Below are 129155 nucleotides of genomic sequence, written 5' to 3'. Positions count from 1 at the left end.
AATGGTTTTAGCACAATTTTTTTTTTATTTGGACAAAAAAGGAAAGTAGTTAATTTTATAGGGATGAAAAACATATTCAACTCTACTCTTAAATCCAATGTTTACAGCATAATATAGATTCATCAACAAAAAAAAAATAATATAGATTAATTGAAAAATAAACATTCATAAGTACACTATAAAAAACGAATAAACACAATGTAACCAACAAATAGTTAATAATTGGTTTAATTGCATGTTTGATCCCTTATGTTTATTTTAGTTTTTAAGTTGGTCTCTTATGTTTTAAAAGTTTCAATTTGGTCCCTTACGTTTTAAAAGTTTCAAGTTGGTCCAAAACGTTACTCACGTTGAGATAAGTTAGTCCATTCCGCGACATGATATTGAGTTTAAAAAAACAAAAAATATTAAAAAAATGTTTTAAAATTGATTTTCTATATAAGTTAAGTTCCATCAGCGCTATTGTCAACCTGAATCTTTAAATGTTAAGTGATGGAAGGGACTAACTTACTCCAAAGTGAGACCAACCTGAAACTTTTAAAACGTAAGAGACCAAATAGAAACTTTTAAAACATAAGGGACCAACATGAAAACTAAGATAAACATAAGGGATCAAACATGCAATTAAGCCTTAATAATTAATGTATAACTAAGTAGAAAAATAAATTAATAGTAGAAGTTTGCACAACTATTATTTAGTTCAAGGGAAATGCTAACCAATGCCCTCGGGGCACTGGTTAAGAATATGAAAAAGTAAATTATATAGCAGTTAATGCATTGAAATTGTGTATTTAATTGATAATAATGTCAAAAGCAGCATCCTTTTGTGGTAATAATTCCCTTTTATGATAAGCTTAACCGCTGCACCCAGGGCACTGGTTAGCAGGACCCTTAGTTAAATTACATGGTGGTCATCCAAATAGTTGACACTACCAGGATAATATTAAAGTTTACAGTAATATGTTTTCATTCACCTTGATATAGTGGTGGACAGTTTTCTTCAAAAAAAAAGAAAAAAAAAAGATAGAGGTGGACCGTCACCACTCATTCTTATTGGTGAAAACTATAATTGCAATGGTAGTCTGATGTTAGGTTCTGATTATGCACCAACAATTGAGTTTAAGAGTCAAATGAACATTTTAAATACAATATTTCTTTATACAGTGCGAATGTTGACGGTCAAGATCTTAATGTGTCTGCCTCTTCAAAAAAAAAAGATCTTAATGTGTCTTTGGTTGAGAGCTTAAAAAATACATTGATGAGCATAATGTACTCGCAAAAATGATTTTCTATGTTATAGATCACGGAACAAGAAGACCCGACCAATTTGTATTTTAGATTATTATCAATCTTTCAAAGGGTGCTAGAATGCATAATTTACTTATGTTATGTGTAATGATGTTGCAAACTAATAATCAACGATGGTAATGCAGTTGAAAAAGGTCGAGACATTAATATTGAAAGTGTGTGTGTAGAGTTCAAACAAATATATGAGACATATATTTTATTTGTGCCACTTCAATATCCATTGTTGTTTCCTTTATGGTTAAGATGAATATTATGTAGATATAAAAATTAGATTGGAGGACCACAAGAATGTTGAACATAAAGGAAAAGGGTTTCAATGAGGGGGTTTATTTCGTATTGGATTGAAGAGAGACATGTTGAGTATGGTAACATCACATTCAACCAAGAGCAACCACATAAATGAGGATAACACTAGACATGACAACAAAACTCATACTCGCGGTTACCCGTCCAAATCAACCCCGATTTGACGAGTTTTCCCCTTTTTGACTGGGTTTGGCTATGAGTTTGTGTTTTTCCCAACTTCAAAACATGGGTATAACATAGATATAGGTACTCACCCGGAACCCATACCCAAACCCATCCCATTGTAGAAAATTACTTTATCATCCATTGATATTTGACATTTTATAAAATTTGCAATTGATATTTAAAGAAGCAACCAACTAATTCACTAAATGAAATGTTAAAATAAGCATATTATTGGATAATGCATTACAACATTTTCCTCGAGGTTAAAAAAACTTATTTTTTATTGAAAAATAATAATTGATTATGGGGACAGAGATGAGGAGGGGATACCAAACCCGTTGGGGACGGGGATGTGATTCAATTCCTCATCCCTATTGGGTATGGGTAAGGTAATGAGTAAGTATATGAGAGCCAGGGATAGGGATGGGGAAGGTAAAACCCGTCCCCACCCCGCCCCAATGCCAAGCCTAGATAACTCTATATCTTCACCCAAAGGCTTAAGACATTAAGTATATGAGCCACCTCACTTATATGTTTCTCAACATTTACTCTTGCATTTAATGTCGAATTTTAACTCACACTGGACACATTAACATATATACATTAAGTATGAGACTCTTTGTGTCAATGGTCCACCGCCAAGAACCACTTCTGCTCCCCTCAAATGTTGAACCGAGATATGATACCACTTTAAGTCCTTCTTAGGTAGTCAACATTAATGTGAATCGATACATTGCAAAAAGAGCAACCACATGTGAGAATGATACCGCGTCTTCTTTCAAAATATTTAGGCTTAATTATATGCGTTCATTTACTTATTTGTTGTACAACCTCTGCTCATTTATCCAATGTTGAACTTTAACTAACAATTGATACATCACAATATTCTCTCCCCCAAGTATGTGAAATTTTAGCCCGTGCTTGGCACGGGTGTCCATACTAGTATAGAAACATTCGTATAAGGGAAAATGCTTTGTTATTGCCATAGTATTAATTACAAATAGTGCTCTCAATCTCATTGCCTGAGATAATTTTCATTTTACATGGCATTAAAGCTTTGCTTTACTTTGCACCCCCACTAAATCTAAAAAAATCATCATTATGTTCTGTTTTGAGAAAAGAAAATCAAGAATGTAAGAAGAGATTAAAAGCCCGTTTGTGGATTGGGAGAAATGTGACTGACAGAAGGCTCTATATGTGTAGAGGTAGATTTAATCGGTTAGTCATTAGACATGATTTATGACGAGTCTGTTTGGTAAGACATACTTTTGAGCTTATAGCTTATATCTTATGTCATATAAAATCCATGATCGCATATACGTAGTTAGAGAGGCAAACTGTAGAATTACCAAAATTAGTCAAAGGAGGCTTGAGATGAAACATGTTTGACAACCATCAAACAATGAACCAAAAAACAAAGCTGATAGATCAAATGGAACATACGTGACACAGAGGATTGAGTCATTGCCCACGATGATCCAAGAAGAATTTGGTAAGTTTGATAACTTGGCTAGAGGGTCGTTGCTTTTATATATCTAACATCTAAATTTTTCATTCATCTTATAGTTTAGTGATTACACATAGTTGTATAAAATTCATATATTTGTATAAAATTACACATTCATTTTGTATATAAGTTATAAGAGACCAGTAGACATAACATTGGACAAGCAATATGCTACAAATAACATGGAGTTTGTTGCCACTCAGTATTTCAAATTTCAAATTAAGAACAAATACAACTTAGTAATTTTTTGTTGTTGCTATTTTTGGGATCAAAATGAGTCAAAGTTTTGAAAACGAAAACTTGTTTTGCCTTCAATATTTTTCACTACACATATCATGGCACTGAAGGCTTCGCTTCATAAGAAAGAAGGCTAAGTTTCGTGCTCTATTTGTGGATTGAGATTTGAGACAGAAGGCTCTTTGTGGTATTTTATTTTTAAAGCCCACATCGACAAGTCCACAAGTAAAGGTAAGCTTATTGATGTTATAAAATCAAAATACTATTTCATATGCAACACATGGACGTGTCATGATAGAAGTCATGCGTCTTTGCCCATTTTTATCACTTCCGCTGTTTTTATGTTGTAAAGGCAAACACTTATAACTAGGGGTAAGTGTTTTTATGTTGTAAAGGCAACACTTATAACTAGGAAGTGGGGAAAATGGAAGAGACACACAACTTCTGATCAATGATCTCTCTAATATCAGTTCAACTTTTTTTTTTTATAATTAAATTATTTAAATTTCTCAATTATCCATTTCTCATGGTCAAACTAAATATGCCTTTATCTTAGATCATGAAATTAGGTAATCATAACCATATTTTTATTTGTTGATTTTGTTTGGACGATATGATGATTAAGGGTGTATAATGGATGGGTTAGACCTTGATTAGAGTTTGGATCCAAACAATATTAAAACTTAGATCGGGCTAATTATTTAGATTTGAACCTTATGCTAAACTCAATTGAACTCAATGTGATATGAGTTCCATAAGGAAAAGGACAATACAAGGACAAATGCTAATTATTTAGATTCAATCACTACGCCAAACTCAATTGAACCCAATGTGATGAGTTTAATAAGGGCGAGACAATACAAGGACAAATGCTGATTATTTCAATTCAATATATCCCTACGCTAAACTCAATTGAACCCAATGCGATATGAGCTCGATAAGAACGGGACAATACAAGGATAAATCATATTAGTCTCAAGACAAGTCACCCTAAATAAAGGTTACTATAATCATATTCATCGATACAAGGGTACGTATGAGACCCTTGGGGATGACCAATTGGTTAGAGAGACAACATATAATATGCAATATGCAGAGGGAGCACTCACACCTATTCATTGTCTAACCTTCTTTCATATTTAAGAAGTTGAAAATCACCAAATAGAATTTTATTGTGTAATCTTCTTTCCTTTCAACTGAAAATTGTGTAGCCTTCTTCTTTTATATTCTATTATCTTTCCTCATTAAGTGAAAATTTCTAACTTGGGACAATTTTATACGTCTACACCTACTCACTACTTTGTTAATCTTTCAAAACTTTGCTCATCTTGCTTCCACCGTTTGGATGCGTGTACATAACAGATTCAGATACAAAAGAACTTAATTTAGACCCACAAAAGTTAAAGAAACTGTATGAATCAAGCTCCAAAAATATCTCTTTCAGTCACCTTCTAATTTTCACCTGAAATTACCCATAAAGTTTTAATGATATTATCTATATCTATATAATAACACAATTATATCATAATCTAATATTTACACTTCTCTCTTTCTTGGGTCTGTTTGGTAACACCCAAAATAGAGCTTATAGCTTATAGCGGATAGTTTATAAGCTCATATGATAAAAAAAGATCTGTTTGGTAACACTTTTTTACAACGAGCTTATAGCTTATTTCAGGAGCTTATAAGCTATTTTTCAGAAGCTACTTCAAGTAGCGTTTGAGCTTATAGCTTATAGCGTCTCACTTTTAATTCCAGTTTTACCCTTATTATTTTAATTAAAATCCACTTTTACCCTTAATAATAATAATATTACTTATATAATCTTTATACTAACAATTTAGAGTTCTTAGAAATAGCCTATTTCAAAATTCTCTCCTCTAAAGATGTCCACCTCAACAAAATCCTACTTGGCATTAGTTCCAAAAATTTCTCCTTATTTTTAATACAAGCTTAATAATTATAATTATTATTAAAAACCGTTTTTATTTAACATTAAATTGTACATAAAATACATAGTTGGTTACAAACAAATAATTATTAATATAATTATTGTTTCGATTAAAATTTATATGTTACAATAAAAAATTAGTACGTTACAATCAAATAATTTTTTTTTTGGTACAACAATCAAATAAGTATTAATATAATTATTGTTTCGATTAAAATTTATATGTTACATTAAAAAATTGGTACGTTACAATCAAATAATTATTAATATAATTACTGTTTCGATTAAAATTTATATGTTACATTAAAAATTTGTACGTTACAATCAAATAATTATTAATATAATTAATATTCGATTAACATTTATACAGTACATTAAAAATTTGGTAGGTTACAAAATTATAATAAATAACTTGACTAAATTATATTTTGAATTTTGGTCCGTTACACTATTACAGTAACCTACTAATTAAAAATTTAATTGTAGTAATTAGTTTTTAAGGTTATATAATTAATTTTTATTCTTTACAAAATTATATTACTTAATATTAATAAGATATTATTAAATTTCAAATGTTATGAAGTTAATTTTTTGTAGGTTACACGAAATATAATCTAATCGTTTAATGCACATTTTATAATATTAAAGACGTTGGTAATTTTAATTTTAAAACGGTCAAATTAATAGTTAATAGATATTAACCGTTAAGGTACTATTATTCTATATAAATAGTAGTGATTTTGGGTACGAGTACACAAGAATCACAAAATATAGTTCTTCTTTTTATGTTCTCTAATTCTCTGATATCTATATTCTAAGTTATTTCTGTAATTTTTTCTATTGCAAAGAAAAATGTCTATGAAACACGACTTCATCTCTGATGTTTTGCCAAGAAAACAATCGTGGACATTGGTTGTGAGGGTTGTTCGTGCTTGGTTTGTTCAAGACTACAAAAATAAAAAACTATCATTTCCCATGGAGTTGGTTCTAATGGATCGAAAGATACTTTTTTCATATCGTTTTTGTTTTTTTTTTTTTTTTTTTTGTTTAAAGTTAGTGTTTTAATCTTTGTTATCTAGGGTGATCAAATTGGTACGTCTATAAGAAGAACATTGATCTACAAGTTCAAGGAGCATCTCCAAGAGGGAATGATGTTCACGATTTCCTTATTTGATGTTTCTTGCAACAGTGGTTCGTATCGACCATCACGCAGCGAATACAGATTGAATTTCACAATCAACACAAAAGTCAAACTATCTAAAATTGTTTTGGTCCCAACAAATGTGTATTCGTTTACACCTGCACCTGATATTTTCAATGAATCTTACGATAACAACTACTTGGTTGGTAAGTGACAATAATATTTAATATATTTAATATATTATATACTGATGTAATTGGTGACTTGACTAAGATGATTTTTGTTTGTACGAAGACTCCAAATCAATTATCTTAAAAACACTTTGAGCACAAGATGTGCCTAAAAAAGGAAAATACAAAGTTTAAGATGCAAAGATACAAAAGAACCAAATCATGAGGTAGAATAACCAAGACAAGTATAAGCATTATTCCACCAACAATTCAACTCAAAGTACGAACCTGGTTTCTTAGCATTATGTCTTTCCAAATAATCTAAACACGAGTCAACCAAATCAACTAAAAACTGAAACGAACTTTTTTTTTTTTTTGAACAACTGAGAACCACCGAAATGAAGAGTACACGAGAATTAATGGGAAAAACACAATAATTATCCAACCACTTTAGAATATTATGTAATATGCTACCAAAGAATTCACACTCAAAAGGTCTTTTAATATATTACACAAAGAGCCACTCTACAACCACATATCATGGCAAAATATTGCATTTTCTCTATCTCTCGAGTATCATCAAGTTGTCATCAAACCAATTTCTAATCCCCGTCTCCACACCTATTTTAACACCATAGAAATATTTTCACCACACATACACCTAACTGTGCCCTCTGGTCACATGAACTCCCTCCAACCTTTTCTAAGAAGTTAAAACTTTAAACTGCAAACTCATTGATCCATGTTAGCCTCCAAAATCATTTACTTAACAAAGATAAGTTAAAATTCTACCCTCTACGAACCCATATGTCATAACTAAATTAACCAAGACACACCTTATTCCAGTTAACCCAATGGACCCTCCTAGCTTCCTCACTCCCTACCCAATAAAAATAATAAGGATTCAATAAAAGAAATTATACTTATGTGACTCATGAAAAATAAAAGAAATTAAACCAATTCTGGTGGTTATTGAAAGAGAATATAAAAGATACATTACAAGAACTAAGATGAATGTCATTGAATTGAATTCGAATGGGTGAACTTTATTTGTATTTTTTTATTTATTTATAATATACAATACTTTCTGATATTTAATTATTTGTCAATAATTTTGAAGAGATATCGGTTAAAATGTACTCTTTTTCTATCTTCCAGTGAAACAAAAAGGGGACTCTAAAAATTTAGTTGGCAAAAGTTAAGTTGTTACAAGGTAAGTATTTATAACTATCAATTTGATCGTTTAATATCATTGAAAAGTATGTATCTATTCATTTACTTGAATCATTTTATTTGTTTCTTCAATGATTGAAAAACAAACGTTACAAAATTCTTTTCAATCAACTAAGATCAAATTCAACAGTTATTCTATGGAGACCAAAAGTGCTAAAGAAAATATATGCTTATTTTGTTGGAGGGGAATTTTTTTTTCACAATCCTTTTAGTAAATACATTTTCTAATAAATGGTAATATTTCTGACCTTTTCTTTTTACCTTTACTTTTAATTACAACTTTGTGAGTGAAAATACAAATTCTCCTGCAGACTATCTATTTTAGTTGCCTCATTTATCCCACATTAGTATACTAAAAGAATTTTTGAACCTTACGTCTAGGATCACCATTAAGGAGTTGAAGAACTGACATGTTTTGATTAGGAACATAGATCTAATTGAGGGGGTTGACATAGATCTCCTCCATTTTTCTTCCGCACGTTTGGTGGAGGTTTTAGTTTGTGGATTTTGTGGTTTTTTTATTCTCATGAAACAAGTTCCAAAAGATAGCACTTTTCAGAAATTTATATTTTCTTTATCAAATCAAGAAAACTAATTGCATATAAGTTTTTCCGTACCAACGAAGTCCTTTAAGTTATTTTACCGTAAAAATTTTGGGGATTTCAGATCTTAAAAATGCAAGTTATTCGGGACATAAAGTTACAATTAAATAACTTAAAAGACCTAAGTGTTACAAACAATACTTAAAGGAATAATGTGTTACAATTAAGTAACTTAAAGGACGTAAGATATATGAAAATAACTTAAAGGAGTAATTTAGCCTTTTTTTATTATAATCGGAGAGAGTATTGTGATCAAGTAAAAAAAAAGTTATAATTTTATTAAGAGTGGTAGACTAAATCAGAGGTAATCATACCTGTTTTAAGCACAATTGTACTTTTACCCACTATTTAATCATTCTCCCAAAAATAGTTAAATCGTTGTAAAATTTAACTTTTTTGTTCTCAACAAATGGTGATTTATCGTTTAAATTTTAAATATGAGCATAAAGTACGACATAATGTCAAAATTTTGGAATGAAATCAAACTAAATAAATAAAATAGTATTTTAAAAACCTATTAATGTGCAAAATTTGTTAAAGAATTTTAAATAAAATGTATCTCGTGCTTGGCACGGGTCGTTACACTAGTTAAAAACAAAATGAGGCTATTATCTTAACGTACAACATCGAGTGGGCACTTCAAATTAATATACTATTTTTTTTATAGCAATTTCTTTTTCTAAAAAAAAAATGTTATTGTTGTATATATATACAACTTGTCCCTTCAATATATATGCATCTTTGTTTTTTTCCTTTAGCACTTTTAATTTTTTTTTTAATCTTATGGGTATATTATTTTGTATTTACATTTAAAATATAATTTTACACTTTAATTTTTTTATATAGTATAAAAACCGAAATGATAAATAATTCAAAATAAAAGTTTTGCAAAAAAAAGAAACTAATTTAATAATATATAAATACTTATATTACCAATTTTTTTTTAAAAACAAGAATTTTTCAAATATCTGAAATACTATTTGTTAATATAGATTTTATTACGAATCAGGAATGTCCTTTTATGTCATTTTATATTTATCAGCTAGTTGAACCGCTAATTTCACCAAACACTTTAATTAGCTTATCAGCTATAAGTCATCATCTATCAGCTATCCGCTATAAGCTATCAGTCATCAGCTATCAGCTAGCTTATAAGCTATTCGCTGTTTTTACCAAAGAGAGCCTTTCTCTTTTCCACCACATCATCTTTTATTGCTTCTCACATGTTTTGAAAATAGATAATATGATGTTTTTTTCTTTTATTTTTTTTGGCTTAATAGCAGTTTTGGCCCCTTATGTTTCAAGAAGTTGTGATTTTGGCCCCTAACGAAATAAAATACAAAATCGTCCCCTATGTATTGTCCCTTTTGCAGTTTTGGCCCCACAGATCAATTTTGACCAAGTCAAAGCTGACATGGACGCCACGTGTGTAATTTTTTTATTTTTTTTATTTTTTTAATTAAAATGATGTCACATAAATACAACTTAGATGGTAAAAGATTGTAAAAATATTTGATATAACTAGACTTTGGACTCGCGATATAGCACGGGTCTATTATAGATGATTATCAATAGTATTTTTTCACATATCAACCTAATATAATGAAGCATTAATTTGGTGGCCTTAGTGTTTAGGTAGAAGACTAAACATTTCATTAAAAAACTAATGTTCTAACCGAACCTTCAATACAACCAGGTTTGAATAAAACTCTTGATATGGAATAAGTCCATACATACCAAGCACTCAAAATTAATGGCCATCTCTAAATATAAACACGTTTTTAATAAAGTCAAGAATAACTTAATATGGACAATTAGGTAGTGGCAGATCCTTTAAAAAAAAACAATGTTTTTCTGCAAATCATACATGGCAATCTTACACACAGTGGCAGACAAGCACAACAAAGAAAATCTCCAAAACTCATTTCAAATATGAGACCTACACACATGAATTCGAGTGTTCAGTGACGAAGGTTTCATCCATATGCTTCTAGAAAAACGACAATCCCTGACACAGGGCAGGAAGGTTTCATCATCTTCTCCGCAGCGAGCGCTGGTGGGAGAGGGAGCTATGTTTCTGTGGTGAAGCAGGGAAAGAGTTGGTACAGCATTTTGACAGGCGAGCCAGATGAGAAACTTATACTTTTCCGGAACCTTCAATCTCCAAATCCAAGACCAAGAGGGATGAGGAATGGGATCAGCTGCCGGGTCTCTGAGGGTGAGAAGCCATTTGAAGCCGCTTTTTGTAGAATATGTGCCATTTTTGTTTTGAGACCAAATTAAAGCATCCTCAATGTTGTCATTAAACTGGATATGAATGTTGTTGATGTGATTCTCGACAGCTGATGGGAGATTAGTGTAGAGAACCTGAGTGCGGTCACCAGAAGCGGAAAGAACATCTTTAACAGATAAGTGAAGGTCATGGATATCAATAACAGGAGCATAGTTACCAATAGGGCCGAGAGAGTTCCAATTGTTGAACCAAAAGGAAGAGGAACCCGAACCAATACCCCAAGAGTACCCTTCCTTGAGAATATTTTTAGCACGGATAATTGAATTTCTAACATTTTCTTCTGCTATTTGCATTCAACAACGAAATTCCGAACATTTTAATATATCAATTGAAGGGACAATAGAATTTTACCTAAATAATGTGAATTAAAAGATGTTTTTGTCAAAAATTGTTGATGGACAAAGGGGAAAAGCTGATGGAAAACCATGCTGCGCACATCACATATAGAATCAAATGGAACATATGTGACACAGGTGGGGTACCTTGATTGAGTCATTGGCCAAGTTGATCCAAGAAAAATTTGGCTGGCTTGACATCTTGGTTAGACAGTCGTTGCTTTTATATATCTAACATCTAAAATTTTCAATCATTTATCTTATTTTTTAGTGATTATAATCATCATCATCATTATTATCATGAAAATTCATATATTTCTATAACCTTAATTCATATGGTATATAACTAAGAGATCAGTAGGCATAAGATTGAGAGACATGTCTTAATTAAATGTGAATCGTGCAACTTGCACATGGCATTGATCAAAGGCTTTGCGCCGTCAGAAAGCAGACTGTAGAATAGAACAACCATCAAACAATGAACCAAAAAACTAAGTGCAAAAAATCGTATAAAAATGTTCCAACAATAGCAAGAGAGACGCAGTGGCAAACAAGCACAACAAAGAAAATCTCTAAAACTCACTTCAAATATGAGTCAGGTGAAAACTAACTGCGATAAAAATCGATGGTCTGAGGGTGATGTGTGAACCTTATGCCTCGATAAATATTTGCAACATAGTGAATTAGAAGAAGACATTGTTGATGGACAAAGGAGATAAGCTGATAGAAAACGATGACTTAATGCAGAACACACCACACAGTGGCGGAGCCAGACAAAAAAGTTTGGGGTGGCGGACATCCCGCCATCAAAATAAACCAAAATATATAAATCATATTGCATACAATACATTTAAGTCGTAATAAACCAAAAACCGATCGTTCAACATTTAAACTACATAATATATAAACTAACATACCTATATATGCACTTTACGCTTTCCGAGTGAAATTAACTAAAGAAATTAACAAAATATTATCACAGGTTCTACTTTCACAGTATCCTAACACATCTAATTACATCAAATATTATGTAAATTATGCAAAGAAAAAAAGTACTACAGTTTCATTGTTCTATTGTCACAGGTTCATTATAAAAAATTATGTAAAATATTATCACAGGTTCTCCTGTCACAGTAGCCTAACAAATTGAAACAATAAAATAGTCTTCAGTTGTTAACAGATTTAGATGAGAAAACAATGTAGTACTGTTATCACTTATCAGTAAATTACATATTGTAGCAACTGCTTTTACAATGTAGTACTGTTATCACTTTGCAACGCTGGATATTACAAGTTTATGGCATCAATTTGATAGAAAAGAATGAGTAATTTTAATAACCCTTAAAACAACACAATCCCACTGCAAATAACCCTAAAAACAACAGATGGAAGGAAAACTCATGGCAATCAACTAAAAAACATATGTAATCATCAAATCAGAATCAGAATTGAAGACAATTACATTCAATTTCACATTAACTTACTTACAAGTTAAAACAATTAGGGTTTGTTGTGGAGAGAGATGTCTCTAAACTGAAGAATCGAAATAGAAGATGGAGGAGTATGCAGCGGTGATGGATGGAGAAGGAGGAGAGTGGTCGCGGCTCACCAGCGGTGGTGTGGTGGTGGATGTAATGTTCGGTCGCTTGCTTTGGTTGGGAGAAGAATAGAGATCGCGTTCTCAGATGAAAGAGAAAGGGAAAGAAGAAATGAAACTGAATAGGAATTCTGCAAATTAATGAAGGGTATTATTGTAATTTCCTACATATAAATTTTTTTATTTTTTTTTTAAGATGGGGTGGCGGTGGCTCCCCCTTGCCAGTTGCCACCCCCCAGTTCCGCCACTGACACCACATATAGATCAAATGGAACATATGTTACTTACAGAGGTGGGATACCTTGATTGGACGAGCAATATGTAATTCCCATGCTCTATTTGTGGTATTTTATTTGTAGAGCCCACATCGACTAGTCCAAAGTAAAGGTAAGCTTATTGATGTTATAAAATGAAAAGACTACTCCCTCCGTCCCGGAATAACTGACCCATTTTCTAAAAAAAAGTGTCCCAAAATAACTGACCCATTTCAATTTTCAATACAACTTTCATCATTCCCAATACAATATAACACTAAATAATACTACTTTTATCATTCCCAATACAATATATTCCACTTTCCCCTTTATTTATACATTTTTCTTAATCTGTGTGAAATGAGCCAAGGGGTCAAATAAATTGGGACGGAGGGAGTATTTCGTATGCAATGCATGGAGCTATATCATGATCCAAGTTATGCCATCTCTATCTCCAACTTCAGATCGAGCAACACTCGATGGGAAGTGGGAAATATTGAAGAAATTTTGATCAATGATATCTCTAATATCAGTTGAATTTTTTTTAATTATTAAATTTTTTTAAATTTACCATTGATTTCTCATTGTCAAACAAAATATGTCTTAAAATATGTTTGTCCTTGTGAGCTTAGCTCAGTTGGTATGGACAATGCATAAAATATGCAAGGTCTGGGGTTCGAACCTCGGCCACCATATCTGGGGTTCGAACCTCGGCCACCATAAAAAAAAAAATATGTCTTTTTCTTTTTTGTTTCAAACAATATATGATTTATAAGGGGCACTGGTTAAGGAATTATAAAAGGAAATATTTCCTTGAAAATTGTGTATTTTATGTTTTAAAAGTTAAAAAATTGCTCTTTTCAATGCAAATTATATCTTTTATTTCTACTTTTAGCTTTTTTGCCTCGGGGACATCGGTTAACACCCAATTTATAATTGATCATGAAATTAGGTAATCATAATCATTTTTTTATTAGGTAATCATAACCATATTTTTTTTTATTTTGTCTAGACGATATGATTAGGGGTGAACAATGGACATGTTAGACCTTGATTAGATAAACGTAGGGGCGAACAATGTCCTTCTCTGCCACCGTCTCATCGCTAACCACTCCTGCAATCGTCCTCACCATCATCGCAGTCGAATTCATGCCTCTGGCGACCCCTACTTTTCCCTCACACGGCCGGAATCTGTTCGGATCATTACTGTCCTCACAAACATCGAACCATCACGGTGAAAACAGATCTGTTCAAAACTATGACGAGAACTGAGCCCAGATCCGTCCTCGCCGTCACAGATCCAATCATAGATCATAACTCAAACGATTACTGGACTGAAAGAAGAAAAGATGGCAGCGGTGACGACGGCGGTGATCAGTGAGTGAAGTTACGGCGGTGGCGGCGAGAAGTGGCGTTGAACATAGTGATGGATGGCTGGGAGAGATGGTCTTGAAGGAGAGAGAAGGAAAAGAAATTAAAAAAAAAAAAACAAAAAATGTAGTATAATGCTACAGTGATATATGTTGTCTGCATTGTGTTTGGTTTTTTGTGTTCACTTATCATTTCTGATTCAACATATTCCTACATTACACTCAATTGAACCCAATGTGATATGAGCTCAATAACAATAGAACAATACAAGGATAAACCAGATTAGTCTCAAGACAAGTCACCCTAAATAAATGTTACTATAATCATATTCATGTTCCTCCATTTCACCTTATCTAAAATAAAAAGTTACCAGTGAAATTCAAAATAAAAATACAGAGGAATCATTCACACCTGCTTATGCAAGGCCGATCCACAAATCAACCAATTCGGGAGGTCGATTGTCCCCCCTACGACACCTCCACCAAGAACTATCCATCACACCTAATTATTATCTAGCCTTTCCTATTTAAGAAATTGAATATCATAACAAATGGAGTTTTATTGTGTAGCCTTCTTTTATTTTTTGTTATCTTTCCTCATTAATCTTTCAAAGCTTTGCTCATCTTGAATGGAAGCTATCCACAACTTCAATCTCTAAATTGCTTCAACCTTTTGTATACAGATTCAGATACAAAATAACTTAATTTAGACCCACAGAAGTTAAGGAATATGTTTGAATAATGCTCCAAAAATAACTCTTTCAGTCACCTAATTTTCACATGAAATTACCCATAAAGTTTTAATGTCATAACAAATCTAACATAGTAAGTTCAAATAACGGAATTCCAATGCATATTTAATTTGATTTGTGGGTCTGAATAGAAGCTGGATTCTCCGTTTGCTCTGAATATGATTAGTGTGTACATTTCAAGATCATATGTTTTGTTTTGCTTGTTCTTCGATTTTGATAAGCTTTTGAGGCTGGGTATTTCATTGGTGGCATGAACTACAAACAAGATGTTGCTAGTATATAAGTAGGATTGGTTGTACCGGGAAGATCTAATTTATTTGTTGGTAATCAATAGAATTATGAATTCTTGAATGTTCATTAAACTTTAAAAAAAAGATGGAGACGAAGTGTTTTTTTTATTAGTAAAGTGTGAGTAATGACCATTTTACAACCGATAAAACTTGAACTCGCATCTTGAGGTTACAAGTTTTTACCATTGAGCTAGCACCTTAAATCCTATCATTAAACTTTTGTGCTTGAGTATTTTCAATTGTGACATGTCCAAAATCAAGTGCTAACTTGTATTATCTCATATATTTCGTCACACATTTTCTTCTACTAATACATTCAACAACCTAGAAACACCCAAGATAATGAACTGATCATAAAACATTAAAACTGTCAACAAAAAAAAATTATTACAAAGCAATGAATAAATCACTCAGTTCAGTTCTGCTCAGCTGCTTCCCGGGGCCGAAACGTCACGGTAACTCTTCAACCCCGCCACAGTAAACGGAACATCATAAACCTTCTTCATATCAGGATAAAACATTCCAAAATTCCTCTCCGAAGTAGGTCCCACTTTCCCATTTTCATTAAAAAGCGCAAATAAATAAACGGTCAGATTCGCATTCGGTCTTAAAGGGGTCCCACCGTTATTCAGAATCTTCTTAACAAGATTACCGTTATACGCAGCAGCGTTCTGTGGGGACGCACCCACCTCATTACTATCACCTTTCGAAGGCCAACCCGTTTCACTCACAACCACTCTAACGTCGTTGTATTGAAGCTTGTTAAGCGCTGCAAAAACAGCGTCGATTTGTGCGTCGAAGATGTTGTAATATTTTAACCCGTTACCCGGATCCACATTACCCGGGTTTTCACGAAACAAAGCGTAGTTTAAAGAAATAACGTCAGCGTTTGACTCGTAGGCGAAAAATGGGTAAACGTTGACCATCAAATACGACGACGTTTCACGGAGGAAGTTTAGCATTGGTTTAATTACGGGTTCTATGAGATCGGGTTTGAATGACCCGGTTGAAGACGGATAAGAGGATCCGAGAGCAGATAAAGCGATTGGTGAAGAGATTTTGATGGAATTGTGGAGGTTGAATTTGATTAAAGCTTTGTGAATGTTTTTCATGGCGGGGATGAGGTATTTGGTGGTGTTGTGTGTGTCCACGAAGACTTCATTACCGACGGCGATGGCTTCTATTTGGGTTTTGGGGTGGTAAACGACGACGTTTTTTTGGAGCCATGTGAGGGCGTAGGAAAGTTTTTTGGCTGTATAGAAGAGTTGTTCGTTTGGGAGGTTTACGGTTACTTTGATTCCGGATCCGGATAAGGATTTTAGAACGGCCGGGTCGGTGTCGTAGAGTTTGACCCGGTCGATTCCTTGTGATTTTAGAAGCTTAACTACTTTGAATGCTGAGGGTAGGTTGTTTGCTATGCGACCATAGTTCACTCCAATGGAATTACCATCTGTAACAACAATTAATAAAGAAATGAAAACAATATTAGCATTATACATGCATGAAAACAAGTAACAATAATCTATCTATCATATAAACATAATAATTAAATGTAATCACATACAGTGTATGTACACGTGTGTATGTGAAAGTGACTTATCGGTGTTAAGACACCTACACACACATGTTTATATTAAACACGCATTCAATCAGAAATGTTAGTAGATGCAATAATGTAAACAAAAAAGATGGTGAAGAAGTGGAATGGAAGCAATACCTGCAAGTAGTGGAAGTGAGAGGTATGAGGAAATGAGGATGGAAAGAATGAGTAGACGATGCATGGTGGGATAGGGAATGAATGTGTTGTTGGATTAGAGAGTGTGGTTGTTCCTTTTTATACATGGAGGTGTTGTGTTGAGAATAGAGAAAGAAAGGAGAAAAACATGGAAAATCAAATAGATTTGGTGGATTGGTCCCACTGAGTTATGATGACACGTTGGCCAAGGAAACAAGACCGTTTATGTTTGTACTGATTGCCGGTTAAGAGATCTGAGGAAATATACTCTATGCTTCAAGTTCAGTGTGGGTCTTGTCTCTTTCTCTTGGATTTACTCCACGTGTTCTGTTTATATGACAAAGCAGATGTGTTGATAGTTGATGAATTGGATCTGATTTATTGGTGCTTACCGTTTGTTTGTTTTACTCTTCAAAACTACTTTTTCTATATAATTCGAACGTTGGATTGTTTTGTTAAAGTTTAAGCTCACAAATTATAGTTATTGCTGGAAATATTTATGAAATTATTTTTCAACCGACACGACACTTACGAGTTTGTGATATTTAATCACAAGATTAGTTCAATTCAATAGTGAATATATTTGGAGTTTTTTTCTTTCTTTTTGAGGGGTGATAATAATTTGGAGTTATTTTCTTTTCTTTTGAAGGGTGAAATATTTGGACTTAGACATCATAATTCATAAGGATTTTATGTAGTGTTTAGAACAAATGTCCTAATTATTATTAAAAGTAGTGCTAGCAACACTCTCTCCAACATTCACTTTTTTATTGACTTAAATCATAGAGATCTCATACTTTAAAAATGGGTTTCACTCAAAGTGATGGATCATACATTAATTTCATCCAATAAAAAAATAAGAGTTGAGTTGAAAAAAGTATTGAAAAAAAGAATGTTCCTCTTACAATTTTATTTTAGTGCTAGTGCAGTTGATCATTTTATGGAGTAGAAACAATTGTAAGCGTCAAATGATCATTTTATAATTTTTATTTTACTTGTTTTGAAAATAAAGTGGTCCCGTCTTAGATAGACTCACACAGTATTGAATTTATTCAGATCCAACAATTAGAGTTTAAAGAATTAATCTACTCAAAGTTTAGAACTAGAATATGAATCGATAAAACTTGTATCAATCTCTTGTTGCTTACTCCCTACATAAAACAGGTCCACGATGCTGTACTTAGAAGTGTTTGCGTATCAACATTAATCAACTTTTACTATTCTTTTTTAACGAGCATATGGTTGTAAATTTATACAAAATCGATGCACCTTAACATCAATCAATTTGAATTTGAATATATATATTGATGCACCTTAACATCAATCAATTTGAATTTGAATATATACATTTAAGGAATTACTTACTTTGACAAAATTTACAAGTTTCCTGTACATAAACGTACATATATACATGTGAAAACTTCGACTATGCAAACTTTTAGAAAATCGTGAGAATAGATGAAACTAGGGAGGCAAGTATAAGCAAAATTTGTTGCAAAGAAAGAGAATCTTTCAAACACTTTGCATGAAATCATATCGAGATTGCTGAAGCAGCAACTGAACATCCTGATGCCCAAACTCCGTGTTTCTGTGGTGTTGGTTGATGTAGGGATTATCAAACTAGTATTGCAATAGCGAGAGCAGTCTCTTGATCGATAAAACTAAACTTTCTTCTTTTCTTCAGCCTGGAAATTGAAGACAATATAAGTGACCTTGAAGATATTAACTTTAATTAATGCTTTCAATGCCATATTTGCACAATAGAAGCAGTTAAAAAATGTGCATTGCAAATGTCCAAAGCAACATGTTAGCAATGCTGTAACTTTATTAGAAGCAACTACATATTCCAGAAGCGATTTTGTTTTGTTTTATGCATATTAAACAATTCCATTTTAAGATCAGTTAAGAGATTTTTGCTCCAGCTATCAATATTTTCCTCAAAACTATATATGATGTCAACATGGATCAGGGATTCCAAAAAACGGAAGATTATTATACAAGAATTAGAATAAGATTTTCCACAACAAACAACATTCTTATCAATTTAACAGTTCTCACCAGATCCACTGTCAAATAAGATTTTCTTTTGTCTCTCAAATCTGCTTGCTGTGATCTTTGGCACTGAAGATATAATCTTTGAATAAACTCCTGTAGATGATTATAGATGCTGCATATGAACATGCCAAATTAAAGTTAGCGACAAATATTTATTCCGATTTTCACAAATGGAAAATAATTGTAAATTAACTATCAGGCTATCGTTGTGTTATTCTTTTTACCAATTCCTAATTTGTTTATCGAATAGAGCCATCCTATTTACAATCTTGTTAAATCCTTTGAAAGTCCAAAGCCCCACTTCTACCATCAACTTCTGTGAGCCGCACAAGGCACTTTCTATTGGCAAAGAATCAATCCCTTGACTATTCTAAAAATGTATAATCATAAATATATTGCCATAATACATTGTCAGCACAATGGTAAAGCCATCATAATACTATTTTAAATTTAGAAATTTTGGTACCTGCGTGCCATATAGATTTGGATTTTTCAGTTCTCACTTAGATAAACCTCAAACCCCGTTTTAACAAATCCCCTACACATCTTAAAGCAATAACCAAATTCCCTGCATCTAAAAGCAATGACCGGCTTCACTTTGAATACTAATTTCCCTATCCTACCAAGAATGACAAGGCTTTCCTTGAAATTCAATTAAAGAAGTACATGTCACTCTAATATCAAATATCTCATGTCAATGCTTTACTCTTAAATATAATTGATTATGATAAAAATTAGCAGTGCAATTGCTCAATGAGTTTCTTAATAACACGGTCTTCTAAACTATAATAGAAAAATGGGTTAATGGGTCTTTACCCCCCTGTAATATAGGTCATTTCCGGTTTCCCCCCCTGTAAATTTTTTTTTTTTTGATTCACCCCTTTGTAAAATATTATTTTTTTGATTTACCCCCCTAATAGGCCAAACAAAAACCAATTATTTTTTTTTTTCAAGAAATTTTCGTTTTTGTTTGGCCTATTAGGGGGGTAAATCAAAACAAAAATTTTTTACAAGGGGGTAAATCAAAAAAAAAAAAAAAATACAGGGTGTAAAACTGGAAATGACCTATATTACAGGGGGGTAAAGACCTATTAACCCTAGAAAAATTCAATCATCAATTAACCAACGTGACATGATACATTCTCTTTCAGTGTAGGAATAGAATAAAAATATACCTTAGACGATGCCTGTTGCAGGCTGTGAAAAAGGCAACAAGCCCATATACTATGCTTTTGAGAGCTTTGAAAATCTGTAAAATAAAGTATAAAAAATCTACCAATCAGGATAATTGTATTTGATGAAACCACCTAAATCCAAAAAAGCATTGATATGACATCTTACAACCTGTGAAAAAAGATCATTCCAAAGAGAGCGCCACATGGAAACTTCGTAACTGGCACTGCTGATTGTTGCTTCAGAAGATGAAGCCAACTGGATTATGCTACCAAGAAATTGCCATGTTTCTCCAAGTATATTACAAACGCGTGTGCATATTATAGCCAGAAAACTGAATATCGCCATGACTAGACGAACCGGAGCATATAGAAATTCCCATAGTATCCAAAATAGAGGATATAAGACACATGTAGCTGCAGTACAAAGAAGATAAGAACATGCAGGTAATTAGTATATCTTTTATATCAGAGAAAATTATTTATGTTGGCAAAAGCAAGGATAAATTTAAAACGTAACAGACAGCACAAGAAGTCCAAAAAACATGATGACCTACCAATCCTCCAAACAAAGGTGAGGATAAACCACAGTGGCAAAAATAGTAGCTCCACCACATCTCCCACTAGAGTGCAAGAAGTTTCAATCCCAAACCAAATGACAGAAAAGATGCTTTCTAGTAGATCAAACAAAATATTTAAGCCTGGGAGAAGAAATCCAAAAATCTCCACCAATGACTCTATAAGAGGTTGAATAAGAACTGAAAAAAAGGATCGTGTGGTATGTGTAACGGCAAGAAACCACCTAATAGCCTTCTGGAAGTTATGTAGAAACAACATTGTCCCTAAGTATTTGACCCTTGAAACCATTTCCCAAGTTTCAATCCAATCAAAAAGTGGCCCACATATACGAGATGCAGTTGCCTTGAGAACTGGAACATTTTTGTATAAATCGTAGAATCCAATAAGGACAGTGACAAATGACATTAAAACATATAACAGTCTTGCAAGTGGGCACATCCAAGGACGATACACATTGCATAACACTGGATATGACTGGAGGAAGATCACCCAAGATGGAAGACCAGCCTCTAACAAAGTAAGCAATCGCAGATCAGATACAATGACATCCCTGAATTTGAATGGGAGGTCGGGATCATTAAACCTAAACAACAGTAGAGCATCACTATACTGAGTGGTTTCAACCTTATCATCAGAAGAAGCAGAGCTAGACCTCTGAGAACAATTCAACGAGTTATCAATTTCAGCTGCTGAATAGCTATCAATATCAACTTCGGCACAAAAGGAATCCATTAATTTTCTTCTCTTATTAGGTCCAGAAGGAGGAGGTGTGTGCAGCATGTCAGCTGTCTCTTCGGCGTCATCAGAATATGCTCCAGTGGCGGTACCCAAACAATCTTCAAAAGTTACGGTACCGTTGCAGATGTTATCGTCGTCATCATCATGGGATACATTCTCGGAGAAAATTTCACTGGCATCATAAAATATTTCCCCTGTCAAAATTGCACATAAAAAGATATGTTAATTGAAAGCCAGTCTTAGTTCAGAACTAAAGAATCAATGCAGCCTCTAGTTTCCATCATGTAAGATACCATAAACTCTGCTGAAAGCTAAGTTTGGAAAGAGGATAAAATAGTAAACCAATAAAAGTCTGACTGTTCAACCCCACCCTTACCCCAATTGGAGAGGGATTAAGTGGGGATGAGATGCCTCCAGTCCCTTTAGGTTCTACTCTATGTAACACACAAAAATATGGCAATGTCTCTCCCTATGCAGGGGCCTTATCCGCCCCAAATTTTAACTAATTAAACCACATATAGCAATTTTATATGAGATGTGTTTGCTTATTGAGGTAGATGAGATGTGTCTGCACATTGAGGTAGATGCCCGTGTATTTCTGCTTTCACAGGAAACATGAAAGCTACAGACAACTAGATGCTTCTTCCCAAGGCTATCCTAAATTCAGATGTAATATGTACATTCACATGAAAGCAATTATGAGAATCCTTGTTACCTGAGGCAGGATCCAGGTGCTTTTTCAAAAGTAGCTGTTCGGAAAGTGTTCCTGAGAACCATGAAGACATAAAGCTTGCAGCTTGAGCGATATTATCAAATTCCCATCTTTTCATTTGTTTAACTTCTATAGCCAGTGATGTATCAGTCTGAAAAATAAATGAAATAAATCAATACATAATAGTACAGATAGTAAACTGAAAAAAACAGCACTCTTGTCAAAGAGATTGCAGTACCTGGAGCTCATTAAAGTAGCTAATACCACGAACATCGGTCCATTCGACTTCAAATACAATAAATCCATACAGAGTTCTATGTAGTTCACTACTGAATTGCAAAGAGTTCCTTATGTTTTTTACTGGCAGTAACATTCTCTTTCTTGGGGACTTTACTGCTTCAATCAATGAGAACCATCTCAAAAACTTCTTTGGTTTACTTGTGCTTGGTTGAGAAGAAACCTCCTTTTCTTCTTTCCTTTCTCTTCGGTTTTTGCTATACGCAAAAGGAGATAACCTCGACTGCACATAAACAAAAAACGATATAACTTCTATTCTAGGACAAACCTAAATGAAAATTACTTCTCAAATGATTTTGGTGTGTTTAGCAACCTTGGTAACCATCAATTGCCAAATGTGCGCTCCCCGTGAACCAAGGTCTCTCACCCATGGTCTGTTGTCAACAAAAATATACATCTTTTTACTATCATTTGCGAGGAAAATACTAAGATCTGCAAAATAAGATTGCAAATCTCTGCAAAAAAAATCCAAAAACATGAATTGGATCAGTATCAGAAATACAGAAACACAGTAGATAACCACGAAAGAAACGTAAACGTTTTTGGTTACAATCAAAGAAAATTTTCTTGAAATCATGTGTTAAATCGTTAAATCACTATAACTGAAATCAATAACATTATACCAGCTGCATTCTGATATGTTACAGGTAAACAAAATTGACTAGCAAGATGACATTCTTAAAACAGAAAACTGTATAAACCATAATCCACAAACTTAAAACTAATAATCAAAATAACAAAAATGTGCACAACACAGAACCAAAACCCATCTAAATTTCACATCTCAAAGTTTACTTTATTTGGTGTTAACCCTCCGGTTCCCGCGGGAACGGTCCTATTGTTTCACTCAGAAATCAAACTGAGGATCTCCCATGATAATGATTACATCTCAAAGTTTTTCTTTTTTGAAATAAATAATTAAAAAAAATGCATGATCATCCAATAAAATTCAACCCTATAATGTTATAACCAAAAAACAGATAAGCAAACAAATTGTTAAATTCAATCAAAGTCAAAGTCAAATTGAATCCACCTTCAATTTCACAACAGCATTTCATCAAACAAACATTGTAAAAATGATGAAAGAAAAACATTAACATACCGAATTTGCAAGCTTGTAAGAGGAAAAATGCAGCGTTCATTGTGACATTTCCCCATCTAGAGAACCAACAACAACCTCAAAACCTTTCTTAGTATCAACAAAACCTGTTTCAAATTCCTCAAAAAAATTAATAAACAAAATAGAGAATCACTCGATGCAACAATGCATTGATTCATTCAAGGAATTCTCACAAAGGAAGACCTGAGAAATTGAAATTCCATGAGAGTGAGAAGAGGATGATGAAACAATAACAATAACCACCACCGATTAACTTCTTCATAACAGGTAATAATAGCAGAAGCAGAAGAATTAAGAATGCATAAATGCGTTTCAGAGATAGGTTTCAACGTGTGTCACCGAATTTTTGTTGGCGATTGTGCCAATTTTTTCAATTTCAATTCCGTTTCAGAGAGAGAAAGTGGTTGAACTCAATTTTTTTTCTAATTATTTCCCTTTTCTTGTTTTTTTTCGATTTTTGGTATTTGTAACCGTATGTTGTGAAAAACCTTAAAAATAGAAACAGAACCAAGAATAATGTGGCGGTGGAGTCAAGGGTAAAATGGTAATAATATGTCGCAATTGAACAATTAAAAAATTAAAATAAAAAAAAAGTACTAAAACCCCAAAAGGAAAGGAAAGTACCTACTACAAAACTGAAATTGGGGGAAGCGAAGCATTGAAGGCGTGTTTGTGATTAATTAATTAAAGCTGATTATGAAGGGGCACGCGTATTATTACAATGTGGGTCCCACCGGAATTCTTTGATGTTATTTGTGCTAGTAATTTTCTTAGGGGAATATGCTCCTGGTATTTATTTCTTGAGATATTAATATTGATATTCCTCCGGTCCTTAATATAAGAAGAAAAACCAAAAAACATCAAAACCAATGTCAACATTAATTGTTGTAACTTTTTAAACATTTTTACAAATATACCCTTATAGAATATTGTGAAACATTAAATACATCAACTAATATTAAAAAAACAAACATTAAATGAGGGGTAAAAAAAGTCTTTTAAGCAATAACTATCCTTAAAAGTTGTGACATTTGCTTATAACTAAGACCAAAACTTTTTTTGAAAATTTTCTTATATTAAGGACCGGAGGGAGTATTATTTAATAAATATTAATTATTATTTCTAATTGTTAGTATTTGTTTTATGTCAGTAAATAAACTCAAATAAGTAAAAAAGAATTTAGGTAAAGTCAAAATAAGAATTGTTATATATAGAATTCAATTATTAACAGGAGAATATTTAGATTTTTTTACAAGAGAATATTCTTTTATTACAGGGAAGAGATTATTGAACATCATTGTTTTTAAAAAATATATAATAAATGTCTTAGTTGTTGATTTGGGTGAATTGAATTCAATTAATTTAAGCATGATATATAGATATTAAATTAAATATACTATTATGAGTTTATTTAGGTTGATCTAATGGTGTTTGTGTTGATGTCATGCTTCTCTTAAAGTCTCAATTTGATTATCTGAATTGGCTTCTTAAAAAATATTTTATTATTATGAATTGTCAGAATTTTTTTTTGAACAAGTCAAAATGGAATATAATATTAAACCATGAGTGAATTCCCCCGCACAAGACGTGCTGAGAGAGACTCACTCAGAAATGTACAAAGTCACAGTTTATGCCACACTGAGAGGCACCTGAAGAGAAAGCGAATAATAAACATGGAAACATCCATTCAAATAAGCGGGTGCCGCCACCTGTCGTGATAATAGTAACTAAAAGATGGCTGATTAGATTTCAACCACATAAAAGAATTCAACTTCACTTTGTCAAAAAGGTTACACGGATTAGACCCTATATTTTTTAAGATACGGTTGTTATGTTCTTTCCATATAACCCGCACATAAGCTAGCCAAGTAACCCTGAAGAAGGGATGAGTACACCGAGGCATACCCGCCATGCGAAAAAACTGATCGGATGAATTGTCAGAATTATCGCAATAATTATATAAGAATAATTTGTTTCCCTTCTAAAAAAATAGTTTTCCTATGAAAAAAAATACTATTGGGTTTGAATAGAAAGAATATAGTATTTCAAATCAGTCTTTAGTAAACGAATTAATTCAAGATTCATTAACTAACTAACTAAGCTTGTGCAAAAAAAGATTCATTAACTAATAATATTTAAATCATAATTATTTCAACAGTAATTTAATATGTTTCCGAATTACTATAAATTAATGTGTTAACTAAAAATGGCAAATAGATTACGTAAAATTTTAATTTGAATAAAATTGTATCATGTATTCTATAAAATAAAATAGATAATAAGGAATTGAATAATAGTTAAAAAAATAGTTGAATAATAATAATTTCTTTTTTTTGACAAAGAATAATAATAATTTCTAATGACCTTTTATTGACAGAAATGATATAATAAGCCTTTTTTAGTAGATTTTTTCTGAAAAGGTTAATTGAAGGATCGTAGTACTCCATATCTTATACCATAGGGGATAATAATTGAGACATACGAGTACGTGTTTCTAACGTGGGCAAACGCATCTTGAGCAACGAAAACAGAAAACATATCATTACACGGGTTATCCTCATTACACTGAAAGTTCATTTGGAATCAACTGGCAAGTGGCTTCATCAATCATAGGACAAATAATAAAAAAAGAATGGGAGAAAAGTGAAAGAGAACAAAACCCATACATGATCCATGTTGTTGGAGAATCTTTAGATTATTAGTTTATCTCTTGATTTTTGTAGGTTTATTAAAATAAACCGTTCAATATAATTAAGATAAAATAATTTAATCTATAAATTAGTAATTTTGTACCATTTTTTTAAAAGAATTTTGTACCAATTTCAATCTTCATTAAACAGGGACGAAATTTATACACATCAAATATTGCAAAGTGAACCCATCAAAAAAGATATTGCAAAATGAGAAAAGGTGTATTCAAACTTTTACTCACGTATCAAATTTTGTTGTGATTTTTTATCGAAAATTGTTGTTGACACATATGATAGGGCTGAAAAACACATGTAAAAGACGAAAATGCCCCTGCGGCAGTTAACTACTGAAGTAAGGAGCCGACTGCAGTTAACTACCGAAGTTTCCTTCGGCAATTAAGTGCCGAGGAGCTCAAAACTGCCAATTTTTTCCCTTGAGCTGGCGTATATATTTGTTCTATTTTCAAGCAGCAACACAACTGGCAAGAATTGTGCTTTAATTCCTAGCTACACGTTTAGATTTTAGAGGCTTTGACTGGAATGAGGATGAAACTTGTTGGCATTGATTTTATCATTAAGGGTTATAATATTTATACACATTTTATTGCAAAAGCAATTTTATATTATTTTCTCCTATATTTTGATTTTGGTGCTGTGGCATGAAATATTGTACTACTTGAAAATAGAACAAATATATACGCTAGCTCAACAAGTAGGGAAAAAAATTGGCAGTTTTGAGCTCCTCGGCACTTAAGTGCCGAGGTTTTTTTTTTTTTTCTTCCTTTTTCCGTCGGCAGTTAACTGCCGAAGGAACTTAAGTAGTTAACTGCAGCCGGTTCCTTACTTCGGTAGTTCACTGCCGTAGGGGCATTTTCGTCTTTTACATGTGTTTTTCAGCCCTATTATATGTGTCAACAATAATTTTCTTTTTTATCATCTAAGTTGTATGCAAGGATAAACAGTAGTATTAAAATAGTAGGGTTAATAGTGTTTTTCACCCCTGTAATATATGTCATTTTCGGTTTTCGCCCTCGTAAAATTTTTGGTTTGATTTGCACCCTCGTAAAAAAAAAAAAAAATCCGGAAAACACCCTTTTTAGGTCATTCAAAAACCCAAAATTCTTGAAAAAAAGTTTTTTGAATGACCTAAAAAGGGTGTTTTCCGGAAGAAAAAAAAAATTACGAGGGTGCAAATCAAACCAAAAATTTTATAGGGGCGAAAACCGGAAATGACATATATTACAGGGATGAAAAACACTATTAACCCTAAAATAGTAATAATAGGACTACTTTCTTTTTTTTGTTAGGTAATTATTAGGCGGGTGTCTTTTTTGTATTTAAGCACTTTGTAGACTTTTTACATATGGTAGGCCGTTTAGTTATGACACAAACTCAAGCTTGATTTTTATTGTGATCCTTATGAAGATGAACTTAGTTTATGATTCAGTGATCCTTATGAAGATGATCTTAGTTTATGATCCAAGATGCATGCAACCAACCAATATATTCTTATCAGATGTTGGTTTACTTGAAAATTTAGAAAAGATTTTTGTGACATTAATCACCCTCTGGTATATTTTTAGCCAAATTTACTCTCTTTAATTCCACCAAGAAAGTTTTTGGCGGTCCACCTATTATTGATGCTCCTTGGTTTGTTTCTTGGCACCACCTCCATATAATGTGATTAAAGTTAATGGCAGTTTGATTGATAACCCGTGTGGAAGATCATGCATTGGGGGTCTTATCAGAAATTTAGTTGGTGAATGGATCACTCGTTTTGTATAAAGTTGTGGTCATACAACTATTATTAACGATGAGTTTCGTGCAATTTAGTAAGGATTGCAACTTACTTGAAATCATGGATTTAGAGACATCATTTGTTGTTGTCATATTACTCTTAATTTCTCACTTTATCAAAAATTGACTTTGGAAGTGTCAAATCCTTCTAGTATACTTGCCTATCTTGTATCTGTGACTGTATAGGATAGGAAGTAACATTTGTTATAGTTATTTTGTTCTATTTATTTAATATATAATTTAGTATAAATCAAATATCATTTGACTATCTCCCAAAATAAAAATATCATTCGACTATGAAATATTATGTCATACTATACTTTCAATCATGCTCAACTTTTGAATTGGCCGTTATGTAATTTCATACTTGATATTTGCTTATATTCTGAAAAAGAAAATACCATACATTAAATTAACATTATTCTGAAAAAGAAAATATCATACATTAAATTAAAATTATTTGTATAAAGTATCAAAATATTGAAATTTTAGAAAAATGTGTAGACTCAATTTACTTGAGAAAACTTTAATATGATGAGCCGTGCATCACAAGAAAGCAGAACTCTGTCTCTCGTGGCTTCAAGTTTATCTGTGTTCATCTTATTACTGTCATGGTTCCAAATAAATTGACTATATTCAAATGTTAACACAGAAGTCATTACTTAGTAGTAAGTAGGAATTGTATTTGCTTCAGTTACCACTTAGAAGAAATTTACCAAACGCATAAACCAGCACAAGAATAGAGTAGGGAAAATTTTTATTTTATTAAAATCTACAAAGCATGGTTCCAAATGCTTTTACAATCCTCTGTTGGACCAAGATTTATATGGTCCACAAAAAAAAAATTGGGTGATGTTACAGGAAGAATAGCACTTGTTAGTCATGTATTCTGGAATTTGCAGATCCAAAAGAAAATCTATTCTACTCTCTTCACTTTCTCTAGATCATCATGTAGGTGGGAAGAACCTGTTTAGATTGAATGGCAAAGTGTAAAATTCTTCATTTCTGTTATCACCTCTAAATGTTCTAAACTTTACCCACCACGGCATTCCTCGATCTTTCTTTGACTTTTCAACCTCAAGAGTGTTGTCGAGGATCACTGCTACGATCAATCCTACTGTTGCTGGTGATGAGAATATGGTGTTTAAAAATGCATTGAACTGCAAAGATGGAAAAAATTAGCATCAGGAGCATTAATGCTTTCATGACGAATCAACTTATGTCATGAATAATGATTCTTGAAATAAAAGAAAATAATATCACGTATTATTGGACAGTTGTAGGGAAAACACACCCATCCGGCGTTGGTGTGAACAGGGCCATGATGTGAACTAGTCCAGAATTCATTGAAAAATTGGGGAACAGATATTCCAAGGAACAGTGTGAGCCCAGTGATGATAAGATTTCTCATAGAGTTCATGTTTGTAAACTGAAGAAATGATAATCCAACTGCACCTGGTAAACAAGGAAACATAGTGTTGTAAATGTTGTGTATTTCAAAGTTTTGAATATTGTGTTCCATATATTAAAGTGAGAACTATGGAAAGATATTTGTGCACATGCGGTGGATAAATCCTTAAAATTGTTGTAAAATATTGCTAAACAACTCATCCAAATCACAAATTTATGTGAGGTAAACATCAATAAATGATATTTTCTAATCAAAAAAATAAACTGTACTCCTTCATATCATTTGAATATGGTTTCATTTCTGCAATAAACGATGATTGTTTAGCCTCGCTTGTTGATGAACTCTTTCATGGCTATAATGCCACAGTTCTTGATATGGTTAACCGTATCTAGGAAAACATAAACTATAGTTACCAATTATATTAGAGAGGGAAGTAGTCAAGGAATTATACTGAAGATCATCAAAACCATTTTCGAAATATGAAAGACTCTGCGCAGTTTTTGAGCATATATTGAGGATTATCTCACTTGAAGAAAGATCTTTGATTTGGATGAGTTGCTTAGGAATAATTTACAACAATCAGTGCATAGTGGAACAAGAACAATGTACGGCAATGTTCACTCAAGACTACGAACACATACCAACAAGGCCAAATAGAACACAATACAAAGCAGCAAATATCGGGAAGGGTATAGATGCAAATACAGCTCCAAACTTTCCTGCAGATAACAGAAGAAAAATAAATAAAAAAACCTCAAATAAGTGAATCTGTCTTCTTTTTCTCTCATTACTAATATCCACCATATTGATCAGGATTGTTGCTTTTGGTGTAGGAAGATCATGTTCGAAGTATCAGTACAAACCTAAAGTAGCAAAGAATATCATAAAACCGGCAGAAATCTGAACAACTCTGCGGCTTCCAACTCGAGTCAGACCAAGGAGTCCCACATTTTCCCTGGAATATTAACCAACCACAGTGGTCAAGCTATCATAGAAAGACAAATGAATCTAGCATAGACCAAGCAACTTGTAATCACACATCAATCAAGAGTGACTTACACAGAAACGGTAGAACCCGTCCCCGTTCCATAAAGACCATCAAGCAAGATACCAATCCCCTATGAAAAATTAATAAGATAACTATCATTAGTATTAGGAAAAAGTAAAGCAGGAGTCCTTTGACTAAATTTAAACCTCCATGCAGGTCATTTCTCTTTTTTTTTCCTGTCAAACAAGTGCTTCTAATACGAATTTTAATAGCACTTTAAGCCACAAGACTGATACCTTAACACTGTCTAAATTAATGATTGCGCATAGCAAACAATTTTCCTGTTAGTAATTGAATAGTTTGCTAACAACCAAGTGATTTACCTGCCAACCAATGCCACGACTCAACACATAAGCAGGAGGTGGAGTGGCAATAGCCAACCGAGATGCTGCCTTATATGCACCAGTTGACTGCAAACATGGTACATGGTCAAGTGCAGAAAGAAAATTCCTTATAGTAGAGACAAGAGACGTTCTTATAACATAGATACCTCCACCATTGAGACAAGAACTGCAGACATCATGGCAAAAGAATGACCAACAGAAAAAGTGGGTGGACCCCATTGTAGAGGGTATGGGAACATGAACCTATAAGCATCAAAAGAAACCTGAGAAATAACAGTGACTATTAAACAAATCAGAAGAAACGAAATCGTTATTTTGAGGTACCACGGGGCAGTAGATATTAGATTGGCTCGGTCTGTACGACAATTATGCTGCGTTTGAGAAGGTCTGTGTCGGTAAGCTCCACTAGCAGTCAAGATGACAGAATATATCCAAATAATTGTAACACAAATCAAAACCGGGAAACGTTCAAAGATAGGTATGTCTCTAAATGGTCTCACATGCCTTAGATACTGCAATTTACACCAAATTGGTTTGTCTTAATAACATTAATATTAATTTGATAAACATCCCTAGAGCTGATTACATTAAGTCACTTACTAGCGACAATCCAATGACCAACAACAGCATCGGTATTCCAATTTCTACACAGTTCCCTAACTGAAATGAAAAACAATATGAAAAATGCATAAACCAACTGTGATGTGGAAATATCATTTACTAGATGGTTATAGATAAAATAGAGATTTGAGCCACACCTACCGTGGGAAATCCTCGTTGGATTAATCCTAATCCAACCAATCCAACTACAGGTGCCATGCCAAGAGGACTGAAAAATCTGCAGAGATTATTATGTAAATGCTTGAATATCATTTTTAATATTTTCAATTTACAAACATGTTAGATACAGATAGAAATAGAATACCTCGAAAAAAGTCCCCAGACTTGGCTGTAACCGAGCACTATCTGAATACTTGAGGCTACAATTAAAGCTCCTTGTATAGCTCGCATTGTATGTATGAATCTCTGCAAACCAATCACATGGCAACATCTCTTTCAATACCCTACCAAATAAAAAACTTAATAAGTTTATTTCTAAGGAAACTCATTACCATATGTGAAAATCCCTGAACTATTTTGACATTAAAACAAGTTTCAAGATTTGGGACTTGCAAAGAGTCATTTTGCATAAAACCATTGGATTCTACTCTTTTAAATTCATCTACCATATTATAAATTTATAATATGGATCTAAAGTTGGTAAATGATAGCTCGTGATTAGTACACAGTTTATCGATAATAGGCCTTTCTTCAACTAAAATCCTTCTATTTCCCATTCAGAATTATTATTGATGTTTGTCCATAATATTTAATCATGGTTTCTATTCTATCATATTTTACAATGGTGGTTGCCCTAAAAATGCCAAAACAAATAAATCACACATCCAGAATTTGAATAACCAATGTTTAAATTTAATATTCTCCTAAATGCACAACAACGATGAGAATGAAGCAGGAAACTTACTTCGTGAGGATCATTAATTCGTTGCAATGAGGAGTCATTAATAATATAAGCAACTGGAATCACATATGCAAATGAACCTCCAACTACTGCAGGCAGTCTTGTTCCGAAAAGTGCTTGGAGAAGTGTGTTAATGCCAGCTACAAAAAGAAGGGTTTGTATTACCCTTGCCTTGTCACCCTGATTGAACAAGAAATCAAACAACTAACAATTAAAATCATCGCTAAAGGACTGTTAAAAGCAACAAGTGCGCATATAATATTTACATATCATGCTGATAAAGGTTGGCAAAAAATTAAACATATATTAAGGAAGCTGAAATTCAAACTTACAGGATTTCCTCCCATAGCTGGAACGAGAAATGAAGGTATCATCACACTTGTGCCAAGCATCAAAATGTAATTTTGAAATGCTAATAGGATAGTTTCAGCTGCAAGACAAGGTAACCACAGTGAAGTGAGGAAATGATAGATAATGTAAAGAAAAAATATGGATATGGTTATACAAGAATCTACACTTGCACACTGTCTGAATTCCAAATGTTCTATATTTCATTCTTTAAACATAAATTGTACACTTGTTCAATGTTGAAGCAGTTGCACCGTAAAATTTTCGCAATATCAAGAAAATAATACATGAAAGGGAATCTCCCAAAGTCATAACCTACGAAGTACTGATACAGGCATGGACATCACATCGGCACTGACATGTAGACACCGAGAATGATTTAAGAAAATAGAAGCAATTGAACATAACTACTATGTGTCGGTGTTTGACACCGACACACGTCGCGCACCAAACACGACTTCAATTTGAAGTGTCAGTGCTACACAGGTCATAACTTTCACAATATATATCATCGAAATCATGCAAAAGATTAGCCAGACAATTGGAACATCTCAATTCCCCACATTATAAAGGAAGAAAATGTTTACAAATCAAAGGCTTAATTTACAAAAAACAATTATATTTGTAATTTGTATACTAGAGAAGCCAAAAAATGTGAAGGTGCCTAGAATTTAGTGTAACAACCGTTAGAAACAAGGGTAGGACATGTAACATGGACCCAGATTCTCTTATTATAGTGAAAATAAAAGAGAGCAGAGAAGAGGGTCCTCTCCTCAGAGAGAAAGACACAAATTCTATTGTATAAAACTGTTACTGTTGGACCCCAACATTATTAAATGGTGGGTCATGTCACCATAACAATTGTACCTTTACTTAATTTCTTGTACTGTAAATAAATAATTAAGTAAAAAGACGTTACTGCCTATGGAGCATTTAATAAAAATCTTCAAACATCATAGTGACTGTGTATGTGTACCCTTCAGTTCCTACTAGTTTCTCCTAGTTCCAACAATTATCTTCAGTTTCACTACTTTCGTTTCTTATGCATAAAAAACCCTCACAACACACTGAGTTACTGTAACATTTAAGACTACCAACTAAACAAGTTCATTTGAAAGACATTCATTGCTAGAGGATTCAATAACCCCAGAAAAATAGTAAAATATTAACATTATATATATTTTTTTAAATAGCAAAATTTATATTAACATTATATATTAATGAATGTGTTTAATTACGATAAATAAAGGGTGAATTATAAATTAGCTAGTAATTTTTTTTTTTTTGTTGAGAAAATCATGCTTATATCATTTTTAACTTCAATACATGCTTAAGTAAATTATAAATTAGCTAGTAAAGATAATGAAGCTAGCTAAAAATGTGACTACATTCCATAACGCATGAGCTACTGGTAATTGTTTTTGAGTTGCCACATAATAAATTAGAAAATGTGCTACATGACATGTTAAAAACTTAAAATGGTAAAAACCATATAAAGACAAATAGAAATGATAATGAAAGAAAGACAAATCTATTAAAAAAAACATAATGTGATGATGGTACTATGTGTAGATTTTATTTGCAAATAAAAAAATTAAGAAGAAAAATTCAAAGACCAAAGTTTTCCTTTTAAAAAAACATGTTTTTTTTTATTTAAAAAACATGTTATATTTTTAATTTAATTTTAAAAAATCTAACGGAAGATTTGAGAGACCCACATTATCTCAACAATATATGCTAAAAATTAGAACTTTCAGTCTCCATTTTCGGAACCAAAGTAACAAACTAGTTTCACTCTTAAGCAAAACTTCAGGAGCTAACAAGTACAACTCAAATAGAAGAAAACAAAATACTAACAAAAAAAAATAAAGCAAAAAAAACAGTGTCATTTTGTTCAACCCATTTGAATGTAATGGTAAAATGAAAAGTGACAAAACATGTACATAGTACTTCAAAACTAGAAAACAAACCCTTTAATCTTTTTTAAGAGATAAAGACAGAACAAGATATAAATGAACATAAGAAGAAAATGAAAGTAGCTTTGAAAGTAGAGAAAGACTTAATAGTCCTTTATGCATGTGTATGGATATTATGAAAAGATGAAAACATAGAAACAAAGATGAGAGAGAGTACCCCATGGTGGATTAGAGTCTATGCAGTATTCAAGGTCTTGAAGTTGTTCCATAGGTGGATGAGTAATGTCTGCCATTGTTGTTGATAAAGCAGCTTCTAGTTGTTCTGACAAAGTGCTTAGTAAAGAAGAAGAAGAAAGAAGAAAGAAGGAGGAAACAGAAGAAGAAGAAGAAGAAGAATTCAGAACAAAGTAAAGTGATGCAGATATATATAAAGGGAACAATTAAAGCATGGAAAAAATAAATAAAGGTGTAACGCTCTCTTCTTATTCTTTCTTCTATAAGCTTTGTTTTAATTTATACTAATTTAGTACGTATTATTATTATTATTATTATTATTTTCAGTACTTTGTGACACTGTTGATTTACTGGATTACCCTTTCAACTATAGCATGCGGGGGCCTCAAAGTACTCAAGTGGGGTCATTGGATAATATTAAATGATTTGTTTGGTTTGCAGTAAATTTAACAAATTGCAAAAGCTAAACTTTGTACTATCTTTATCTTTAATAAATCAAACAAAGGTTTTGTCTAATGTTCTTGTTCTTTACCGGTCATAAGATCAATCGAAGTGGACACTTGGCCGAACTTACACCGTCTTAAGGTTTCGCGTCAGAAGGAGCACGTCAGCTCACATGCACCGCGCCACGTATAAGTGTGCCCCCACTCGAGGACCACCCTACACGTGTCCTCCTTCGTCCCTAATCACACGCCGCATAACTCGAATACGGTTATGACCAACGCGCGCCTATATAAGGGTGAACTTGCTTCACCCTCAAAGATACATTCTCACTTTCCACAACACTTCTTACATTTCATTATTAACTTGAGCGTCATAGTGCTACCGTGCCTGCAAACACCTTTCGTTCCACCGCAACGAATCATCGCTGCCGTGCCGGAAGCCGTTATCGTCGCACCAGAGCATTCTCTACCACCGTTGCCACTCAACCGTTCTCATCAGACAGATTAGTTCTCAAGTTAGGCAGTCTTGCATCATGCACACGTGTCTTTTTCACCATTCAATCAATAAGATACATTCTATCTCATTCAATTCAATAATGTAATTTATTGATTTAATTGTAGAAATCAGGTATTTATGCACGATGAATGACATATCTCACTTGTGCAACAACAAAATCACAATGTATATGTGATTTACTTTAACTCAATGTGATACAAACATGCATTAAATGTGCAAGTTATTGTTGGGAAACACACAGATAACACTAAATTGAATCATTTCATTCTGTTTTTTTTTCTTCCATCTCCCAACTCTCCATCTCTCTCTTGATTATATTTTTATTTTTATTTTAATTAAGAGAGATCAAGAGTTCAGAAGGAAAAAATGAGAAAAAAGAGAATGGGATTATCCATATCCTAAAAACACATTACGGAAAGTTATGTTATGTACAGTAGAAACGCTTTAAATTAATACTCGGTAAATTAATAAACTCTCTAAAATAATAAATCTGTCCGGTCCCGACTTGGGCCAATGTAAAAAATTGAAAAACTCGATAAAATAATAAGATAATAATTTTTCGGGAGATCCCTTTATAATTTTCGGTCCCAAGAAAATCATAAATTAATAATTCATAGAAACTGAAAAAAAAAATATATTACACTCTATTGAAATATGATTCAATAGTTGTCTATTTTCCTTTAAGTTCAAAAGTCATTATTGATTTCCAATGCATATGAACACAGTAGTTACTAATTTACGTTGAGTCACAAGGTTCGCTGCAACGTAATTCTAAAAGGCATAGACTAATTTGCCTTTTTGTTTGGTATGTACAGTATAATTACTTAAAAACTCTTTAAATTAATAATTATTAATTTATCGATAAATTAACAATTATTAATTTATCGATAAATTAATAACTCTCTAAATTAATAAATTTCTCCGGTCCTGACATTATTAATTTATAGAGTTTTAACTGTATGTTTTTTTTTTACGGTAGTTATGTTATGTATGTTGGTGTTATTGTTGGGGATCAATTAAATAATTGTTTAATGTATATAGGAATTTGACAATCAGTTATACAAAAGAGTAATGATATTTTGACATTCATTTAATGACAACTTTGTTGACAACCTTGATTTTCTCACTTCTTATTGGTCAAAAACAATGGAGAGAGAAAAAGGAAGAGAGAGGATAACAACATCATATGAGTATGAGAGAGAAAGTTGTCCAAAAGTTGTCAAAAAGTGGTTGTCAAAATATCATTTCTCTATACAAAAATATACTTTATACTAACTTTAATATAATTGTATTATGTACTGAATGTGAAAGTTATTGTTGGAGAATACTGAATACAAATACAGGAGGGGTTATGTTCTGCATGTTGGTGTTTGATGTATTTTTTTGTTTGAGAATACATGAGGGGTTATGTTGTACATAATGGATATGGATATTTGAACAACTATTTGATACAACTTTTGTGACAACTTCTTTTTTCTCTCTTTTCATTGGTTAAAAACAATGGAGAGAAAAAAAAGAAGAGAGAGAATAAGAGTATAATGTGAGTATGAGAGAGAAAGTTGTCACAAAATTGTCATAAAGTGGTTGTACAAATATCATTTCTCTTTTTGTTTTTTGTTTTTTATGTACTATGTTGGTGTCATTGCTGTTGCCACCGAAATGAGATAATTGTTTTATTTTGTTAAGTAGCCTAACATTTGTCAAGTAGTCTAACAAACTAAAAATTCACCTTTTTAAGGTAAATAAGTGTGGTGTTTAAGGTTCGAACGTTAACATCTGTATGTATTACGCACTGCACTCATCAACTATGCTAAGTTTATAGAGACGATATTATGATTATTTTAATTTAGTCAAATGTTTTATTTTTGTCTGGAAATTTAGTCTAATGTTGAGTGAGGAGTGTTTTTAAATATTTATTGCTACTATTATACTAAGACAAATAGTATTATATAATTTTTTTAAGTATTAAATATTATAGTTTGAGTAATTTTTTAGGTATTTTAGTTTCAGATAAAGTATTTATAAAAAAAATATAATTATGTCGTTATCATTTTACAAAATGTATATATTTAATTACTTACATTTCGATTGAACTCAAAATTACTAGAGCAATTTTCTCCTAAAAACTGAAGGGTTAACATTGTATATATTTGTGTGTATGTTTAATTAATAATTTTAATACTTTTCTCAACAAACAAAAAAATTAATACTTATTTTAATATTTATTTTTTGTCCGTTAACAAAACTTACTTTATTTTGTGAAACAAAATTTTCAAATTCATTTTAGTTCTAGAAAAAAATTGTGAAACTCTTTTAATCCTTAAGAAAAATAAAAAATAAATTTTAGTCTATGAAAAAAAATAGGACAGCTTAGATTTCTTGAAAAATAAAATAAAATTGGTTTTTGTTTGGCCTATTAGGGGGTAAATAAAAAAAATTATTTTACAGGGGGAAAACCAGAAATAACCTATATTACAAGGGGTAAAGACCTATTAACCCTTAAAAATAGACATTTTTGTTGCTACAATAAAAGATCATAAATAATTACTTCTTCAATAATCATTTATTTTGCTATTTGTCCTTTTAACATTCAATGACAATAGTTATTAAATTCTCCCTCCAACCTTATTCATAAGCATAACTATCCAATTACTCACATTAAAAAGTGTTTTTTTAAGTGGTCAAGTGGGTTAGAAATTCATTATTTTAAGGTAAATAAATTAAAAATTCAAAGTTCAAACTCTAATATCTGCATAATGCAACATTTATGTCAACTGAGTTATGCTCGCAAAGATTTGTCATAGTAATTAACAAGCTAATATTTCCAAACAACAGTAATCATATTAAATTGGGAAAATTGCAAAAACCTCCCCTGAGGTTTGTTAAAATTTCAGTTACACCCCTTCTATTTTTTAATCAGACATAAACCTCCCTTACTTAATTTTCAATGTGATAAGTACCTCCCTTATAAGTTAACACTGTTAACCTCCGTTACATTTCAATTGTGGCTTCCTCCATTTCTGCAATTATTCTTTATATTTCTTCCATTCAAAGTTCCCTTCCATTTCCTATTTATTTCTCCTTTGTTTTCTTCAGTATTTCAAATTAATAAATGGCACTGTTCAATTGGAAATCGGTATTTTTTTGTACAGATGCGGTGATGCATTTTAATCCAAGTTTCTGTCATGACAGAAGCACACAATATAATGAAAATTAAATCCCTCAAACTATATTAATGCATATTCTAATATGATGGTTCTCATTCTAATCCTTTCCAGTTTGATGGTTTAGTTCTTAAATTACCGTCAAGTTACAAAAACTAAGATAACTTGTTATCAAATTGACCGATGAGATTGAGTTGAAAGGTTTCATTTGTGCCATTAATTTTAGAGGCAAAATAGTTCAAAGAGTTGAAATGAAAATAATAGAACCTTTTTCAAAGAATTTATGAGAAAAGAATGCAAAAAGATAGGCCTCAGTTACAAGAACTTGAGCACTAAAGTGTACAACCGTGTTTTTATGAAGGAAAAGTGTATAATTGTGTTCTTTTCATTAACAGTGTTAACTTGAGGGGAGATATGTGTTTTTTAAAACTAGAGGGGGTGTTTTTGTTGTTTAGTGAAACCTCGAGGGAGCTCAATGTAATTTTCCCTATTAAATTTGCATCGGAACTCTGCACTCTCATACTGGTAAATGGGAGAATTAGCAAGGGGTGTTTTTAGAATATATCATGACATTAAATAAAGTTGAATTTGATGACTGTTGTTTGTATTTTTGCTTACAAATAAGGTCGAAGGAAATAGGTGTTATCAACGTTAGATTTAGTTTAGTCAATCAAAAGGAGTTAGATTTAGACAAAATAGTGCATCAAGGTTTAAATACATTTAAGATTCGAGCCTCAAATAAGATTTACCTTCAATGAAGTGAAGGAAACCTATGAGAAATCAAAACAAGCACTTGAAAATTCTAAAAATTATTCATAACATATCTAAAAATGGTACCAAAGTGTAGCAAACACCAAATGCATGTATCATAGCTTATAATTACAATGATATATATAGACACCAACACACTAGAGGTTTGAATCTTTAAGAAAAAAATAGATTCATTATTGAAGAAATAATATATTTAGAGACTTTTTTTAACAAACAGTTGAAGTTATTAAACTAATGGTATTTTATGATCTTATCAATGATATGTAGTCAAAATAAATTGTTTGGAACACAAATCGTGAACTTATATATATTCTTTAGAAGAAATAGAACTACAAGTTAGTATATTTAGAGGGAATAAAACCACATTTAACTTATTTTATATAAAAGTAAATAAATACTGTAACATATTAACATCTTTTATGTAAGCAATTGATTCTTTTATCGAAGATAATCATATTTGAAACATATCAGACACTAAATATGTACATTTCTTTTAATCATGGTTTGAATATTGGTCTGTTACGTTGTGAGAGTCTAATTATTTTGCTAAGTTCAACTTGTTGAAGGATTTAACTTATTTTATATAAAAGTAAATAAATACGGTAACATATTAACATCTTTTATGTAAGCAATTGATTCTTTTATCGAAGATAATCATATTTGAAACATATCGGACACTAAATATGTACATTTCTTTTAACCATGGTTTGAATATTGATCTGTTACGTTGTGAGAGTCTAATTATTTTGCTAAGTTCAACTTGTTGAAGGGAATATAGTTTTCTAAGAGTTAAATGTATTTTTGTCAATGTCTATTGATCCTTGAAAAAAATACTGCACAAAACAAATGATATTGTTGGGATAAAACCACATTTAACTTATTTTATATAAAAAGTAAATAAATAATATATTAACATCTTTTTTATAAGCGATTCAAAAAAAAAAACATCTTTTATATAAGCAATTGATTCTTTTATCAAAGATAATCATATTTAAAATATGTCAGACACTAAACATATATATTCCTTTTAATTATGGTTTGAATATTGATCTGTTACGTTGTGAGAGTTTAATCATTTTGCTAAGTTGAACTTAATGAAGGGAATAGAGTTTTCTAAAGAGTTAAATGTATTTTTGTCAATCTCTATTGATCCCTTGAAAAAAATACTGAACAAAACAAATGATGTTGTTGGGATACATCAAAATTCACCCAAATAACAAATGACAAAATATATTCAATCTCGAAATTTGATGTCATAAAATTTAAAAGAGAAAAATATTACAAGAACACATCGAATTCCTTCAAATGATATAGGGTAAAAGTTTTTGTATTTAACTTTTTTTTAACTAAACCTTGAAAAAGACGTAGCAGTTGTTCCCATTGACTGAAGTTTGAATTACGTGTAGGTAGATTGGTCATAAGGATGTTAATGACATTAAATGGATTTGCAGGATGTCGAATTACCACATTGAATGAACAAAACTTTTTTAGGATGGCTCTTTCCTTTCAGTTTCTTTATGAGATGGTTCCTTGTTACTTTTTTGTTCGTGTGAGGGAAAGAATATGTTCTGAACAAAGTGGGAAACTGTTGACAAGTGGGGTTGGACACTTTTTTCCACTTTGCTGGTTGAGGGTAAATTTGGTAGTGGAAATACTCAGACAAGAGACACAGGTCAAATGATACGAGAGTCAGATTGCACAAGTATTTTGAGACTTGGTAATAATTTGATGTTTGAATTCTTGAATCACAAAAAATCTTATACTAGTACATACATAGTATACTAGTATTCCCACTATCTCAAAATAAGTGATTTAATTGATTGATTTTATACTAATGCATAGTTTTAAAATTTTATATTATTTATTAGTATAAATTATTAAAATTTTTGATATTTTAAAAATATTTATCGAGATAAATTTAATTTATTATCGGTTGTAACTTATCTTTATACAATTTAATTAAGGGAAATGTTAAAGAATGTCGTTGAGAAAACTTATATAAAAATATTGTACTGAAAAGTGATATATGGAAATATTATATTGTCTTGTAAAAAACAAAAAGAAATATTATATTGAAAAGTGGTGAAAAATGATATATTCAACCTTCAACATCATTAACCCGATGCAGTTAAAGCTCACGCATATGCAGAGTCCGGGAAGGGGTCTCACCATTTGGTGTATTGTACGCAACCTTACCCTGTATTTACACAAGAGTCTGTTTCCAGGACTTGAACCTGTGACCTTTTAGACACATGACAACAACTTTATCAGTTGCGCCAAGGTTACCCCTCATAAAATCAGTTTATTATGTTAATTTTTTTAAATATCCACATATATTTACACAGTGCTTCCTCCATTGTTGACGTTGTCCCTTTATTTTTTTTAACAACATTCATCCGCGTTATAATATAAGTCACTTTAAAAAATAATATTTTTGCTTTATTATATATGTCACTTTACGATACAAATGCATCATTAATATTTTTCTTTTCTATCAAACCCTTTAGTTGTATTTATTACTATTTCATCTTCCCTAAACAAAGAATACCTAAATGAAGTAATATATTGTGACCGTGATCAAGAAGTTCGTTTCTTTGTATTGAGTGTGATCAAGAAGTTTGTTTCTTTGTATTGAGTTGTGAGATTGGCTCGCCAAAGACTTTGCATCTTGTGGAGCTCTACTTGTCTTTGCTTGCAGACACCGTGGAGTCCTTACTCTCGGACCTCAACACGTAAATTATTTTACATCTTGTTAAAGAAAAAGGTTATTTTACATGAAATTATATTAATATTCAAATAAAAATTCAAGAGTATTAGGATAACACACGAAAAATGGAGTTTTACATGAAAGTTGATCTCTACACAATCAAAAGAGATGATCTGAGTAGGTTATAGGGTGTTGCTACATGGTTGTCGGTTGTTCTTCATCAATGTGGGATGGTGTATTTACAAAGATACTTCAATGTTCAAGTTAGTGATAACTCGATATGTTTTGAGGTTTATCTCAGAATGAGAAAGTGTACTTGATTTTGAAGTTGTTCTATGTATTTATTTTCAGTCGACCATATGAGTGTGAGTGTTTTGACAGTTGCACCGTTATGACGCAAATGTCGGATGACTACTTGATTAGTTGTAGGGCTTACATTGGCTATGAGCGCCTTATTTGATGTTTCGTAGCTCTTCGACAATATAAGTGATTTGTAGATGCATTTGGGTGCTTTATTGTACCTTAGCTTTAGGAGTGGACTTTAAGTCTTAGGATTGTACTTTGGTCCAGTTCGGAACAAAAAACATATTCATATCTCTATGAAAATATATTATAATTTTAATTACACTAAGGGTCATGCTAACCAGTGCCACAAGTACAATGGTTAACATGTTCCTTATACTAATCCAATTGGTCCATATGTATAAAAAAACAATTCATTTTTAGGTTCATTGTATTACTGATGTCTCTAGTCTATAATATAGATTAAAACCATTGATCATCATCTCATGGCTTGCAACCATTTATTCTGAATGTGGAAGCCTAAGTGATGATTAAAAAGGAGACTATTGTTATACGTGTATATTTCTTGGCATGAATTCATCTTCATGTTGAAATTTGAATTTTGATCCTTGACGACTCTTATATGTTAATGATGTTTTAAATGATTTTACTTTAACTAGTGTACTTAAATTCCCCGATAACCTTTAAACAATGCAAAGTAGGATTGTTAATCAGTTGGATTATCCATATATGTTCTTGTTGCAAATTGAATATTCAAAGCAACGACAGAACTAACATTCACAGAGCAAGATTAATGTTAACACACTGACAGATATAACCGTGGCTAGCAGTACAAACAAGGGAACAACAATTTGCATAAGCTAATACATAAGTTCATATGTCAACTTCAAAATAATTAAAGATCCAAGTCATAAATCACAATGACAAAAACTGTGGTTGGCTGTAAAAACTACAAAGCTCATGTTTTCAACCCCTCAAACAAAATCAAGATGAAAAAAATGAACATTACAATTTCATACTTTCTAAGCTTTGATCATTATAACCTAGTACACATCATCCCATTATTAATCAACCCCTAGATCAATGCCACTTAGTTAATACCCATCCTCTGATAACAAATTGTCCCATCCATCAACCCCAAGATCAATGCCATTTAGTTGATCCTCATCCCCTCATAATAAATTCCCTTCCTCTTCCTCTTCCTCTTCTTCCTCTTCCTCTTCCTCTTCATCTATATCTGCAGATCTTTAATTAAAATAAAATATCATTAGACTTGGTAAAAGATAATTCATTAGACTAGAAGTGAACCAACAAAAAACAAAACATAAAAATAAAAACCTGAAAGGAAAAATGAATGCGCAGTGATAATGGTTAAAAGTGCAGCCTTATCCATCAGTGAACAAAGAAAGAAATTAGACTCAACCATGAACCAAAGCCAATAACACAGGCTTTACCAGATTCATGTAATTAAAAGTAGATTCTATTGCAATATCATTATCATCAGGAATACAAATAAAATAATCCTGCGCTGCCTCTCTGAAGGCTTAGAAAAGAACTATGAGTTCCCTCTCTTTAGAGGCATTCCTTGAGTTTAGAAGCGGAACCAAGAGAAGATTGTCTGAACGCTGTACCTTCTAATAAATCTTAGTTTAAGGACGTCACGCTTTTTCACGTTCAAAATTAGCAGGGATGTGCTTGAATTGGGGTAAATAAAATTAGACCAAGTAGAATAACCAATTGGCACAAGTCTATAGCTTAAGGAAAAGAGAAAGTTGAGCTCTAAACATTACTTAATTTATATGGTTTTTCTTGCTCCAATCTATCTGTGGATCTGTAGTTGCAATAAATTTGTACAAGTCTCCCATTTGCTCAGTAATCCCTTTCCATATCCCACTGTGCACTTGTTTTACCAAGGATTTTTTCTTACCAAAACAATGTTAATTTCGTTTGTGCTTAACTTTTTCTGTAATATCCAAGATGGAACAAATCCTCTTTGGTGAGAAGCATCTTCTGAGATATTATTAATATAAAATAAAATCAAAACAAACTCATTCAATTTATAACATGACAAGATTTTAAAACAACAGACATGAATTGACATAGATTCAAACAATTGCAAATGTTAGAAGAGAACTTACTTCCAACGAGTCGAAACCAAGCTTTCAACATAATCAAAGGCAGAGGACCAGCATATTTCGTTGGAAATTCTAGTTTTCTCTACTCTCTTATCTCTCTGATTATATATAATTACTCCTTCTTCTTCATGATTTGTCAATATCAACGTATCTCCGTTCTTAGAAAGGTACAAAGGCAACAATGGAATATTACATTCCATGTATCCAAGTAAATCCAAGTTGTCATTGATTGGAAGGTTATGCATTTGAAGATTAATGTATTCAATTCTAAATAACCGAGTCCAAGACTCTTGAGATCCAAACTCCTTCATCTGCCATATCACAAATTCAGTTCTCTTGAAATCGTGTGAAAAGCAAAGGCAGTCCATCAGAACCCGAAGAGATGGCTCAATGCATGGCACCTCATTAAAACCTGCAGGAAGCAAAAACTGCCTGTATGTCTCCGTCGAAAGATCAAGCGAAACAATCACCAATTGCTCAACAAGAGGAATATAAGCTTTACTTGTTTCTCCACAATCAATTGATACGAAGTCACCACAAAGAGCCAACCAGTTAATAGTTCCACTCAAATGCACACCATCATTCCATATAAGAGGAACCAAAGGGAAACTTTGAATATATCTCCAACAATTATCACCAAAACTAAAAACTTCCACCTTGCTTCTCCATAAACCTTCGTTCTCTATTTCTCTCTCTTCATTTCCTCCTGTATGAAGCGCCACTACCTTGTAAGTCCCAGTTAAACGATCACAGCCAAAACTGAACTTGAAAGGGCCCAATAAAGGATTAGAATCGACAAAAAACCCTAAATTTTCAGATATTGTCTTCGTTGCAGGGTTCCAAAAACAGAACTAGTAATCATTTTGTAGGCTGCAAGTAGTACTGAAAAGCAAACAGAGTAGTCCGTTGCAGGAACCAACAACCTGGCAATTTCCCCAGGTCAGACTATGGCAAGTGTCACCGGCAACAGTGATTGACAGATTCTCAAGTAAACGACTCACGGGTAAGGATACAACATTACTTATAGGGTATTTCTCAAACGGCGTGAGTATGAAGTGAGGGTTTTGTGAAGATTTTTTAAGGTGCATTTTGATAAAAGTTGGATCTGAGATGAGAGTGTTCCATGACTTGCTCACACACTTGAATCGCACAATGGTTTTCACGCTAAGTAACGATAGGATTTCGGCGATGAGTTCGCGAGGAATGGACACCGGCAGCAATGACACGTTCGACTGACTCCGTTTCTTAATCGGAGGGATATCCATTGGGGCAGTGATGTTGAAATGGAAAACCTGAAACCCTAACAACAAGAGAGAATCTAAAATGAGTGCAAAGTTGATGCTTATGAAAATAAATTTATGGTATCAGGTTGAAGAACTGTGGAATAAACCTTTAGCATGAATCAGGGCATCGAAATTGAAGAAAAAAAATAAAGTAATTGAAACAAAACAGTTGCTAGCATAATATAAATAATAATGAAAGTAAAGACCCTAAACTAATACAAACAGTTCAATAGTAGAGAACATAAATCATGGAATCAAAAATTAAAATAGAAATGTAATTGAAAACAAAATTAGTTGTTAACATAGCATAAATAAAGTGCAGGTTAACAATTTGCGTTACCAATTAGTACAATTGAAGCTCAATCATAATAGAAACCTAAAAGAACAAACTCATAATAGAAAATAAGATAAAGAGAGACCAACTCTCAAATTCTTGTATTTCTGTCAAATGAAAAGCAAGATGCGCAAAGAGTTTTGTATTATACCTATCACTCTCCCTAATAGAGGTGTCAATAGAGCCCCAAATTTCAAAGCCCACTTAAAAAAGCCCCCACCAAGCCCACTAAATTAAAGCCCCCTAATTGAAAAGAATTATTTGGGGCCAAGCCCACTATAAAATCTATTTATTTGTGGGCCTAATAAAGCCCCATATTATAATTTTTTTCTTAACAGTTTATTTATGCAAAATAGCTTATTCGAAATAGTTTATTTGTGCAAAACAACTTATTAGAATGACTTTTTAAAAACCGCTTATTCAAAACAACTTATTTATGCAAAACAGCTTATTCGAAACAACTTATTTATACAACTTATTTGTGCAAAACAACTTATTTATACAAAACAGCTTATTCCGATTTCATTTTAAAAAACAACTTATTCAAAACAGCTTATTTATGCAAAACAGCTTATTCGAAACAACTTTATACAAAACAGCTTATTTGTGCAAAACAACTTATTTATACAAAACAGCTTATTCTGATTTCATTTTAAAAAACAACTTATTCAAAACAACATATTTATGCAAAACAACTATTCAAAACAGCTTATTTATGCAAAACAGCTTATTCGAAACAACTTATTTATACAAAATAGCTTATTTGTGCAAAACAGCTTATTCAAAACAACTTATTTATACAAAACAACTTATTTGTGCAAAACAGCTTATTCAAAACAGCTTATTTATACAAAACAGCTTATTTGTGCAAAACAGCTTATTTATGCAAAACAACATATTTATGCAAAACAACTTATTCAAAACAGCTTATTTATGCAAAACAGCTTATTCGAAACAACTTGTTTATACAAAACAGCTTATTTGTGCAAAACAGCTTATTCGAAACAACTTATTTATACAAAATAGTTTATTACTATTTCATTTTAAAAAACAACTTATTCAAAACAACATATTTATGCAAAACAACTTATTTATGCAAAACAGCTTATTCGAAAAAACTTATTTATACAAAAAAGCTTATTTGTGCAAAACAGCTTATTCAAAACAATTTATTTATACAAAACAGCTTATTTGTGCAAAACAACTTATTCAAAACAGCTTATTTATGCAAAACAACATATTTATGCAAAACAACTTATTCAAATCAGCTTATTTATGCAAAACAGCTTATTCGAAACAACTTATTTATACAAAATAGCTTATTTGTGCAAAACATTTTATTTGAAACAACTTATTTATACAAAATAGCTTATTTGAGCAAAACAGCTTATTCAAAACAACTTATTTATACAAAATAGCTTATTTGAGCAAAACAACTTATTCGAAACAACTTATTTATACAAAACAACTTATTCCGATTTCATTTTAAAAAACAACTTATTCAAAACAACTTATTTATGCAAAACAACATATTTATGCAAAACAACTTATTCAAAACAGCTTATTTGTGCAAAACAACTTATTTATGCAAAACAACATATTTATGCAAAACAACTTATTCAAGAAAGCTTATTCAAAACAACTTATTTATACAAAACAGCTTATTTGTGCAAAACAGTTTATTCAAAACAGCTTATTTATACAAAATAGCTTATTCCGATTTCATTTTAAAAAACAACTTATTCAAAACAATTTATTTATGCAAAACAACTTATTCAAAACAGCTTATTTATGCAAAACAACTTATTCGAAACAACTTATTTATACAAAATAGCTTATTTGTGCAAAACAACTTATTAGGATCACTTTTTTTTAAAACCGCTTATTCGAAACAACTTATCTATGCAAAACAGCTTATTCAAAACAACTTATTTATGCAAAACAACTTATTACGATCTTATTTTAAAAAACAACTTATTCAAAACACCTTATTTTTAAAAAAACAGCTTATTTATGCAATAAGCTGTTTTGCATAAGTTGTTTTTAAAAAGCTGTTATGCACAAATAAGCTATTTTGTATAATTAAGTTGTTTCGAATAAGCTGTTTTGCATAAATAAGCTGTTTTGAATAAGTTATTTTGCATAAATATGTTGTTTTGCATAAATAAGCTGTTTTGAATAAGATGTTTTGCACAAATAAGCTTTTTTTTTATAAATAAGTTGTTTTGAATAATCTGTTTTGTACAAATAAGATATTTTGTATAAATAAGTTGTTTCGAATAAGCTGTTTTGTACAAATAAGCTATTTTGTATAAATAAGTTGTTTCAAATAAGCTGTTTTGCAGAAATAAGTTGTTTTGAATAAGTTGTTTTGCATAAATATGTTGTTTTGCAAAAATAAGTTGTTTTGAATAAGGTGTTTTTTAAAATGAAATCGTAATAAGCTATTTTGTATAAATAAGTTGTTTCGAATAAGCTGTTTTGCACAAATAAGCTATTTTGTATAAATAAGTTGTTTTGAATAAGCTGTTTTGCATAAATAAGCTGATTTGAATAAGTTGTTTTGCATAAAGATGTTGTTTTGCATAAATAAGCTGCTTTGAATAAGCTGTTTTGCACAAATAAACTGTTTTGTATAAATAAGTTGTTTTGAATAAGCTGTTTTGCACAAATAAACTATTTTGTATAAATAAGTTGTTTCGAATAAGTTGTTTTGCATAAATAAGTTGTTTTGAATAAGTTGTTTTGCATAAATATGTTGTTTTGAATAAGTTGTTTTTTAAAATGAAATAGTAATAAGCTATTTTATATAAATAAGTTGTTTCGAATAAGCTGTTTTGCACAAATAAGCTGTTTTGTATAAACAAGTTGTTTCGAATAAGCTGTTTTGCATAAATAAGCTGTTTTGCATAAATATGTTGTTTTGCATAAATAAGCTGTTTTGCACAAATAAGCTGTTTTGTATAAATAAGTTGTTTTTGAATAAGCTGTTTTGCCCAAATAAGCTATTTTGTATAAATAAGTTGTTTCGAATAAGCTGTTTTGCATAAATATGTTGTTTTGCATAAATAAGTTGTTTTTTAAAATGAAATCGTAATAAGCTTTTTTGTATAAATAAGCTGTTTTGAATAAAAAAAAACTTTAAAAATTGTTTTTTTTTTTTAAAAAAAAAACTTTGAAAAAAATGTTTATAGAAATTTTGGGGTTTGGGGGCTTTTGATTTGTGGGCTTGCATGAATGTGGACCTTTTTAATCTTGTGGATTTTTAAGCCCCATTACTATGTGGGCTGGGGCTAAAACTTCAAGGCCCCATGATATTGACACCTCTACTCCCTAACATTCACACTTTTATTGGGTGAAACTCATGTGGATCTCATCACTTTATATGCGATCCATTTCCAAAGTGTAGGACCCACATGAGTTTCATAGAGTGTTATAAAGAGAGTGTCCATAACACTCCTCTTATACCAAGCATAATCTAAATGATTTTGGAATCATTTAGTTACTGCACAACAGATTAAGTTAGTTATTATGTGCTAGAGAAGCCATCTTAAGCTATCTTAGACTACTACTATATTAAATGACTAATGTTTAACCACCATTCTCTCCGCAATATCAAAAATTGCAAAGTTAATGCAATTTAGGGTCTATTTGGTTTGACTTATTTGAACTTATCTGCTTGCATAATCACTTCTGACATTATGAGATAACTTACGAAAACAGCTTATGACATGTTTATAAGATATTTTATGCTTATTTCCATAATCACTTCCAGGATAGCTTATGAAAACAGTTCAATAGTAGAAAGTTGGAAGCACTATGGTATAAACCTTAAGCACTAATAATGACATCAAAATTGAAAATAAATAAACAAAGTAATTGGAAACAAAAATAGTTGTTAAGATAACATAAAAGAATATTGGCGTGAAGATACCTGTAACGTAACTTAGATAAGTATGAAACAGAGTGAAGCTAAGAAACGGGGGTGGTGACGACGGAGGCGTGAACGGTTCAGTGTATATATTTGAATTGGAGATTATCAGGGTTGAAAACTACGAGTGAGTGTAAGAGATAGATAAATAATATAACTTTACATCATTTTAGATAAGGTCAAATGCATCTAAAGTCTTTAAGTTTTTCGTTTTTTCCAAAGTGATCCTTTAAGTTTCAAAAGTCTCAAACAAGTTTTTTTAGTTTTTGAATCGTTTCAAACAAGTCTTATTGTAGATAGCATAGTTGGTAATTGCTTTTAAATGCTAAAAGGACTTGTTTGGGACTTTTGAAACTTAAAGGACCACTTTAGGAAAAACGAAAAACTTAAAGCACCTTTAGATGCATTTGACCTTTAGATAACTTTTAAATGCTTTTTCTCGTTACGGAAGGTGATGTGTGCTATCTAGATGGGGTTTGTTTTTTGTCGAAAAAAAGGCTATGGCAACTTCATTTTGTGAGAGTGATTGCTTCCAACAGTCGAGCTGATTATTGGTGGTTGTGGTCATACATGCACACTTATGTTACTGACATTCTTTATATTAAAGATGCTTTATACGAAAATTGCAACACTACATTAATGCATGTTCTTAGAGAACAAAATACGCGTGCATATTTTATGGCTAAGGAGGGATTACATGCAATGTGCTCTACTCATTGCAATTGTCCATTGTCTGACATGAAATCTCTCATCCTCAGAGATAAACTCAAAACTTATTTTTTTTTGTCTTGTTACTTTGTAACACCATCAAAAAAAAAAAACCACCATACAAATTTATGTTTTAAATAGAAATTGTTTAAAATATCAAAATAACCTTTTATCAACCAAAAATGGTATAAGACAAAAAAATGTTATTTAATACTAGTTTATCATGTTCTATCTTTTATTGTGTTGTTTTGTCTTGTATTGTTGTGTCTAATACTTATTTTATAACCATTCAAACGCACATAACTTTTTCTAGTCTAATCTTTTGGGACAAAAACTAAAGTGAGAAAGAGATAGATAGAGTAAAACATATCAAAAGTATGAGAGATAATTGTCTAGTTTTATAAATATCATTTTTTAATATTCATGTCGAGCTATTTAGATTTGATTAAAATGATATTTTTGTGTGTTAATTCTCTGACTTCTAGGGAAAGGAGGAGATAGTAATCCGAAGTACGAGATCAAGAATTGTTTCAACTATAAATAAAAAATGAAATATTTTAAATCAATTAATCTTTTAATTTAGGATTAACAAAAAATTGATTTACCAATAATGAAAGCCAAAATAACATTTGTGGTACCTTAACTTCATTTAAAATAACAATTTTTCATTTATATTTTTATGGTCATTTTCTCCCTTTTATTCCATTTGCTTAGAAATTTTCAATTTTCAAATCTATAGTTTTATTTCCACGTGACCTCTCAGTCTTCAAATTTATGATATTTCACTTATGTTTGCATATGAATCTTATATTTGAAGCTTGAAACCTTTTTTTAATGGATTGCGTTTACAGGAGCACATATTTGAAATAAAAATTTTGGTATCAAAACCATTTCAGATTGACAAGTACTTTTCCAACCCTATGCGTTTCTCACATGCCCTATTTTTTCCCCCCAATTACCCTATGTTCGGATTATATAATCCGAAATAGATTGTAGGTGTTTTCGGATTGTTTTTTTTGAAGAAGCTAAATTAACCCACTTAAATTGACACTGGAGAGAATCGAAGCTGAGACCTCGAGGAGGAGAATACTCCCACGCCCCAAGCTAATTAATACGACCAGGACAACCCAAGTGGGTTAGGTGTTTTCGGATTGTATAATTCGAAACTATGTATTGCCCAGATTCAGTGTATTATTTTGATGACATAATAAAAATTGACAAAAACATAAAATAAATGTAAATATACAGAAAAATATACATGGGTTAGGTGTTTTCGGATTGTATAATTCGAAACTATGTATTGCCCAGATTCAATGTATTATTTTGATGACATAATAAAAATTGACAAAAACATAAAATAAATGTAAATATACAGAAAAATAAAGAGACAAAGATGATACAAATTCTCATCACACACACACACACGTATATATAGTTTCATAGTACATTTACAACAAAATTGAAACTTGAAGTTTATTACACAAAATTTTCAAACACCTAATGATAATTTGCAGCACAAGAAACACAAAATCTGAAACTAATCTTGCAGCACAAGAAGATGGAGGGGGAAGGTGGTTGAGGTAAGGTTTGCTTCCTCTCTAGGGAAAAAGAGACTCTGATGGTCAACCTTGCACCCAAACAAACAGCCTTTAACCCCTGAGTGATGTTGCAAATTTGCGGAGCGACACCATCACTTTTGATCGTTCTAGTATGAAAGGCCAACGTTGAAAACACATTGTAGAAAGAAAGGAGAATGAGAGAATGTGAGATCATTGAATGAAAAATTGTGAAGGATTGAGGAGTATTTATAGATAAAACTTGTGAAGAATGAGTGCATAAAGTGTAACTATTCATTAATAAGTGTCAAAAAATGCGTTCAACTTATCTGACCAGCCATTAAAACTGGTAAAACCCAAAGATAAACGTGTTCCATGAGTCACTCTTGTTGAGAAAGTAACTGTTCCAAAATATTTCAGATTATATAATCTGAATCGGTTCAATAGTGTGTTAAATTTCGTACTTTGTAGGGTGAGGGAACTTTCGCATTATAAAATCGAAACTTTTAGATACAAGATTTTTTTATGTGGTCCACATTACACCAACATTTGATCAACGACGCACTAGAAATAGGAATATAAATATGTCTTGGCAATATTGACAATAAAAATCCTCTTGGAACACCTTGCCTTTCATCATTATGTTGTAGATAAGCTTACAAAGAGGTTGTTATGAACTTGATCCAGTTGACATGCTGATCGAAATATGTCGGTTGATAGGTCAGCTGAATCAAGTACAAAAGCACCTCTTCAAACACATTCTCAGATATTTCACCACTTCTGTTATTATGTTGTTTTATGTAACGCCCTCTTTGTTATTTAATTATTTTTCTTGAAATAGAGTCGAATTATATGATTTATTTAATTATGTTGGTATTTTATTGGGTGGTTTTATTATTTATTAGACTATAGTTAGTAGAGAATTGTAATTATTAGAATAAGTAGATTTGGGGGTTGAAATAGAAAGGAGAGAGTTATTGGGCCTAATTAGATTTAAGAAGAGAAGTTAGTATTATAAATAGAGGAGATATTAGGTTGAAAGAGGAACAGATGCATATACAAGGATTTGGAGAAAATAAGGTTTAGAGAGAAGAACCAAGAGAGGAGGCTGCCAATCGGTAATTCTAAGGTAAGGGTGAGACTAACATCCAGTATTATTAAGTCTGTAATTCTGATAATTAGATATAACATGTTGTAGGTTGAGTTTGTGAGAATTTGAGAATTAGGGTTTGAAGTCGTTATAGGTTGTTAGTTGAATAGGAGTCTATCAAATTCATGTTCAGTTGGTGTTCAGTTCATAGAATAATCATAGGTAGAGTTTTCTATCAATTTTGGAATTTGGGTTGATGAAAATTGGGATTTAAGAGTGATTCTTAAGTGAAAAACACATTGTTAAACTGATTTTTGAACTGTTGAGAAGCCCAAAATCGGCCACCGAATTGTCAAAATCGGCCACCAATTTATGATCTGAATATTCAGTTTTAGTTCTGCAAAAATCGGCCCCCCGATTTGTCAAAATCGGCCACCGATTTTCTGTCGGGCCAATCTAGAAAACATTCACATTTTTCACCCTTTTCCGTTTTGAATTTGCATTCGGTGTAAACATGAAAGTTTTAGATAATTGTGTTAGCTTTCTAATGGTCTTGGTTTGGCTCAAAAATGATTTTTAGATTTTGAGTTATGATGAAAATACTCCAAGTGGGTCTTAGTAAAACTTTATGAAAATTTGGCATAACTATTTCTAAGTTAAACCAAAACTTATGGATTGTCTCCAAACTTCAAAGCTTGTGTACTTTGAGTTCAATTAAGGTGTTTATGAGTATTTAACCTATGATGTGATGAGTCTAGCTAGTGGTAGGCTGCCTTGAATTGTTGCCTTGCAAACCTTTCGCACGTGTAGTCATGAGACGACCTTGGGGTAGGAATGGTTATTGATGATGTTAGAAGCTGTCCAGAAGACCTGAATTAAGATAATTAATATTAATAGTAATGTGATGTTGTTAAATATGCACCTTAAGTATTACTTATGATGATCATGTTCATGCGATTCATTCTTTAATGATTATATGATGTATAAGAGCTGTTATTTGCTGCATATGTTGCTGTTTTGCTGTTGTTGACCATTAATGTCATAAAGTTGTAAATGTCGGTCTAAGTTGTAAAGTTGTAAGATGTCGTCCAAATTATTGGAGTCATATGAGATGTTCATGATGTTCAAGATGTTTAAGATGTAAGATGTTGAGTCCATGCATACTCATTCAAAGTTGAGGGCTTGATGCCCTGGAGCCTTTTTACGCTCAAATATGTTGGGGGCTTGATGCCATGGAGATTTTGCTCAAATATGTTGGGGGCTTGATGCCCTGGAGCCTTTTTACGCTCAAATATGTTGGGGGCTTGATGCTCTGATTGGTACCACATGCATTTGCATTGTCAAGATGATTTAAGATGTTAAGAGTTGCATAGTCGAGTCAAATTCATCAAGTTGTTAAAGATTAATTTACGAAGTTGAATATGAAGTTGTTTATGATGATGACATGATGTTACATGATTATTATTATGATATGTTGATGATGTTTATGTTGTTAAATGTAATTGATGAATTATATGCTTAATATTGTTGTTTGTGAAATCTCACCCCTTCTGCTTGAAAATGTTGCTCTTCATATGGGTAACTTGCAGGTAACCAAGACTAGTTGCGGTAGTGAGTGGACTCCTCACAAGTGTGTGTCTTAGGTGCTCTGATACGTAACGGGATGGGAATTTTGTTGTTGCTTTCTGTTCCTTACGTATTATTTTAGAAGTTTTCAAGAATTATTGTTGAACTAAGATTTTATGAGATTTTATGTTGAGGCCCTTGTGCCAAAGATTATTTAAGATGTTGAATTATTCCGCTGCGAAGTTTTAAAATAATTACGTTGTTGGATTTTGAAGGATAAATATTTATTTATTCAGTTTATGATTTTAAGAAAAGAATGTGACATTCTGTTATGATTGAGAAACTCTGATTTTTATTATGAAATTTTTATGTTGGGAAAATAGGGTGTTACATTTTATGTCATTGAATTATGTTGTGTACCTTTTTTTCCTATGTCATTCACTATGAAAACCCTCCAAGAATCAAACTTAAACACAGTCTGGGATATTCAGATTACAGGACTTCTCATGTGTAAATAGGGACCGTTTGTTTTATTTTGATTCACATTATCTTAAAATTATTTATATCTTTCCTTTTTATTACTCTCTATAACACAATCCAAAAAGTTCTAGAATGTTTCAGATTATATAATCTGAAACCTCCCAGATTGCATGGATTGTGGCGTTACACCCAAGGTTTGGACGGTTTGTGGTGTGTTTATTGCATTTTTAGTCGGTTTATGCATTGTAAACGTTTCCTTCGACTGTAGTTACAACCTATGATAGATTTATGGTTATGAATATACTTGCTTGCTTCAACATATTCATTCATTTTTCATTTATCATCCTTTCTTACTTTTTCTTTCTCTTTTTTTTAGTTAGGAGTGGTTATGATATCATGGTCACTGCTGACCGCTCATACAATCCAAGAAATTGCTTTGCAGTTTATGCGGGGATTGTACAACGAACAACAAAGACCTTTGATATCAATTACGATACACTTTCTATTTATTTTATTATGTTTTGGAATATACAATCCTTAAAATTACCTAATAATCTATTTCAATTATATAATCCGAACAAATGATATTTTCCAAAAAAATAGGACGCACGGAAATTTGATAGGGTGAGAAAAGTAATAGTTTTTCTGATTTGAATAAGTAATTCGTGTTGGATCCAAACTCGAACGAGTCCGAGTAAAATGCATATTGGATTGGGTGATCGGGTTGAACGGATCACCCTTGAACCGCCAAATGCCCCTTATTAGTAATTTCATAACTTGTTTGGAACCCTAGCCGCCATTTCTCCTTTCACTGTTAACTCTTTTTCTATTGTCAAACACTTTCATCGTCCCCTAGACGCTAACAACGTTTCTCTCTCAAAACGTTTCTACTTTAACGATATGGTTTCTATAAAAGGTTACAACAATACAGGAATCAAATTATCTAATCGTTTCAGTTCCTTGGCCATTTCTTCAATTCCAGCAATGGAAGAGGAAAGTGAGAGCACAAAGGCTAGGTCAAGGTCAAAGAAAAAAAATAGGTTCTTTCTCGTAAAGCGACCAAATTGGCTTGATCTTCCGAGTGATTTGACAGCAAACATCATCAAGAGGCTTGGTATATTACCAATTTTGACGAATGTATCCCTTGTGTGCACTCAGTGGTTGAAGATTTGCATGGATCCTCTCATGTGGCGCACTCTTTATATGCCCAAATACATTGATGCTAATCCTTGGGAAATGGAGAAGATTTGTTGCAGTGCTGTTAAACTAAGTTGCGGTCATCTTGAGAGCATTATTATTGAGGATTATTATGGAACCAGTGATCTCCTCAAATTAATAGCTGATAAGTAATGAGTTTTTTTTTTCCTGCATTTAACCGTATATATCTTATTGTTTTCATGAACATTTTTAATATTTTTTTTTTTCTTAATTCAAATTTTACAGTGGCAGTCACCTACGTTGTATGTGGGTAATGTTTGGCAGCATTACAGATGAAGTATTTAGTGAAGTCGTTAGAAAGCTTCCGCAGTTAGAGAAGGTTTTTGTTCCATCTTCCATTACATCGGCCACTCTTGAAGCCCTTGGTCGATCTTGCCCACTTTTGAAATCGCTTCAATATAATTCATGGTCGCTTGACTCTTGTGTCTCTGATAAAATGGCGTTTGTTATTGCTGAAACAATGCCTGGTCTACGCCATCTTAGTATGAGTGGACACAAGCTCACTGAACTTGGTGTGCTCGCCATTGTTGATAAATGCCCTCTTCTTGAATATCTTGACATTAGCTTTTGTCATTTGAATTTGAATGACGATTTGAAGAAAAGGTGCATTAATCAGATCAAGGATTTGCGACTGCCAGGTTGTTATAAACCACCCAAGAGTAAACTATTTAAATGATCATGCTTCTTTTTGTTGATTCATGCGTGGTTGGCATGCTTTCTTAATAAGTTGGGTTATCTATATTTTTGTTTTGAATGATTTTGATTGTAATTTTTGTTGGACAAGTCTTATCATTTGCTTACTAAAAATTTATATATTCTAGTAGTATTATTTGTGTTGTCTTTGTGCCACAAAATGCAGTAATCACCAGCTTATTGGTTTTTAGCTGATAACGTAGGTCACGCTAGGAAGATGATAGATTTGAAATGAACAAATCCTGTATAACAAATGAATCAAAGTACATTAGCCACACACTCAACACAATGCATCACTCAAATCTCATTTCATATCATATCCTTCTCGAGTCATATGTACGGTACAACATACAGCAATACAGAGTCAACAATAAGTAAAATTGACTGAACACTTTGTAGCACAAAATCATGTACAAGTAAGACAAATTATGTTAATGGTGCATTTGTTATATCTTTTCAAATAAGCTATCTTATAAGTACATTTAATTTTCTTAGATATATGACATATTGACATGGACTGATCCTTAATTGCATTTCTAAAATATATAAAATTGTAATAAAAATTACTTAGACATGCAAGATCTGATATCTTTTACTGATGCATGCCTTGATGTAAAGACCCTAGTAGCTGAAAATCTATAATTTTTGAAATCAGTGTAGGTATCAAAGGTTATTCATAGTATTATGTTCAGAGGTGAACTCACTGATTTAGATTATGCATATTCCTCTCCAAAAAAATTTCCTGTTTGTTTACAACACTTTTCACAAATTTAGGATCTTTTGTACTTAGAGAAAAAAAAAACTATGTGTACAAGAAAACTGGGCTAGTTGTACAAATGACATATAATATTCGTTTTGTGTACATTGTTAAAAAATTTGTTGATTAGTATATAATATATGTCTATAGTATTGTCACATGCCTGCTATATAATATATGTGCTGACATTCCAGTTACTTTGATATAAACACCATATTACAGATAAACTGATTGCAGGAATAAATTCAAAAACAGAAAGAGGGAAAATATTTTTTAGACATACATATTTGCTTTTAGATTGGAAGAATTAAGTATAAGCAATGCCATCTTGATATCCGAAAACACGAGCTCACTATTGTTGGTTTTCTTGCCATTCTTTATAAATCAAATGGTTTACTTATATGCTAATTATGCATGAGTGTTTACTTTTACTAGTGTAGTTAAACCATCCGTGGATATTTTACTAAAACATGAAAGGTTTGCATCCTTTGTTAATTAATAGAGCTAGAATGAGACTTATTAATCTAAAGAAATTTTTGTTGCTTGCAGAAACTGGTGGTTTATATTTGTGCACTCTCTAAGCTTTTAAAACTATGAGTGTATAAGGACGATGTTTTCTTGTTCTTATTTCATCAATGCCCCAAGGAAATCATGAGATTGTTACCTTATACAATTTAGATTAACTGGTTTTAAGGTGAATCAATTTTGAAGAAGCCGGTTTGGATTTGAAACCTAAATTGATTGTCAGTTAAAAAACCAAGGACGATAAACTTGATATAAACAAATTGAATATAACAAATGAATTACAGGTCCTATGCATGTACATGGTACAATATTCAGAGACAACAATTAGTAGGTTCATATTGTGTTGTGTTGTTTAGCCTTGTCCAATGCTTGTTTTTTTAACCATTCAAATACACCTTTAGGACAACTTTTTCTACTCTTATCTTTTGGGACAAAAAGCTATAGAGTGAGAAAGAGATAGATAGAGTAAAATATATTGAGAGTATGAGAAAGACTTGTCTCCGAAGTTATCACAAAATAGTTTTATAAATATCATTTTTTAAATTTTTTGATATTGAGCTATTTAAATTGGATTAAAATGATATTTTTGTGTGTGTTAATCCTCTGACTTCTAGGGGAAGGGGGAGATAATAATCCAAAGTTCAGTCGAAAGATAAATAAAGTTTGATCAAGAATTGTTTCAACTAAAAATCGTTTCAACTAAAAATCGAGAAATGAAATATTTTAAATTGGTTAATGTTTTAATTTAGGATTAACAAAAAATTGATTTACCAATAATGAAAGACAAAATAACATTTGTGGTACCTTAACTTCATTTAAAATAGAGTAAATTACACTCCCTCCCCTCAAAGATGCTTGAATTACACTTCCCTCCCCTCTTATGTTAAAATATACACTCTCCTCCCCTCTTATTCAAAACATATTAGAAATTTTTTCACTCCCCTCCCCTAAGAGAAGCTTGAATTACATTCTACTCCCTCTTATGTTAAAATCTACATTTTACTCCCTCAATATTTTTTTTTATTTCTAATAATCTAGCAAATAAAAATCTAACACACTTTGGAAAGTATTGCGGGTCTATTTTAATATAATTAAAATTTGAATACGTATTTTCGCTATTTTTTATTTACAATTTCATTAACGTGTAGTTTTAAACCCTATAATCAAATATGAAACAACCCAAAATAAAATTAAAATATGTGAAAAATTACTAAAGACAATAAAGAATGATTATTTAAAAGTTAATTTTATACTCTAAATTATAAAATCAATAGCAAAATATTTAAATTTAATTATCATTGACATTTAAATTATAAAGAAATGAATTTATTTTTCTTAAATGGTAGTTCAAAATTAGTATATATCATAAAAATATTTATTTATGTTAAAATGGATTAAAGTGTAGTGTATATTTAATTATTAAGGGAGGAGGTTGTAATTCAAGCATCTTATAAGTGAGGGTAGTATAAATTTTATTTTTCAAGGGAGGTGAGTGTATAATTTAACATAAGAGGGGAGGGGAGTGTAATTCAAGCTTCTCTTAGGGGAGGGGAGTGTAATTTACTCTTTAAAATAACAATTTAGTAATTTATATTTTTTTTACGTCATTTTCGCCCTTTTAATCCATTTGCTTATGAATTTTCAATTTTCAAATCTATAATTTTATATCCACGTGATCTCTCAGTCTTCGAATTTATGATATTTCAGTTATGTTTGCATATGAATCTTATATTTGAAGCTTGAAAAATTCATATACAAATGAACTAAAAGGGCACCAATAACGTGAAAAAATATAAATAATCAAATTGTTACCTTAAACTAAGTTAAGGAACTAAGAATGTAATTTTGCCATAATAAATTGGTACAAGTGGCGAGGGACTTGAACCTCTTAAGCAAGTGGTCAGGGGTTCAATCTCTAGCTTCTACGTATGAAATAACTTTAGTTGAAAAGAGAGAACTCATATATCGTCCCCACAAGTTCGTTGATGGGGACTAATCACCGCTAAACGACAATGAAAACTTCGTACCATACCATGATGATAAAAAATATTGACCATAACTATAAGTCTAATTAAAAATATTTATTAGTATATTTAAACATGTTTATAATATATATATATATATATATATATATATATATATATATATATATAAACATTCATTTTTTATATATTTTTTTGGTTACTCATTATATATATATTCTTCATCTTTTAACAAAATAAGTGATTTTCACATATTTTCAGTTTTCTTTCGTTTATTTTTTTGATTTCATCGTCTAGCACGACTTTGTTTATTTTGATTTCCCTTCTTCGTGCGGAGTGTTTTTGATTTTCTGTCTTAGTGCAGTGTTTATTTGATTCAGATTGAAAGATCAGCTTTGATAAAGTGCAAATTCAATAAATGACTTTTGCGTCGTCAACGTTACATATCCGGAACATGAGTATTTCAGTGGCTTGAATATAGTCATATTTGTAGGCATATGTACTCTGCCGTTTTATGCCATTAACATGAATGTTGAGAGTTTGTTCTCAAGTTCATCCTTTTTGTTTTAGTGACTTTGGATTTGTATTATATCGATATACTCTACAAGTTTGAATAAATGAATATCGTTTTTTTTTTTAAAAAAAATATATCTTAATCTTAACCTTTATCTTATCGTAATCTTAATTCTTATTCTTAATAATATACAAATTTAAAACCACAAATAAGAAAAACGCTTGTGTGTCGAGCTCTAGGACCATTGTTGCCACATCACACAAAAATTGATAATATAGTTTTGCAAAATTCAGCTATTAAGAGTTAACAATTACTTGTAAAAAAAAAAAAAAATTAACAATTATCATCTTTCAAAAGTTAGTATAATCTTATAAGGTCAAATGCATCTAAAGCTCCTTTAAGTTTTTTGTTTTTCCCAAAGTGGCCCTTTAAGTTTCAAAAGTCCCAAACAAGTCCTTTAAGTTTCAAAAGTCCCAAACAAGTCCTTTTCGTTTTTGATTCGTTTCAAACAAGTATCTATGTTTTTGTTTCTGAATGATTTTGATTGTGATTTTTGTTGAAGTCTTATCATTTACTATGATTTTATTTCCAGTATATGTGTGATTTCTCCAAAATAAGTTTGCTTGCTAAAAATTCGAGTAAGAGTTATATATTCTAGCAGTAAAATTAGTGTTCTCATTGTGCCACTAAAATGCAGTAATCACCAGCTTATTGGTTGTTAGCTGATAATTTAGTTCACGCTAGGAAGACCCTTTAATTGTATGGCGAAACCGCCTTTGGATGAAGCTCTCACAGCTTACTGATGTTGATATATAGATTGTGAAAGTTAAGGTTCATGTGATCTGTGGGTTGCACTAAATATTCCCAACCCATGTTGATCCAAACTGTTACCTAGGGAAAGTTAAAATCCCATGACCAACCAGAGCTAGAACAATAAGGACTTATTAATCTTTGTCACATGCAGAACTGGTGGTTTAGATTAAGTTGCTGAAAATTCAGAATTTTTTAAATCAGTATAGGTATCAAAGGAATGTGTGACTATAGTAGATAAGGTTGTAAATAGAGTATGGAGGGGATTGATTTAGATCATGCCTTCAATTCAATAAGTAGGGGTTTTATTTTTGGGAATAGAAAGTTTTTCAGTTATAGATTTTCCTAGGTTTGGACAGGCATATTCCTATCCCAGTTTATTTCCTGTTTGATTACAACACTTTCTGGTTTGTCTAGTAAAATTGATTCCTTTTCAAAACTTTAGGATCTTTTGGACTTATAGAAAAAAAGTATCTGTGGAAGAAAAACATAGCATCTTTATAAATTTGTGAAAACAGTAAGAATGTTTTCTTAAAATCAAACAAGCGATAAATTTATTGCATTTGACTCATATATAGACTGTTATTTGCTTAAATCACCATCAATCATAATTTCTTAAAGTACCAACCATTGATTGAAAAAGAAAGTCAATTATTCCAAGTAATAAATTACCTCAAGGATTTATTAAAGCCGTGAGAAAGCTTCCACAGCTGGAGAAAGTGGACATTTCACATTGCTACCTAACCAATGTCTCTCTTGAAGCCCTTGGTCGATTTTGCCCTCTTTTGAAATCGCTTAAATATAACTCATTCTCGTTCCGAACTTGTTACTCTGAAAAAATGGCGTTTCTTATTGCTGAAACGATGCCTGGTCTACGCCATCTTGATATGAAAGGACACAAGCTCCCTGAACATGGTGTGCTCGCCATTATTGATAAATGCGATCTCTTCTTGAATCTCTTGACATTAGTGATTGTCATTATTTGAATGAAGATTTGGAGAAAAGGTGCATTGATCAAATCAATGATTTGCGAATGAGAGTTCGTGATAACTATAAAGAACACTGTTATTGGGAGATATCTGATAATGATGACGACGAAGATGATGATGATGATGATGATGAGGAGGAGGAGGAGGATTTTCATTATTGATTCTGAACGTGGAAGTCTAAGTGATGGCTATGATGACAAACTAGGCTATTATTATTGTGTCGATTTATTGTCGAGTGTTTATCTTCAAGAAAAAAATTTGGATTAGGATCCTTGTTGGCACTCAGATATTTGTTGATTCATGCGTGTTTGGTATGCTTTGTTAATTCAATTTGAATATCTGTTTTTTTTTTTTTTTTTTACCATGATATTATTTTTGGTATGCGTCTGATTTCTCCAAAATCATAGAGTATTTGCTTGCAAAAAATCTGCTAAGAAATGTATGTTCTGGCAGTAAAATTTGTATTCTCTTTGTGCCACAAAAATGCAGTAATCACCAACTTAATGGTTGTTTGCTGATAAATAAAACAAACAGCCAAGTTTCCGTTATGTGGTGAAGCATTTGATTATGTAGTTCACGTTAGGAAGACCCTCTAATTGTATGGTGACGTTGAATTCTCAGAAGTATTAAATTGTTTTATTCTAGCACAACGTATATACTAGTCCATACTAATATTTGAATACCAACACGACACCGAGACATGTGATTACATTCAATTTTTTTTTTCTTTCTGTAATTACTACTACCAATGTCGTGTCTGTGTCGATGCTTCATAGGTCAGGCAGCATCCCCAAAATGAAGTTCTCACAGCTTACTGATGTTGATATGTAGATTGTGAAAGTTAATGTTCAAGTGTTCTATGGGAGACACTATTCCCAACTCAAGTTGGTCTAAACTGTAACGAAGGTTAAAACTCAGACATGACTCAAAATAGGAAAATTGTTGGCATCAAAATCCCATGATCAATCAGAGCTAGAATAATAAGGACTTATTAATCTGATGCAAATTTTGTCTCAAACAGAACTGGTGGTTTACATGTGCGCTCTCTCAAAACCGATACATCAGTGGTTTGCGGCTAATATAAGTAAACTGTTTTCTTGTTCTTAGTTGATTCTAGGATTAAATTCATTTTTCATTGTTAAAACTATGGGCATATAAGTAAAGTATGGGCACATCTATCATGAGATTGTTGCTTTTTACAATTTAGATTGGTTGGTTTCAATGTGGATCAATTCTGAAAGAGCTAATATCGATCTGATACATAGTGAAATGGTTTTTCAGTTAAAAAGCCAATAAGGACACAAGATTTGATATGAACAGGTTGTGAGGTCCCATTACATGGTAGAACATACAGAGATAACCAAAACCAAAATCCCAACGTGCTGATCGAAAGATAGAGTGACTATTATCAAAGCAAGGCTCCAAAATTGGGTTTGATAAGAACAAACAACTATAACTTGTGTAGCAAGCATTTCTCGGAAGAAAAAGAGCACGGCGAAGAAACTACAAGCAAGACTTGAAAAATACACAGCATTAACAAAATAATCAGTACTTGCAGATTGTAATTGATAATGAATACACATTTTTATAATTATTCAATTATTTATTCTTGTACATAAAATATGAAATTTAGTGTTTGTAATACAAGAATTATGATTATTTAACTTTCAAGAATTTTAAGTTTAGTTGTACCTGTTTCTTGTTTGGGTTGTATATCTTATTCTTATCAAAGCAAGTTTAGGATTCTAGTTCCCTAGTGTATGTTAGCATTGCCTGAACTTCCGGGTCAAAAGTGTTATTACAAAATTTAAAATGCGAAACATCCAAAATAATTTCAAGTAAAAAAGATAATTGTAGATCATATAAAAATTCTAAAATTTAGCTGAACATCCATTGTACTTTATGCAGAACGAAATAGATAGAATAATCTCCCTAAAATGAATCCGAAGTAACTAACTATGTCTTTAAAGAACAATGTATCACTGCAAAATTTAGCTCAAAACTAAATAAATAAGTTGGTTTCAATCAAAATATATTTGGCAAACTAAGCTATTAGGCTCAGAAGGGTTTGAGGGAGGTCTTAAGCTAAATAGTATATGTCCAAATGCAGTAAAACCAATATTGATATACATAAGAGTAACTTCAATGTCAATGGAATTTACAGGGAAGAAATTATCCGACTCCTCTCCTTCCCTTACTAAAAAAATAAAAGATAAAACATCACAGAAAATCATTACATATAACATATAATTCCAACCAGAATTGCTTTCCAACAAAAGTTTTGTTGGAATTGGGAGTTAAAAGACTAAACACAAAGTTCCATGTTGGGTAGAACTAGTGTTGAGTGAGAATTTAAAAAAGTGGAAGTCCTACATTGGATGAATCACACACATTGATAGTGTTTATATAGTAGGGGTGTACCTCTAAGTGCTTTCTTAATCCCTAAGTTCAGCAAAAATATTTTGGAAGGAAATCTGAAATATTTTGGTGCACAATCTCAAATACTTTGGACACAAAAGTTACTGAATTGAAGAATCTTTTGACTCTTCAATATAAGGGTGTTCGTGGTGCGGTTTGGTTTGGTTTTGAAGTTAAGAGTCATCCAAACCGTAAGATAAAAAAGTATGTGGCTTGATTTGGTTTGGGTGACTTTTACAATAAAATCCAAACCAAACCAAATCAAATCAAATAAATGCGGTCTGGGTTGGATCGATTGATGCGGTTTTCTTCGAGACAATATATCCTTTTTGTTTCCACCATTAAAATCAAGTTAAAAAACTAAAATACAATATATTTTCAGCAATGTTTCAAACAATGTTTTAAATTTCATCAAATATTACAATTTTATTTTCATCCAACAATGTTTTCAACAACATATACTAAATTAAAAACATGAATTCCTCTAAAAAATAATAATAATTAAAAACATGAACAAAAAGTAATCCTATTCTGTAAGAAATGCAAAAGACTAAGATTGTATCGATCATTCTCTAAAAGTTCTAGTAGCACATAAATACATTTTTGAAATAAAAAGCAAGGAAGAAACTTAACAAAAAAAAAATGTCATTTTATAAAAGTTTTCATTGAGTTTCTATGAGTATTGGTCTAGGTGACATATGCATAATTAGAGTTTTTCTTATGTTGCGGTTTCATTTTGTTTGCTTTGGTTGGTAAAATAAAAACCGCAAACTAAACCATGCAGTTGAGAAAAAAAAAATGATCTGAATACATCTGAACCAAATGCAATTTTATTTTTTTATTTCGGTTTGGGTTGGTTTGAATGGTGGTTTTTCTATTGAGTTGGTTCGTTTTTGAACAACCATACTTCAATATATATCCATAATTTTTTCAACTTGTTTCCGTATCGTAATATATAGTGGTCGTGCATGATTCAAGCAATAGATTAGAAGTATGACCGCATAAAAAAACTTTGATCACATAGTGGAGTAAAATTAATCTTTGATCAAATACTAATTTTCTAACTCATCCAAGTTCATACTAATGGAATTTTATGACGTTGACATTATCATATCAATAATAACCTCTACTAAATCAAATATCATAACCACGACTTTGGTTATGTAAAACAAATAGTCTGAACTATTCACTTCTCGGAATGACGTTCAATGCGACCTTTCACCATTTTAATCAAGAACCACTCTTTGTTCAATTAAAAATGTTGCTAATCTTCCAAAAATAATCATGAAAATATTTACTCAATTTGCTACTTCACGAGCTTATTCGAGTTGTATAGAAATATATGTAATGTCTCATATTTTACTTTTTATTTTATTTAGATCAAATAAATGTTAGAAATTTCAATTGTGTTTTAAATGTGTAGTTCTTCAGGAAGTCATCCAATTGTCATAAACAATGATTAACAAAAATTCCTTCTTTGAGAAATCTTTCAATGACGCTTTAATATTAAATTTGTAGTTCTTTGAGAACTATATCCCAAATAATCTTGATAAATTAAATTTGTAGTTTTTGAGAACTATATCCCAAATAATCATGATAAAAATAAAAAAAGACTTGCTTCTTTGAGCAACCTTTTATGGATGCTTTGATAAAGATACCTTTTTTTTCATGTTGTGAATATATTATGTAATAATGCTAAATCTGAACTATTCACTTCAGCGTTTCAAAATTCATATAAACTAGACTTTTGACCCGTGCGTCGCGCGGGTTTTCTCGACTATAAATAGAGACCAATAAATAATCTTTAACCCGTAAGATGATTGATATGATAGAAAATATTTTCTTAAAAAAAAGCAAGAGGATAGGAATGAAATTGGTGTGCAATGCATTTTTTTAGATGGAATTTGTTAGGTTAAATAATTGCAAACCTAATAAAGCAAATGAGCGGGAAAAAATTAGGTTAAGTTGCTGCAGACGTAACAAAATTAATAAATAAGGATTAGCAGTGATAAATAATTTTAGCAACTTACATCCTTTATTTATTTATTTAAAAAACAAAAACCGAAGAGTTCATGTTGCTATACTATCTTTCGATCAAGAGAGTAGTTCTCCCATTGTAAACCATGATATAATGAATTGGCGACAACATATGTCCTTTAAAAAATAGATTTCCACCAGGATATGTTCAACACAAGAAAGTAGAGATAAATACAATTTTACAAAAGTATTGACCAATTCAATTAAAGGTTAAAAAGTGAATTATAAATAAAATAATTTATTTTAATTTGTATATGTCACTTCAATTTCCAAAGGGGTAAACATATATGAAAGAAAATCACAAGATTGTATAAATCTTTTCTAGTAAAACATTTGGCTGTTAAGTAATGTTTTCAATTTTGTCAAAAAAAGTAACGGTCACAGTTGATTTGTTACACAAATCTTTTATAATAACTAGCATAAATCTAGTAACATAAATGACAAAATTTGTAAAACAACACGAATTTAGTAACAACCAACTTTATAAAAATAGTGAATTATTTAGTAACAACCAAATATAAAGAATACTTAAAAAAAAAACAAATATAAAGAAGTTGCGCAAATCCTTTCTCATATACTAGCGAAAAGACGTGCATTCATTTTCCGCTCTTTTTATTGCGATAACGTTTGAAAATTATGTATAACAAAAAAATATAATCTATTTTTTTTAATGACACTAACAACAATCTTTATTATAGAAAAAGTTGTCTAAGGGTATAATTGGGATAACAAAAAAGTAAATATAAATATACACATCTAGTTTGTTACACTTTGTAAATCATAAAGGAAAATAGTTTGTTACACTTTTTAATTGAGGGCAATTTAAAAAAAAAAAAAAAGAGTTGAAAGGGGTTGTTTTCTTTATATATAGTATGGATATGAATTATTAGAAGAAAAAAAAACAAGATTGATCTCTAATAAAAACATTAGGTTATGACGTAATGTTTATTTGTGTATATATTTTTTTTTGCAACCGTTAAAGGATTCATTGAATTCATCATTATGAATTAACCGACAATAAAAATTGAGTTTTGAAATTCTTCTGAAATTCTCTATGTAGTCCTTCAGGAATGCATCAATATTGAATTCTTCAAAAATTCGTGGACAATAAAAATTAGTTTAAAAAAGAAAATTAAGGGATAAATACAAATGTGTGACTGGGAGATAAACACAATAGTATCACTTAGGAGACAAGTATAATGGTTTGACTTGGTCTAATAATATGCCCAATAACCCATGAGATAAATAATATTCATAACAAAAAGTTTAGGTTGTTACTAACTTACTATTTGTTTTTAGGGATTGTTTGTTACATATAATTTAAATAGACAAAAATCGTCCCCAACTCCTTTCACTATTCTCTCTTTTTCTATTGTTAACGATTTCGTCCGCAAGTTGGTGGTGTTATATACGTGAGTAAAACAATAATCCTTTTCAAAGTTTATTGATAATTTCACTTTCCATAAAAGGTTATAATAATACGTTCGAAGTCTTTTATTTTTTTTGAAGTAACGTTCAAAGTTTATTGATAATTTCACTTTCCTTAAAGGTTATAATAATACGTGAGTGACAACAATGGAAGAGGAAAGTGACAGAACAACAGGGCCAAATTGGTTTGATCTTCCGAGTGATTTGACAGCAAACATCCTTCAGAGGCTTGGTACGTTTGAAATTCAGAAGAGTGCATGCCGAGTGTGCCCGCAATGGTGGAACGTTTGCAAGGATCCTCTCATGTGGCGAACTATTCATATGCGCTGCACACGTAATTCACCCAATGCTTATCTGAATTTGGCAGAGATTTGTTGCAATGCTATCAAGAGAAGTAGCGGTCATCTCGAAGACATATATATTGAGCGTTTTTGCACCAGTGATCTCCTCAAATTCATAGCCGATAAGTAATTAATACCAAAATCTTAATTTATTCTTGCATTCAACTGTATGTTTTTATGAAGCATATTTTAATAGTTCTTTTTAATTCAAATTTTGCAGTGGCAGTCACCTAAGTTGCATGCGGCTTGTAAATTGTTCGAAGATTAGAGATAAAGGATTTACTGAAGCCGTGAGAAAGCTTCCACAGTTGGAGAAGGTTGACATTTCACATTGCCACCTAACCGATGTTTCTCTTAAAGCCCTAGGTCGATATTGCCCTCTTTTGAAATCCCTTAAATATTGTTCATGGTCGCTTGACTCTTGTGACTCTGATAAACTGGCGTTTGTTATTGCTGAAACGATGCCTGGTTTATGCCATCTTGATATGAAAGGACACGAGCTCACTGAACTTGGTGTGGTCGCCATTATTGATAGCTGCCCTCTTCTTAAATCTCTTGACATTAGCGATTGTCATTATTTGAATGAAGATTTGGAGAAAAGATGCATTGATCAGATCAATGACTTGCAACTGCCAAGTCGTTATATCCATGAAGACAACTATTCTGATGATGATTTTCAATGGTATGACAATGATGATTTGGAGAAAAGATGCATTGATTCTCTATGTGGAAGTCTATGTGATGACAATGATGTAAAACTAGGCTTTTAGTTTAGTGCAGACTTATTGGGGTCTTTGTTGACACTTACATTTTTGTGGATTCATGCTTGGTTTGTATCAATGGTATGCTTTCTTAATCAGTTGGATATTCTATGTTTTTGTAGCTGAATGATTTTGATTGTAATAATTTATCTGAGAAGTCTAATTGTATACTATGATTTTTTTTAATAATATATATTTTTTTTACTGTGATTTTATTTACTATGGTATTTTTTTAACAATATGGTTTTTTACTATGATTTTATTTACTATAGGTTGTTTGAGAAGTCTTATTATTTACTATCTATTTTTTTACAATGATTTTATTTACCATGGTTCATACTTTATACTCAACAAGAACATGTGACTAGGAACATGTTAATTAATTAAGTAAGAGAAATCCTGGAGCACTCTTTAGAGATCTTAATTAGTAGGTTTTTATTAAAATTTGTGAATTTAATTCATTGAAAATTAAAATATTAGACTTTTTAAAAGAATAATTTCTTGATTTGCAATCTGTAATGAGTGTTTTAGAGGTACTTGTTAGCAAGACACATTAATTAAACCAAAAGTTGGTTCACCACATGATAATTTATCTTCCTTCTACTCACATACACAAGAAAAAGTTCTATATCCTAGATGCAAAAACAAAAACGCTTTGCTGGAATTGGACATTGTCATCAATGTTTAAGCACGAAAAAGGAAAAGAAAAAAAAAGGGTTAAAGAAAGCTCACAAGATTTTATTGAAGCTTTACCTTGTTGGCTGTGCTTTGCTTCATCATCTTTGTTACAAGGCTATTACTTGTCTTTCTTCATTGATGCACTTTGAAACTTTGTTTGTATGGTTTAGGTATGGTGAGGACATTAGTATTTGTGATGGGTGTGGTAGGTATTTGTGTATGGAGGAGGGTATGAAAAATGTTTTAGGATATAATTTTGGGTGAGGAAGAATATGTTTGGGTTATTTTTGGTGGTTAGGGATGGATATCGTGTAAAAAAATTGGTTTTGGGAGGGGTTTAGGCCGTAACGGCCATTGCAGGTGGGTCACAATCCCCTCTGGTTTAGAACGTGGAGAAAATTTATCGAAGATTTGTGATGTCTTGGAGCATGACAATCAGAATGGCCCATTACAGTGGACCGTAACGCTCTCTGCATTTTGTGGTGTGTGGGTTGTTTTAGCTTCCTTTTTTCATTTTTTTGTGTGAATTCTATCTTCACATGAACTTCAAAAACTTACAAGAGTTTTATTAGCACGAAAATGTGGATTTCCTCCCAGAGAGTAATTATTTAAGGCATTTAGCTTGACCTTTTGTTCCTTAGTAGATATGAAGGAACATTGTGGACGAAATTTCCCCCTTCGTCAAAATCTTTCTCTTCTTCCCTTTTTTTTTTTTTGATGGGGTTCTCATCCAATGTCTTTTCAACCTTTTTGTGATGTTGTCGAAAGAAGATGCGATCGTCTGGAAGACATTGATATTGAGATTTTGGCAACGATGATCTCCATAAATGCATAGCTAATAAGTAATTAGTACCAAAATCTTTATTCCTGCATTTAAATTTAATTTTTATACTAGATATCTTATCATTTTTAAAAAGCATTTTCTTTTATTAATTTTACAGTGGTCAGCACCTACGTTGCACGCGGCTTGAAACTGCCATGTAACCTAACTGGATTTTTTTCATGAAGGTTTAGGGTTTAGGAACTTTTTTGTGAAGCTGTGAGAAAGCTTCCGCTATTAGAGAAACTTGACATTTCACATAGTAACCTAATTGGTTGCCCTCTAGAAGTCATTGGCTGATTTTGTCCTCTTTTGCAGTCGCTTAAACATGAAAGAGTGGGGTATGAACTTTGTGATTGTTGCGATGATATGGCGTTTGTCATCGCTGAAACGATGCCTGGTCTATGTCATATTGATTTCGATGGACACAGGCTCATTAATGTTGGTTTGCTTACAATTCTTGATAAATGTCGTTTTCTTAAATCTCTTTACGTCCATGAATGTTATTATCTTGATTTGAGTGAAAATTAAAGAAAGGAAAATGTTAACTAGTGCCCCGGGGCACTGATTAAGAAAACCAAATATAGTATAGGTACCTTGAAATTTGTATAGTCAAAGTTTAAAAAGTGTAAATAATGATGTTTTCAATGTAAATATTTCCTTTTTTGCTTCCTTAACTAGTGCCATGGGGGTACTAGTTAACAAGACCCTTAAAGAAAAGGTGCATTGATGAGATAGATGATTTGAAACTTCCAAATCCTATGAACTACGAGGACATGTCTTATGAGGATATTATGTCGACTCAAGAGCCTATGTCGTCTTATCGCCGTTACTAGCTAGTATGATATCTTTTGATGATTGTAATGATAATTATTAATTCTGAATGTTGAAAAACAATGCTTTTATTATAGGACACTTGTTAAGGATTCAAAAAATGAAAACAATTGATAATTTTTATGTAGAAAAAGTTGCTTTTTGAAGTTTCAATGTGTTGAATATACAAATCCGAAGAGTTTCCATTTTAAACTTCTTATCAAGTGTCCTTAGAGCACTTGTTAGCATTTCCCTTTATTATACCGTAGATTTCTTGACATGTATTCATCTTAGTGTTGGAGTTCTTACTTTAGCTAGTGTACTTGGCATGCTTTGTAAATCAATTAGATTAGATTATCTATGTTTTTGTTGCTGAATGATTCAGATTGTGGTTTTTCTTTGAGAAGTTTTAACATTATTTTAAGAATAATGCTAAATCTCGCGAAATTTAAATTCGTGGGAATACATGAAGCGACTATTCAACAGGAAAAAACTATTGTTAACTTTCTCCTCTTCTTTTTTTGGTGATGTCCGAGGTTCGATTTAATCAAAGCTAAAACAATACTCTAAAAAGTAATTTTTTTAAGTGATTTTTTTTATTAAAAACCCTATAACAAACAACCTCTTAGTTTTTTTTGATACAATTATACAAAAGAGATTTTTGGTACAAAATTTTCTCCATCTTTTGATACTTATTTTCTCAACCCACTAAAAAAGTTTTTTTTTTTTTTTTTTTTAAAAAAGCTACTCTTAACAACTTTTCATTTAAAGTTGTTTTTAGATATTTTTGTAGATTATAATTTATTTTCAAAAGTTGTAACAAACGTATAAAATACTCTTTAAAGAGATTTTAAAAAATAAAATAAAATAGTTAAAAAAGTTATAACAAACTTCCTCATCATGCCCGTTTGTTATGAGTTAAAATAAAAGTGATTTTTATATTGAATAATTTACAGATTATTTTCTAGAGATTTTATTAAACTATCAAAATCTATTTTGTGTTGTTTATCGTAGTTAAAAAAATAAGTTTGTTTGGATACAACTATTTTTGTTACAAAAGTACCTAAATCTTTTAACAATTACATTCTCTCTCATCTAAATGCGATTTTTTTTTTGGAATTCTGCTCTTCTCCCAACTCGTCTTGCTCATTCCCAATCAAACTTCCTAAAATGCCCCTGCGTGATTTAACTCACGCTAGTGTTAATTCTGCGTGACTTAACTCACATTGCGTGAGTTAACTCATGCTAGTGTAATCTTTACGTAAGTTAACTCACGCAGGGGCATTATGAGAATTTCAGTTGGGAACGAACATAAACAGTTGGGTGAATAGCAAAATTCTTTTTTTTTTTTGTTACAAAAACACAAAATTTTTAAAAAATGCTTCGGTGTAAAATAATTAGAATGGGCCTTAATTGGATTTTCTCTAGTTATTATTTTCATAATTAGAGAAAGATAATAAATTTCATAACTTGTGGAACCCTGGCCGCTGTGTTCCCCTTTCACTATTCTCTTTTTCTATTGTCAACACTTTTGTCCCTTGCTGCTGGTGTTAGTTTATTGATAATTTCACTTTCCAAACGTTGACTTGCACGATACGGTTTCTATAAAAAGGTTATAACAATACACGAATCAACTTATCAAATCGTTTCAGTTGCTTGGCTTCTTCTTTTATTCCAACAATGGAAGAGGAAAGTGAGAGCACAATAGGGCCAAATTGGCCTGATCTTCCGAGTGATTTGACAGCAAACGTCCTTCAGAGGCTTGGTGCGTTCGAAATTGTGACGAGTGCTTGCCGAGTATGCCCGCAATGGTGGAACATTTGCAAGGATCCTCTCATGTGGCGCAATATTCATATGCCCTACGTCAGTAATTCACCCTATGATTTTGAGGATTTGGTGAAGATTTGTTGCAATGTTATCAAACGGAGTTGCGGTCATCTTGAAAACATTGATATTGAGTATTATTGCACCGATGATACCCTCAAATGCATAGCCGACAAGTAATTAATACCAAAATCTCAATTTGTTCCTGCATTCAACTTTTGATATCTTATTGTTTTCATGAAACGTTTTTTAATAGTTCTTTCTAAATAAAATTTACAGTGGCAGTCACCTACGTTGCATGTGGCTTGTACGTTGTTGGGGGATTACAAATAAAGGATTTAGTGAAGCTGTCAGAAAGCTTCCGCGGTTAGAGGAGGTTAACATTATATTTTGCATTATATCTGAGGTCTCTCTTGAAGCCCTTGGTCGATCTTGCCCTCTTTTGAAATTGCTTAAATATCATGCATGGTACCCCACGCGATCTTGCAACTCAGAGAAAATGGCGCTTGCTATTGCTGAAACGATGCCTGGTCTATGCCATCTTGATATGAAAGGATACAATCTCAGTGAACTTGGTGTGCGTGCCATTATTGATAAATGCCCTCTTCTTGAATCTCTTGACATTAGTGATTGTCATTATTTGAGTGAAGATTTGACAAAAAGGTGCATTGAAAAGATCAAGGATTTGCAACTGTCATATCGTTATAAATATAAACAAATGAGACAACTATTATGATGATCATGCTTCTTTTTGGACGATATGATATCAGATGATGATGCTTTTCATTATTCATTCTCAATGTGGAAGTTCAAGTAATGGCAATGCTGAAGAACTAGATTTATTACTATATAGTGTAGATTTATTGCGGTGTGTCTATCTTGAAGTAAAATTTTGGATTGGGATCCTTGTTGACACTCAGATTTTGGTTGATTCATGCGTAGTTGGCATGCTTTCTTTATCAGTTAGACTATCTATGTTTTTGTTGCTGAATAATTTCCATTGTGATTTTTGTTTGAGAAGTCTTATTATTTACTAAGATTTTATTTCCAGTATATGTGTGATTTCTCCAAAATAAGTTTGCTTGTTAAAAATTGGCTAAGAATTATATATTCTAGAAGTAAAATGTGTATTCTCTTTGTGCCACAAAAATGCAGTAATCACCAACTAATTGGTTGCATCTGGTAAATAAAACAAACAGCCATGTGGTGAAGCACTTGATAATATAGTTCACTCTATGAAGACATTTTAATTGTATGGTGAAACTCTCACAGTTCAAAGTTAAGGTTCAAGTGTTTTGTGGGCGGCACTAAATATTTCCAACCCAAGTGGATTCAAATAGGAAAATAGGAAAATTGTTGGCATCAAAATCCCATGATCAACAAGAGCTAGACTAAATTGGGTCTTCCTCAACATGTCTTGCATTAAGGTCTCTGTCTTAACGGTGAAAGACTTGATGAATTCCAAAATTTATCATTGGTGCACACCTTCACCATTTCACCCAAACGGTGATATAGCCAAGGTGACCAATGTTTTCTTTTTCTATGAACACCGTTGGCTTAAATCTACAGCCTATCATTTAGTCCATGGTAGTACGAAGATTAGGGGTCTTCCAACATCCTTTCGAAGGGATTTTTGTAACACAAATACCTTTGTGTTTCCATTTGGAGGATATTATGGTTTTGGGGGTAACCCTTTCGTTCAAAACTTGTTTCTGGAGTAGGGCTTAACTTCCCTTTATCTATATCATTTCTATCCCTTAATGTAATGTATCAAGCAGTGTAATTTTGTCGAAATATATGAATACATATGTTCTATTTTCCATTTCTTTTTGGTCTATTAAATTTGTTAAAAATATCAAATACTTCATTTTACTATTAAATCAAACAAGGTTTATTCAAACTTCAGCACTAAAACCTTAATAACCCTAAAACTAACAAAGTATTCAGATGTAGAATTTCTATGAAACTCTAGACATCACTATTTCATCGAAAATAAAGGAAAACAACTGAAAGAAACATTGTAATATTCATAATATGCTCCATTACTTTGCTTGATCCACTAAAAATGAAACTACGTTGAAAGATGCGAACTCAAATTGTGTAACGACAACCTTCCTTCCTATTGAATGGCAAATTCAGCGCTCTACACGATATCCAGATTTCAAAAGGATTGTTGAGGAGCTTCTCGTTGTTAAAATTTTGAGAGAGAAGATACTAATGTTATTTTTATGTATAATTTTCAAAAATCTTAATCAACCACGTAATAATAAAAAGATTTTATTCAGTATAAAAGAAAAGGTGTTTGACCTTTCTGAGAGAGAGAAAATGTATTGACTTTGATGACATAGCTTGTTGAAAAAAATACCGCTTTCTAATTAGTTGGGAGCGGTGACAGATTTGAATCCATTCAAAAGTGACGACATGAAAGAAGTTCCCCATATTTTACATTGACGAATAACTTAGAGGGATCAAAAATTAACTAGAGTTGTAGATGATGTCTCACATTTTTGTTTTAATGATGTAGTATTAGCAAATATTTTTATTCTTTTTGTTTGAAAATTCGTCTAGGAAAATGATTTGTGTCCACACATACACTCACTCACTAAAGTCGAGTTGGCTATTGGGTGTATGACCTTTTATATATCATTATTTATCATAATCATTTATAATTGTAATCCTATAACTTCTCCTTAATTTTTTTAATAATAATTCAATAAAACTTATTCATGAATCGCACGAGTAGATGTCTAGTTGTAAATTAAAAAGTAGGGGTGTTTATGGTCCAAGTTGAGTTATTGTTTTGCCAAACTAGTTACCGATCCGATAAAACTTGATTCGTTTGTGTTGGATAAACAACCCTTATTTTTTATGTCAAATTTGAACCGACTTAACCTGATGTTTATCATGTTAGGTTGAATTGAGTCGAAGGTCAGTAAACATAACTTTTTTAAAATAAGAAAAATATCCAATTCTATTTCATGAAAACTCTATCATTTATACTAAATTTTGGTATTTGAAATACTCCATCCGTTCCATAATAATTGAGCCATTTTCAAAAAAATATTGTCTCAAAAAAGTTGACCCATTTCACTTTCCAATACAATATTAATTACTTTTTTCCAATTATAACTCTAATTAATACTACTTTCACCACTCTCAATTCAATATATTCTGTTTTGTATTTATGATAAAAAAAGAATGCACTAATACTTAACAAAGACACTCGAAATCGTTTTTCTCTCTTTTACTTATACACTTTTTCTTAATATGTGTGAAATGAGCAAAAAGCTCAGGTATAATGGGACGGAGGGAGTAATAAAACTTTGACCAACAATGTGTCGGTGCAAATAATAATGAATTTGGGACCCTAAAACATGTGGTTAGGGGTTTGATTCCTAACTCATGCGTATCCAAAAAAAAAATCAATTGGGAGGGGAGAACTCACTTTGTGTACCCTACATGTCCCCCGACGGAGATAGTCATTGCTAAAAGTGGATGTAAACTTTGTACTATGATGGTAACTAAAAAAATATTTTTTTTTTGAAGGATAACTAAAAAAATATTGTTAACACATAATTTACTTGAAACACTTCAAACTAACATATAAAATTACTAAAATATATTATAAAAAAATCAACATCTTTTTTTTTAATTGACTAAGTTTACGGCTTGGCATTATTTGAAATCATAAATTGATTATCCAAACTACTTTGGAATCGAATGTGTTGGTTGAGGTTGGATTTGTAAAGTGCAGATTGAATTGGGTTGGGTGATCCGATGAACGTCCCCTATTAAAATAAATATTTAATAATAATTTGTTTGGAACCCTAGCCGCCGTTTTCTTCTTTAACTATCCTCTCTTTTACTATTGTTAACACTTTCGTCCGCAAGTTGGTGGTGTTACGCGTGACTGCCAACAATCCTTTTCAAAGTTTTTTGATAATTTCACTTTCCAAACGTTTACTTTCACGGTATATATATGGAAATCAAATTATCAAATCGTTTCGGTTGCTTGGCTTCTTCTTCTATTCTAACAATGGAAGAGGAAAGTGAGAGCACAACAGGACCACTAGCAATGGAAAAGGAAATTGAGACCACAACAGGACCAAATTGGCTTGATCTTCCAAGTGATTTGACAGAAAACATTCTTCAGAGGCTTGGTATTGAAATTGTGACGAGTGCATGCCGTGTATGCACTCAGTGGTTGAAGATTTGCAAGGATCCTCTCATGTGGCGCACTATTCGCATGTGCTATGTCCCTGGTTTATCCTACCTACGTTTCAGGCGGATTTTTTACAACTTTGTCAAACGAAGTTGCGGTCATCTTGAAGACAATAATATTGAGTATTATTGCACCGATGATATCCTCAAATGCATAGCTGATAAGTAATTAATACCAAAATCTCAATTTATTCCTGCTTTCAGCTGTAGATATCTTAATGTTTTTATGAAACTTCTTTTAATTAATAGTTCTTTTTAATTCAAATTTTACAGTGGCAGACACTTACGTCGCATGGGGCTTGCACCTGGCATGTCAATTTCAAATGAAGTATTTAGTGAAGCAGTGAGAAAGCTTCCGCGGTTGGAGAAGGTTGTAATTTCACATCACTACCTAACTGATGTAGCTCTTGAAGCCCTTGGTCGATCATGCCCTCTTTTGAAATCGCTTAAATTTGTAAATTCAAGGTTTACATCTTGTGACTCTGATAAAACAGCACTTGTTATTGCTGAAACAATGCCTGGTCTACGCCATCTTGATATGAAAGGACACAAGCTCACTGAACTTGGTGTGCTCGCCATTATTGATAAATGCCCTCTTCTTGAGTCTCTTGACATTCGTGATTGTCATTATTTAAATGAAGGTTTGGAGAAAAGATGCATTGATCAGATCAATGATTTGCACATGCCAGTTCGTTATAACCATGAAGACAACTATTATAATGATCGTGCTTCTTTTTGGGGCAGTATGATATCTGTTCTGATGATGATGATTTTCATTATTGTGTGGAAGTTTAAGTGATAGCGATGATGAAAAACTAGGATATTATTATATAGTGTAGATTTATTGTCGTGTGTTAGTCTACGAGTAAAAATACGTATTTGGGATCCTTGTTGACACTCAGATTTTTGTGGTTGGAATGCTTTCTTAACAGTTGGGTATATCTATGTTTTTGTTGCTGGATGATTTCAAATGTGATTTTTGTTTGAGAAGTCTTATTATTTACAATGATTTTGTTTTGAGTGTATGTGTGATATCTCCATAATCGTATAAGAATGTTTGCTTGCTAAAAAATCCATTCTAGCAGTAAAATTTGTATTTCATGTGTCACAAAAATGCAGTAATCACCAACTTATTGATTGTTCGCTGATAAATAAATAAACGATAATGCTACTTATCACGAAATTTTTTGTGCCGGAAAAATCACAATGTATCGAAATAACAGAGTACCACTGCCTGCTTTCTCTTTAGCCACACATGTATTTCAAATAAACAGAAAATCTGACGGTGGAAAGGCATTCGTGAAACACTCGGGATGATTTCTTCGCTGTAAATAGCAGCGCCCATAAATAAAACTGCCAACTTGGTGAAGCACTTGATAACGTAGTTCACGCTGAAGACCCTTTAATTGTATAGTGAAACTTTCACAACTTACTTAATTGATATGTGTATTGTGAAAGTTGAGGTCCAAATTTTGTAACCTATGGAAAGTTAAAAACTCCGACTTGACTAATAATATGAAAATTGTTGGCATCAAAACCCCATGATCGAGCAAAGCTAGACTAATACGAACTTATTAATCTGAAAACTGATACATTGGTGGGCATTGAAGTTGGTTTACATGTGCACTCTCTCAAAACTGATACATTGGTTGGCATTGAAGTTGAAACTATGGGTGTATAAGTACACTTTTTCTTGTCCTTAGTTCATTCATATGATATTAATAGTAAACAATTTTTTAGATAAATAATTGTCTTTTTTTAAGAATAGATAACAGTCTATTGCACCTTTCCTAAAAAAAAAAAAACAGTCTATTGCACCTCAAAAATAAATTATAACAGTCTATTTTTTTAGTAAGAATATATATTTGATGATACTGGTTAGCCATTACATGGTAAATAATATTCTCTTTCTAAAGAATATAACATAGCAGATTTTGTTTTTGTCATATATTGTTTAAAAAGCCGAGACATCGTTGGTCGGGTGGCTTTTCTTTGGCAAATTTGGGTTGCACGTAATGATGTTATTTGGAATGACGCTCATCATACTTCAACAAGCATCGGAAGGACAACACTAGATACATGGCAGCAATGGCAAGCGGTTCATAAACAAATGCCGCGTTCCATGACCGTAACCATTTTACATCTTTTGCGTGTTGTGTTAGAGACTCATGTGGACAATTTATTCGGGCTCAAACATGCAAATGAGCGATGAATCATAACATAAAAGACTCGAAAACAATCCCATATATATGGAATTGTATTATAAGTTCAGGTTTGACTTCGGTAAACATTACAAAAGTATGTTCCTGCTACAAAAAGATAACAGTCTATTTTTTTTTTATTGGACATTTTAAATCTTTTTTTTGTGGTCAGGGTTTGAACTCCGGATCTTACATATTTTATGCATTGTCCAAACCAATTGAGCTAAGCTCACGAGGACAGACATTTTAAATCTATAACTTAATAATACTTTCCCTTAAAAAAAACTTATTGATAATAGTAATAGTTTTAAAGCGGTTCCGTTAAAGGTGAATATATTTGTCTGGCGTCTCTTTCTGAATAGACTTGCTGCAGACGTAATAGGTTTAATAATACTTTCCGTTAAAGCAAATGAGCGGGAAAAAATTAGGTTAAGTTGCTGCAGACGTAACAAAATTAATAAATAAGAATATGCTTATATTTGTGTCTGTGCAAACGACCTTGTTTAATATGTCTAACCTAACCCGGGCAACGCTGGGTCGCTAACCTAGTTAACCCTTATTTTCGTAACTTTTGTTATTCTTTTGGAACCCTAGCGTAGCCGTTTTCTCCTTCCACTATTCTCTCTATTTCCATAGTTTATTGGAAACTGCACTTCACTTTCCAAACATTTAGTTTTCCCTATAGGTGTCTATAAAAGGTTATAATAATAATAATACAAGAAGCACGTATTATCAAATCGTTTTGTGTTCTATTCTAACAATGGAAGTGGAAAGGGAAAGCACAAGAGGGCCGAATTGGCTTGATCTTCCTATAGATTTGACAGCAAACATCCTTCATAGGCTTGGTACGTTTGAAATTGTGACGAGTGCATGCCGAGTGTGTCCGCAATGGTGGAACATTTGCAAGGATCCTCTAATGTGGCGCTCTATTCACATGCGTTTGAAAATTTGTGATTCAGTCTTTGATTATTATAATGACGATAGTACGGTGAAGATTTGTTGCAAAGCTGTTGAAAAAAGTTGCGATCATTTGGAAGACATTGATATTGAGACATTTGGCAATGATGATCTCCTTGAATGCATAGCTAAAAAGTAGTTAACAAACCAAATTTTTTGTTCCTTGATGTTATATTATTTTTATCTAGCATTTTTTTTAATACTTTTTAATTCAAATTTTGCAGTGGCAGTCACTTGCATTCCATGCGGTTTGTAGATTGCTATAAGATTTCAGATGAACTATTTAGTGAAGTCGCGAGGAGGTTTCCACAATTAGAGAAGGTTGACATTTCACTTTGCTGCATAACTCCGGTCTCCCTTGAAGTGCTTGGTCGATCTTGCCCTCTTTTGAAGTCGCTTGAATTTGTAAAATGGAAGCCGCTTCAATTTGGACAATCGAGGTTTGTATATTGTAAGTCTGATGATAGGGTGGCATTAGTCATTGCGGAAACAATGTCTGGTTTATGTCATCTTGGTTTGAGTGGACATGAGTTCACTAATGTTGGTTTGCATGCCATTCTTGATAAATGCCCTCTGCTTAAATCTCGACATTCGTGGATGTCATTATCTTGAATTGAGTGATAGTTTGAAGAAAAGGTGCACTGATCAGATCAATGATTTGCAACTGCCAGTTCCTTGTTATGATGATGATATATAAGGACGGACTACAGGGACGGACTATGTTCCTTCTGAGTCATGGATCTTTGATCCTCCTGATTCATCGGACGATGAGTGGTTCTTTGATCCTCCTGGTTCAGTGTGATCCTTGATGATACTCAGATGCCAATGATGTTTGTTTTAAAGGTTTTTTTTTGTTAAAGGCAACGGAATGCAGGAGCTTTTACTTTTACTACCAGTGCACTTTAAATTCCCCTAGAACCTTTTACCCATGCGTAGTTTCCATCCTTTTTTTAATTAGTTCGATTTTATATACATGTCTTTGTTGCATGATTGATTTTGATTGTGGTTTATGTTTGAGAAGTATTTAAGATTATTTTAACAATGTGAACCTGTTTATGTGTGATTTCTTCGAGATCGTATAAAAGTTAAAGCATGAAAAAAAATAATGTAAGAATTTGACAAAAAAAAACTGTAATCTAGAGAAAATTAAAACCTAACCAAGGCTCAAAAGACAAAATATACGAAAATTGTAGGTATCAAAATCACATGGTAAGTCAGAGCTTGAACATTAAGAACTTTCTTTGCAAATTTTGTCGGATGCAAAACTGGTGGTATACATGTGCACTCTCGAGACAGAAACATTGCTTATCATTGAAACTATGAGGGTATATAAGTACATCATTTTCTTGTTCTTTGTTCATTCTATGCTTAAAATTCTATAATTAAAATCATTTTTAACAACCCAGTGAAATCACGAGATGATTGCATTGTACAATTTAGATCGATTGATTTCAAGGTGAATCAATTCTGAAGGAGCTAACTTGGATCTAAAACTTAGTGAAATGGCTTTTCGGTTAAAAAGGCAATAACAACACTATATTTGATATGAACAATTTTGAGTAATACAAATGAATCAAAGCATATTAGCCACAAACCCAACACAGATACATCACTCAAATCTCAACTCGTATCATTCCATCTCCTTGTCAGGTCCTATGTACATGGTACAACATACAGAAACAACAATAAGTAAAATTCCAACGAGGTGATCGAAAGCTGGGGACACTAATGTCAAAGTAAGGCTCCAAAATTGGGTTAGTGCTGCCTGAAAAACAGAAATATATAGCTTTATATCAGTCCCTAGACTAGTATTCAAATTTGAGTATCATGAAAAAGAAATAATACACTAGAAAAGGATGTAATCATAAGTTAGTTGCTAAGAGACAATAGTGCATAAGATTAGACAAAAAGACATGTGGCAGAAAATAACCGATCAGATCAATTCATATTATTGACAATGTTAAGACATTAAATCTATCTAGTAGACTATGTGATCAAGGGAAATTACTAGAAGCTCAAGTTAAGGCTAGTTCCAACATGTTTAACCAGGAAGAGACTAAATGCAAAAAGCAATGCAACAAAGAGATTAGAAAGCAAGATCTTGAGATATTATAAATCAAGGTCTCTCCATCATCCCTGACCTACTTCCATCATGACTACAAAAACTACACAACAGAGTGATACACTCCTTACAACATTTTCCTACATGTTATTCATTTTTTGCAATATCATAATCCAACAATTCTTGAATATTTATATAGTGCAATTCTTTTTAGTTCTCTTTCCAATTCCAAAAATGCTAATGACAAAATGCAAACTTTTCTGTTGATTTCCCAACTAGTTAGGGTCTCTAATACATAGAAACAAAGTGGTCAAAATTAAAATGACAAACGTAAAGAGAACGTCTAGGAAACAGCTGTACAGTGATGATACCTCCATGTACTGGATGTTGGCAACTTTACCCATCCTCTCAAGTTGTAGTCCTCGTGCTAACAAGACCTGTATAAGATTGATGTATAATAATAACACCATCATATATTAAAGTGTGTTTCATTGTTTCAACTACCAGAGAAAAACAATGAAGATAAGCTAGAATATAGAGATAAAAATATCATAATCAGCATAGAGTTGCACCTCAGCAAAGAAGGCTAGAATACCAAGTACAACCATAAGTAAAATTGACTGAACTGTTGGTAGAACAAAATCCTGTACAAATAAGACAAAGTGTGTTATAAGTACATTTAATTTTTATAGATATGACATGGACAGATCCTTAATAGCATTGTAAAGGATATTAAATGCTAACAAAAATTACTTCGACAAACAACATTTGAAATCTTACAGGTGCATGCCAAAAAAAAAAATATCATGCATATGATCCAGACTAATCCTTAATAGCATTTGTGGAAGATGAAAAATGCTAATAAAAATTACTCAATCAAGCAACATCTGATATCTTACTGGGGTTTCATATAAAATGAACCCATGAAAATATTGGTTCATGATGGACCAATTTTTTCAACGGTAGATTATATGAATCCACTAAATCTTATCATGGTCTATAACCACTAAATCTAACTCATCTTCTCTATCACTCTTGTATCTTCCAGACTTCCTCACTTAGACAAACAATGTTTTAATAAACTTGTTGGATTTCAAAATTCTTACGATCCTAATACCACTTACTAGGATTTTAAAAGTCTTACTTTAATTAATCAAATAATGAACAAGATTTGATAAAATAATTTTAAGAAACTCAAATACTATGGTGTCCAGATTTAACACAATACTCACAACCCAAGTGACGGACAAGGTTGTGCTGCCTGCCTTAGAGGGTTGTATCTCTTTTTTCTATGGATTTTTGTTATCTTTTTGGCACATGTTTGGTAATGGTAGGATAATTTCTTTGGGTTTTGGGTTTTGTCATTGTAAAAAAAAAAAATGATGAAACTTGCTTTAGCTATGGAAATCATGTTTCTATGATATGGAGAAGCTGTAGCTGGGAGCTTGGATTTGAAGCAGAGCCAACTACATTAAAAAAAAAATTGGAATATGATATAATTTTGGCTTTGGTTTCTTTGGGAGTTGGGATTGTGAATGGAGACTCTTTATGTTCTTACTTCAAAGCTCTGAGTATTAATATTAAGCTTTCAAACCCATTGAAAGAGAAAGAATCTGAAGTCTGAAAGAGGGAGCTTGCAATGAGAGAGACAAAGTTGATAGGTTTTATTTGGTGTGGATAGACCATGATAAGAATTGGTAGATGATTTAATCTAAAGGTGAAAAATAAATTGGTCCATCTTAGACCAAAACTACAAGGGTCCAAGCTAAATGCCACCTCTTACTGGTCCAAGCCTCAAGAAAATATTATTCATAAAGAGTATTCTGTTTGGTTCCAACACTTTCTTTCAGAGATTAACTTGTCTAGTAAAATTACCCCTTTTCACAACTTTACGGTCTTTTGCACTTATTATTGAAAATAAAAAATTTATGAATGAAAAAATAAAAAGAGAAAAATGTACCCATAGTTTTGTATAAATATTTATACAACAAGTTAGAAAAATATAGCATCTTTATAAATTTGTGAAAACACTAAGCGGAAAAAAAATGATTTCTAAAACCAAACAAACCCAAAGCTTTTGTATATAGACTGTTATACGCATAGATCATCATTAATATTAATTTATTAAAGCACCAACAAATGATTGAAAAAGAGATTCAACCATTACAAGTACAAAATTACCTCAAAGACATAAGTACATATTCCCATTGCAGGGCTAGCCAGTATGCCAAATGAAAAGACAGTCAACCTGCAGTGAAATAGAAATTCATAGAACTAAGTTAAAGATAAATTTACATCTCTAAACTAAAATGGAAAAAAATTTGTGGATTATTTCGCTATAGTATTGTCACATGCCAGCTCTAGTTACAGCAATCATTGCACAATGACTAGTACTCTGCACCTCTATGCACTAAAAAGAAAAGCTCAGAATTATGTGGTGACATCCCATTTACTTTGATACCATAGTACAGATAAACTGATTGGAACAGGAATAAATTCTAAAACAAAAAGAGGGAAAATATTTTGTAGACATACATATTCTCTCTTGGTTTCTAACAATTAACCATAACCAAAATAGAAATAACCAGAATAACAAAACCAAAGCATAAACCGGGAGCATAATATTTGTGTGTTTGATCAATGGGGTACATCAGAACAAACAACTGTGTAATCTTACAGTGGCTGGTCAGATGCTTTAGCTCCAGCCTTTATAAGACAGTAACTAGTTCCACCAATTATTGATGAAAATATGCCCACTAGGATTGCAAATATATGATGACTTGGCTTAGCATTTGCATTGCTTGCTTCATCAACTTTGTCTAACTGTCCTGGAAAATCCACATTCGGAAATTTAGTTAAAGTATATCAACTATTCTTCCCAAACCTAGATAATGCAAATTATATGCCTCGAAATCATACAAACGCAAAATTATAACATGAGACTACCTACAAACAACAAATCTGTTCTTTATTCTAGATCTTGTAAGCTTACTATAAATCAACGGGAACAAACAACTGGTAAATTATACAGATGATACTGCAACTAAAAGAAAATGAGTTAGGAACTACTGTACCTTGTGTAGCAAGCATTTCTCGGAAGAAAAAGAGCACGCCGAAGAAACTACAAGCAAGACCTGAAAAATACACGGCATTGAAAAAAATAATCAGTACTCGCAAATTGTAATAGATAATGAATACACATTTTTATAGTTGTCAAATTACTTCTTGTACGTAAAATATGGAATTTTAGTGTTTGTAAAATTCTACGTAATACAAGAATCGTGGTTAACTTTCAAGACTTTTAAGAGCCTAAGTTTCGTGTTTGGGTTGTACATCTTATTCCTAGTTTGTTTAGGATTCTAGTTCCTAACGTATGTCAGCATTGCTTTAACTTTTAAGTTCCACTTTCTTGTCCGGGTAGTATGAGGTTTACTTGGGTTACCTACACAAGGTTTAGTATGCCAGTAGAGTGCAGTTATCATTGAAACCATTCATAATATTTTTGAGGTGTTGAGTTTCCAGTATAAACAAAAATGAAGTAAAACAAAAGATCTTAAATGGCAGTTAGAATTCATAGAATACAGTTAACAGCTCACAAACTACTACCTTGTCTTTCTAGACCGAATGAAACTTCATAAAAAAGTTTAAGCAAAACTAAATAAAAATTATTCATTATATAGACAAGTAATTAAGCATAAAATAGAGCTAAAATTTTCTTCACGTTACATCATAATTTTATAATAGCAGATAGTGTATGAACAGAACTATTAAATCTTACTTGCTATATCCGCAATTTTCAATTTCTCACGCAAAAAGAACCGTGCCATTACTGAAGCCATGATTGGAGTCGTTGAATTCAACACAACAGCCTGAACAAAAGGCAACTTCTGAAAGCTGAAAAAGAACAGATTTCTTTTATAACAATAGTTGGGAATTACTTAAGAACACAAGGTTGCAAAGGATGAATGGGTTGAACATAAGCTCAGTTTACTAAAGCAAATCGTTGATTATGTCAAATTGTGAAGTAAGGTTTCAACTTAATACGAAGAATATTGTAATTTGTATGTATATAAAAGAAAAATTGTCAACATGGAGTTCGTTCCATATAATTTTTTTTTTTAACAGCATTCCATATAAAATATTAAATCATTTTATTTTTCACAAACTTGATACAACAACAACCAAGCCTTATCACACTGAGTGTGGTTGGCTACATGGATCAAATTACGCCACTAATGTCATATCATAAACCATATTTTGATCCAACTCATTAATCTCTAGATCTTAATAGTTTCTCTTATAGTTTTACTAGGTCTATAACTGCCTCTAGTAATTTGACTACCCTCTATCTGATCTACTCTCCGTACAAAAGCATCTACAGGTCTTCTCTCTACACACCCAACCCACCTAACCTAGTATCCACCATCTTTTTTACCAAACCATCTTTTCTTCTTTTTTTCAAACTTCAGTTACACAAAAATGCAATGTAAATCACATTTCTAAAACCTTCATCGAATATTAAACTAGAAAGTAGGAAATAGTGCAATTACTGTTTAAACCAGAAAGCTCTATAAAATATGCCTTACGAAAAAAACTATCAACATTGAAGAACAGTGTTATCCAGTACTATCCTAAAACTATGATATTTGAAAAACTTTCAAAGATAAATAGAGAAGGGAAAAGGTCCACTAGAGAAAATATAATTCCAAAATGACAAATTAAGTGCTGAAAAGATTGGATATTGAGACCCAAAAAAAAAACCTCAAAGACTACTTACCAATATACAAAACTTGACATTGATATACAACCTGCAAGGGCTCTTAAAAGTAAAATGATTCTAACATTGGATGTTCCAAACAGTGGTTGTTCACTCCTTCTTAACCACAAATATGACAGTATCAAGATAATTGTACATCTTGTAAAAGCAGTCTCAAACAAAGGAATTGCCTGAACTGCCAAGTCAAAAATGTTATTGCAAAAATTAAAAGGAGAGCCCAAAATACAAGCAAAAAAGATAATTGCAGATCTTGAGAAGAAAAAAAAAATCTAAAATTTAACTGAACATCCATTATACTTAATGTACAATGAAATATAGAGCTAGTCTACCTAAAATGAATTCAAAGTAGCTAATTCAGCACTCAAGGACCATTGTACGATGGTAAAATTTAGCTCAAAACAAAATTAGATGGCTTAAATCACATATTTGGCAAATTAAACCATTAGATTGAGGGGTTTTAGTAGTTTAAGAGACAGAGGTCTTAAGCAGTGTTGTCAATCGCGGATTGCGAAAAATAGCAGCTTGTTCATACTCCGCTAAACTACAGCGCCATAACGCCACAATTCCAGCTATTTGACTTTACTTTGTACTGAATATCGGACTGCGGAACAAAAGCAATCAATTTAACAACACTGGTCTTAAGCTAAATAACTTAAGTCCCTATGCAGTAAAGCCAATATTTGACATATAAGAACTATCAGAGTAACATAAATGTCAATGGAATGAATAGGGAAGGATATTATGAACCCTCTCCTTTCCCTACCCAAAAATAAAAACATAAAACATAAAAGATCAACATCACAGAAATTCATAACATCTAACTCCAAACAGAATTGCTTTCGAACCAAAGTTTTTTCTTTGTTTTCAACATATGGCAAATGCAAAATGATAATCAAAGAAAACGACATACTATGCAAAATAAGTAAATAACAGAACATTACCAGAAAAAATATTGGAAAGAACTCCCATAAAAAAGTAAAGGAAAGATGACAAAGCCATGCATAGTAAACCAGAGTATCTAGAACCGTTCCATATCCACAATATACATTGAGTGAATGGAGATGTCTCAGACTCAAGTAGTCTTGTTACTTCATCCTGCAACCAAATACATAAAGAAAAAAAAAAATCCATCACATTTTGTTCACATTTTCCTCAATTCATTGCCCTTTTACAACTCAGCTTGAATTTTACAACATCACTCTGTAGCACCTACACCTCAAATTGAATGTGTATTAGGTGTCCTACCTATGAAGCACTCACACAGACACAAACACGACACAGACACGTTGACACCGGTAATTATTTGTGGAAATGACAAAACTGAGAGTAATGTATGTTTGACTCTGCGTTGACAAAAATTAATTTTGAGTAAATTGATTCTGGTTAAAATTGAGTTGAAGGTAAAATGATTCATGTTTGGATTCATTCGTGTAAAAGTGAGTTGAACAATAAATTTGAGTATTAAAATCAATTCTACAATCAAAATCTCCAATCTCTAGCTTCAAATAGAATCTAGTCAGGCAAAATCAATTCTACTCGAGCAACCAAACATGTCATAATCAATTATACACGTCAAGAATCAAATTTGACCTCTCTAGAAGTAAAACCAAACATAGTTGTAATCATATGCGCCATGTAGGACACTGACACATGTCAGACACTGCACCGATGCAAATGATTACATTCAATTAATTAATTTTCTCACATTATTACCAATGTTGACGTGTCATTGTAAAGATATGAAAAACATGAATGAATGAAATTTATGATATATATATTTATTTATACATTGAAAGAAATGAAAGATTTCATACTCGGGGTTGTTTTCTTCTGGGATAAGAAGCGGTGAAGATATTGATCTTAGGTCTATCAGTATGGGAAAGAAGAGGGGCAATTTGGTCATGAACATTATCACGAGAGTCATCGGAAGAAGAAGAAGATGGAAGTGGTGGTGGTTGTGGTATGTCACGAACAATGAGCTCGACGACGTGATCTGAACCGTTGGATTCGGGAGACGCCATGGTTGATTTTGGAGCATGCATTTCATTCAGATTTGGAAAAGTCGTAACGGAATGAAACGACGTCAGATTGAAGGAGGGTGAAAGTGATGATGACAGACAAAGAAAGGGTCAGAGAGAGAGAGAAAGATGAGAGAAAGAGGACCCGATTAGCTAGCTAGCTACCCATGTCTTTTTGTTTTCTTTTTTCTTTCTTACACAATCATTGAAAATCAATATCAGTATTTTTCCTTTCTTTTTTTTATGTAAAAATCAGTTTTTCTATTTAAACAAAAAGATTTTTTATTAGGGGAGACTAATTCTATTCTCTTTAAAATTTGTATGTCTGTCTATGTGAATGTGTTCAAACATATTTTATTGGTTTTATGACCAAATAAGTATTTATCAATTAACAAATTCTAGTTAACTTAATCTAATTTATTAAATCTACTATCAAAAAAAAATTAATTTATTAAACCTAACCCTTTTTTTAAGAAAATTCATGCAAATAAGAGATTAAAGAAAGAAGTCATTCTTTTTTTTAGAGAGAAAGTAGTCATTTTGTTTATATGTTTTAAACCAATTCAACCAGCTGAAGAAAATAGTCAATTTGCCAAATTGTGTTTCTTTTTAGAAAGAAAAAAAAAATAGTTGATTGGTCCTTTTATTTTTTTAAATAAATCTTTTAAAATAATCGTGATTTTAAGTTCAGTCGATTCAATCTTTGATCAAATTTTTAAGGAAAATGCTAACAAATGTTCTTTTGACATTTGATAAGAAGTCTAAAGTATAAATTCTATATTGGGGTTTGTGTATTCAACACGTTGAAACATACAAAAAAAAAACAATATTTTCTACATGAAAGCTATTACTCCCTCCATTCCTTTTCTTTTGATGTTTTAGAACTTCAACTATATTCCAAAACTTTTGATGTTTTAGTGAATTTATTATTGTTTTCTCAAGTTTATCCTTGTTGGAAAACACAATAAACTATTAAAGTAGGTGTGACCTTTGGTTTATCACATGTGAATTTAATGATAAATAAAGACATTTAAGTAAAACACACACAAATATTTATATACTTTAATTACTCCTTAAAACTTGTGTCAAGAGCTAAAACATCAAAAGAAAAGGAATGGAGGGAGTACTTGTTTCCATTTTTAAATTTTGAACAAGTGCTCTTGTTAGCACGACCCAATTTTTAAAACAATATTGTGATTAAATTAAGCCTTAAACATGTTTTTAATCCATGTGAGCATAGGGATCTAGTTTTAAGTAGAATGCCTAATTTTATTCTCTTTGGCCAATCTCTTTCAATCTAAACATACGTAGTTAACAGAAATACTCCATATTATTGGGTCGTTGCGGTTGCATGATGGGTGAACCTTTACGTTCACACCCGTTGTGACTTAGATTCAACTCGGTAATTCCATCGTTAATAGGCGTATACATAAATTTCATCGCAAATACTCGGTGAAATTTGTGATTTTTACTAATCTTATGTATGATTATGGGGTTACACTAGGGTGTCATTGGCTTTTGGTGACACCAACGTCATTGTTATCATCTCTCTTGACCACTCATTTTCTCTCATCTAAATAATTAATTTTAATCATTCGGTCATCATTCTCTCTCATCAAAAATGAAGTAAAGACACCAAAGTTCAATGACATCCAATTATTTTCCATGATTATGTCTCTTCTAATCTAAATTCAAATACTACCAAAGAAGAAATAAATGCATATCATTTATTGCAAGATGAATAATGTGCAAAAAGAAGTTCTTATCTCTCTCCAACTTCTCTATGAGCAGTTTCTGACTCTCTGTCTCATCTTTTTTACTCATACTCATACCAAACATACTGACAGAAAGTGGTTTAGGAGTTAGAAAGGAAGGTAAAAGGATGACTCTGAAAGAAGAAAGTTGAAGATATGATATGCTTTACTTTGCATGGGGGGCATATTTCTCTCCATAAAACAAAAATCCTCCTATATGAACTCAAAAAATACCATATTGGAGAACTCTGTTTTTTTCTTTTTATATAGTTTCTCTACACTCAACAAGTCATATAAGTATTCTGCCCTGCCCTATAAAAAAAATATCCATGAGAAGGGGAGAAACTACCCTCCTTTTCCCTTTCATTCCACTCCTACGAAGCTTTAATACAAATTACAAAAAATGGTACACTTTTGAAGTTCAAGAATCAATATTCAAAGATAGTATTAGTTGACCACACAAAAAAGTAGCTTTATTAAAAAATTGCACGCTTATAACAAGTCCAAGAATCAAGATACACCATTTCTAACATAAACCAACAATAGTAGTTTTTACACACAAATAAAAACAATACTACGTATAATTTACAGAAGGTATGTAAACTATTCAAGAATCAAAATCTCATACATTTAATATAAGACACAACCATGTTTGCTGAGATGCAGACACATGCTGCTTTTTTAGCTTATTTCATTACTGATGATCGCGGCCTGAATGTAGTCTCTACATCCTGTTCTTTTAATTGGTTATGCTCGTATTGATGCTTAACCACAAAACAAATCAGTTCTATATGCAATGCATGAATTGGTATGTCGTAATATTTATCCTGGACTCAAGCTTTCTGGTTTAAGGACCGTTCAATTTCTTCTAGAGAGCGCCCCTTGGTTTCTACCAAGAAGTAATGGGCAAATGCCGCGGCTAACAGGGAAACTGCTCCAAAGCTAGCATATACTGGTGCAACTCCAAATTTCTCTACCAATTCAAGGAAGAATAATCCCACCACAAAGTTGCAAACCTTTATGTAAAAGATAAAAATAAAAATTATTAGACTGAAAAATTCCATCACAGGTAAGAAATGCAAAGTGACACATAAAAAGAGCTTTTCATAGAGGAAAATTCACTAAAGATGCCTTAATACCCACCCAATGGGTAGAGAAACTGAACCCCATGATCTTCCCTCGTGTCCTGGTGCTGCTAAGCTCTGGTATAATGATGCCAGTTACAGGGCCAGCTCCAATTGCAAAAGAGAATATATACCTATAACATTGTATAAGGGAAATTGAATCACCCATTTTCAGAAAATATAAAGTGCTGGAAACTACCTGATAGTATATAATGTTATTATCAAAATGGTGATGTTAACAATGAAGGAATGAGAAATGTTGATAAACACATTTTGTTAAAACAATATTATAGAGTAAAATTCATGAGTTCCATTGTACCAAAAAAAAAAAAAATCATGAGTTCCACAGGTCCCGCTAAATTGGAAGTGGGGTCCACAAGTTTTATTTAGTGTGATTCACATGAATTTCACTAAGCATTGTCACCTATGTTAGTCGTGGAAGAAAAAGCAGTTGCTCTTGCAGAAGGCTTGATAACAAGCAAATGCTTACATGATAGTTCCTAATATTGATAAGTTGTTGCTGAGTTGCTCATCCAATGGAAAGATGACGGCGTAGACCACAAGAAACATTGAAATTGCCTACAATTAAGCAGAAATGAAAATTATACATTACCAAAGAATAAGATCTAAATGAATTCATGTGTGCCTGTGCATGCATGATACTCTTATTTACATATACCAAGAAAGAAGTTATGAGCACATCTTGCGCACACTCACCATTCCTAAGTAGCTTCCTATAATAAGCTTCTGCCTCCCTTCCCTATCGATTAAGTATAAAGCACAAAGTGCGCCTAACGAAAAGAATCAGTTCACAGCAATCAGGGTCTGAGTCCAAGAAGAAGCTTATATTGAGATAAAGAAATTCGGTGCATACTACAGACCTGCAAAATTTGTAAGCCCAACAAACAAGCTTGCTAAAGCACTGCTTTGAATTCCAACATCTTGAAAGGTCAGTGATGAAAAATAAAGAACTGCATTTATGCCTGCAAACTGCTGAAGTACAAAAAGAGCCCCTCCAATGAAGGCAACTGTAAACATAGAAGAAACACATAATTAATTTTTTGCTTCAAGCGGCTTCAGGCCCCTCCAATGACTGTGAATATGTGCTTGCTCATGAAAAATAAAATATTACGACGTTAAATTCAACTTTTATGTGCTTATATTTCTGCTGACCTAGATTTTCGATCTATAAAGATAGGGAAAAGAATACTTTTTCAAGTACAAAATGGTTTCAAAGTAAAAGCCAAAACCACCTTGATACAACCTCTAGAATGTGGCTGCTCCAAGATCTCTGACCATCTGCTGTCCAAATCACTGCCATCATTCTTGCTGACAGATTGAAACTCTTCAATTGCACCCTCAACTTCAGATGCACCCCAAAGCTCCCGTACTACCTTTTTAGCATCATTTATTCTCCCAGCCTGGGCAGAAAAGTGAAAGCTTTGAAACCAGCGGAAAAGTAGTGGACAGATAAGGAAACAACAAAGTCCTACCTTGCAAAGCCAGCGTGGGCTATCAACAGCAAATTGCATACCCAGACCAACAATAAAACCAGGGACGCTTGCAATATATAACATTGTTCTCCACCTAAAATATATATTTGATGATACTGGTTAGCCATTATATGGAAAATAATATTCTCTTTCTAAAGAATATAACATACAAATGAGGAATGACTCGCAACATAAAGAGACTCAAAAGCAATCCCATATATATGGAATTATGTTATAGGTTCAGGTTTGATTTCGGTAAACATTACAAAAGTATGTTCCTGCTACATTAAATTCAAAGTGGATAAAGTATTGGAACCAAGACTTGTCTTAAGGAAACATTGTTTTCACTAAAGCTGTCTTTAAAATTACAAAATAAGGCTGCAAGCCTGTGGCTGTGGACTGTGGCTCTACTATATATATGAAGTCCAATTTGAAATAACTGGAAGGATATGAGCCACATTCCTAGCATTTTCATTTTAAACATTCTAAGAAAATTAAAAGAGAGGATTAAAGACATTCATATGGCATACATAACACTAATATGGAAATTTGATTTTTATAGAAAAAAGATATTATACTGCCAATATAAAGCTATATGAATCAGTTACCAAACAAATATTGCATGTATTAAAACAAAAAAGAAAAAAATACTGTTGAAATCATAGCGTTTTAAGTCTAGAGGGGCTGAGGGAGTAAAAGGAGGTTACATAAACAGTCAAACACACATCTATTATAGCACATCGACAGAAAAATTCGGCAGAAAATCTCTGGAAACCTATAAAAATCATTTATCAAATAAACCTGTCATCCTTGTTTATCATTCAACATATTTTATATTCCCAGTAAAACTAATTATCTACCTCAATAAAACCATACAAACAAAAGTGAAATCTTTGGATTAAATCTCCATGAGTCCATGAAGAAGAAAATACAAAGAAACTCACCAATGTGGATCGTTCTCGGAAGGAATTCCAAGAGACAGTGATGCAATAATACCAAGGCAAGTGCCAATTTGACATAAGGACCCTAGGGAACCCCTATATTTTGTTGGAGCAACCTACACCACATATGACAGTGAATAGATGTGAGAGAAACAGACTTGCTGTTGTTGTCCTAAAATTTATTTCCTCTCTCAACATGGGAGGGAGCCCCATAAATAAGCACCACTTCTGGAAAATATTACATGGATTTGGCATTTCAGAAATCAGATATGTCATCCTATAATAATTGGAGAATAAGAATTAATCACAAAGTTAATGTTGATATCAATAAGTACCTCAGATATATAAATTGGAACAAGAACAGCATTTACACCTATACCAAGACCAACGAGAAATCTTCCCCCAAGTATCTCATCCAAGGAGTGGGCATTTGCACTGTCAGAAAATTGAACAGATATGATAACTTATCCCTTGACAAATCAACTATAATCTTAGCAAAAATGTTTGCAGTCATTGGGCAATACAAGCACTGATGATCAACAAGCATGTTTAGCCAGTCCAGTTATAATCATAAATCTTCTATGCATAACATAATTCAGAACAAAACGATAAAAGTGGCAAACAAAAATACCACAGTAGAAAAACATTATGAACTAAAAACACTTCAACATATTAGAAATAAATAAGTTTAGGGCAAGTTACCGAACAAAAGTTTAATAAAAAAGACAAATAGATACAGATAATAACTCAGCTAAATGGAAGAACAAGCCTTCTGTTTGTTTTTTCCTCTAAAATTCAGGGTGTAATGTAAGTGGGAAAAAAATTAAATTCAAAATCAGTTGGGAAAGACAAAACATGACAGAAAGTAGAAGGAAAGAAAAAGAAGCAGTGCTACAAATTTAGACTAATCAATATTTTGGAACTATGAGTTTGCTCACCAAATTGAGAGATTTCAGGCATCCAAAAGGACAACAACTATAAATGTAATATTGGCTTTCAAACTATTAAGGTTGTCTACTTTCAAAAAGATGATTATGGAAGAGATTTGGGAATGCAGTAAAAGCTATTAAAATTATCCTTGTAAAGCACAAACTACCTTTAGAAAATTATAAAAAACTACATTAGAAATTTTATAATTTTTTTGATACTGAATATTCTATAAAATTAGCAAGGTTGTCAAGTTTAAATGTTGAATCTGATTAATTATTCGTACAATTAGGAAACCAGAAGACGCCACATCACTAGTATGTGTTCATGTTAGTTTATTTGTGGACAAAAAAATTCTAAACAAAGGTTTCATCAGAGAACTCCATAAAAATGTTATTACTTCTCCAAAAAAAGGGTTTACTAATCTCACCCCACAGCATCAAGTAAGTCTTTGGACTTCTAGTAAGAACTTTGAACTTCTTGATCTAAAGAAGCGGACCATAATATACATTAACATTACCATTTTATAAAATGAATGGATCAAATTTATATCCCATAAAAAAAAGGTCCTGTAGCCAGTAAGCTGAAGCGTATGATGTTTCATGGAAGAAACTGTGTATTTTCAAAATTATGCAAGTGAATCCATTATCAAAATCATACATATTATGAGAAGCTTTCTTTTCTTCAGTTACACAGATTCATTTTAAAATCTTCACAGAAAAGCTAGACTATCTCTAGAAAAAAAGGACAAAACTAACAAATTATATTAACCATATGTGCTACCTTATTATCGCCCCAAGGATCAAAGGTATGGTATCAATCTGAAATGTGAGCCGACAACCAAGTTTATCTACCAAAGAACCGGTGCTTAAGCTCCCAATAAATGCCCCAGCAATAAATATACTTACAACAAGTCCCTCAATGAAGGAGTTTCCTTCAAATCCAAGTTCCCGAGCAATGGAAACAATGGGGCCATTCATAACCCTGCAAAATATGTAATCCAGTTAGAAACACTTCCCAAGAGGATAAAAAATCAAAAACCAAATCACCGCGTAGGTTTCAAAAGTTCATTAAGTTATGCCTCAGCCCATTAAGTAACATTTTCTCAAAAGCTTATAGCTTATTTTACTGGCTTCTAGTGTTTTTTATAAACTAATTCAAGACCAAGTAGCTTATAGCTTATCATTTTTCTCTAAATTTTACCCTTGCTATCTTAATTGAAAAAAATTATATATTGATTGATTAAACATATATTTAATGTCATTTCAAACCCTACAAATTGAATCAACCAACTTACTTATCCGCTATCAACTCTACGCTATAAGATCATCGGCTATAAGCTAGTACAGAAATTGAAATAGAAAGTAACTGACCCAATATGATAACCAAAAGTGAAATTGGACAAGGAAGCAATGAGAACGTGAGGAAATGCAGGTAACCATCCAAGGTCAAATCCTCCTCCTCCTCCTCCACCGCCACCATTTTCATCCAATTGGACCCGCTCTGTTACTTCATCTGCAACATTGTTACTAGTCTGTGACTCTTGATGATTCTGATCCTTGGTAGCTGAAACTCTGAGATTATGATAACCAAAAGTGAAATTGGACAAGGAAGCAATGAGAACGTGAGGAAATGCAGGTAACCATCCAAGGTCAAATCCTCCTCCTCCTCCTCCACCGCCACCATTTTCATCCAATTGGACCCGCTCTGTTACTTCATCTGCAACATTGTTACTAGTCTGTGACTCTTGATGATTCTGATCCTTGGTAGCTGAAACTCTGAGATTAGAAAGACAAAAGGAGGAATTGAAATTGAGAGAGTAAGGTTTGGTTTTGATTTTGATTTTGATTTTGGGTTTGGAGAAGGAAGCGAGTTTGAGGTTGGTGTGAGTGGAGATGATCGCTGACGACACAAGACCAATTGAGTTCATCCTTCTTCAAAGCTGAAAAATGCCAAAAATAAGAGAAAAACATGCACCATCAACTTTTCATTTATGAGATATATAATATAAATTAAATATAAAATTAAAGGATTGGAACCCAATTTTTTAAAATTATTATTTCTTAAAATAGAACATTCAATTCTCTATCGTCGTGTGCTTAGTTCAGTTGGTAAGGATATTGCATATTGTATGATGCAGAGGTTGGGGTTCGAATCCCGGATACTCCACTTCTGCACAATTAAATTGTGTGAGCTCTAACCATTAGACTACTTCCCTCAAAAAAAAAAAACCATTAGACTACTTGACAAAAAAAAACATTCAATTCTCTTATTTGTCCCTTAAAAAAATATTCCCTAATTTCTATCTCCAATTAATCGAGTCTTGTTATGAAATTAACCATGATAAACATATAATATGATTTAAGGTGATTGAGAAGGATGATCGAACTTGAACAACGGTCCATTGAGATGGATGTCGAGAGTGGTAAAGAGCGATAGAATTTACTGCATTTTATTCAAAACCTTAATTATGTAAGACTTATGGGTTTATAGGATTAGAGTTAAATTAAGATTTATATTGGCACATATGCATGCGTGGTAAATGGATAAGTTACTATTTATAGGTTTATATACAATATGTGTGGCAAATGGATAAGTTTTGATTTACAAGTTTATATGCATAGTTAGTACATATTTATGTCCAATTGATGGTGAAATCCCATCAAAATTCTATCATATACAAGTTTATATGCATAGTTAAGTACATGTTTATGTCCAATTTGTGGTGAAATCCTGTCAAAATCTTGACAAAATTCTATCATATTGGTAGATGTGTTTGTTTCAAAGATTTTATGTTATTATATGAATGTGAAATTTGAAATGTAACATTCTAATGTTTGTTTCAATTTGGGTCGATTTTAAAAAAAAATAAAAATCGAACTAATGAAGTTTACATCATTTCATTTTGTTTTGGTTTTTATTGTATCTCAAAAATAGAACAGAAACAAACTAATCAATTTAGGTTGATCGGTTTGTTTGAAAATATAATTTTAAAAAATCCATATTTTCATTTCCCCTGTAATGTTTCATATTATATGCTATTCGAATTTCTATTTTTATTCCCCTGTTTTTTTGTTACGCTCATTTTTATTTTGCCAATGATTGTACTTTGTAACGCTACCTTAAGGATGTGAGTCGAAAAGGATGATACCAATAAAATTATAGTTGGGGGTTAGCGTCTGTTCAATTTGTTTGTTCAAAGTGATTTATGAAATGCATATTAAAAAATGATTAATGACGTAAATTTTGTGAATATGTTTTTTTTTTGAAAGATGTGAATATGTTTTTATGAGGTACATTATAAAAATTGGTTATTGATACAATTCAATTTTTTTTTTACAAAATTCATTTTCTATATTAAAAAAACAAATTTAAATATGTTTTTAAATAATGGAAAGAAAAAAAAAATACACGATGAACAATCCAACAAATAAATAGTGTCAAACAAAAGTGTATCGAAATAGCAGAAAGAAAGAATCTCTGATGAACAGTCATAACAATTACTAGTACTTTGAAACGAAGCAACGACGACGACGATAATGGGGAGTGCCAATCTCGCATCAACACTTATCTACATGGCAGAGAAATGCACTTCCATGCGAGACTTCAAGCTCATCCACGCTCACGCTTTCCGCACGTGCCTCCACCAACATGCCGTCGTTCTCGGCAAGCTCTTCCGTTTCGCCGCCGTCTCTCCCTTCGGCGATTTATCCTACGCACATAACATGTTCGATCAAATGCCTCAACCAACCACCTTTTTCTACAACACCCTCATCCGTGCCCATTCTCACTCCACCACCCCTTCCTTCTCCTCCCTCTTCTTCAACCGCATGAGGCGAAGCGGCGTCGCCCCGGATGAGTTTTCTTTCACCTTTTTGCTCAAGTCACGTTCTTTTACAATGCCATTAGTCCATGACATACACAGCGCGGTTTTTAAATTTGGTTTTTGCCGTCATTTACACGTTCAGAATGCGTTGATACATTTGTATGCTATTGAGGGAGTGACCATTTTGGCTCGTAAGGTTTTTGAGGATGCGGTTAGAGTGGGTTTGGATGTTGATATTGTGTCTTGGTCTGGGTTGCTTGTTGCACACGTAAGGGCTGGTGAATTGGATACTGCACGGAAGGTGTTCGATGGAATGCCGGAGAGAGATGTGGTTTCATGGACTATTATGTTGTCTGCTTATTCGAAGGCCAAGAGGCCTCGTGAGACATTGGATTTGTTTCAGGAGATGAGGCTTGTTGGGGTGTGGCCGGATGAGGTTACCGTGCTGAGTGTGATTTCAGCTTGTGCAGAGTTAGGTGATGCAGAAATGGGGAGGATGGTGCACAGGTTTGTTGAGGAGAATGGGTTCGGGTGGATGGTTGCGCTTTGTAATTCTCTAATTGATATGTATGGGAAGTGTGGATGCTTGGAGGAGGCGTGGCAGGTGTTTGATAGGACAAAGAGGAAGAGTTTGATCACATGGAACGCGATGATGATGGTGTGTGCGAATCATGGCTATGCTGAAGATGCATTTAGGTTGTTTGAAGGGATGATCGGTTCTGGTGTTGTGCCTGACGGGGTGACAATTCTGGCTCTTCTTGTTGGATATGCTCATAAGGGGTTGGTAGATGAAGGGATTAGATTGTTTGAGAGCATGCAGAGGGACTATGGCGTGGAACCTAGAATCGAGCATTATGGTGCTGTGGTGGATATGTTAGGACGTTCAGGGAGATTACAGGAGGCGTATAATCTGCTTACAAGCATGCCAATTCCAAGCAATGATATTATTTGGGGAGCTTTACTTGGAGCCTGCAGGATTCATGGCGATGTCGACATGGGGGAAAGGGTTATAAAGAAGTTGTTGGAGTTGAAACCAGATGAAGGGGGATACTATATTCTCCTCCGTGATATCTATGTTGCTGCCGGCCGGACTGCAGAAGCCAATGAGATGAGGCAAGCAATGTTAGCTAGTGGAGCAAGGAAAAATCCGGGTTGTAGTTGGGTGGAAGCATGAACTTTAGATGTGCATGAACAATCATTATGCAAGGCAATTTGATTCCTGGATGTAGGCTGTGCACTTATGCTGTGGTGGTGTCCGCAAGGACTGTATTGTTGATACAAGGATGAAAATCATGGAGCAGTTTGGTTGAGTCATTGTTAGATTGCTTTAAATAACTTGTATTGTTAGATTTTGTCTCGCGCCTCATCGTCATTACAAGTGCTGGCCTTTGTGTTGTTGATCAACGTGCTCTGCAAAATCAATGGGGCTGATCGACGTGTCAAAAAATTTGTTCAATCGCAACTGTTGAATTTTCCTCTACCCTCTAAGGTACTCTCCTTCATCTTGAATTGTACTTCTATGTTGTTCTGTATCAAAAAAAAAAAAAAAAAATCCAAGCTTAAAATTGGGACTTTGATTTGGCAAGAGTGGAAGTTGCAATAAAATACAAAAAAATAAGAATTATTACAAAATGTACTTACATAATGAATTACTCTATTAATTTATTAATGTTATATATTTATATTTTGCAAAGATGTTGGAAAATTGTTCAAATATGAAAACAGGCTAACCTATTTGAAATATGTAATGACTTGTCTTCCAATCAAAGTTGGTCCAATTCTAACTGCTATTGATTGGTATATATTTATTTGATAAAAGATATCTTTGTATTGCAGTGGAAATGCAACTTATGAATATTTCTGGTTTTGACAATCAAGGTCAGAAGGGTTTCTTTCCAATTGACTTTTTCTGGACTGCAAAATCTACAGGTTGGCTAGCTACACTACATGTTGTTTTCAATTGTTCTCTTACCAGAATTCCCTTTGACGCGATATTTTGCTTCTAAGCTCTTGCACACTCAAGCTATACTGATGTTTAGTGGGCTAAGCCTTCCAAAAATGCTATTTGGCCTCGGATTCTTGACAAAGGTATTAGTATTTGAACCTGAACCTACTTACCTAAAATCTCCTTAGTAGAGCTTGAGTTAATGAAACATTTCTGTTGAGAAGGATTCCTTTCTAGTTTCGAAGACTAAGAGTTTATTAGTTTGAAAATAAACACTTGTAAATTTTGTTATTGAAAGGTTAAAAGCCAAGGATGTATTTTGCTTTAAACCAAGCATCGAAAAACGCATTGTACAATAATGTTGCCTCTTTCAATGGAATTCTTCATACACAACATTGCATTTAGTATTGGAGAAATGATGTAAGGATGGGGTTCCTTTAACAAGCACCTCAAATTTATTTGATTAGCCAGTAAAATTGCTTACTTTCTTTTCAATTTTCAATGTTGTATGACGAACTATTTCCATTTGTTATTGTTAGTCTATATGTCGTAGTAATATTAGAATATTGTGTTTGCATGTAGTTCTTGCTGAGCTTTTTAAGAACTTTTGGTCTAGATATTGAACACTCTAAGGCTTTCTTTTGCTGTGAAAATTTGCAGTCTCTTTAAGGAGTCTAAAGGTGGGAAAGGTTGTGAAATATAAGTTTAATGTTCAAGCAACACACACACACACACACACTAGTGTCTCTCCTTCCATCTAAGACTTGGTTGCGTTCTGAATCTACACTTAATGTACTCTGTCTTTTACAATTTGCAATTCTGCTCTCGGTGATTTGAATCTACTATGGAAGCATAGTGACCTCCCTTGTTGATCAATGTTTCATGATTTCCTTTCTCTGTAATAACCCCATTCTTCACCACTGCAATTAAATTTGCACCCTTAATAGTGGATAACCTGTGTGCCACTATAATTGTGGTTCGGTCAACCATAACTCGATCCAGTGCATCCTGAACTACTTTTTCGGACTCAGCATCAAGGGCACTGGTGGCTTCATCTAGTAGTAATATTTTTGGATTCTTCAATATTGCTCTTGCAATTGCCACACGCTGCTTCTGTCCACCCGATAATCTGGATCCTCGCTCCCCCACAATGGTGTCATAGCCCTGCATGTATTTTAACTATGAACTCAAATCTATGTACATTTGGCTTTAGGGTGACTAATCTAGTAGTCTTTTATGGAAGATATTGAGCCTATTGTTTCCCTAGTTATTTACCTGCTGCAAACTACTAATGAACTTATGAGCACTTGCCATTTTTGCTGCAGCAATGATCTCTGCTTCTGTTGCATCTTTTCCCTTTCCATATGCGATATTAGCTCGTACGGTGTCATTAAACAACACAGGCTCTTGGCTTACCAAGCCCATTTTTTGCCTTAACCATTTAACCTGAAGCTTTTGGATTTCTATTCCATCAACTGTAATGTGACCTGAATCTGGGTCATAGAATCTTTGCAATAATGAGATAACAGTTGATTTTCCACTTCCACTTTCTCCTACCAGTGCAACTGTCTGATTTTCATCGGTATACAGATTGTTAGTTACTTTTCAAATAATAGTTTCAACTTTGAAGTTATTTATTTTTTTGTTGAAGAGAATATTGCTTTGTCCTTTGATAATTTAGTAATATACCTTGCGTGAATGAATGGTCAAACAAAAATCTCTGAATATTTGAACATCAGGTCTGCTGGGGTACTTGAAACTGACATGGTGAAACTCAACCTCTCCCTTAACATCTTCCAGTTCCAATCCAGAGTCATCACTTGGATCTATTTTCGATTTTCGGTCAATAATAGCTAAAATAGACATTGCAGCACATTTTGCCTTGGCCGAATCAGGGGCCAAGGAGCTAGATTGGGAGATTCCAACAGCTGCCATATTTAGGGTAAAGAAGACCTGCAAATTAGCATACAAAATCATCAGTGCTAAATTCGCCATTTCTATGGCTTATGGGATTAGAAACTCATGGAAAGTCAACAAAAACTGAGCGCAGGACAAGTGACAGCCTAAGAAATCTGAGATCGGAAAAGCTTCAAGCAGGACTTACAAGAAAAACTTCTTTGAATGATGTTTTACCATCCCCTACAAGTTTTGCTCCAGCATAGAAACTGCATGCATAGACCAAAAACAGTAACAAGAATGACATCCCGAAACCAACTCCACTTATTATCCCTTGTTTTATGCCTGCCTTAATTGGTGCTTCACATTTTTTTTGGTATAACTCCATAACCTTCTCTTCAGCACAGAAAGAAGCAACTGTTCTAATGTTACTCACAGCATCATTTGCCACTTGACTTGCTTCCTCATACAACTTCTGAAACAACAAAAATATGCAATCTTTGATCAATGTTTCTAAAGCATTTCTCCATGTTCTCTTACATAAAATATGAAAATGTAGGTCATATGATAACTTCTATACGTATCCAAACTCCAAAGTTCAATGGAAAAAGTTAGGAACAAACCTTTGCATCTGCACTAAATCCTTGTATGAACTTCATTTGAAGGTATCCATTTAGTCCCAACAGAGGTAGCAAACCAAGAATTATAAGAGCGAGGCTCCAGTTTGCCTGAAATGCAAGCACCAGGCCACCAATTGCAGTAGCTATATTCTGAACCAGTAAACCAAGTGCATCCCCAACCAAACCTCTAACAGTAGCAGCATTGGTGGACAGCTTTGCTGCAAGTGCACCACTTGAATTCTCAGTTTCATCAAACCAACTCACTTCCATTCGGATTATTTTCTCAAAACACATCAGTCGCACCCTCTTTACTAACTTCTCACCAGCAATAGAAAAAAAGTAGGACCTTGTAGGAAAAATTAAGAAAGATGACACACCAAGGACAACAAAAATCAATGCCCAAAACTTTGAATCTTCGTGGAGTTCATCTGCAGGCTCATACAAAGTATTGACCATTTTGGCGATCATTAATCCAAACAAAGGTAATATTGCTCCAGTTACCACTGCAGCCATCGTTCCTATAAATAAGACTGGGATCTCAGGCTTGTTTAGATAAGCTAAGCGGCGAAGTGGTACTTTTGGAGGTGGTGGTTGTTGCGAGGTTCCTAATGGAGGAAGTTCAACTTCCCCACCAGATGTTTCCAGAGGAACAATTGTTGTAGAAAGTGCATGTGATACTGAGAATGAGTGACGACCGCTGTTTCCAACTTGGCTTATAGTTTGCAAGTGAGAAAATCTTTGATTTGAAGAATATGAAATACTTTCTGTTCTGTCAGAGTCAGTTGCAACATTCTGTACTTCTGCCTCCTTCTCAGTCTCTTGTAAACTAATGAGCTTACTGTAGGCCCCATCAGGATCTTTAGTGAGTTCCACATGTGAACCTTGTTATCGTCCAGAAATATCATTAGAATGTGGCAAGAAAACTAAACTCAACCAAATTTTTTTAGATTACTATTATCACTCAATAGTAAGAATACAAGTTACGCCGATGAAAAGAAGAAAAAAAAATCAAGGAAAAAAAAAAATGAATCAACCCAGCTGCTGGTTAGCTTCCGTGAGAAAGTATTTTTACCTTTTTCTACTAGTTTTCCTTGATGGATAACAGCTATAGTAGCGGCATTTCTTACAGTACTTAAGCGGTGGGCAACAATAACAGTAGTTCTGTTTATCATGATTTTGTCTAGTGCCTCCTGTACTATTTTTTCAGATTCCACATCAAGGGCACTTGTAGCCTCATCAAGAAGAAGAATTCTTGGATCTTTTAAAATTGCTCTAGCTATAGCAATTCTCTGCTTTTGACCCCCTGAGAGCTGCATTCCGCGTTCACCTATCATTGTATCGAGCCCCTAAATTTTGTTTTGCAAAATTATTAAGGTTAAAGGGCCATCCAGTATAAGCTGTTATTTAAGATAAGTTTTAAACAAGACAGTACATAGTATAATTCTGATCTAAGTTTGGTCTGTATAATTTCAGGGACTAAATGAAAAAAGTTGACCTGTGGAAATTTATCTATGAACCCAGAAGCATTGGCAAGTTCTGCTGCTTCTCTGACTTCTTTTTCAGTTGCACCATCCTTACCATAGGTAATGTTTTCTTTTATGCTGCCTGTAAACAGAACTGGCTCCTGGCTGACCAAGCCTATTTTCTGTCTAATCCATTTAAGCTGAAATTTTTTTACGTTGATTCCGTCAATGAGAACTTGTCCAGCTTGTGGATCATAAAGCCTCTCTATCAGGTTAATAACTGTTGATTTCCCACTCCCACTTTGCCCCACCAAAGCTGCTGTTGTTCCCCTTGGTATTGAAAGAGAAAATCCATTGAATATAGCTTCATCTGGCCTTGAAGGATAACTAAAACTCACTTCTCTCAGTTCTATGTCCCCGCCAATATCATTGAGCTGCTGACCTGTTGTTTCATATGCATCAATATCTGGTTTCCTGTTAATCGTTTCAAACATCTTAAATGCCACAGCTCGTCCTGAAGCTAAAGCGCTGAGGCTAGGAGATGCCTGACCAAGAGATCTGAAAAAAGAATAAAAATACTATCAAACTATTTTCTTGTGTGTGTGTGTGTGTGGCTGGATGGAAAACGTGTTACTGTATATGATAAACAATGAAGCAACTCACAGGGACCCTGTCATTATTGCAAATATTACAGCCATAATGTTCCCTCCTGTGTACCCTTTCTCTAGTACCAGTTTCCCACCAAACCATATAGCCAAACCATACGCACAGAAAACAATAAAATAAACTGAACCGATTCCGAAACCAGAAACCATTCCCTCTTGCACACCACTCTTGTATGCTTTTATTAAAGATTGATTATATTTAGCTATAGCTTGCTTCTCCCCAGTGAATGATGCAACCTGCAGCATTGGAGTAATGGGTATTATTATTATTTACATATTATTTTCCTTAGATTTACAAAATAAACTGTTTCTGTATACATACAGTTCTAATAGAACTAAGTGTCTGTTCTACCACCGTTGCTGCTTCAGAATAGGTAACTTGTCTACGGGATGCCACTTTTGCAATAACAATACTCATTACAGCACTAGCAAAGACAAGAGGTGGAATTGAGGATAGCAAGACTAGGGTTAGAAGCCATCCCTTAACGAATGCTATCACAAAGCTTCCAATGAAAGTTGCCACTGACTGTATCAACTGTCCTACCTAATATAAAAGATGGAAAAAACAAAACATATAAAACTTTTGAGTTATGAAGTTGATTTAATACTTCAGCAGTGATCCTTGAGTACCTTCTCACCCATTGCATCTTGAATAAGAATTGTGTCACTTGACATCCTTCCAACAACCTCGCCAGTATTAGTTTCTTCCGTGTCAAAGAAGCTCATATCTTGCCTCAAAATTGCTTTGAGGTATAAATTTCTAATTCTTGATGCTTGTCTCTCCCCAGTGACTATCCAGCAAGACACCTCTAGCATATTGTAGACATAGACATCTTTGTTATAATATGTTATATATTTTTTGTTTTAACCCTTCAGTTACCGGAAGAAATAGATCATAATAATCCAGAGTTCGGATAGGAGGTGTGTAAAGTTTGATAAATAATTGTTTCAAGTAAGGTTCAAACTCATATACTAACTTAAGTTGATATCACTAATTTACACCTGAGAAGTATTTACAAAGAATCTGAAGTACTTACGAAAAAATGATCCTACGAAGGAACCGACAGCCAAGTATACAAAATTCAGGGCCACCTAAGCAGAAAATTAATTCATTATCACATGATATTTTTCGAAGTTATTGAGGAGACATAGACTAGTAGTGAAGGGAATTAAGTACCTTAGAAACATCATGAACTACTTCTCTAGGGTTTGTGGCTCTTCCAAATGCATCAATCAAATTTCCAAAGACTACATTCATCAAGGGTGTGGCAAGTCCATTTCCAATAGCACCAATAGTTCCCACAAACATCAATACATGATCAAGAGAGTCTGCAAAAGAGAAGAGTGTGTAAAATGGGACTACGTTGGTGGTTTTGCTTTTTGTTATGCTTGTTTTTGAATCTTGCTGATTCTCTGTCTCTCTTTGGATAGTTTCATGAATTGCTATTGGTGGATGAGTTTCTGATATTGTGGACTCCAATGTAATACTCTCTCCATCTAAACTTTCATCCATTTTCATGTTGGAAGACATCTATTATTTGCTGTAGCAACACCAATTCAATGCTGGTAAATGAAAATCACCTGTAGCAAAAAGGTTACCGGTTCAATATTTCAGCTATATTCATCATTGTGATGCTCTTCAAGCACAATGTTGAAATTTCATAGAGAGAAACAGGTACCATAAAGAGGAAGAATTATAGTTAAGGTGTACCTCTACCTAAAGCAATGATTATATTTGGATAAACAAATTAACTAAGCGCTTAAAGAAACGTCTATGTATAAGTTATTTTTGTAACAAGATAAAATAAAGCCAAACCGGACTCATATAAGCCATTGTGGAGAGTTTATAGACATTTCATAAGCTTTTTTTTTTCTCCATAAATTCTCCTAAACAGTCTCATAAGTACTTATGCAAGTATAAAAGTTCAAAAAATAAGTGAATCTAAAGAGGCCCGTAAACCAATAGATGAAATGAAATGAGTTTTTACCGAAATTCAAGTTGATAAAGCTATTTTTGCATGCAGTACTTGAATGGTACAAAGAAGAATTAGTAGGAACCAATGTAAAATATAATCAATCATATATGTATGACTTATGTGCATATTATATCATCACATATACCACTTCATTAAGTGTGGAAAGTGACAGCAAGAAAAACGCAGTTTGTTTTGTTCATAAAATCCATTATATCAAACAATCTCCATGTAGAATCTACGGAAGAAGTCCAAATCATTTGATTCTTTATTAGCCTTAGGTTAGAATAATTTAATCCATAAAATAGTGACAAGATAAGTTCCTATTACATGATCATTTCACTATTATTTTTTTATCTCACGAAGGTTTATTAAGTTCGAAGTTCTTTAATCAACCAAAATTACATTTGATGTGTTCATTTTTTGTGATATAACCATGCATAAAAGTAAGGATGGTAGGTGTTTGTATTTTCTCTGTATCGTTCCAAGTTTATAATATGTTCCCCGAAGGGACGGTGTCTGTATTTTCTAGTAGTACATAAAATGTACTTAGGAATAACATTGAATATTAACACAGATATAACTTTAAAAAGTGGTCTAGTTGTAAGTTGACTTCGATGATTTTTTTTTTACACAAAGTTGACTTCAATGATGTAATCATTGATTTGCATAAACATAAATTTGGTCAGTAGGTCTTAATTACTTGCGTACAGATATAGGTGAGACGGCCCCTTTTTTCTAGTATTGTTTGTATTGTACGTGTACAAAGCTTCTTCCAAAGAAGGCAAAATACTTACTAAGGTTTTATGAACTGAAAATACGATCCAAATATAATATAGTACTAGATTCTTTTTGATATATAAATTAAATAATTGTGAGTAATTTGGAATATATGTACTCTATGTTTGAATTTTTTTTGTTAACCATTCTTTAATTTTCAACAATGTTATTTATTCTAACCATGTTTTTCATGAGTAATGTTGTAGAGTTCTCATCATTAAAATAGAATGTATAGATTTCCACACAAAAAAAAAAAAAAAAAAAACAAGAATGGAGATGAGTACGTACAACATCGTTAGAGGAGTGAGTGCCGAAGGTAATCCATGAGGCTATGTCTCGTACCATGTTTTAACAAAACTATTACAGTCTTCAATGGGTGTAAAACATGTCTGGAGTGACTGTGAGTGTTTGTAGGGAAGGTTTAAAATATTTTAATGCAAATTAGAGTTACAATGGTCATTGTGGTAGTAACGGTAATAATTATTATAACTCTTTGTTTTGAAAAAAAAAAAAACGGAAATACTAAACAATACGACAATAAAGTTCACGAATATAACACGACATTAATTCCTTCAAAAAAAAAATACGACATTAATATTTGTGACCCACTATTCACAAGAATACCCATCTTGATTTCCATCAGATCTGGAATTACAGTTTCGAGGAGGATTTTGAATATAAAACATCGTGTAGTTTCACGAACAAAGGGTTCATGAGATATAACATTGCTAAAAAAAGAGAGTAATAGTTCAATTGAAAATGAGATTGTCAACTCATCAAATAAGTTGAGATGACAATATATGGTTATGTGTGGAGATTGTATTTGAAGGTTTGGTTTTAACGTATACGCTTTGTGAAAAATCAGCTGTGTTGTGCATGTTTGATTTTAATACGTGTATATTTTGGCTTGTAAAAAAAAATACGTGTATATTTTTTCTTTCAAAAAAAATCCGTGTATATTTTGGTTTATTAAAAGAATAAAAAAAACTTGAATTTTAATTAATGAAGAAAAAAAGTTGTAATCGAAATAAGTTTTTTCCAAGATCCTCTATGTTGTATGGCACCCAAATTTTTTCAATTACAGTAAGCTTCAAATTCAATCCAAGTGCCACCTTATCAAATCGTGTGAAATTTTATCTCGAACCAACCAACCAATTTGGGCATCCTTTGTCAAATAATTTTCAACTTCTAGTTTTTACTTGGAACAAATCATGTAAACATAATCTCTAAATAGCAGGGACATCGCTTTTGATCTAAATTAGTACCCAAACTTTACCCATAAAGTATCTTTTTTTCCCCTAAAACTATAGATTACCATGAAATGACTGATTAACTAGATTATCAAGAAATGATTAATTAACTAGTGCTACCAAATACTAATGATGTCTATAAGAAATGAAATATTAATGGGATTTAAAGATTTATAAATGAACTTTGGCTAATAAACTAGTTGAATAAAATTGCTAAAACTATAGTTTAGGTGAAATAGTACATGATATTTAATTTCATTTGACAAATTTTTTAATATTATTATTTTAGCCACGCCAAAATTGTATAGTCATGCAACTAGTGCATTAAAGGTCATTCGTTTGATTGAAATGAGATGGTTTATAGTTGAAGCTCAGTAAGTAAATAAATTAAAAACATTATAAGTCAATGATCAAAATTGGATGATCTCTTAAGATCATCTCACAGTTACTATTTGAGAGTGAGACATCCATTTCACTATGTGTGCTGCAATATTTATGTAGTAAACTTGGCAACCCTTCCAAAGAACCCAATTAACTTACAACTTTAATTTTAAGTAATTTGTTTCATGGAATTATTAATTGAAGAATATTTTGAAAATTATAACATTTAAATATGATAAAATTAGTCATGATTTGTCTTTACTTCGTAACACTGAACATGAATTGTTTTTTCCTTTGTATTTTGCTAATATTTTAGTACTAATGGCTATAATCTAAATGCTACTTATGAAAAGTTTATGATGCAAGTAATTTATACGATATATTGAATTACAAGGAATTATAGAATTTCAGCATGATACCATACAATACATGACAAATGGGGTTTGCGTCCGTTGGTTTTGAAATCCAATTAACAATCTAATTGGACGCACTTTGTTTCCCTTGTGAAACATCTACAGTAGAAACTCTTTAATTTAATACTCGGTAAATTAATAAACTCTCTAAAATAATAAATTTGTCCGGTCCCGACTTGGGCCAATTTAAAAAATTGAAAAACTCGATAAAATAATAAGATAATAATTTTTCGGGAGATCCCTTTATAATTTTCGGTCCAAAGAAAATCATAAATTAATAATTCATAGAAACTGAAAAAAATATATTAAGAATACATTGAACATATTTGTTCCTCTTGATTACATTTACTGTACTTCAAAAGTCATTATTGATTTCCAATGCATATGAACACAGTAGTTACTAATTTACGTCGAGTCTCAAGGTTCGCTGCAACGTAATTCTAAGAGGCATAGACTAATTTGTCTTTTTGTTTGGTATGTACAGTATAATTACTTAAAAACTCTTTAAATTAATAATTATTAATTTATCGATAAATTAATAACTCTCTAAATTAATAAATTTCTCTGGTCCTGACATTATTAATTTATAGAGTTTTAACTGTACTTAGAGTTGATCATGATGGATTATATGTTAAAACTATACTAAAGAACAAAATGAGAACTATGTAATAAACAGGTTGGAAATAAACGACATAACTTGAAGATTGAAAGTTATATGAATGACTATATACATTGACAATGTAAAATAGTTTAACACCATTGTTCAATAGAATATTGTTGTGGTTAAAAAATTTTGGAGTAGCTAGCGCTACCCTATGGACAAAGAGTTTCACCTTTGATTTTAAACTACTTGAACCACTAACTCAATTAACTAGTATAACGCCCTATTCCTATTAAAGCCATAAAACACGCGAATATAACAAATATTCAAGAAATAGACGCTACGTCTAACACAAAATCCAAAATCCAGACATACATGTATATATATAAAATATCTCAACAGTCGCAGCGGTTACAAATCAAATAACTCCAACACATATACATGTCATGGTCAAATACAACCTCAACTAAAAAATCCTCCAAGTCCGACAAATGGACAACATCAACAAGATAAAATAAAAACCAACAAGGCATAAAAAGACTCTACGACCTAATCAGAGCCTAGAACTACGACTCCAGACGATAACGGAGAAAGCTCCCGCTATCGAGCACTCACCACAAAGCAACTACTCCTGCACAGCGTCTACCCATCCATACAGACAGGTAGGCGGCATAAACCACTGGAGGTAAGCATTACATTAATCATAATTAACATATGCAAACATAAGCTTTCAAGGATTCATACATATCACATATACATAATCATCCCTCCTAGAATACTAGCATCACATGATTATTAACCCACATTCCATACACCTCAAGCTATCACATTACTAACATAGCATATCAAACATATTTAATCTCTAGTCAGGTCATCGACATAAGCTCATCATTTATTAATATCAACCAATGAAATGATTACTCACATCACTCCTCGTTTAGCATACTTAACTCAACAAGTACAATTCATCATTTCAAAGTTATAAGCAAGCAATCATCATCAACAAAGAAATCACCACATCATATGTACATATATACATATACAATTCTCACCTCATCACTAACACCAAAATAATTATCATCGAATACATTCACCAAATGTATAAGCACAAGCAAGTAAGGCATGCAATTAGAGCATAATTCATTTATTCACAACCGTCAACAAAATCCACCAATGTACATATACACTAATCCACATAGATCACAACATTCAACAAATTGCACAATTCATCAAGTCACATATTCAATATGACACAATTCATCAACCAATCAATTCCAAATGTCACAAGTATGTATTCACCAAACACACTTATCATCAACAAACATCGTTCACATGCCACATCAAGACATCAATTCAATATGCAATGCGTCTAGACTCGACACATATATGCATGTGGTACCAAATCTCCTCAAGGTCGTCACCCATGATGCAACAAAAACATCATATGTAAGAGAACACCTTCTCTCTTACAAATCACCTATGTAAAAGTACACCTCCTCTTTTACATTTCACATATGACTCAATATGATTATGATGCATGGACATACAACAACGACCCGATAATGCAAAACTTCACCACAACAACGACAATATAAAAGTACACCTCCAATTACATTGACTATCTCAACAACGTTGCATTATAAAGTATACATGTCCACACATTCAACAATCATAATTCACATAAGAGTCATCATCTCACACATCAACATCAACTTACCAAATATCACAATTCCATATACTTTTCATAAACCAAGTAAAATGGAACAACACATCATATCATGATAAACATCATATTCAATCGTCCACAATCATCTACATATCATCAATTAATCATATAAAATCATTCATGAAAGATTTATAAGGTAATTGGTTTGAAAGAAGCATTTTCCACCAAGTCCGTCTATCGGTATCTCATTTCCAAAATAATTGAAGTATTGAAACAAAATCAAGTAAACAAGATCCAATGCCTCAACTAAGTATACCTCTAGGCTACATTTGAGTGCAGTAGAGTATACCTTGGTGTAACGCCCGTCTTAATTATTCGATTATTTAAAAATATATTTATATATATGATTTACGTGATTTTCATGATTGATATGTGTGAATTTTATGATTCATGAAGTTGAGTGGGTTATATGATTTATAACTGCATAATGTGGAGTATTTTGTTGTGGTGAAGTTGCTATGTTGTTATGACTTATTTTATTATTAAATAAAATAAGATTTGATAAATAAAATAAAAATATGAAAAATTGGGCTGTGATGTGAGATGAGCAATTAGTAGTGATAAGAGTAATTAGAAGAGATAAATAGACAACAAAAGTTAGAAAACAGAATACGTACGTTTTTGGAGAAAAAGGGAGAAAAGTCAGAAAAGAGGAGAACTAGAGGGAGAGCTGCGATTCTGCTATTATCAGGTAAGGGTGAGACTAATTTTCATTACTATTAAGGGTATGATTCTATAGGATGAATTTGGCATGATTAGGTTAAGTTTTGGTGAGAATTGGGGATTAGGTTTAAGACCGAATTGGATGATTGAATCATGAAAAGATGTTAGGTTGATGCTAAATTAGTGTACAGAACTTAGTTATACCATAAGATGATAATTAGATGTTGAATTGAGGTTAGAATTAGGAGATTAAGTGAAAAGTTGGAATTTTTAGGTTTCTGGCCGTACTGACATTCATCGCTCGCACCTGCGAGCAAGAACACTCGCATCTGCGAGCTAGAACCCAGAACTCGCAACTGCGAGCAATGCAACTCGCAACTGCGAGTGACCTGTAAGCTCGCAACTGCGAGCAGAATAACTCGCCACTGCGAGTAAATACGTAGGAACCCAGAATGCACACTTTGCTCGCCATTGCGAGTGAAGTTACTCGCAACTGCGAGTTAGGCTGTTAGTTGCCCAAAATTGTCCCGATGCGATCCTTTCGCACGTATAGTCTTGAGCTGACCTTAGAAGTAAGAATGAGGGTGATTTAGAATGTTTCTAGATGTTACAGAAGTCTGTTTAAATGACTGAAATGATTAATAATGTTGCATGAATAATGTTATGATGTTTTTATGATATTTATGTTGATGTAATCCATTTCTTTAATGATGTTGAGATATTCCAACACTGTTATATGTTGTAAATCTGTTGCTGTTCATTGCTGCTGACCTTTAATGTCTTGAGATTGCATGAGTCGGTCTATGTTGCAAGAAATTAAGAAGTTGTCCATGATTATGAGTCGTATGAGTCGTTCATGATGTCGTCTAAGTTGCTGGAAGTTTGAGTCCATTGCATACTCATTAAAGTTGGGGGCTTTAGGCCCGGCAGCCTTTGTGCTCATTAAAGTTGGGGGCTTTAGGCCCGGCAGCCTTTGTGCTCATTAAAGTTGGGGGCTTTAGGCCCGGCAGCCTTTGTGCTCATTAAAGTTGGGGGCTTTAGGCCCGGCAGCCTTTGTGCTCACACGTTGAAGAGCCTATTATGCTCATTTGTTGTTGATTGGTACCACATGCATTTGCATATCAAGAAGTTCATGATGTTAAGTTGTCAAGTTGTTGTTGAGTTGATAGAGTTGCATGGTCTAAGATGAGTTGTGTTGTCGAGTTGATGTTGAGTTGATAGAGTTGCATGGTCAAAGATGAGTTGTGTCGTCAAGTTGAGTGTTAAGTTGATTATGATTTGTGATGAAAATTAGTAATGATATTTGATGATTGTATTTGTTATGAAATGAAAAATATACTGATTGTTAATTGTTGACATGTTATTAATGTTTAAGTTAAATGCATTTTATTGGATTATATGCTTAATGTATTGATTATGAAATCTCACCCCTTCTGCGTATATGTTGCCTCGACCGTGGGTAATGTGCAGGTAATAAAGATTAGAGGCGTTCATGAGTGGACTCTCAGTTGGTGTCTAGGTGCTCTGATACGTAACGGGATGGGGGCTTGCTTTTACTTCTATTCCTTACGTGTCTCTTTTATGAACTAATTTATGAGATTTTTCAATAAGGCCTGCGTGCCAAGACTTTTAAATGTTGAACTAATTTCCGCTGCAACAGTTTAAGATTTTTCATGATGTTGAATTTGAAGGATTATTATTATTATCCATTTTATGATTTAAATGAAGTATGTGACATTCCGTTGTGATCGAAATACTCTGATTTTAAAATGAAATTTTTATGTTGGGAAAACGGGGTGTTACAATTGGTATCAGAGCAGGTCGGTCCGTCCGGCCAAGTAGTGAGTCGAGTTGTGTCCTTAGCAGTTGGAATACCACTATTATGATATTCTAAACGTTGTGTGTTGTGCAGAGAAGAGACCTGGAGGCTGCGAATCTTATTTGCTATAAGAGGACTAGAATGGCTGGAAGAAATGATGCTGCGATTGCTGCTGCTTTGGAAGCTGTGGCCCAAGCTGTGGGACAACATCCAAATGCTGGTGCTGGTGCGAATGCTGATGTGAGAATGTTGGAGACCTTTCTGAGAAATCATCCTCCTACCTTCAAAGGAAGGTACGACCCTGATGGAGCACAGACGTGGCTCAAGGAGGTTGAGAGAATTTTCAGAGTTATGCAATGTACTGATGATCAGAAGGTGCGTTTTGGAACGCATATGCTGGCTGAGGAAGCTGATGACTGGTGGGTGAGCCTCCAACCTACCCTAGAGCAGGATGATGCAGTTATTACTTGGGTTGTGTTTAAGAGAGAATTCCTAAACAGATATTTTCCTGAGGATGTTCGCGGGAGAAAAGAGATCGAGTTCCTTGAGCTAAAGCAAGGAAACATGTCGGTGACCGAGTATGCAGCAAAGTTTGTGGAGCTGGCTCAGTTCTATCCACACTACACGGGGGACAATGCTGAGTTCTCCAAGTGTATCAAGTTTGAGAATGGTTTGCGTGCTGATATTAAGCGAGCCATTGGTTACCAACAGATCCGTGACTTTTCTGCTTTGGTGAGCAGATGCAGAATCTATGAAGATGACAGCAAAGCTCATTATAAGATTATGAGTGAGAAGAGGGGTAAGGGCCAACAAAGTCGCCCAAAGCCTTACAGTGCTCCTGCTGACAAAGGAAAAGGAAGAGCTAACGATGAGAGGAGGTCTAATAAGAAGGATGCTGGTGCTGAGGTTGTTTGTTACACTTGTGGCGAGAAAGGCCATAAGAGTACTGCTTGTACTAAGGATATTAAACGGTGCTTTCGTTGTGGCAGTAAAGGACATACACTTGCAGAGTGTAAGCATGCGGACATTGTGTGTTTTAACTGCAAAGAAGAGGGTCATATTGGGTCTCAGTGTACGAATCCGAAGAAGACTCAGACTAGAGGGAAAGTGTTTGCTTTGACTGGTACTCAGACTGAAAATGAGGATCGTTTGATCAGAGGTACTTGTTATATTAACAATACTCCTTTAGTTGCTATTATTGATACTGGTGCTACACATTGTTTTGTTGCTTTTGATTGTGCTTCTAAGTTGGGTCTTGCTGTGTCTGATATGAGTGGAGAAATGGTCGTCGAAACTCCAGCTAAGGGTTCGGTGACTACTTCTCTTGTTTGCTTACGATGTCCTTTGTCTATGTTTGATCGTGATTTTGAGATTGATTTAGTTTGTCTGCCTCTGAGTGGAATGGATGTAATTCTTGGTATGAACTGGTTAGAGTACAACCATGTTCTCATTAACTGTTTTAGTAAAACGGTGCGTTTCTCTTCTGCCGAAGAGGAAAGTGGAGCAGAATTTTTGTCTACTAAGCAGCTGAAACAATTGGAGCGTGATGGGATCTTGATGTTTTCCTTGATGGCATCCTTATCATTGGAGAATCAAGCAGTGATTGATAAGTTGCAAGTGGTGTGTGATTTTCCTGAAGTTTTCCCTGATGAAATCCCTGATGTACCACCGGAAAGAGAAGTTGAATTTTCTATTGACCTTGTTCCGGGAACGAAGCCTGTGTCTATGACACCTTACCGTATGTCAGCTTCTGAGTTGGCTGAGTTGAAGAAACAGTTGGAGGATTTGCTAGATAAGAAGTTCATTAGACCGAGTGTTTCACCTTGGGGAGCGCCGGTATTGTTGGTTAAGAAGAAAGATGGAAGTATGAGGTTGTGCATTGATTATCGACAACTGAATAAAGTAACTATAAAGAATAGATATCCACTTCCTAGAATTGATGATTTGATGGACCAGCTGGTGGGTGCACGTGTGTTCAGCAAGATTGATTTAAGGTCGGGTTATCATCAGATTAAAGTAAAAGATGAAGATATGCAGAAGACGGCCTTTAGGACGCGATATGGTCATTATGAATATAAGGTGATGCCTTTTGGTGTGAGTAACGCGCCTGGCGTGTTTATGGAGTATATGAATCGCATTTTCCATGCATTTTTGGATCGCTTTGTGGTTGTGTTCATCGATGATATTTTGATTTACTCTAAGACAGAAGAAGAACATGCAGAACATTTGAAAATTGTTTTGCAAGTGCTGAAAGAGAAGAAGTTGTATGCTAAATTGTCCAAGTGTGAATTCTGGTTGGACGAGGTAAGTTTTCTGGGCCATGTTATTTCTAGTAGTGGTATTGCAGTTGATCCATCTAAAGTTGAAGCAGTATCACAATGGGAGACTCCTAAATCGGTTACAGAGATTAGAAGCTTTTTGGGTTTGGCAGGATACTATCGAAGATTTATAGAAGGATTTTCTAAGTTGGCACTTCCGTTAACACAGTTGACGTGTAAAGGTAAAACCTTTGTGTGGGATGTTCATTGTGAGAACAGTTTTAATGAATTGAAGGAGCGTTTGACGACGGCTCCAGTTTTGATTTTGCCAAAACCTGATGAACCTTTTGCAGTGTATTGTGATGCGTCCAAATTGGGCTTAGGCGGTGTACTTATGCAAGATGGTAAAGTTGTTGCTTATGCATCAAGACAGTTGAGAACTCATGAACGAAACTATCCTACTCATGACCTTGAGTTAGCTGCAGTCGTATTTGTCCTTAAGATTTGGAGACATTACTTGTATGGTTCGAGATTTGAGGTGTTTAGTGATCACAAGAGCTTGAAGTATTTGTTTGATCAGAAAGAATTGAATATGCGACAGCGACGGTGGCTCGAATTGTTGAAGGATTATGACTTTAGTTTGAATTACCATCCGGGTAAAGCTAATGTTGTTGCGGATGCCTTAAGTAGGAAGAGTTTACATATGTCTGCTATGATGGTGAAGGAATTTGAGTTACTTGAACAGTTTAGAGATATGAGCTTAGTTTGTGAAATGTCGTCTCGGAGCGTTAAGTTAGGAATGCTGAAAATTGATAACGATTTCTTGAAAAGTATTAGAGATGCACAGAAGGTTGATGTTAAGTTTGTGGACTTGTTGGTTGCTAGTAATCAAACTGAAGATGGTGACTTTAAAGTCGATGATCAAGGTGTGTTGAGGTTCCGAGGTAGGATTTGTATTCCAGACAATGATGAGATAAAAAAGATGATTCTGGAAGAGAGTCATAGGAGTAGCTTGAGCATTCATCCGGGAGCTACAAAGATGTATCATGATTTAAAGAAGCTGTTTTGGTGGTCAGGATTGAAACGTGATGTGGCACAATTTGTGTACTCTTGTTTGATTTGTCAGAAGTCGAAGGTGGAGCATCAGAAACCTGCTGGGTTGATGACACCGTTAGATGTACCAGAATGGAAATGGGATAGTATATCCATGGATTTTGTGACAAGTTTACCGAATACCCCTAAGGGAAATGACGCTATTTGGGTGATTGTTGACAGATTGACGAAGTCGGCACATTTCCTTCCGATTAATATTAGTTTTCCTGTGGCTCAGTTGGCAGAGATTTATATTCGAGACATAGTGAAATTGCACGGTGTTCCTTCAAGCATCGTGTCAGATAGAGATCCAAGATTTACTTCTAGATTTTGGAAGAGTTTGCAAGAGGCTTTAGGCTCTAAGTTGAGATTGAGTTCGGCTTATCATCCTCAAACAGATGGTCAGTCGGAAAGAACGATTCAGTCACTCGAAGACTTGTTGAGAGTTTGTGTACTTGAGCAAGGTGGAACTTGGGATAGTCATCTTCCGTTGATAGAGTTCACTTATAATAACAGCTATCATTCAAGTATTGGGATGGCACCTTTCGAGGCTTTGTATGGTCGGAGGTGTAGGACTCCGTTGTGTTGGTTTGAGACCGGTGAAAGTGTGGTTCTAGGACCAGAAATTGTTCAACAGACTACTGAGAAGGTGAAGATGATTCAAGAGAAGATGAAAGCGTCGCAGAGTCGACAGAAGAGCTACCATGATAAGCGTAAGAAAGACCTTGAGTTTCAAGAGGGAGACCACGTGTTCTTGAGAGTTACTCCAACGACCGGTGTCGGTCGTGCATTGAAGTCAAAGAAATTGACTCCAAAGTTTATTGGTCCTTATCAGATATCCGAGAGAATTGGCACGGTGGCTTATAGAGTTGGCTTACCACCGCATTTATCGAATTTGCACGATGTGTTTCATGTGTCGCAGCTGAGGAAATATGTTCCAGACCCATCCCATGTGATTCAGAGTGATGATGTGCAAGTTAGAGACAACCTTACGGTGGAGACCTTACCCTTGAGGATTGATGATCGCAAGATGAAGACGTTGAGAGGCAAGGAGATACCTCTAGTGAGAGTTGTTTGGAGTGGAACGACTGGTGAAAGCCTGACATGGGAGCTAGAGAGTAAGATGATGGAGTCTTATCCAGAGTTGTTTGCTTGAGGTAAATTTTCGAGGACGAAAATTCTATAAGTTGGGGAGAGTTGTAACGCCCGTCTTAATTATTCGATTATTTAAAAATATATTTATATATATGATTTACGTGATTTTCATGATTGATATGTGTGAATTTTATGATTCATGAAGTTGAGTGGGTTATATGATTTATAACTGCATAATGTGGAGTATTTTGTTGTGGTGAAGTTGCTATGTTGTTATGACTTATTTTATTATTAAATAAAATAAGATTTGATAAATAAAATAAAAATATGAAAAATTGGGCTGTGATGTGAGATGAGCAATTAGTAGTGATAAGAGTAATTAGAAGAGATAAATAGACAACAAAAGTTAGAAAACAGAATACGTACGTTTTTGGAGAAAAAGGGAGAAAAGTCAGAAAAGAGGAGAACTAGAGGGAGAGCTGCGATTCTGCTATTATCAGGTAAGGGTGAGACTAATTTTCATTACTATTAAGGGTATGATTCTATAGGATGAATTTGGCATGATTAGGTTAAGTTTTGGTGAGAATTGGGGATTAGGTTTAAGACCGAATTGGATGATTGAATCATGAAAAGATGTTAGGTTGATGCTAAATTAGTGTACAGAACTTAGTTATACCATAAGATGATAATTAGATGTTGAATTGAGGTTAGAATTAGGAGATTAAGTGAAAAGTTGGAATTTTTAGGTTTCTGGCCGTACTGACATTCATCGCTCGCACCTGCGAGCAAGAACACTCGCATCTGCGAGCTAGAACCCAGAACTCGCAACTGCGAGCAATGCAACTCGCAACTGCGAGTGACCTGTAAGCTCGCAACTGCGAGCAGAATAACTCGCCACTGCGAGTAAATACGTAGGAACCCAGAATGCACACTTTGCTCGCCATTGCGAGTGAAGTTACTCGCAACTGCGAGTTAGGCTGTTAGTTGCCCAAAATTGTCCCGATGCGATCCTTTCGCACGTATAGTCTTGAGCTGACCTTAGAAGTAAGAATGAGGGTGATTTAGAATGTTTCTAGATGTTACAGAAGTCTGTTTAAATGACTGAAATGATTAATAATGTTGCATGAATAATGTTATGATGTTTTTATGATATTTATGTTGATGTAATCCATTTCTTTAATGATGTTGAGATATTCCAACACTGTTATATGTTGTAAATCTGTTGCTGTTCATTGCTGCTGACCTTTAATGTCTTGAGATTGCATGAGTCGGTCTATGTTGCAAGAAATTAAGAAGTTGTCCATGATTATGAGTCGTATGAGTCGTTCATGATGTCGTCTAAGTTGCTGGAAGTTTGAGTCCATTGCATACTCATTAAAGTTGGGGGCTTTAGGCCCGGCAGCCTTTGTGCTCATTAAAGTTGGGGGCTTTAGGCCCGGCAGCCTTTGTGCTCATTAAAGTTGGGGGCTTTAGGCCCGGCAGCCTTTGTGCTCACACGTTGAAGAGCCTATTATGCTCATTTGTTGTTGATTGGTACCACATGCATTTGCATATCAAGAAGTTCATGATGTTAAGTTGTCAAGTTGTTGTTGAGTTGATAGAGTTGCATGGTCTAAGATGAGTTGTGTTGTCGAGTTGATGTTGAGTTGATAGAGTTGCATGGTCAAAGATGAGTTGTGTCGTCAAGTTGAGTGTTAAGTTGATTATGATTTGTGATGAAAATTAGTAATGATATTTGATGATTGTATTTGTTATGAAATGAAAAATATACTGATTGTTAATTGTTGACATGTTATTAATGTTTAAGTTAAATGCATTTTATTGGATTATATGCTTAATGTATTGATTATGAAATCTCACCCCTTCTGCGTATATGTTGCCTCGACCGTGGGTAATGTGCAGGTAATAAAGATTAGAGGCGTTCATGAGTGGACTCTCAGTTGGTGTCTAGGTGCTCTGATACGTAACGGGATGGGGGCTTGCTTTTACTTCTATTCCTTACGTGTCTCTTTTATGAACTAATTTATGAGATTTTTCAATAAGGCCTGCGTGCCAAGACTTTTAAATGTTGAACTAATTTCCGCTGCAACAGTTTAAGATTTTTCATGATGTTGAATTTGAAGGATTATTATTATTATCCATTTTATGATTTAAATGAAGTATGTGACATTCCGTTGTGATCGAAATACTCTGATTTTAAAATGAAATTTTTATGTTGGGAAAACGGGGTGTTACACTTGGCGTTTCACCGGCTAAACACGATGAAATCATAAAATTCACAAAGTTCGTCTCATTTTATCATTTTTACAAAAGAATCTCATTTTCAAAGCAAAACATGTTAAGACTTGATGAAACCAATCACAACCAATTTTAGAAATCATAAAAACATTATACAACCTTAATCCTACTTCAATTTCCGGAGAAAACGAGTTTTCGGAAAATTGGCGTTCTTGGACCATTTTTCAAAAGTTTAAGTTCAATTCACAAACCAAGTCCAGTTCAATTCAAATGAAGTTCTAGTAGGATTAAATGTATAAACAAAAGTTAAACAAGTCAAAAGAAACATTTCGGAAGGTTCAGATTGGTCCACAAGTACATGAAACAAGAAATCAAAATGGCTGAACTGGGCCCAATTCGCTTAAGCGAAGTCTGGTTCGCTTAAGCGAAATAGTTCCAGAAAGCTCTGGTCTATTTCGCTTGGAGCTCGCTTAAGCGAAGTTCATCAGCCCAGAAATTCAACTTTCGGGTTTCAACCCCTTTTCACCCCAAAATCCCAATTTTGATCATTCCAAACCCCAAAACGTAATCCCAAAGATGTTTATAGGTCATATAAGCTTCAAAACACTTAAACGTACACAAGTTTTGAGATTACAACATCAATTCATCAAAAATCCACTAATTCTCCAAATTTTCACAACTTTCAACAACAACAACAAACTCATCACCAATTCATCATTTCAATGATACCCATTGCATCAATTCAACAACAACATATGTCAAGATAACAACAACAACATTTGAACATGATTTCATCAACAATTCAACAACCACAACTTCATTCATCATCAATTTCACATAAAAACACATTATGTTCATATATACCCATTTTGACATATAATTTCAACAACAACACAATTATCATTCAGTTCATGCATATAATTATATCATCAAAATTAAGCACGAATTTCTACACCTAAAATCAAATTAACCACTTAACCACAATTATACAAAGGATTAGGGTAGAAATTAAACTACTAGATTATGATTAAAAACTAACCCCCTTACCTTAATTCTTCTCAACACCAACTAAGGCTTCACTTTAGCTCCCAAAGCTTGAATTCTCTAGCCTCCTCTAGCTCTCTCTAGATCTCATCTTCAAACCCTTATATTCTCTCTATCTCTATCTCTTCTCAATTGCAAATGTTGGTGAAAAACTTTATTTCTCTACTAACAAGAGTTTATATAGGTTCACCTAATTGGGCTTAACTCACAATGCCTTAATGGGCCTAACCCATTCCTATTCTAACCCAAAATGTTACTACTCACTTAACGGTAAAATGTAATACTAACGGTCACCTACCGGTAATAAAATAAATTACTACAACTCCTTAGCACTTAGTAAAATAACAACTCTCACTAAGCACTAAAAATAATCCTCAACAAAATTACTAAATTACCCCTACTCATAAAATGACCAAAATACCCCTAAGTCCAAAATGACTAAAATACCCTTCTAACACCGAATTCTACAATTCCCGATCAAAAATACACACAGAGGCAAATAATCACATAAGAGCACATATAACACACATAAATAAATAATAAAATAAATCTAGCGAAAAATCGGGCTGTTACAAACTACCTCATCCGTTATTAGCTATATAAATTAAATTATAAATCATTTGTAATAAGTTCATACCCTATAAACTAATTTATTAAGTATCCGCTAATTTTTTTACCAAACACAACCTTGAGTGGGTTGTAGACTACTTGTAGCAACCTTTACATGAATGTCTTAGTGGAAGTCTCATTGTTGATGGCACTTTCAACCCAGTGATCCATCTGTCGGTGATACTGTTTATATTTCCTTTGACCACACATTCCACGAGTTGGGTAACATTCAAAAAATCCACCATCTTAATCTATCTCGCAAATTATGGCGGGTTAAAAGTAGGATGCATTGAATTCATTTTCACATTTGAACGTGTGATGCATTGTGCTCACACTCTTCTTTTTATTGCTTAAAAAATATTGGCAATTTTGATAAATAAAAGAATTAAAATATGGGAGAACAAAATGCTAAATACCATGATGACCAAACTAAAGACCACTTCTAACTTGAGAGTTGGTGCTCTCTCTTTAGAGAAAGTTTCTTGTGTTTTTTTTCTTTCCCTCTTTTCTTACAAACAGGTTTTTGTGTTTCTTAAATTTATATTTTCGTGATTTAGATGTAACCATAATAAATTTATCATTAGCGACATTATTATCAATCGAGATAAAGTTGTTATCTAAATCGGCTTTACTTTACCTTCGAAACACTTATTAAGGAATATTATACTTTTAAGAGTTTTTTAGAAATGTATTTCGTGACTTTCTTTTCCATGCAGAGACATAATTCCCTCCATCTTGCTCTATGTTATACTTTCTACAATTTACTTGAGAATGTCCAATGCTAATAACATTGCAAGGTTTACACAACAAAGACAATATTTCATACTCAAATATGACAAAGAATGCATGTCCTACTCGTTTCACTAATATGCTATCGTGAAGAGTTTGAGCAAAATCAACATCAAGATGAGCACGAGCAAAGTGACTCACGGTTTTGAAATTGGCCATAAATACGTGTGGTTAGTGATTTTGACTGAGCCTAGATTGAAGTTTTCATGAGACAAGAAAAATAAATCATCGAATTCTTTACCAAATGGAACCATCTTCCCCTCACTAAAAGACTTCCAAAGTTTTAATAACTTCTCACAAAGTATAGAAAACGTGATGACCACATCTCGCTTGGACATGGTAACCTGACCATTTTTGAGAGGAACATGGTAACTTGATCATGAAAGTTGTTTTTCCAACTAGACATTTCTTGTTGATATTCTTCTTCTAATACCTTGACAACAAGGCAAGGGAAGAACTCTTTAGAAAATAATGTTTTTGTAACTAACTTATAGAGCTATCACTTGTGTTAGCATTGGCTTCATCAACAGTCTTGTTTACAAATGAAAAAGCGGTAGCAATAAAAACAAAGGGATCTTTGGGGAGGGAGGAAGAAGGAGGGCTAGAAAGAATCATCAAAGGAAGCCTGCACATTAATGACAATTATTTGTCTCGTGTTTTTCTTTTTTTTGGTCAATTCAATCTTCCTTCAAAAAAAAACTGTTTATTCAATCTTTTAATATATAAATGATAAATATTTGTCCATTATTTTTATATATTTGTTAAGGGTTAATTAAGTTTTTAGTCCCTATAAATATTCACAGTTTTGTTTTTAGTCCCTACAAAATAAAATCACACTATTTAGTCCCTGTGACATTTTTCTTAAGCATTTTAGGGACTAAAAATGCTGATGGAAAAATTTTATAGGGACTAAAAATGCTGATGGAAAATTTTATAGGGACTAAAAATGTTGATGGAAAATTTTATAGGACTAAAAAGTGTCATTTTATTTTGTAGGGACTAAAAACAAAATTCTAAATATTTATAGGGACCATTTACTTAATTAACCCATTTGTTAATGACAACTATTTGTCCTCTATTCTTTTACATATTAATGACAAGCATGTGTTTCGTGTATTTTTATTACTCCCTCCATTCCTTTTCTTTTGATGTTTTAGCTCTTGACACAAGTTTTAAGGAGTAATTAAAGTATATAAATATTTATGTGTTTTTGACTAAAATGTCCTTATTTATCATTAAATTCACATGTGATAAACCAAAGGTCACAACTACTTTAATAGTTTATGGTGTTTTCCAACAAGGGTAAACTTGAGAAAACAATAATAAATTCACTAAAACATCAAAAGTTTTGGAATATAATTGAAACTCTAAAACATCAAAAGAAAAAGAATGGAGGGAGTATATATTACTCAAAAATATTGATGTCTTATGTTTTTTATTTATTTATCAGTGGTAATTTTTTATTTCGTTTTTTTTATGTATTGATGAAAAATATTTGTACCATGTTTTTTATATTTAAATTACTTATCTTATGCTCGCTTAAAAAAATCTTTATCTTATGCTTTATACGTATTTGTGACAAATATTTGTATTTTTTTGGCCTAAAAAACATTTGTAAGCTTTATACGTATTTGTGACAAATATTTGTATTTTTTTGGCCTAAAAAACATTTGTAATTTTTGTCTATATCAAATATCTTTGAATGGGTGAGATGTAAGTAATGAGGGAAAATAGAAAAGAGATAGAGGTCTTGACCAAAAAAAAAAAAAACAGAGAGATGGAGGTGAGAAAAATAAGGAAGATTGAGGGAGTGTGGAGAAAGATAAGGAAGAGGGGGAGAGTGGTGGAGGAAAGAAAATTTTAATTTTAAAATTTGAATTGAAATGAAGTGAATTAGATTGATGAGGTGGCATAGGGTAATTTTAATATTTGAATTTTATGTTGTTTTTTTAAATGCTTCTTCGAAGTCCTCGTGAGCTTAACTCAGTTGGTATAGACAATGCATAATATATGCAAGGTCCGGGGTTCAAACTCAGCCGCCACAAAAAAAATGCTTCTTCGAAATACAAGCAAATAAAGTAATTGAAAAGTCAATGTATATGGTTAAAAATTTAATCCATATACATCAACTTTTCAAATATATTGTTCGCTTGTATTTCATTCCGGATTACAATTGAAAAGTAGGGATAATGTTAACTTGTGCCTTTGCGGCATAAGTTAAGAAGGCAAATGTAAAAGATTTTTCTTGAAACATGTTCATTAAATGTCTTAAAAGTTGCAAAAGTTATACTTTAAATATAAAATTTATTTTTAATTTCCATTTTAAGCTTCTTAACTTATGCCTTAAGGCCACAAGTTAACATGACCCTTTAATTTTTGAAACGATGAACATCGTTTTTTTAGCATCAAAGTTTTTCCAAATCACCTAAACTTTCTTAAATGTACAGATGAATTTTGGAATTATAACGGCACATAATAACAAGATTTGAATATGTAGCAGTATCTAATTATTCCACTCCCCACAAAACATTATTGTTTTCAATAATACTTCTATATCCGTCGTTCCATGTGTAATAGTAGCAATAAATAGAGCAAAATAATAGCCTCATTGAATTGAATTCCAAGTAGTGACGTTCTTTGTGACCACATAACTGTACATTTTCCCTTATTTGCCAAATTCAAATTCACACTCTCCATCCTCTAAAAGTG

General features: G+C 32.8%; 10 protein-coding genes, 1 long non-coding RNA gene and 3 pseudogenes across 24 annotated transcripts; 6 read left to right on the top strand and 8 right to left on the bottom strand.

Moving 5' to 3' along the window:
* Window positions 1-15851: 15851 nt before the first annotated feature.
* LOC146940554 (O-Glycosyl hydrolases family 17 protein) lies at window positions 15852-17368 on the bottom strand. Its single transcript, XM_085754249.1, has 2 exons — window positions 17229-17368; window positions 15852-16961 (listed from the first exon to the last, which is right to left on the bottom strand). Exons 1-2 carry the CDS (start codon window positions 17290-17292, stop codon window positions 15937-15939), a joined length of 1089 nt encoding a protein of 362 aa, XP_085610375.1. The 5' UTR covers window positions 17293-17368; the 3' UTR covers window positions 15852-15936.
* Window positions 17369-18522: 1154 nt separating this feature from the next.
* LOC146940553 (G1/S-specific cyclin-E protein) lies at window positions 18523-24385 on the bottom strand. Of its 3 annotated transcripts, XR_015032057.1 has the most exons (11): window positions 24103-24385; window positions 23902-24005; window positions 23113-23254; window positions 22741-23022; window positions 22506-22653; window positions 21031-21984; window positions 20646-20890; window positions 20477-20550; window positions 19526-19671; window positions 19305-19413; window positions 18523-18931 (listed from the first exon to the last, which is right to left on the bottom strand). XR_015032057.1 is itself a non-coding variant. In XM_085754247.1 (10 exons), exons 2-10 carry the CDS (start codon window positions 23955-23957, stop codon window positions 18908-18910), a joined length of 2034 nt encoding a protein of 677 aa, XP_085610373.1. In that variant the 5' UTR covers window positions 23958-24005; window positions 24103-24385; the 3' UTR covers window positions 18523-18907. The 3 variants fall into 3 exon arrangements, 2 of the variants coding, with proteins under 2 accessions (XP_085610373.1, XP_085610374.1); XM_085754247.1 differs by lacking the exon at window positions 19526-19671; XM_085754248.1 differs by lacking the exon at window positions 19526-19671 and having other exon boundaries at window positions 23113-23173.
* A 4766-nt stretch (window positions 24386-29151) lies between these two features.
* LOC146940552 (Xanthine/uracil permease family protein) lies at window positions 29152-35391 on the bottom strand. 6 transcript variants are annotated; one of them, XM_085754243.1, is made up of 14 exons: window positions 35213-35391; window positions 33064-33161; window positions 32735-32911; window positions 32135-32235; window positions 31972-32047; window positions 31810-31869; window positions 31534-31721; window positions 31356-31452; window positions 31189-31275; window positions 30877-30935; window positions 30681-30772; window positions 30459-30536; window positions 29701-29861; window positions 29152-29566 (listed from the first exon to the last, which is right to left on the bottom strand). In XM_085754243.1, exons 1-14 carry the CDS (start codon window positions 35286-35288, stop codon window positions 29354-29356), a joined length of 1563 nt encoding a protein of 520 aa, XP_085610369.1. In that variant the 5' UTR covers window positions 35289-35391; the 3' UTR covers window positions 29152-29353. The 6 variants fall into 6 exon arrangements, with proteins under 6 accessions (XP_085610369.1, XP_085610370.1, XP_085610366.1 ...); XM_085754244.1 differs by lacking the exon at window positions 35213-35391 and adding an exon at window positions 33399-33618; XM_085754240.1 differs by having other exon boundaries at window positions 31356-31721.
* Window positions 35392-44336: 8945 nt separating this feature from the next.
* LOC146940551 (uncharacterized) lies at window positions 44337-44606 on the bottom strand. Its single transcript, XR_015032056.1, has 2 exons — window positions 44473-44606; window positions 44337-44379 (listed from the first exon to the last, which is right to left on the bottom strand). It is a non-coding gene; the product is annotated as an uncharacterized LOC146940551 (long non-coding RNA).
* Window positions 44607-45268: 662 nt separating this feature from the next.
* LOC146940550 (F-box/kelch-repeat protein At3g23880-like) lies at window positions 45269-50960 on the bottom strand (annotated as a pseudogene). Its single transcript, XR_015032055.1, has 2 exons — window positions 50821-50960; window positions 45269-46569 (listed from the first exon to the last, which is right to left on the bottom strand). The product of XR_015032055.1 is annotated as an F-box/kelch-repeat protein At3g23880-like (transcript).
* Window positions 50961-57023: 6063 nt separating this feature from the next.
* LOC146940549 (putative F-box/LRR-repeat protein 9) lies at window positions 57024-58192 on the top strand. The gene is made up of 2 exons (XM_085754239.1): window positions 57024-57563; window positions 57661-58192. The coding sequence occupies exons 1-2, from the start codon at window positions 57118-57120 to the stop codon at window positions 58109-58111; spliced, it is 897 nt and encodes a 298-aa protein (XP_085610365.1). The 5' UTR covers window positions 57024-57117; the 3' UTR covers window positions 58112-58192.
* Window positions 58193-69735: 11543 nt separating this feature from the next.
* Window positions 69736-70733, top strand: LOC146940548 (putative F-box/LRR-repeat protein 9). The gene is made up of 2 exons (XM_085757978.1): window positions 69736-70055; window positions 70150-70733. Exons 1-2 carry the CDS (start codon window positions 69736-69738, stop codon window positions 70697-70699), a joined length of 870 nt encoding a protein of 289 aa, XP_085614104.1. The 3' UTR covers window positions 70700-70733.
* Window positions 70734-74681: 3948 nt separating this feature from the next.
* Window positions 74682-75561, top strand: LOC146940547 (putative F-box/LRR-repeat protein 23). The gene is made up of 2 exons (XM_085757977.1): window positions 74682-75001; window positions 75105-75561. The coding sequence occupies exons 1-2, from the start codon at window positions 74682-74684 to the stop codon at window positions 75559-75561; spliced, it is 777 nt and encodes a 258-aa protein (XP_085614103.1).
* A 3258-nt stretch (window positions 75562-78819) lies between these two features.
* Window positions 78820-79987, top strand: LOC146940546 (putative F-box/LRR-repeat protein 9). Its single transcript, XM_085757976.1, has 2 exons — window positions 78820-79211; window positions 79320-79987. Exons 1-2 carry the CDS (start codon window positions 78862-78864, stop codon window positions 79843-79845), a joined length of 876 nt encoding a protein of 291 aa, XP_085614102.1. The 5' UTR covers window positions 78820-78861; the 3' UTR covers window positions 79846-79987.
* A 2005-nt stretch (window positions 79988-81992) lies between these two features.
* On the top strand, window positions 81993-83002 carry LOC146940545 (putative F-box/LRR-repeat protein 23; annotated as a pseudogene).
* A 709-nt stretch (window positions 83003-83711) lies between these two features.
* On the bottom strand, window positions 83712-91296 carry LOC146940544 (Nodulin MtN21 /EamA-like transporter family protein). The gene is made up of 10 exons (XM_085754235.1): window positions 90858-91296; window positions 89985-90138; window positions 89044-89218; window positions 88045-88160; window positions 87341-87400; window positions 86944-87094; window positions 86448-86514; window positions 84839-84910; window positions 84638-84703; window positions 83712-83969 (listed from the first exon to the last, which is right to left on the bottom strand). The coding sequence occupies exons 1-10, from the start codon at window positions 91083-91085 to the stop codon at window positions 83835-83837; spliced, it is 1224 nt and encodes a 407-aa protein (XP_085610361.1). The 5' UTR covers window positions 91086-91296; the 3' UTR covers window positions 83712-83834.
* A 1970-nt stretch (window positions 91297-93266) lies between these two features.
* LOC146940543 (Major facilitator superfamily protein) lies at window positions 93267-99275 on the bottom strand. 2 transcript variants are annotated; one of them, XM_085754238.1, is made up of 12 exons: window positions 98978-99275; window positions 98674-98767; window positions 98084-98284; window positions 96709-96808; window positions 96377-96489; window positions 95433-95526; window positions 95204-95360; window positions 94821-94967; window positions 94657-94730; window positions 94430-94518; window positions 93959-94073; window positions 93267-93831 (listed from the first exon to the last, which is right to left on the bottom strand). In XM_085754238.1, the coding sequence occupies exons 1-12, from the start codon at window positions 99228-99230 to the stop codon at window positions 93649-93651; spliced, it is 1620 nt and encodes a 539-aa protein (XP_085610364.1). In that variant the 5' UTR covers window positions 99231-99275; the 3' UTR covers window positions 93267-93648. The 2 variants fall into 2 exon arrangements, with proteins under 2 accessions (XP_085610364.1, XP_085610363.1); XM_085754237.1 differs by having other exon boundaries at window positions 98674-99275.
* A 1414-nt stretch (window positions 99276-100689) lies between these two features.
* LOC146940541 (pentatricopeptide repeat-containing protein At5g06540 pseudogene) lies at window positions 100690-109324 on the top strand (annotated as a pseudogene). 4 transcript variants are annotated; one of them, XR_015032053.1, is made up of 3 exons: window positions 100690-102615; window positions 103056-103214; window positions 107061-109324. The product of XR_015032053.1 is annotated as a pentatricopeptide repeat-containing protein At5g06540 pseudogene, transcript variant X3 (transcript). The 4 variants fall into 4 exon arrangements; XR_015032051.1 differs by having other exon boundaries at window positions 100708-102615; window positions 102963-103214; XR_015032054.1 differs by lacking the exon at window positions 107061-109324 and adding an exon at window positions 103370-103537 and having other exon boundaries at window positions 100716-102615.
* On the bottom strand, window positions 103707-109296 carry LOC146940542 (ABC transporter B family member 11-like). Its single transcript, XM_085754234.1, has 12 exons — window positions 108893-109296; window positions 108753-108807; window positions 108346-108524; window positions 108038-108259; window positions 107714-107952; window positions 107083-107608; window positions 106660-106933; window positions 105591-106468; window positions 105176-105442; window positions 104761-105024; window positions 104347-104640; window positions 103707-104235 (listed from the first exon to the last, which is right to left on the bottom strand). The coding sequence occupies exons 1-12, from the start codon at window positions 109244-109246 to the stop codon at window positions 103876-103878; spliced, it is 3912 nt and encodes a 1303-aa protein (XP_085610360.1). The 5' UTR covers window positions 109247-109296; the 3' UTR covers window positions 103707-103875.
* Window positions 109325-129155: the final 19831 nt, after the last annotated feature.

This window comes from Medicago sativa, chromosome 3 (genome assembly GCF_051527215.1).
Source record: "Medicago sativa cultivar Bolivia chromosome 3, Bolivia_mono, whole genome shotgun sequence".
Classification (NCBI taxonomy): Eukaryota; Viridiplantae; Streptophyta; class Magnoliopsida; order Fabales; family Fabaceae; genus Medicago; species Medicago sativa.
This window is presented reverse-complemented; position numbering and strand designations above follow the sequence as displayed.

Coding starts and splice junctions, on each gene's coding strand:
- LOC146940546 (XM_085757976.1), top strand. CDS start 78,862: ATGGAAGAGGAAAGTGAGAGCACAACAGGACCACTAGCAATGGAAAAG. Junction 79,212..79,319: donor CTCAAATGCATAGCTGATAA/GTAATTAATACC, acceptor CAAATTTTACAG/TGGCAGACACTTACGTCGCA.
- LOC146940547 (XM_085757977.1), top strand. CDS start 74,682: ATGGAAGAGGAAAGTGAGAGCACAATAGGGCCAAATTGGCCTGATCTT. Junction 75,002..75,104: donor CTCAAATGCATAGCCGACAA/GTAATTAATACC, acceptor TAAAATTTACAG/TGGCAGTCACCTACGTTGCA.
- LOC146940549 (XM_085754239.1), top strand. CDS start 57,118: ATGGTTTCTATAAAAGGTTACAACAATACAGGAATCAAATTATCTAAT. Junction 57,564..57,660: donor CTCAAATTAATAGCTGATAA/GTAATGAGTTTT, acceptor CAAATTTTACAG/TGGCAGTCACCTACGTTGTA.
- LOC146940544 (XM_085754235.1), bottom strand. CDS start 91,085: ATGCATGCTCCAAAATCAACCATGGCGTCTCCCGAATCCAACGGTTCA. Junction 90,139..90,857: donor CCAGAAGAAAACAACCCCGA/GTATGAAATCTT, acceptor ATTTGGTTGCAG/GATGAAGTAACAAGACTACT. Junction 84,704..84,838: donor TTCTAGCCTTCTTTGCTGAG/GTGCAACTCTAT, acceptor AATCTTATACAG/GTCTTGTTAGCACGAGGACT.
- LOC146940553 (XM_085754247.1), bottom strand. CDS start 23,957: ATGGGGAAATGTCACAATGAACGCTGCATTTTTCCTCTTACAAGCTTG. Junction 22,654..22,740: donor GCTACTTTAATGAGCTCCAG/GTACTGCAATCT, acceptor TTTATTTTTCAG/ACTGATACATCACTGGCTAT. Junction 18,932..19,304: donor CTTATTTGACAGTGGATCTG/GTGAGAACTGTT, acceptor TTCAATTTCCAG/GCTGAAGAAAAGAAGAAAGT.
- LOC146940548 (XM_085757978.1), top strand. CDS start 69,736: ATGGAAGAGGAAAGTGACAGAACAACAGGGCCAAATTGGTTTGATCTT. Junction 70,056..70,149: donor CTCAAATTCATAGCCGATAA/GTAATTAATACC, acceptor CAAATTTTGCAG/TGGCAGTCACCTAAGTTGCA.
- LOC146940552 (XM_085754240.1), bottom strand. CDS start 35,288: ATGGCAGACATTACTCATCCACCTATGGAACAACTTCAAGACCTTGAA. Junction 29,862..30,458: donor TGTTCTATTTGGCCTTGTTG/GTATGTGTTCGT, acceptor CTTGTTTACCAG/GTGCAGTTGGATTATCATTT. Junction 29,567..29,700: donor TTCACACCAACGCCGGATGG/GTGTGTTTTCCC, acceptor CCATCTTTGCAG/TTCAATGCATTTTTAAACAC.
- LOC146940554 (XM_085754249.1), bottom strand. CDS start 17,292: ATGCATCGTCTACTCATTCTTTCCATCCTCATTTCCTCATACCTCTCA. Junction 16,962..17,228: donor CTCACTTCCACTACTTGCAG/GTATTGCTTCCA, acceptor TTGTTGTTACAG/ATGGTAATTCCATTGGAGTG.
- LOC146940543 (XM_085754237.1), bottom strand. CDS start 99,230: ATGAACTCAATTGGTCTTGTGTCGTCAGCGATCATCTCCACTCACACC. Junction 95,361..95,432: donor GCCCACGCTGGCTTTGCAAG/GTAGGACTTTGT, acceptor TTTTCTGCCCAG/GCTGGGAGAATAAATGATGC. Junction 94,731..94,820: donor TGGGCTTACAAATTTTGCAG/GTCTGTAGTATG, acceptor TCTTTTCGTTAG/GCGCACTTTGTGCTTTATAC.
- LOC146940542 (XM_085754234.1), bottom strand. CDS start 109,246: ATGTCTTCCAACATGAAAATGGATGAAAGTTTAGATGGAGAGAGTATT. Junction 105,443..105,590: donor GATTTAGTGCAGATGCAAAG/GTTTGTTCCTAA, acceptor TTGTTGTTTCAG/AAGTTGTATGAGGAAGCAAG. Junction 104,641..104,760: donor TGACCATTCATTCACGCAAG/GTATATTACTAA, acceptor GATGAAAATCAG/ACAGTTGCACTGGTAGGAGA.